The 144,179-nt window shown below is 38.8% G+C and overlaps 1 protein-coding gene and 1 pseudogene across 1 annotated transcript; both read right to left on the reverse strand.

Moving 5' to 3' along the window:
* Positions 1–13,964: 13,964 nt before the first annotated feature.
* Positions 13,965–58,047, reverse strand: LOC138071106 (TBC1 domain family member 8B-like). Its single transcript, XM_068962526.1, has 14 exons — positions 58,014–58,047; positions 54,001–54,119; positions 53,279–53,504; positions 52,347–52,587; positions 48,686–48,893; positions 47,866–48,033; positions 35,450–35,599; positions 34,781–34,931; positions 31,150–31,364; positions 20,751–20,868; positions 19,412–19,697; positions 18,394–18,523; positions 17,754–17,856; positions 13,965–14,029 (listed from the first exon to the last, which is right to left on the reverse strand). Exons 1-14 carry the CDS (start codon positions 58,045–58,047, stop codon positions 13,965–13,967), a joined length of 2,214 nt encoding a protein of 737 aa, XP_068818627.1.
* A 56-nt stretch (positions 58,048–58,103) lies between these two features.
* On the reverse strand, positions 58,104–103,133 carry LOC138071107 (RPA-related protein RADX-like; annotated as a pseudogene).
* Between the last annotated feature and the right edge of the window lie 41,046 nt (positions 103,134–144,179).

Raw genomic sequence — 144,179 nt, forward strand, 5'->3', positions numbered from 1 at the left:
AAAGTCCCATTATATGTCATATAGTATGGGCATGTTTTCTCAATTTATCCTTGGGATAGCTGTGTGACAAAAGTATCCTGAATCCCATTTGATAGACAATAAGGCTTAGGCTCATAGCACCAAGACTATATCACCAGATAAACGGCAGGACTGGAATGAAGTTACACACCTCACCTTAAGCAGGTATACAATCGCACTATACTATACAATTGCACTCATTCACACACTAGCAAGGTAGTGTGCTCAAAATCCTTCACGTTAGGCTTCAGCAATACATGGACAGAAAATGTCCAGATTTACAACCTGGATTTAGTAAAGACAGAGGAACCAGAGATCAAATAGCCAATAGTCACTGGATCATAAAGAAAGCAAGGGAATTGAAAAAAAAAATCTATTTAGGCTTCACTGACTAAGTTAAAGCCTTTGACTGTGAGCATCCCAAGAAACTGCGGAAAATTTTGAAGTGACAGGAATACAGACCAGGATAACTGTCTCCTGAGAAACCTGAATGCATGACAAGAAGCAACAGTTAGAACAGGATATGAACAATGGACTGGTTCAAAATTGGTAAAGTAGTACGTCAAGGCTGTATTTTGTCACCCTGCTTATTTAACTTAAATGCAGAGTACATCATGCAAAATGCCAGGCTGGATGAATCACAAGCTGGAATCAAGATTGCTGGGAGAAATATCAATAACCTCAGATATGCAGATGACGCCACTCTAATGGCAGAAAGCAAAGAGGAACTAAAGAGCCTTTACATGAGGTTGAAAAAGAAGAGTGAAAAAGCTGATTTAAAACTCAACATTCAAAAAAACGAAGATCATGACATTCCATTCCATCACTTCATGGCAAATAGTTGGGGAAAAAATGAAAAAAGTAACAGATTTTATTTTCTTCAGCTCCCAAATCATTGCATATGGTGACTGCAGCCACGAAATTAAAAGATGCTTGCTCCTTGGAAGAAAAGCTATGACAAACCAAGACAGTGCATTAAAAAAGCAGAGACATCATTTTGCTGACAAAGTTCTATATAGTCAAAACGATGATGTTTTCAGTAGTCATGCACAGATGTGGGAGTTGGACCATAAAGAAGGCTGAGTGACAAAAAAATTGATGCTCTTTAACTGTGGTGCTAGAGAAGACTTTTGAGAGTTCCTTGGACAGCAAGGAGATCAAAAAATCCATCCTAAAGGAAATCAACCCTGAATATTCATTGGAAGGACTGATGCTAAAGCTGAGCTCCACAGGACTGTGGCCATTTGATTTTAAGACCTGACTCATTGGAAATAACACTTATGCTGGGAAAGATTGAGGACAAAAGTAGAAGGGCATAGCAGAGACTGAGATGTTTAGATACCATCACTGACTCAATGGACATGAGTATGAATAAACTTAGGGAGATAGTGAGGGACAGAGAAACCTGGCCTGCTGCAGCTCATGGGGTAGCAAAGAGTCAGAAGCCACTTAACAATTGAATGTCAATATAGCTTATAAATGCCACTTTAACAAATCTAGCTTTCTCTTCAGGTCTGACTAGAGATTGATTCCGATCTCAGATTTAGATATGCCAGAAAATGGAAGATACAGAGAAACTGCTCCCAGTAAGTGAAAAATTCTGGAAAACCCTGGCTAAAACCATTAACCCACATCCCTAACTTCCTCCTCACTCTCCTTAACAAGCCCCCTGTTCTGAGTGACAGAACTGCAATCATGTCTCTGACCACGAGGTGGCTCCCATCTCCATTTTTCTTTTACAAAGAAAATGAGCACACTGTGCTAAGCAGAAGATGATCTTGGAATGTTTAATTTACTAAGGGACTAATTATATTTGTAAAGTTTATATATATATATATTAGTAAAGCAGTCCCACCTGCTGTTTTCCCAAAAAAAAACCACATCGAAGTCACTGAGGCATCTCCTTCCTTCGGAAGTGTAGGTTGAAGTGTCCACATTTCAAGGTGGGGTTAACTCCCAGACAGCAGGGTGTTCATCCTCCATCACCACCCACCTCGTAGAGTCTTCCCAGACCTTCTCCCTCGCCCTGTATGTCATACCCTGCCCATGACATTGGACAGAGCCGCCAAAACCCTGCTCTGGGTCTCCTTCTCTCTTGCACCTCCCACCAGTCTTACCAAACCCTTCAACAGCTGGCCACAGCCAACAAGCTATTGCGACCTGGTGTTTTGTCTTCATATGCAGGTGCTGAGTATTTTCTGTTACACTCTTCTCTTACCTCTAACAAGTTTTTAGACAAAATTAGAGTCATCGTGTGCATAGGTATATAGGCTGGCTTTTGAAGAAGTGAAAGGGAAAGTAAAGTCATGAAGTCGTGTCCGACTCTTTGCGACCCTATGGACTGTAGCCTATCAATCTCTTCCGTCCATTTGAAGAAGAGGATGTGATTTTTTAGCTCTTTGAATGAAAGTCTTTACAGAGAAATGTGACTGTGGTGGTAGATGGTGCCACCTTGTGACAGTACACTGAACTGCAGCTTGAACATCCCTGAGCTAGAAGGTGGGAGGGAAGGGCTGTGACCTAAACCCAGAGAACTTTCAGGAAGTCTGTGTGGAAAAGGGACGCAGACTTGATGCAGGGATACAAGAAAGTGCAGCCTCTTTCTATGTTGAGTGGAAAGCTCTATGTGATTTCAACAACAGGACCATTTTTATGTTTTAACAAAAAGTTTTGGTTTTGTTTTTTTTTTTTTTTTTCATTTTTAAAGCTCTCTGGATAAAGAGGTACACCCCTCTATAAGCAAAAATAGGTTCTTGTCGGTTATAAATATAATCCACTCTAGTGATAGAAAGCGAAGAGGAACTAAAGAATCTCTTGATGAGAGTGCAGGAGAAGAGTGAAACAGCTGGCTTAAGACTATTGAAAAAACCAAAACTAAGATCATGGCATCTGGCTCCATTACTGAATGGCAAATAGAAGGGAAAAGGCTGGAAGCAGTGACAGATTTCCTTTTCTTGGGCTCTAAAATCACTGCAGACAGTGACTGCAGCCATGAAATCAGGAGATTTTGCTTTTTGACAGGAAAGCGATGACAAACATAGACAGTGTGTTGAAAAGCAGAGACATTACTCTGCCAACAAAGGTCTGTTAGTCAAGGCTATGGTCTTCCCAGTGGTCACGTATGGTTGAGAGAGCTGGACCGTTAAGAAGGCTGAATGCCAAAGAATTGATGCCTTCGAACTGTGGTGCTGGAGAAGACTCCTGAAAGTCCCTTGAACAGCAAGGAGATCAAACCAGTCAGTCTCAAGGGAAATCAGCCCTGAGTACCCATTGGAAGGGCTGATGCTGAATCTGAAACTGCAATATTTTGGTCATCTGATGAAAACAGCTGACTCATTGGAAAAGCCCCTGATGCTGGGAAAGATTTAGGGCAGAAGGAGAAGGGAGCATAAGAGGATGAAATGGCTGGATGGGATCACCAATGCAATGAACATGAACTTGGGCAAACTCCAGGAGATGGTGAGGGACAGAGAGGCCTGGCATGCTGCAGTCCATGGAGTCACAGAGTTGGACATGACTGGGCAACTGAACAGCAACAGCAATAAATATTGTAACCTGCTTTATCACTTATTGTGAACATATTTCCATGAGAATTAATATCTACAATAATATTTTAGTTTCTTGAAAACTAAATGTCACTTTTTCTTTTATATCGACAAACTGTTGCATGTCATTGTTACTGACCAGGGTTCTCGGCCTTCCCCAATCAATAAAATTAACTAGACACCAGACATGAAATACAGGCATGGCTTTATTGGGGTCCCTACGGCTGCAGGGGGAAGTGAGAACAAACAACAGGTTCCCTTGCTTGCTGCTCCCCACTCCCAGAGGTATGGCCAGCTCAGTCTTTATTTGGGAGGAGGGTAGGGGTGTGTTCAGGGCTCAGGCCAGAGGGGTTGCTTTGATGTTTTGGCCACCCCTTAGATGGTGTTCTGCTTCATGGGTCACAGCCTTGTCGTGGTGAAGGGGCTTTAGTAACTCAATGAAGCTATGAGCCATGCTGTGCAATGACACCCAAGATGGACAGGTCACACTGAAATTATGGCATGCTGTCCACAAGCATGTAGACCCCAAACCAGTTAAACCTCAAGACTGATGATGTTGATGCTTATTTACTTCACCACCAACCCATCAGAAGAGTGTCCAGGAACTGATCACGCCCTCTTTTACTATAAAACTTGTCATGATCTACCCAATCTTGAGGGCATTAGCCCGCTGTGTCCCCCTTTGCCTAGCAGAGGAATAAAGCTCTCCCTTTCTACTTCACCCAAAACTCTGTCTCTGAAATTTGTTTTGGCACCGGTGAACAGAGAAGCTGAGCTTTTTGTATCAGTTATTTGGTTTATTTGGATCTTTGGTCCAGAATTTGTCACAGCTTCGCATGCACCCAATTATTTTTAGTCCTATCCAATTTCTCTGTATTTTCTTGTTCGACCATAACTGTGGTGTCATGTTCACATCTGAGGTTATTGGTATTTCTCCTGGCAAGTTTGATTCCAGCTTGAGATTCATTCAGCCTGGCATTTCGCATGATGTACTTTGCATATAAGTTAAATAAGCAGGGTGACAATATACAGCCTTGATGTACTCCTTTAGAGATTTGGAACTGGTCTGTTGTTCCATGTCCAGTTCTAACTGTTGCTTCTTGACCTGCATACAGATTTCTCAGGAGGCAGGTAAGGTAATCTGGTATTCCCACTTCTTAAAGAATTTTCCACAGTTCATTGTGATCCACATAGTCAAAGGCTTTGGCATGGTCAATAAAGCACAAATAGATGTTTTTCTGGAACTCTCTTGCTTTTGCTATGATGTTGGCAATTTGATCTCTTAATTCCTCTGCCTTTGCTAAATCCAGCTTGAACAGTTGGAAGCTCACAGTTTATGTACTGTTGAAGCCTGGATTGGAGAATGTTGAGCATTACTTTGCTAGCATGTGAGATGAGTGCAATTGTGTGATAGTTTGAACATTCTTTGCCATTGCCTTTCTTTGGGATTGGAATGAAAACTGACATTTTCCAGTCCCGTGGCCACTGCTGAGTTTTGCAAATTTGGTGGCATATTGAGTGCAGCACTTTCACAGCATCATCTTTTAGGATTTGAAATAACTCAGGTGGAATTCCATCACCTCCACTAGCTTTGTTCATACTGATGCTTTCTAAGGCCCACTGGACTTCACATTCCAGGATGTCTGGCTCCAGGTGAGTGGTCACACCATCGTGCCTATCTGGGTCATGAAGATCTTTTTTGTAGACTTCTTCCGTGTATTCTTGCCACCTCTTCTTAATATCTTCTGCTTCTGTTAGGTCCATACTATTTCTGTGCTTTATCGAGCCCATCTTTGCATGAAATGTTCCCTTGGTCTCTCTAATTTTCTTGAAGAGATCTCTAGTCGTTCCCATTCTATTATTTTCCTCTATTTCTTTGCATTGATCACTGAGGAAGGCTTTCTTATATCTACTTGTTATTCTTTGGAACTCTGCATTCAAATGGTTATACCTTTCCTCTTCTTTGCCTTTCACTTCTCTTCTATTTTCAGCTATTTGTAAGGCCTCCTCAGACAACTCTTTTTCCTTTCTTTTCCTTGGCGATGGTCTTGATCACTGCCTCCTGTACAATGTCACAAACCTCCATCCATACTTCTTCAGGCACTCTGTCTATCAGATCTAATCCCTTGAGTCTATTTCTCACTTCCACTGTAAAATCATAGGGATTTGAATTTAGGTCATACCTGAATGGTCTAGAGTTTTCCCCTACTTTCTTCAATTTAAATCTGAATTTGGCAATAAGGAGTTCATGATTTGAGCCTCAGTCAGCTCCTGGTCTTGTTTTTGCTGACTGTATAGAGCTTCTCCATCTTTGGCTGCAAAGAATATAATCAGTCTGATTTCGGTGTTGACCATCTGGTGATGGTCTTGGTGTAGAGTCTTCTCTTGTGTTGTTGGAAGAGGGTGTTTGCTATGCCCAGTGTGTTCTCTTGGCAAAACTCATTAAACCTTTGCCCTGTTTCATTCTGTCCTTCAAAGCCAAACTTGCCTATTACTCCAGGTATCTCTTGACTTCCTACTTTTGCATTCCAGTCCCTTGTGATGAAAAGGACATATTTTGGGGTGTTAGTTCTAGAAGGTCTTGTAGGTCTTCATAGAACCGTTCAACTTCAGCTTCTTTGGCGTTAGTGGTTGGAGCACAGACTTGGATTACTGTGATATTTAATGGGTTGCCTTGGAAATGAACAGAGATCGTTCTCTTGTTTTTAAGACTGCCCCCAAGTACTGCCTTTCAAACTCTTTTGTTGACTATCAGGGCTACTCCTTTTCTTCTAAGGGATTCTTGCCCACAATAGTAGATATAATAGTCATCTGAATTAAATTCACCCTTTCCAGTCCATTTCAATTTACTGATTCCTAAAATGTCGATGTTCACTCTTGTCATCTCCTGTTTGGCCACTTCCAATTTACCTTGATTCATGAACCTAACATTCCGGGTTCCTATGCAATATTGTTCTTTACAGCATCGGACTTTACTTCCATCGCCAGTCACACCCACAACTGGATGTTGCTTTTGCTTTGGCTCTGTCTCTTCATTCTTTCTGGAGTTACTTCTCCCCTGATCTCCAGTAGCACATTGGGCACCTACCAACCTGGAGAGTTCGTCTTTTAGTGTCATACCTTTTTTGCCTTTTCATACTGTTCATGGTGTTTTCAAGGCAAGAACACTGAAGTGATTTGCAATTCCCTTCTCCAGTGGACCACGTTTTGTCAGAACTCTCCACCATGACTCGTCCATCTTGGGTGGCCCTGCACGGCATGGCTCATAATTTCATTGTTATACAAGGCTTTGATCCATGTGATCAGTTTGGTTAGTTTTCTGTGATTGTGGCTTTCATTCTGTCTGTCCTGTTATGGATGAGGATAAGAGGCTTGTGGAAGCTTCCTGATGGGGGGGACTGGCTGTGGGGAGATCTAGGTCTTATTCTGATGGGTGGGCTATGCTCAGAAAATATTAATATTAATAGAAGAATAACATGTACTGTAATCCAGCAAGAATGGCTTTGCAGAAAAACACTGCAATAAATCACGAGGTACCAGGCTTATCATAGGTTCTTGGCTAAGTCATTTACACCATGCTGGCCAATTTTAATTTCATGGCTGAAGTCACCATCTGCAGTGATTTTGGAGCCCAAAAAGATAAAGTCTGACACTGTTTCCACTGTTTCCCCATCTATTTCCCATGAAGTGATGGGACCAGATGCCATGATCACTCTCCTCTTTCACTTTCATCAAAGGCTTTTTAGTTCCTCTTTACTTTCTGCCATAAGGGTGGTGTCATCTGCATATCTGAGGTTATTGGGATTTCTCTTGGCAATCTTAATTCCAGCTTGTGCTTCTTCCAGTCCAGCATTTCTCATGATGTACTCTGCATAGAAGTTAAATAAGCAAGGTGACAATATACAGCCTTGACATACTCCTTTTCCTATTTGAAACCAGTCTGTTGTTCCATGTCCAGTTCTAACTGTTGCTTCCTGACCTGCATACAGATTTCTCAAGAGGCAGGTCAGGTGGTCTGGTATTCCCATCTCTTTCAGAATTTTCCACAGTTTATTGTGATCCACACAGTCAAAGGCTTGGACCTGTCATTTCTACGTACTTTCCAATATGCAGTTTGAATATTATCATAGTCTGTATTGAATAAATTCAGTATACACAAGTACTTACATTACTTTGCACTTGAAGTGCCATTTGTGAATAGTCTTAAGGTGGCTGGAACTGAAAATTTATATACTAGGGAGGACCTCCAACCCAGAAAACCACAGGGACTTGTCTGTTGTGAATGCATACATTTTTCTATCTTATGCATTTTCTACAACATTCTTAGAAGGTAGAATAATAGATCTTCACAATATTTTGGAAAGCAATAGTATACAGAGGTTAGTCAACTTGGGTAGGGGCCATCCTTTTATTAAGAGGGAAGGCAGAGATTGACACCCTATATTTCCAAGTGCAGACTGCATGATGCTCAGGTAGACATCACAGCATATTCAAGTAAGTCTAACTTTCCTGCTGATCTGTGACACTTCTGAAATCTATCTTCACTTCCGATGCCAGACTGAGAATCCTGCCTGCAAGTCAGTGAACATCATTTACTTCAATTTCCTACTCTGCAGACAAAAGGGAATGTGATTAATAAAACAGAGGGATATGTATTATATTAAGGATGAGTAATTGAAGGAACAGACTCCAAATGCATGAAAATCAAATGTGCCTGGATTCATTAATACATATTGACAAATCAGCCTGTAAGAAGATTGTACTAATTGAAATCTCCACCAGCAATATAAGACTTTGTAGGATTTCCCATATGCACACCCACACTGGGAATTCTCAATATAATTGAAATATTACATTTGAAAAGCATGAAGATAGAAATTCTGTTATTATTAGCATATTTAATTGGGCAGTAATGTTAGCTAAAAGAATCCCTAGTGTGCCAAATTTGGAGATGGCAATGGCAACCCACTCCAGTACTCTTGCCTGGAAAATCCCATGGATGGAGGAGCCTGGTAGGCTACAGTCCATGGGGTCACTAAGAGTCGGACACAACTGAACGACTTCACTTTCACTTTTCATTTTCATGCATTGGAGAAGGAAATGGCAACCCACTCCAGTATTCTTGCCTGGAGAATCCCAGGGACGGAGGAGCCTAGTGGGCTGCCATCTATGTGGTCGCACAGAGTCGGACACGACTAAAGTGATTGAGCAGTGTGCCAAATACCTGCTAATCACCATTTTCATTGGTGATTAATGCAAAAGTTTCCAGCGATACATGCACCCTAACAAACAATGAGTGATGGCCACGTCAGGTGGCAGGTTTCCTAGGGCTGATGGCTGTATGTAGCCTCCAGGTTGTGTGTGTGCATGTATGGACTCTGGGGGCTCCCAATGGCAGTGTGTATCCCTGGAAAGATGTTGAGAATATCTCTCTGTGATGTATGTTGAGTTCAGGATTAGAGAGGAGTTGAATCCACTCATTCTTGAGTCTTTCTAAATGTCACACAGCTAGACCATAGCAAGCCTGTTTGCACTCACCTGCTCAGGTCAGGGATGGATCCCTCCAGAACATAAGGTATGGCAATCTGACTAAATCTACTTCTGAGCACTGAAATTAAGGGCTGCCATCTTGCAGCCTCAGTTGCAGAGTCCCGAGGAACTATATCCTCTCAGCCACCCAGCACACAGGTACAGTCATCTGCCTGAGGAGTTCCACACTCATGGATAAAAATCCTTAAATTCTTAGCACATCTTTGACACAGTGGAAGAATCCATCTATTCTTGCATTCATATATTTGACAGGCATTAGGAAGAAACTCTACATCACTCTTTGGGTAAGCCTTAGGCTTCTCCAGAATAGAAACAAAGAAATAAGATGTGGGAAGCCTGGTGTGGTACATTGAGATGTTAATCTAAGAAGAGATGAATCCTTCTCATTAAGATCTCAACCTGCTCAAGTGTCCTATAAACGGTGATTTTTACAACATCATTTACTGCTGTGAGCCTCTGTCCACACCTCTAGTTCCTGACCTTTTTTCATATATATTCTGCACTATGAAGTCAAAGATCTACAGTGAACTCTTGATACTCAATTCACATCCCCTAACCTCCCCTCCAACTCGGTCTTCATCTCTAATCTAATGAGGGAATCCCTCCACTCTTCCACTGAAATTTACCTTGCCAAAATCAACAGCCATCTTTCTGTCACATTATACATCATGAGTTATGAAAGGCTTGTTCAAATGGAAGCAGAGGTTTTCTTACCCAAGATGCAATTAATTTGCTTGTCTACAGACAAGGATTACATTGAAACTGATACTATCAGTTACCTAAAATTTGAAATCGTAAAACTTCTAAAGATCAAGTCAGACAATGGGGAAGTGTGAGCTATAGACAACAGTCTTTCAAATGAAGTTTAAATTGTCCCCAACATATCTCACACTTTTGCATCATTGTAAAGGATTTTACAAATAGGTCTACAGCAGGATAAAACTCTTTTTTAGGGTCACCTCACTAGATTCTGTCTTACCTGTCTTTTTCTCTTTCCCTCATGGTATTTCCAATTATGGAATGAAATCATCTGAAATTACAATGTCTCACATGCTGAGGTGCCATATGGTTCTTCAATTACACTTGTAGTTCTTATTCAAGAGAAATAAATACATGTCAACCTAAAAGCTTGTAGAAAAATCTTCATAAGACCATTTTTCATAATAGCCAAAAAGTGGAAACAAATCAAATGTCTATCAACTGATTGATCCACAAGTAAAATTTGGCATAGCCATACAACAAATTATGATTTAGCCATGAAATCAATGAAACACTGATCCATGGACAGCATATAGGATCCTTGAAGCCCTTATGCAAAGTGGACAAACTCATACATAAAAAGACCAAACAGCATAGGGTTCAAGGTATAGGAAATGGTCAAAATAGGCAATCCATAGAGACAGAAAACAAATCAGTGTTCACCTGCGACAAAGTATGGGTACATGTATTTACTCTTTTCAAGGATTATGGGAATTTGGGGAACTACAGAGAAACCTAAAACTCAGTTATGGTGATGGTTGCATGCATTTACTAAAAATCATCACACAGTACTCTTAAAATGGATGAACTTCATTGCTTGAAATTTTTAGCCAAGGAAAGCTGTTTAAAATATGACATTGTATACTGTACAACATCTTCTTTTGTACCAGAGTAAGATACAAATTTATTAAGATTTTATTAAATTATTAAGATGGTGGAGTAGATGGATGTGTGCTCCTCTTCTCCTGTGAGATCTCCAAAACTACAACTCACTGCTGATCAACCATCAACAGGATAATGTTGGATCCCACCAAAAAAAAAAAAGATACTCCACATGCAAGAGCAAAGGAGAAGCCCCAGAAAAATGGTAGGAGGGCTGAAATCACATTTAATATCAAACCCCATACCCACCAGAGACACTCAGAAGGCTCAAACAAACCTTGTGCACACCAGGCCCCAGAGGCCCCAGAGAGACTGAGCCAGAACTGTATATGAGTGTCTCCTGCAGAGGCATGAGTCAGCTGTGGCCTGCCGCAGGGGCAGGGGCTCTGGGTGCAGCAGACCTGGGTATGACCTAAGCCTTCTTGGAGGAGGTCACCATTAACCCCACCATAGAGCTGCCAGAACTTACACAGGGCTGGGGAAACAGTCTTGGATGGCACAAACAGAACCTTGTGCACACCAGGACCCAGAAGAAAGGAGCAGTGACCCCACAAGAGACTGACCCAGACTCGCCCGTGAGTGTCCAGGAGTCTCCAGTGGAGGTGTGGGTCACGGTTGGCCTGCTGAAGGGTCAGGGGCACTGAGTGCAAAGGTGCATGCATGGGAATTTTAAAAGGATGTCACCATTATATTCATTATTTCCACCATAGTTTTGCCTCAGGTCAAACAGCAGGGAGGGAACACAGCCCCACCCAGCAACAGAAAATTGGATTAAAGATATACTGAGCATGGCCCTGACCATCAGAACAAGACCCAGTTTCCCCCTCAGTCAGTTTCTCCCATCAGGAAGCTTCCATAAGCCTCTTATCCTTCTCCATCAGAAGGCAGACAGAATGAAAACCACAATCACTAAAAACTAACCAAACTGATTACATGGACCATAGCCTTGTCTTACTCAATGAAACTATGAGCCATGCCATGTAGGGCCACCCAGGACAGATGGTCATGGTGGAGAGTTCTGACAAAACGTCATCCACTGGAGAAAGGAACGGCAAACCACTTCAGCATTCTTACCTTGAGAACCCCATGAACAGTATGAAAAGGCAAAAAGATAGGACACTGAAAGATGAACTCCCCAGGTCAGTAGGTGCCCAATATGCTACTGGAGATCAGGGGAGAAATAACTCCAGAAAGAATGAAGAGACAGAGCCAAAGCAAAAACAAAACCCAGTTGTGGATGTGACTGGTGATGGAAGCAAACCCTGATGCTGTAAAGAGCAGTGTTACATAGGAACCTGTAATGTTAGTTCCATGAATCAAGGCAAATTGGGAGTGGTCAAACAGGAGATGGCAAGAGTGAACATCGACATTTTAGGAATCAGTGAAATAAAATGGACTGGAATGGGTGAATTTAACTCAAATGACCATTATATCTACTATTGTGGGCAAGAATCCCTTAGAAGAAAAGGAGTAGCCCTGATAGTCAACAAAAGAGTTTGAAAGGCAGATAATAAATCTCCTGGGCATAATACGAGTGTTTCAATCCAAAAACCCCTTTGATGGCTTTCTAGCCTGCCTACAGGACTCTTACAGCTGCGCATGTGATAGTTTGCAGCCTCCCAACCACGAGAGGCACAGGAAGCTTAAAACATCCTAGGAATGTAGGGGCTTCCGAGGAGTCAAAATCATTAGAATAGGACTGATTAAGGGTTTCATTTGTTGAGCCAATACTTGCTGCCAAATTTTCATATCTTTTATTTGTTGATATAGTTGGTGTGTGTATATATATATATATATATATATATATATATATATATATATATATATAAAAACAAGTAGCAACATAGATCTTTGAGTTAAGTACCTTCTTTGTTATAACCCACTGCACCTTTGTTCTATAGAGATGTAACTTTAGTGCTTTGAGAGTGATGCAGATTAAAGAAAAACACTTCAGGGGAAATGAGATTAACATTCATTAAGGAAGAGAGCCATAAAGTGTTAACAGGCCTCTTGGCCAGAAGATAATGTAAATCACCTGAGACCTTTTGTATACAAAAACATATACAGAAAGGGTCAGGACTGCCTCCCCTGCATGACTGTATCTTCCATTATGTAAAACTTAGGGTATATAAACACCTTTTAAAAATAAAGTTATGGGGTTTTTGCACAAGCTTGGCCTCCCCCATGTCGACTCTCTCTCTCTTTCTCTCTCTCCCTCCCTCTCCTTTTCAGGCTGATCCCTTGGAACACGCAGGCTCTCTGTGTCTACTTATTTGCCCAGGCTTCTAAGACCCACGCGAGAGGGAGCCCAAGGTGGGGCACCCTCCGCTATTCAAGCGGGTGCCTGTGGCCTAACGTAGATGGTGCAAACTCCTTGTCTAGGAGTTTTATTGGTTTTCCACGTAAACCAAGTTATTCAGCATCTTTTCTCCACAAAGCAAACCAAAGCAAAGCACAAAGCAAAGGTGTTAGGAAGTGGTTGAATTTATATTTTACTCAGAAAACAGGACTTGCCCGTACATTATGGCAGGGTTGAGGGAAAGATACAACAGAGGATGAGCTGGTTAGATGGCATCACTGACTCAATGGACATGAGTCTGAGTAAACTCCAGGAGTTGGTGATGGACAGGGAGGCATGGCGTGCTGCAGTTCATGGGGTCGCAAATAGTCGGACGCAACTGAACTGAATTAACTGAAACATAAGCCACAGTATTCTATGTCTTTTTCCATATATTCCTGTCTTACTACATAGGCAATTTGTCAAGTCACCCTGTGGGTTGTCATTAAAGACTTCAAAGGCACTGGGAGATGTACATTCCCTCTCTGTGCCAAAAAAACGTAACCCAAGAATGAATAATCTCAGAAAATATGCAATATCATTCTACTCCAGGAAGAATAAGCACTTATGGTACAATGATTTTGGTATTTAAGACATTTTAAAGCAAGGGTAAAGATAAAGGCTAGAATTAATGAAACAGGAGTAACTAAAAAAAAAAAAGTATACTTCATAAATAAAACACAGAGTTTGTTAAACCAAAAAAGTAAAATAAATATCTGGCAGGTTTGATAAAAGAAAGCATGAATAAATATCATTGAGAAGTAAAAGAATACTATAAATATAGACATATAAATTATTGTGTCTAGCATATAGAAAGTAACATTAATTATCTGTTCAATGAATTCCACAAGCTATAAAACATATCTGAAAGTCTAGATGAAATGGGTAATCTCTATAAAAATATAAATGACTAAAATTAACTCAGGAAGAACAAGTTCTGAATAGACAGAACTGAAAAAGTAATCAAGTGCCCATCAAAGGCAGCAGATCCAGATGGTTTTACAGGTTCATCTCAAACTTTCAGGTACTGGGTAATTTCTATGTGGTTTAAACTATCCCAGCACATAGAAAATATGATTTGTTCAAAACTCCATTCTATGACAAGAGTACAATTCTAATATGAAAAAATAAAGCTAGCACAAACACACTGTAAGTCAATGTCACTTTAACATATGTAAAGAACCTAACTAAACTATTCAGGAAAACTATCAAAGCAGAATATTAAAAGAGTAACACAACACGAACAAATAGGATTCATCTCAAGAATTAAACAGAAGTTCAATCTAGGAATTCTTTAATGTACTTTACTATATTATTAACATAGAAAAATATATAATCTCAAGATATAGAAAAAATATTTGATCAAAGTTAACACTCAATATTGATTTTTTAAAATGTCCCAAATCTCTTAACCTAGAAATTAAATGAAACTACTAAATTTGATTAAAAAGAGTCCTTCAAAAATTAACAGCAAACATCATACTTAATAAAATAGTAGAAGCACTTCTATTAAATTCCAGAATGAGACAAGGAAGCTTGCTTCTACTGTTATTATTTAATACTTCTCTGAAGATTCTACCCACTACAATAATACAAATAAAAATCTAAAAGAGGTATACATATTAGGAAGGGTCAAAACTCTTAAGCCTAGAAAAGATATGCCTGACTATTCAGAAATTCAACTGAAAAAAATCAGAATTAGTGAGAGTCAGTAACACAGTCATTAAAAAAGCAACATGTACCAATCAATAGGTTTTATATATAAGATAATAAATGAATTAGAAAATATAAAGGAAAAAAGATCTCATTCATATTAGTAACAAAACCATAAACTACACAGGAGACAAACCCAACAATATATGTGTAAGATCTATATGATGAAAACAATAAAATTTTATACTAAAGGACATTTAAAAAGACGTAATTCAAATGGATTTTAAAAAGGACTTCCCTGGTGGCTCACTGGTGAAGAATCTGCCTGCCAATGCAGGAGATGCAAGAGACATGAGTTCTATCCCTGGGTCAAGAAGATCCCCTGGAATAGGAAATGGCAACCTACTCCAGTATTCTTGCCTGGAAAATTCCATGGGCAGAGGAGCCTGGGGTCTACAGTCCGTGGGGCCACAAAGAGTCAAGCATGACTGAGTGACTAAGCACACTACCAGATTTCAAAATGGATTAAAAAGCCACAATAATTAGCAGTGTGGTGTTATAGGGAAAAAAAGAAACTCCAGAAATAAATCCATGTATGTATATAAGTATTTAGCATATGAAAAAGGCAGAGTATAGAAAGGATGGACTATTTAATAAATGGTATTCAAAAAATTGATTGTTTCAGCTGGAAAAAATACTATTAGAATCCTGTATCACACTATTAACAAAATATATATTTTAGGTGTGTTAAAGATCTAAATGTTTTAAAAAAAAGCAATACCAGTATTAAAAGCTAGTATGAGAAACTGTGTTTATAAATTATATAATTTTATATGGGGAAGGCCTTCCTAAGTTTGACATGAAACCCACACAATATGTAAGAAGAAAAAGATTTGACTACATAAAATTTTGAAACTTATACACCCTGAAATACATCATAAAAAATTAAAGAAACAAGATTGGGGGAAAATATTAGCCACAAATATAACTGACAAAGAATTAACACCACTAACATTTTTTAGTCAGTAACACTAGTGGGAATGTGGGGAAAAGGGCATTTTTACATACTGTCAGTGGGATTATAATTTGATACAAATCCTTTAGAAGACAACTTAGCAGGACTTGTCAATTTTTAAATGGGCACACCCTTTGACCCAGCTGCCACTTCTAAGAATCCACCTTATAGAAATATATTTACAAATGTGTAAGATTAGAAATACAGTTGACCCTTGAACAACATGGGGGTTAAGGGTGCTGACCTTCCACACAGTCAAAAATCTGCACATAGAGCTTCCCAGGTGGCTCGGTGGTAAGGAATACACCTGCCAATGCGGGAGACACAGGTTTGATCCCTGATCCGGGGAGATCCCACATGTTCAGAACAACTAGGCCCGTGTGTCACAACTACTTAGCCTGTGCTCTAGAGCCCAGTAACTGCAACTTCTTAGCCCATGTGCCACAACTACTAAAACCTGAAAGCCCTAGAGCCCATGCTCCACAAGAGAAGCCACTGCAATGAAAAGCCCACACACCACAACTAGAAAAAGCTCACACATAGCAACAAAGACCTGGCAGAGTTAAGAATGAATAAATTTTAAAAAATCTGCATATAACTTTATAGTTGGCCCTTCATATCCATGATTCCGTATCTGCAGATTCAACCAAGCATGGATCCTGTAGTACTAAAGTACATGTTCATTGAAAAAAATCCATATGTAGGTGAATCTGCACAGTTCAAATCCATGTGATTTAAATAAGGTATTACTTGTAAGAGCAAAAAATAAAATAAAATGAAAGGAGGGTATACATACTACATGCATATCAACAAGGAATAGTTAAGTCAAGTATAGCATATCCATACTGTGGTATACTATTCAGCACATTAAGAAAAGTGAGTTATACAATGATATGCAATGACTGTGATATATTTCTGAGTGAAAAAAGTAAGTTACAGAACATGTAACTAAATGGTATGATCTCATTTAGAAAGCTATATTGTCCCTCTCACCCCTTCCTTACACACATAGACATGCATGTCTATAGATATTTAGAAAAAAGATCTGGAAGGATACATGCCAAATCATTTTAAATGTTGATTACTCCTAGAGTAGGTAAGTTCTACTTTTTTACATTTCTTTACGTTTGAATTATTCATAATGAGTATGTATTCAGAAATGTTAATTTTCCCAGATTTGTATATCTGATGACTTAACCCTTAAGCAAGTAGGTTTACAAAAACAATATATTCTCATGATAAAAGCTCGAACAGTACAGAAGATTCATGTGCATGTGTGCATGTTCAGTTGCTAAGGCATGACTGACTCCCTGCAATCTCATGGACTGTAGCCCACCAGGCTCCTCTCACTCATGTGTGTGAGTATTCAGTTGCTAAGCCATGTCCAACTCTTTGTGACCCCATGGTCTGTAACCCGCCAGACTTCTCTGTCCATGGAATTTTCCAGGCAAGAATACTGGAGTGGGTTGCCATGTCCTACTCCAGAAGAATTCTTTCAACAAAGTAAAACGCTCCCTCTTTCAACCAGCAATCTATTAATCCCACTCACTAGAAGCAATCAATATTAACAGCTTCTAATGTAGTCATCCAAATGTTAAAAAAGAGTACTTAAAACACATTGTTTTATACCTTTTATACTTTATCTTGAGTATCCAAGGATAATAATATATATTAGCAACCTAGACTATTATGTAGGTCAGCTGTTCTTCTTGATAAAGTACATCACAAATATGTTATGCTTAAATGCCAACATCATAGCATTCAATATTAAAGGTCAAATAATACAAAACATGTTGGAGAAACCACTGTGTTTCAACCAGAAGAAAATCACTTATTTCCTCTCAAAAAATTTACAGTAAGCTAAGCTGTGACAAGACTCTAGCTCAAATGTATAGTTATTCTATTTTCTTCACATGAAATGATAATTTTTTAAAAGAAGTTGAGGAAAAAAAAAAAATGTTATTCCAATTGGTTTCCCCCATTTGGTGGATACTTACCACATTCTGCTTTGTCGTTTCCTCTAGGGTCTGTATCACATACAACCTGTTTCGACAGCGCATGCTGTGTATATTTTCATAGCAAATATTACCATATTTCTGTAAGAAATATGATTTCAGTGGATACTCATTCATAATAAATACCCACTTCTCTTACAGTTGAATTTCATCAGATTCAATTCTCAGAGGCTTTGGTTCTATTTCTAGTTATTTTCCCAACTTGTTCAGTGATTATGCAAATTTTCACCTCCCACATTTCAGTTTTTCTATATATTCGCAGGGGAGCATTCCATCTACTATGGGCCTAGACTAAGTACAAGAACATTGGTAAAATTCTTAGGCTCTAAGAAGAGAATATTTTTCACCTTTAAACATAGTGATGAATATTTAAAAGTGGTCATTATTTGTGAAATCATATGAGTAATTTCATTTAATGAAAAGCAAACTGAAGCAGAGGAAGCTACATAACTGAGGAACAGTTCACAGAACTCATTTTTAAAGTAAAGTCAGATTTTAAATTACTACTTTACTTGTATTATTATCTTACTCTCAATATACTACTCTAGAGATATAGCTATAGTATCTATCATTTTAAATATGCTATTTAATTATATTTATGGAATAAGAAAAACTTACCTCATTAGATTCTCTAATCAAATCTGTAATATCCACTCTAATATGACTGCTTTTTTCATCACTTACATTTGAACCCTGCTGCACACTTGAAGGCAGTGGGCTATCCTTATTAGTAACATTGTTGAAGAACCTATCCAAAAGTGACAATAATACAGAATTAGTAGAAGTATGCAGAGAAATGCAGAGAAAATGACAACTAATTTCTCCCTAGTTAGTCAAAGGTTAATTTCAACTGAGAGGACAAGGGACAGTTTGATGAAGAAGTAGAATTTAAAGATGGTTGGGAATTAGGAGGACATGGAGTGAGAGATGGGATGGTGATGAAGACTTTAGAGGTAGACTTACTAGGATGGAATTTAGGGCATGTAGAAGCATGTAAGGAGAAATAATTTAAGAAAGATACATTGAAGCCTTAACATTTAGAGTTCTAAATGCCAGAGTGAGGTGTTTATACTTTATTCTGTACATAAATGGGATCTGATGCATCATTACAACAGTTACCCAAATATTCATATATTCATTCATTTAACATATACATAGTGTATACATACACACACACACATATCCATATATGTGCTTTAATACAAAATAGAATTCACAGAAAAGGCACCAGGAAAATAAAGCTCAGCCTATGCAATTGAAAATACCTAAAAAACCAGAACAATTTCCCCCACTGTATATTTAATATTATCAACCAACTTTCCCCCCTCAAATTACTCTTACAGAGTTTATAGCTCAAACAGGGACTATGAAAGTCTCAGCATATTGAATCAACAATATTAGTGTAAATGTGTATATAACCTAGCAGTTTCCTTCAAACTGATTTTTGTTATATTCTATTTGGAAACAGAGGAGTGGACTTTAGGACTAGCTTTTTCATTCAACTAGCTAGCTTTGTGACTTTGGGCCAATTATTTAATGTTTCTAGGGATCAGTTTCTTCACCTATAAAAGAAGGGCTTGAGCAACATTATCTCTAAGGGGCTCTCCAGATTTATATGTTATGGTTCTCACATTACCTATTTAAAGCTGTCACGGCTTCAGCATCATCTTTACATGCCAGCAGTTTGTCTAAGTTATAGTCAAGTATTGCCAATCCCAGTTGTAAAATAGCCTTTATTCCATCATAGAAGAAACAGTCCACCACATTCACTGCACTTTCAATAGGTAGCACACTAATAAAAAGTGTGAGGAACCATGAGAGAGAAATTGAGGAAAAGAATGTCATATCAGTCATATGTTCAGTCAGCTGGGGAAGGTGATCTCTGATAAGTTCTTCAAAGACTGCCTGATCCACCAAGGCACCTGGAGAACATAAAAAGAAATTTAAAAATGAACACCTTTCAAAAGGACTTGTTTTCAATACCTTCCCACTACTATTAGTAGGCTGATCTATCTCATTTCTCTTCCTTAAATTATGAACTTCTTCAGTGCCTTTTCTATATTTCACACAACTCTTTATCTGATAGCAGTATCATGCATAAAGAAGCACTTGAGAAACTCAATTTATATTCATTTGACAGTTACTTATAGAATCTTTATTATGTCCAGAAACCTGTACTAGGTGCTATAAGATATACCAATTAATTAAAATGTTCTCATCCTCAGAGAGTTTAATCTCTAATAGAACTTAAGATAAATATACAAATAACTATAACACAAGATAATATAATCAGTGACCTAGCCATGATACAGAAGGCTTAGTCAAAGTTGCTCAGTTGTGTTTGACTTTGCGACCCATGGACTATACAGTCCATGGAATTCTCTAGGCCAAAATACTGGAGTGGGTAGCCTTTCCATTCTCCAGGGGATCTTTCCGCCCCAGGAATCGAAACCCAGTCTCCTGAATTGCAGGCGGATTCTTTACAAGTTGAGCCACAAGGGAAGCAAATAGAAGGCTTATGAAGGTACAAAGGAAAGACCACTTACGGTTTTAAAGTAAGGGATGACAGATCTATAAATATTTGATGACTGAAGAAAATATTATATAATTAACTAAGAACTTGATCCTTCTTTCCAAGCTTTCATATATCTATACAATTAATAAAAATCTGGAGATTTTAAGCTGATTAAAATCTCGTTCAAGAAACTTAACAATAGTAAACTTAAAACTTTGATTGTATAAAGAAACAGGCCAGGTACTTTCTTTTTAAAAAGCAATATATTAAGCAATCTTTCCAATCATATGTCAAGTGCAAAAAGCTCTTCTCTTGAGGATGTCAGTGAATGTGGTATTTCAAAAACTTAATTGATCAGTTCTTCCATTTGATAGGTAACTGGATAGACAAGAGGCCTATAAATTCTTTAAAAAAGAAATATATGTTTGTATATGTATACATGTGTGTGTGCTTTTTTTACCAATGATTCGACGATTAAAATAATCAGGTAACATTCGTTCACATACAGCAACCAGAAGCCAAAAAGCCTCTTCCTCTTTTGCATACAGAAGCAACACTGAAGTCAAAATATTCATTGCCTAAAATTCATAGAAAAATAAAACATAAATGTTGCTTGGGTAATAATTACATCTCTTCTTCAAATATAGTAGTTTTCAGCAATAACAACAACTATGAGAGTAATCATAACGGAAACATGAGAACTCTGAGCCAGTCCAAAGCGAAACAAGTTGAAGTCAGTCTATCATTTGATAATCAGTTATTTTACATGGTAAATTCCAGGAAAATGAAACAGTAATATCATGAACATAGAACACAGTTAAGTAAAACCTCTCTAATTTAGACTAATTTCAATGAGTAAGAAGTATAAATTATCACAAGTCTGAAAAACTACATACTTTCTCAGATCATTGCCAAATTCAGACTTAAATTGAAGAAAGTAGGGAAAACCACTAGACCATTCAGGTATGACCTAAATCAAATCCCTTACAGTTATAGTGGAAGTGAGAAATAGATTCAAGGGATTAGATCTGATAGACAGAGTGCCTGAAGAACTATGGATGGAGATTCATGATATTGTTCAGGAGACAGGGATCAAGACCATCCCCAAGAAAAAGAAATACAAAAAAGCAAAATGGTTGCCTGAGGAGGCCTTACAAATAGCTGTGAAAAGAAGAGAAACAAAAAGCAAAGGAGAAAAGGAAAGATATACCCATTTGAATGCAGGGTTCCAAAGAATAGCAAGGAGAGATAAGAAAGCCTTCCTCAGTGACCAATGCAAAGAAATAGAGGAAAACAATAGAATGGGAAAGGCTAGAGATCTCTTCAAGAAAATCAGAGATACCAAGGGAATATTTCATGCAAAGATGGGCACAATAAAGGACAGAAATGGTATGGACCTAACAGAAGCAGAAGATATTAAGAAGAGGTGGCAAGAATACACAGAAGAACTATACAAAAAAGATCTTCATGACCCAGATAATCATGATGGTATGATCACTCACCTAGAATCAGACATCCTGGAATGCGAAGTCAAGTGGGCCTTAGGAAGCATCATTACGAACAAAGCTAATGGAGATGATGGAATTCCAGTTGAGCTATTTCAAATCCTAGAAGATGATGCTGTGAAAGTGCTGCATTCAATATGCCAGCAAATTTGGAAAACTCAGCAGTGGCCACAGGACTGGAAAAGGTCAGTTTTCATTCCAATCCCAAAGAAAGGTAATGCCAAAGAATGCTCAAACTATAGCACAATTGCACTCATCTCACATGCTAGCAAAGTAATGCTCAAAATTCCCCAAGCCAGGCTTCAACAGTATGTGAACCGTGAACTTCCAGATGTTCAAGCTGGATTTAGCAAAAGCAGAAGAACCAGAGATCAAATTGCCACTATCCATTGGATCATAGAAAAAGGAAGGGAATTTCAGAAAAACATCTACTTCTGCTTTATCGACTATGCTAAAGTCTCTGACTATGTGGATTACAACAAACTGTGGAACATTTTTCAAGTAAATTCTTCAAAATTCTTCACCTGACCTGCCTCTTGAGAAATCTGTATGCAGGTCAGGAAGCAACAGTTAGAACTGGACATGGAGCAACAGACTGGTTCCAAACAGGAAAAGGAGTATGTCAAAGCTGTATAATGTCACCCTGCTTATTTAACTTATATGCAGAGTACATCATGAGAAACACTGGGCTGGATGAAGCACAAGCTGGAATCAAGATTGCTGGGAGAAATATCAATAACCTCAGATATGCAGATGATACCACCCTTATGGCAGAAAGTGAAGAACTAAAGAGCCTCTTGATGAAAATGAAAGAGAAAAGTGAAAAAGTTGGCTTAAAACTCAACATTCAAAAAACAAAGATCATGGCATCTGGTCCCATCACTTCATGGCAAATAGATGGGGAAGCAATGGAAACAGTGACAGACTATTTTCTTGGGCTCCAAAATCACTGCAGATGGTGACTGCAGCCATGAAATTAAAGATGCTTACTCCTTGGGAGAAAAGTTATGACCAACCTAGACAGCATATTAAAAAGCAGAGACATTACTTTGCCAACAAAGGTCCATCTAGTCAAGGCTATGGTTTTTCCAGTAGTCATGTATGGATGTGAGAGTTGGACTATAAAGAATGCTGAGGGTTGAAGAATTGATGCTTTTGAACTGTGGTGTAGGATAAGACTCTTGAGTGTCCCTTGGACTGCAAGGAGATCCAACCAGTTCATCCTAAAGGAAATCAGTCCTGAATATTCATTGGAAGGGCTGATGTTGAAGCCGAAACTCCAATACTTTGGCCACCTGATGCGACGAACTGACTCATTTGAAAAGACCCTGATGCTAGGAAATATTGAAGGCAGGAGAAGAAGGGGACAACAGAGGATGAGATGGTTGGATGGCATCACTGACTCAATGGACATGAGTTTGAGTAAACTCCAGGAGTTGGTGATGGACAGGGAGGCCTGGTGTGTTGCAATTCATGGGGCTGCTAAGAGTTGGACATGACTGAGCAACTGAACTGAACTGAACTGAGGACATATTAAGATTGGAAAAACAAACCTCATCTGTATTTTCATCTACCCACAGGGTAACATCCCTTAAATGTCATTCTCTATTGTGTCTAAAACTAAATTTTATTTCTTCTATTAAATAGCATTTTCTATGCTACCTTAATTTGATCATGCTAGAAACCCTTTATCTACCACATCCAATTTGTCTTCACATCCTAGAGTTTCTTCTTATAAGAAGTCTTTTATTTTTATGTATTTATTTTTCTGGCTGCACTGCACAGCATGTGGGATCTTACTTCCCCCATCAGGTATTGAACCTGTGCCCCCTGCAGTGGGACTGCAGAGCCCTAACCACTGGACAACCAGGGAATTCCTAAAATGTCTTTTAGATTTGCTTTAACCTCTCCATTCTCCCTAAATTTCTCCTTCTTCTAATCTATCTTCCATACTAATGTCAGATCATTACTTTTGTATAACATTTGGTCATAGCCCCTTTTATAAAGGTAATATAATGTATAGAATCTGGAAAGAATGGAAAGGTGTGAAGAAAATCAAACCTCTTGCATCTTACCTAGACAGAGATCACCACTGTTAATGAGTTGATGTACTTTTTTTTGTTTTTTTTTTAATTTTCTTTTTCCCCTTCTAAAATTTAGACCAAACTGTATATTAAAGTTTGTTTTTTTTCACTTAACATTATATTATACATTTTCCATGCCATCAAATCATCAAATAACTCTTCTAAAATAGTATTTTAATGACTGTAAATAATCTAGTAAGTGTAATATACTATAAATGATTTAGCTATTCTACTATTATTGGACATCTAGGCTGATTTTAGCATTTCAGTATTATATATAACACTGTTAATGAATATCTCTGTATGTAAATCTTCATCCAAGTGGTTTACTATTTTCTCAGTAAAGATACATAGAAATTAAATTATTTGGTCAATTAATATTTTTAAATGACTTGATATGACTGCCAATTGTATTCCAGAAAGACTGTACCAATTTATATTCCTGACTTATAGTATTTGAATGTTTACTTCCCTGTGCCTTTGCCAATACTAAGAACTGTGACAATTATAATTGTCTTTGCTGATTTGATAGTGAAAATAGTATGTCATGTTTTGAATTTGACTTTCTTTGAGGTAGAGCCTTCTTTTTTAAACTTTATTATCTATATTTTCTTTCTGTGACTAATCTTTTCATGTCCATTGCTCATTTTTATAACTCAATACTTTTCTTATAGATTTGTATATTAAGTATATCAATCTTTGTCAGATCTGGAGTAATATCTGACTTCAAGTTCAGTTTTCACTCCATCACTTTCCTGTTCAAGAAGCCATAATGGGAGCAGCATCAGTGAAAATGGCAGAGTAAGGCCCTCTGAAAAAAGCTTTCCTCAGTAAAAGCAATAAGAACACAAGCAAAAATCATCAAAATCAATTTTCCAGAACTTTGAAAGTTCACCAAAAGCTTACAGCAAGTCAGGAAGCATTAGTTAATAAAATGGCTGAATCTCAGTAAAAACAGTGAACCCTGTGGCATTTTAAATTGTCCAAGTCCCACCCCTCCTGAGCTTCACAGAAGCCTGAAAAACCAACACTCAGGAATCATGGTGAAAAGCAGCACCTAGCAGCCATGGGAGGAAACAGAATGGGGCTGAAGTGCCTCCAACATCATATTCCCAGTGAACTGTCATTATTTGACCTATCTGGTCATTCCCTAGAAAACTGCACTCACAAGGCTGTCTTTATTTGACCCAACACAGAGCTTACCCAAGGCAAACAGCCTTTCCTTTAAACAATCAGGAGCAGTTGTTGAACATGTGGCTTCCTGAGGTAATGGATAACAACTGGGCCAAACAACAGGCTAATAAGGGGTGAAAATGAAAAGCTGCAGAATGAGACATCCATGGGGGGCTTTGGAAAGCTGTAATTTATTCCTGGAATCTAGAAGGCCAAGTGCATGATATGGCTTTTTGCCTGCCCAGAGCTGTAGGCACATTCAGGAAAGAACAGAAAAAGCCCTAAGCTCTTATCTCTGGCTAATCTTGAGGCTCTGCACAAACAGGAAGTGATAGAGAATAGAAAAAAATAGGGAAAACTCAACAAAATCAAAAGCTGGTTCTTTAGAAAGATTTAAAAACCTGAAACACCTTTAGGTAACCTAACCAAAAGGACAAAAAATAGAAAGAGAGAGACTGACTCAAATTAAAATCAAGAAATAGAGAACATTACTACCAATGTTTACAGAAATAAAAAGGATTATTAAGGGAATACAAGGAATAACTCTATGCTAACAAATTAGACAACCTAGATAAAATGGACAATGTCCTAGAAAAACCAAGACCAACTTAAGAAGAAACAGAAAAATCTGACAACACTTATTACAAGTAAAGATATTGAACTAATAATAATTAAAAAAAACTTTCTACAAAAAAAAACCTCTAAGAACAGATAGTTTCATTGGCCAATTCTATCACAATTTAAAGAAGAATTAACACCAAATGGGAGGGCAAGAAACATTACCAAGCTCATTCTTTGACGTGCGTACATGCGTGCTAAGTCACTTCAGTCATGTTTGACTCTTTGCAACCCGATGGACTACAGCCTGTCAGGTTCCTCTGTCCACGGCCATTCTCCAGGCAAGAATATTGGAGTGGGTTGCCAATCTTTTCTCCAGGGGATCTTCCTGACCCTGGGATCAAACCTGCCATCTCTTATGTCCCCTGCATTGGCAGGTTGGTTCTTTACCACTAGCCGCCACCTGGGAAGCACAATTCTTTTGACACCCTGACACACCCTGACATTAAAACCAGACAAAGACATCACAAGAAAATTATTATCAATACATTTTATGAATATAAATGCAAAAATCTCCAACAAAATACTAGAAAATCGAACACAATAGCCTATAAAAAAGGATTACACATAATGACGCAGTAAGATTTATCCTGGCAATACAAGTGTGGTGAAATATGACAACAAAAGTAATACATGATGTAAAAAATTAACAAATGGAAACTTCACTTAAAGAGTTTGGAGACCAGAAGGGGGTGCTCTCATGCCCTGCAACTACAGCAGAGACTAACAGGAATAAGAGTTTTCTTTCCTGGCAAGGCCAATGCAAAGCTATGGACTCTTAGTTTACTATAGCCCTTCCAACTTCCTTTTCTTCTCTATAAAAGTTTTCTCCTCCCCTTGCCATGAGGGGACTTGCCTATGGCTCACCATGGTTGTAGACACCAAACTGCCAATTCTCTGCTCATTCTAAATAAATCCATCTTTGCTGAAGAAATATCTGGTGGTCTATTTGTTTCAGGTCAACAATGATATTACTAAAATAAAGGGGAAAAGTCACATGATTATCTCAACAGACATAGAAAATTACTTAAAATCCACTACCCTTTCATGATAAAGAGACTTAATGAACTAGGAATATAAGGGAACTTCCACAACATGATAAACAGAATCTATAAAACGCCCACATCTAACATCTACTTAATGATGCAAGATTGATTGCTTCCTTTTAAGATAAATAACAAGAAAGGAATATGCATTCTCACCACTTTTCTTCAACATTGTACGTGAAGGTTATAGCCAAGTCAACCAGGCAAAAAAAAGAGGGGAAAAAGACATCCAGGTTGGAATGGAAGAAGTAAAAATATTCACTATTCAGATTCCATGATTTTGTATACAGAAAATCCTAAGTAAGGAATCCACAAAAGAACAACAACAAAAAAAAAAACAACACTCCACTAGAACTAATAAGCTCAGCAAGATTACAGGATACAAAATCAATATATACAAAAATCAACTATATTTCTATATAGTAGCAAATGAGCAATCCAAAAATAAAATCAAGAAAAAAATTCCATTTATTGTAATGTTAAAAAGATAAAAAAGTTAGAAATAAAATTAACAAAGGAAGTAAGAATCTAGAGCTTTCCACATAGGAAACTACAAAACAACCTTGAATAAAATCTAAAAAAGAATTAAATGGGAAAAGAAAAAAATCCTGTGTTCATGGATTAGAAGACCAGGCTTTTTTTTGCTTTCTTCAGAAATTATCAAACAGATACTAAAATTCGTATGGAAATGCAAGAGATCTAAAAAAGCCAAAATAATTTTTGGAAAAATAGTTAAAGGACTCAAATTTCCCAATTTCAAAACTTACTACAAAGCTGCAGTAAAAAAGACAGTGTGATATTGGCATAAGAACAGAAACATAATAGAACAGAATTTTGAGTCAAGAAGTAAGCCCTAACATTTATAGTCAATTGATTTTCAGCAGGGTGTCAAGGCAATTCAGTGAGTAAAAGATTGGTTTTTTTCAACAAATGACACTGGGACAACTGGCTATTCACAAGTAAAAGAATGAAGCTGAACCTTTTTCATACACTACACATGAAAATAACACAAAAGCGTCCAGAAACCGAAATCTAAGCATTAAAACTATAAAACCCTTAGAAGAAAACATAGGAATAAATCTTTTTAACCTTGGCTTAGGCAATGGCTTCTTAGATATGACATCAAAAGCACACACAACAAAAGGAAAACATAAAAATAAATATTAAAACTCTTGTGCTTCAAAGGGTACCATTAAGAAAATGAAAAGACAATTCATGGAATAGAAGAAAAAATTGCAACTACTATATTTGATAACGGATTAGTATCTAAAATATATAAAGAATCATTACAACTCAACAATAACAAACAAAATTTAAGATGATAAAGAAGAGATAAAGCCAGTCAGCCAGCCATAATGAGTCAGTATTGTTCACCTGGGTTTTTGATAACAAGTGATAAAACCTGCTTACCATGTTAAATTCAAACTTTCCCCAAACTTAAAAGATTCACCACGATCTTGCTTCACACAAACTTACTTACTTCTTGAGTCCAACATGAACCTAGTCAGTCTGAACTCCATGGCCGACTTATTTTCACCTGAATGATAGTGCTCATAGTGTTACCTAACTCAGTAACTTTCCTCTGGCCCTCCAAGTTTCTAACTTTGCTTTCATTTTTTAGAAGTAAAAAATTGAGTAATGCCTACTTTGAAGCTGCCTCTAAACTACTGCATACAGATAATATCTCAGGCTTTGTGAGTGTAAGCTCTTTGAGAAAAGAAGCATTATGCTTCTTTTTTACCTTTCAGAGACCCTGCTGCTGCTAAGTCGCTTCAGTCGTGTCCGACTCTGCGACCCCAGAGATAGCAGCCCACCAGGCTCCCCCGACCCTGGGACTCTCCAGGCAAGAATACTGGAGTGGGTTGCCATTTCCTTCTCCAATGAGTGAAAGTGAAGTCGCTCAGTTGTGTCTGACTAGTAGCGACCCCATGGACTGCAGCCTACCAAGCTCCTCAGTCCATGAGATTTTCTAGGCAAGAGTACTGGAGTGGCTTGCCATTGCCTTCCAAAACAGGCTAAATACTTGTCATTTAGATGATCCATTCACTTAAATTACTTTTCAAACTTTCCTCTCTATTGATAAGTTTCAATGGATAGATAGGATTTATATGTAGTCATAATGGTTTGTTGTTGTTGTTGTTTAGTTGATAAGTTGTGTCCAACTCTTTTGGACCCCCATGTTCTATAGCCCACCATGCTCCTGTATCTATGGGATTTCCCAGGCAAAAATACAGGAGTAGAATGCCATTTCCTTTTTCAGGGGGTCCTCCCAATCCAAGGATTGAACTTATGTCTTACACACTGACAGGTGGATTCTTGACCAGTGAGCCACCAGAAACTGTAAAACACTGTAATTAACTCTGTAAAAGGCCTGTAATTTTCAAATATCTGAACATACAAGTATGTACTGATTCAAATTTTCTTTTGGTTTCTTCACAGAACTATCTAGCCTCTTGCTTCAGTCTTTAGTAGCTGCTCTCAAGGCATGTTTCCTTCAGTTCCTTTCCTAGGTTGATGTCCTCTTTCTGAGAATCATCTCTTCCTTTTTTCATCCTCCTCAGCTTATTTTGTGGGCTTCTTCAGGTGGACTCAGTGGTAAAGAATCCACCTGCCAATGCAGGAGACACTGGAGACATGTGTTCAATCTCTGGGTCAGGAAGATCCCCTGGGGCAACTCACTCCAGTATTCTTGCCTGGAGAATTCCATGGACAGAGGAGCCTGCTGGGCCACAATCCATGGGGTTGCAAAGAGTCAGACACAACTGAGTACACATGCAGGCACACAACTTATTTTATAAAATCATACATTCCAGTAGCTTCTTAAGAAGGGACACAGGGAAGAAAAATGTTTTAAATGCTTGCATTTGACATCTAATTGACCGTTTGATTAAATATAGAATACCACGTTAAAGATTTTTTTCCTCAAGATTTAAAGGCATCGTTTCACTGTTTACTACCTTAAGAGTTACTGCTGAGGAGTCTGGTGACATTCTAATTTTGTTTCCTTTCTGGTGATGTATTTCTCCCTTCTCTGGGAAGTTTAAAGATTTTCTCTTCACTTTTGGAATTCTCAAATTTCACAGAGATGTAACTTGGTCCATTTCCATTCATTGTGATGAGTATTGGATGAGCCTTCATTATAAATAAATGTGTGGCTAAGAGTGCTAGCTAGTCACCATAATCCAGTCTCCCTTTCTCCCATAGTATCTGGATGTATGTGCGTGTAATCATGCTGGATTTTTGCAGACTTCTTTATAAATATGTGTTTCCTGAGGCCAAGATCCTCCAATAATATGTGGGTGAAGTGATGTATACAACTTCCAGGCCTGGTCAAAATAATTTCCCATAATTGTTTCTCTATGCTTTCTCCCTTCTTCCTGTGAGTAGTAATGGCAATGAAAGAGCACCGTGGAAGGCATGTTTTGAAGATGACAGAGCCTGCTGTCACCCTATACCTCTGAATAATCACATGGAGTAGAGCTACCTACTGACCTGAAAACTTGCTCTGTTAAAGGAACTGTTTATTCCTTTAAGTAAACTTCTGTGTTTGAGCTATTATCTGTTTGAAATTATTTGTTAGCAGTCAAGCATACCCTTTACTGTCCTCCTAAAGGATTTTTTTCAATGATTCCCCCACTGTCTACAAAGTAAAATCAAACTCCTGACTTATCTCAATCTACCTTATTGATCCCTCCTCCACCGGCCAATTGCCCAGTTACTTCATTTCATTAACTCTACACTTCTACTAAATAGAACATCTGTCTGTTAGTCACCGTCGTGCCCAACTCTTTGTGACCCCATGGACTGCAGCCCACCAGGCTCCTTGGTCCATGGGATTTTCCAGGCAAGGATACTGGAGTGGTTTGCCATTTCTTCCTCCAAAACAGAATATGGTCCTACATATATTCCATATTTACCTCTATCTGCGCCTGGTTATACTGATCCCTTCATCTAGAATGGTCTTTCATTCCTTCTCCATATATCCAAAATTCACGGATTTCAAGACCTACAAATGCCACTTCTTCCATGAAGTCTTTTCTGTTCCTCCATCTTATTCCTTTTATGAATCCTGGTGAGACTTAATATTCTCTAATAAACTGTCTCATTTGTTTTTCATTTGCCAATGAATCTGTTTTAATACCTGCCAGTCCAAATATTTCTAAGGGGAGGATTCTTATCTGATTCAGCTTTATGTAGTCCTGAGTACCCAGCACAGTATCTTTCACAGAGCAGGAATTCAATAAATATTTGTTAAATATAAAAGAAAAATGAATTAATGGAATATCAATTCTAAATATTTCTACTACCATTCTTAGATTAATAATATCCACTATCAATCGCAACCCAACCTCTGTTCTTATTAGTAGAGTTGGATTTGATGTGATTTTATCATTTGGAACATGTAAATAGTTGAGTTCATAATGACAGCATACCTGGCAGTATCCAATTTTGGGATTTCTGAATGCATAAGCAGTAAGTACCCGCCTCAGAGCAGATATACCAGTGTCACTCTGAAAAGCTGGATGCTCAGGCAGGGAGCGACGCAAATCACGTTCAATTTCTTCAGTAGCCAAGTTGTAGGTCCCTAAGGACTGCTCAACCACTTCAGCATAATAGCCAGGATTAGCAGCCATGTCATTAACAGCACCTGTATAGATGATTACATTGACACACAAAAGAAGAGGAATATAAAAAAGCTACTATTTGCATATATACATGAAGAACTGGATTGCTTTTAAATTTAGCTCTATGCTCAAGTGTTATCTGAGTACAAACAAAATGAAAAGCTTCACAGTATACAGCAATGATAGAAGAAAAAGAAATTAAAGGAATTCAGATCAGAAAAGAAGAAGTAAAGCTCTCACTGTTTGCAGATGACATGATACTGTACATAGAAAACCCTAAAGATAGTATCAGAACATTACTAGAGCTAATCGGTGAAATTAGCAATGTTTCAGGATACAGAATCAATACACAGAAATCACTTGCATTTCTATATACTAACAATAAAAAATCAGAAAGAGAGATTAAGGAATCAATCCAATTCACCACTGCAACAAAAACAAAATAGCTAGGAATAAATTTGCCTAACTTATATGCAGGGTACATCATGAGAAATGCTGGACTGGAAGAAATACAAGCTGGAATCAATATTGCCAGGAGAAATATCAATAACCTCAGATATGCAGATGACACCACCCTTATGGCAGAAGGCGAAGAGGAACTAAAAAGCCTCTTGATGAAAGTGAAAGAGGAGAGTGAAAAAGTTGGCTTAAAGTTCAACATTCAGAAAACGAAGATCATGGCATCTGGTCCCATCACTTCATGGGAAATAGATGGGGAAACAGTGGAAACAGTGTCAGACTTTATTTTTTGGGGCTCCAAAATCACGGCAGATGGTGACTGCAGCCATGAAATTAAAAGATGCTTACTCCTTGGAAGAAAAGTTATGATCAACCTAGATAGCATATTCAAAAGCAGAGACATTACTTTGCCAACAAAGGTCCATCTAGTCAAGGCTATGGTTTTTCCAGTGGTCATGTATGGATGTGAGAGTTGGACTGTGAAGAAAGCTGAGCGCCGAAGAATTGATGCTTTTGAACTGTGCTGTTGGAGAACACTCTTGAGAGTCCCTTGGACTGCAAGGAGATCCAACCAGTGCATTCTGAAGGAGATCAGCCCTGGGATTTCTCTGGAAGGAATGATGCTAAAGCTGAAACTCCAGTACTTTGGCCACCTCACTCATGTGAAGAGTTGACTCATTGGAAAAACTCTGATGCTGGGAGGGATTGAGGGCTGGAGGAGAAGGAGATGACAGAGGATGAGATGGCTGGATGGCATCACCAATGAGATGGCTGTGAGTTTGAGTGAACTCTGGGAGCTGGTGACGGACAGGGAGGCCTGGTGTGCTGCAATTCACGGGGTCGCAAAGAGTCGGACAGATATTCCATGTTCCCAGGTAGGAAGAATCAATATTGTGAAAATGACTATACTATCAAATGCAATCTACAGATGCAATGTGATTCCTATCAAATTATCAATGGCATTTTTCACAGAAATAGAACAAAAAATTTCATAATTCATATGGAAACACAATTCATATGGAGACCCCAAATAGCCAAAGCAGTCTTGAGAAAGAAGAATGGAGTTGGAATAATCAACCTTCCTGACTTCAGATTATATTACAAAGCTACAGTCATCAAGACAGTATGGTACTGGCACAAAAACAGAAACACAGACCAATGGAACAAGATAGAAAGCCCAGAAATAAACCCATGCACCTATGGGTACCTTATTTTTGACAAAGGAGGCAAGAATATACAATGGGGCAAAGACAGCCTCTTCAATAAATGGTGCTGGGAAAACTGGACAGCTTCATGTAAAAGAATGAAATTAGAATACCTCTTAACACCATACACAAAGATAAACTCAAAATGGATTCAAGACCTAAATGTAAGATCAGAAACCATAAAACTCTTAGAGGAAAACATAGGCAGAACACTCGATGACATAAATCAAAGCAAGATCCTCTATAACACACCTCCTAGAGTAATGAAAATAAAAACAAAAGTAAACAAATGGGACCTGTTTAAACTTAAAAGCTTTTGCATAGCAAAGGAATCTATAAGCAAGGTGAAAAGACAACTCTCAGAATGGGAGAAAATAATAGCAAATGAAACAACTGATAAAGGATTAATTTCCAAAATATACAAGCAACTCATACAACTCAATGCCAGAAAAACAAACAACACAATAAAAAAGTGAGAAAAAGACCTAAACAGACATTTCTCCGAAGAAGACATACAGATGGCTAATACATGAAAAGATGCTCAACATCGCTCATTATTAGAGAAATGCAAATGAAAACTACAATGAGATATTACCTCACACTGGTCAGAACGGCCATCACCAAAAAGTCTACAAGTAATAAATGCTGGAGAGGGTGTGGAGAAAAAGGGAATGCTCTTGCACTGTTGATGGGAATGTAAATTGATAAAGCCACTATGGAAGATGGTATGGAGATTCCTTTAAAAACTAGGAATAAAACCACCATATGACCCAGCAATCCCACTTCTAGGCCTATACTGTGAGGAAACCAAAATTGAAAGAGACACATGTATCCCATTGTTCACTGCAGCACTATTTACAATAGCTAGAACATGGAAGCAACCTAGATGTCCATCAACAAATGAACGGATAAAGAAGCTGTGGTACATATTCACAATGGAATATTACTCGGCCATTAAAAGGAACACATTTGAGTCAGTTCTAATGAGGTAGATGAACTTAGAACCTATTATACAGAGTGAAGTGAGTCAGAAAGAGAAAGATAAATACCATATTGTAACATATATATATGGAATCTAGAAAAACAGTATTTAAGAATTTATTTACAGGGCAACAATGGAGAAAGAGACATAGAGAATGGTCTAATGGACATAGGGAGAGGGGAGGAGAGGGTGAAATGTATGGAAAGAGTAACATGGAAACTTACATTACCATATATAAAATAGATAGCCAATGGGAATTTGCTGTATGGCACAGGAAACACAAACAGGGGCTCTGTATCAACCTAGGGGAGTGAGATGGGGAGGGAGATGGGAGGGAGTTTCAAAAGGAAGGGGATATATGTATACCTATGGCTGATTCATGTTGAGGTTTGACAGAAAACAGCAAAATTCTGTAAAGCAATTATCCTTCAACAAAAAATAAATTTAAAAAAAAAAGGAAAAGCTTCACACTAAAACCTTTAACATCAGGACATCAATCTTATCCAAAAGAGTAACATTTTCATGAAATGCCATTTCCCCTTAACTTTCCTCTGACACTAGAGGTTCCCATTCCATCCCTTCCAGTTAGCTATATATTGCCTCATAAACTAATCTGCTCAGGCACTGGATGTGTGTATATAAAGGTAAGTACACATAACTATTGTACTCTGTTTGACTAGTCTGAACTCATGATGGGATGACGAGTAAGACTTTGTTCTAGCCACCTTTGTAATTATTTTTATTGGGGCATAGTTAATGTCTGTTAAATGAATAAAGTAAGTAAGTGTAATACCTGAAAAAAGCATCCAGAGCTCTCCTCTTAAGGTCTCTGGAATCCCTCTTACAACCAGATCTCGAGTCTTTTTGGTCCGAAACATGCTAACACCACGTCCACATTCTGAAAATAGAATGTTCCAGGACTGTTCCTTCATCTTTTCTTTCAACTATTAAAAAAAAATCAAAGCAATTAAACATGGTGAGAAATCAACTTAATTTGAAATTAAGTTTCAAATAACTTGACAACTTTCTTCACCAAGAAACAACACCTATGAAAAATAAGAACATAGAAAGTCAAAATCGGTATTCACAGATGGGCTAACCACTGGAATACTGTCATCACAAAAATCTTCTAAACCCATGTGAGCATAACAGCTTTAATTTACTATTTTAGTTCTTAGCTAAACTCACGTTAAAATGGGAAAATCAGGACACTTAGGAGGTAAAACTTTGAACCATCATTCTCACCAATCACTCCAAGTAGGATTGACTGTCAGAAATCAATACAAATATACCCAAGATTCAACTTCCATCTTAATTCTAGATAATAGTCATATTGTGTATCTGCTAGAAAATCTTTTCCAGCCCTAAAAGAAGAATTTTCAGTTGCAATACCTTCTAGTCTAATATTTTTATTTTTAATCAATTGTTTCAATCCATAGATTTAAATATTTTGTTTTCCTACCATTTTGGAATCAAGAGTCTCCAAATTCTGAGGGTGAAATACTGTCATTAAAGCTTCAGTGTTCACAGTTTTGCTGCATTCTCTCTGACATGTCAAAGACTGTACGTCGGTATCATCAGATGGGTCTATAGAATCAGAACTAACAGGAACCTGGAAAAGAAAGAATATAATTGTTCCAAATGTATGCCTAAAAGTTTCTGCAAGAGGAAAAAGTGCTAATGTTCTATCTGTCATTTAAGAACCATGATTTATATACTTAATAAATATTAATGCAATGTCTCAGAAGAACATTGTTTTTCTATCAAAATTAGAGATGTCAACAAACCAATGTCAAGAACATCAAACTTAGGACCTTAGTGAATCAATTCCTCTATATGGGCAATAAAATACTAGCAAAATATTAAAGAGCAAAAACTGTTCAGAACACTGGAAATTAACCAAAGGTACAGAATGAACTGAAAAGTATCAATTAAAAAAAAAATTTTTGAACCTCAGTAAGAACACCAGTCTGTTAAGTTTTAACTGGAGGTTATTCCCATCCTCCCTCCCTTCCAAGTTCAAAGGTATGGTAGTCATGAAAGTCAGCACTATCACAGCCAATGGATCTCTTGGAGGTTCATTAAAAGCCCCATCCCCAGAACACAGTCAATATTTTCACCGAATTAGTAGCTACCCAGAAAACTCCATTCCCAGGGTGTTGTTACCATTGGATTTGACTCAGAGCTCAGTTCAGTACAGTTCAGTTGCTCAGTCATGTCCGACTCTTTGCGACCCCATGAATCGCAGCACGCCAGGCCTCCCTGTCCATCACCAACTCCCAGAGTTCACCCAAACCCACGTCCATCGAGTCGGTGATGCCATCCAGCCATCTCATCCTCTGTTGTCCCCTTCTCCTCCTGCCCCCAATCCCTCCCAGCATCAGAGTCTTTTCCAATGAGTCAACTCTTCGCATGAGGTGGCCAAAGTACTGGAGTTTCAGCTTTAGCATCATTCCTTCCAAAGAACACTCAGGGCTGATCTCCTTTAGAATGGACTGGTTGGATCTCCTTGCAGTCCAAGGGACTCTCAAGAGTCTTCTCCAACACCACAGTTCAAAAGCATCAATTCTTCGGCACTCAGCCTTCTTCACAGTCCAACTCTCACATCCATACATGACCACAGGAAAAACCATAGCCTTGACTAGACGGACCTGTTGGCAAAGTAATGTCTCTGCTTTTCAATATGCTATCTAGGTTGGTCATAACTTTTCTTCCAAGGAGTAAGCGTCTTTTAATTTCATGGCTGCAGTCACCATCTGCAGTGATTTTGGAGCCCCAAAAATAAAGTTTGACACTGTTTCCACTGTTTCCCTGTCTATTTCCCATGAAGTGATGGGACCAGATGCCATGATCTTAGTTTTCTGAATGTTGAGCTTTAGGCCAACTTTTTCACTCTCTTCTTTGACTTTCATCAAGAGGCTTTTTAGTTCCTCTTCGCCTTCTGCCATAAGGGTGGTGTCATCTGCATATCTGAGGTTATTGATATTTCTCCTGGCAATTTTGATTCCAGCTTGTGCTTCTTCCAGCCCAGCGTTTCTCATGATGTACTCTGCATATAAGTTAAATAAGCAGGGTGATAATATATAGCCTTGATGTATTCCTTTTCCTATTTGGAACCAGTCTGTTGTTCCTGACCTGCATATTCAGAGCTCAGCTCTTTGTAAAAAGTACTTTCCTCAGGGCAATCTGCTGATAATGTCACAGCTGCCTAAGGCTATGATATCAATTTGGAGCAAACAAGAGCCTGGCTAAAATGTTAAAGAAAGGCTTTGAAAACCAGATGGCCATAAGGGAACTTTGAAAGATTCCAACATATTATTGGGAATCTGAAAGTATGCATGAGTATACAAGACTGTGAACCTGCCCAGGAACAAGATAGGACAGGAGAAGGCCCCAGTTACTCAACTCAGGCTGATCTTGGAAATAAGAAATGAAAACTAAGGCTGACTATAAACTGCCTAAAGTATGAGGAATACCTTTACACAAAGATCCCCTTGGTAGAAGGTGGAGAACCTAATGGTTCAAGGCATTTAAGGACATCTCTGACCCATCATTGGCTGACCACTCATTTATAATGACTGAGGGGGTGATCTGAAGAAGCCAGGCTTAAAAATACACACAAGGGGCTTCCCTGGTAGCTCAGTGGTAAAGGAGAAACAGAAGACAATGCAGGAGACACGGGTTTGATCCCTGATCCAAGAAGATCCCACATGCTGTGAAGCAACTAAGCCTGTACACCACAACTATTGAACCTGTGCCACAATGAGAAACCCACACACAGAAATTAGAGAGCAGCCCCTGCACGCCACAACTAGAGAAAAGCCCTTGCAGCAACGAAGACCTAGCTCAGCCAAAAAAAATAATTAATAAAATTATTTTTTAAAATACAAACAAGAATTTTTTTTCGAAAAAAGGCAACCAACAAACGTCCCTGAAGGGCCTCACTTCTTAGATTTTTTTTAAACTAAGACTAGAAACCAGCTATTATACATATATTCAAAGAACTAAAGGAAACTGTTTAAAAAACAAATAAAGGACTCAGTTAAAAAGTAGGTAAAAGACCTAAGCAGAGACTTCACCAATATATATATATATATATATATATATATATATATATATATAAAGATGACAATCATATGAAAAGATGCTCAATATCATATACCTTTCAGTTTAGTTCAGTTCAGTTCAGTCACTCAGCCGTGTCCGACTCTTGGCGACCCCATGAATCATAGCATGCCAGGCCTCCTTGTCCATCACCATCTCCCGGAGTTCACTCAAACTCACGTCCATTGAGTCAGTGATGCCATCCAACCATCTCATCCTCTGTTGTCCCCTTTTCCTCCTGCCCCCAATCCCTCCCAGCATCAGAGTCTTTTCCGATGAGTCAGCTCTTTGCATCAGGTGGCCAAATACTGGAGTTTCAGCTTCAGTATCAGTCTTTCCAATGAACATCCAAGACCGATCTCCTTTAGGATGGACTGGTTGGATCTCCTTGCAGTCCAAGGGTCAAGTCAAGAGTGTTCTCCAACAGCCCAGTTCAAAAGCATCAATTCTTCAGCGCTCAGCTTTCTTCACAGTCCAACTCTCACATCCATACATGACCACTGGAAAAACCATAGCCTTGACTAGATGGACCTTTGTTGGCAAAGTAATGTCTCTGCTTTTCAAAATGCTATCTAGGTTGGTCATAACTTTTCTTCCAAGGAGCAAGCGTCTTTTAATATCTTTAGTAAGTAAGTAAAGCCACTCAGTCGTGTCTGACTCTTTGTGACTCCATGACTGCAATCCACCAGGCTCCTCAGTCCATGGGATTCTCCAGGCAAGAATACTGGAGTGGGTTGCCATTTCCTTCTCCAGGGGATCTTCCCGATCCAGGGATCAAACACAGGTCTCCCGCATTGGAGGCAGATGCTTTAACCTCTGAGTTACCAGGGAAGCCCCTTAATATCTTTAGGTAACTGCAAAGTTAGAGTGAGATACCATTTCATACCTATTAAAATGGCTAAAATCCAGGATACTGGTAACACCAAGGGCTACTGAAGATGTAGAACAAGAACTCATTGCTGATTGGGAATACAAAGCAGTACAGTACTTTAAGAGATGGTGTGACAGTTTCTTATAGAGCTAAACATAGGGTTACCTTATGATTCAGCAACTGTGCTCCAAGGGACATATCCAAATAAGCTGAAAACTTACATCCACACAAAAATCTGCACATGAATGTTTATAGCACCTTTATTCATAACTGCCAAAACCTGGAAGCAACTAAGGTATCCTTCAATAGGTGAATGGATAAACACTGCTATTATACATATATTATATATATCCAAATATATCCAAAAATGGAATACTTTTCAGCAATAAAAAGACAGGAACAATCGTCACAATTAAGAGCTTTTTTTTTAAAAGATAAACAAAACTGATAAACCTTTAGCTAGATTTACCAAGAAAAAAAGAGAATTCAAGCAAAATTAGAAATGAAAGAGACTTTGTCTGATGACACAGAAATTAAAACGATCATAAGGACTACTATGACTGATTATATGCCAATAAATGGGATGACATTGAAGAAACACACAAATTCCAAGAGACATACAATCTACCAAGATATAATCATAAAAAATAGGAAATCTGAACTTAACCAATGATATGTAACGAAACGGAATCCAATACAAAATCTCCCAACAATAACAATAAAAATCCCTGGCTTCATGGGTGAAATCTGTCAAATATGTAAAGAAGAATTAATGCTAATCCTCAAACTCTTCCAAAAAATTAAATAGGAGTCAATACTCCCAAACTTCTTTTACAAGGCCAGCAGTCCCCTGAAACCAAAGCCAGATGGGAACACTACGAGAAAAGAAAACTACAGGCCAAAAATTCATGATGAATACAGATGCAAAAATTCTCAACAAAATACTGGCAAACTGAATTCAACAGCACATTAGAAGGATCATGCACCATGATCAACTATGATCTCTGGAAGGCAAGGATGGTTCAAAATATACAAATCAATAAAATGAATTAGAATAAAAGGCAAAAAACATATGATCATTTCAATAGATGCAAAAAAATTATCTGACACATATTCAACATCCTCCCACAATAAAAACTTTCAATAAAGTGTATACAGAGAAACATACCTCAATATAATAAAGGCTATGTGTGACAAACCCAAAGCAAACATCATACTCCATGGTGAAAGGTTAAAAGCTTTCTAAGATTAAGAACAAGAAAAGGGTGCCCACTGTCACTACTACTATTTAACAAAGTACCATACATCCGGGCCAGAGAAACTAAGCAAGAAAAACAAATGAGATATAACTACACACTTGTTAGAATGGCTTTTATCAAAAGACAAGAGTTAAGTCTTGGCAAGAATATGGAAAAAAAGAGAGCACAAGCACAGTTTGTGATGATGCAAATTGGTGCTGCACTATGGAAAACATGTATGAAGGTTCCTCAAAAAAATTAAAACTAGAACTACCACTTGGGGACTTCCCTGATGGTACAGTGGTTAAGAATCTGCCTGTCTCAATATAATATAGGAAGGGGACACGGGTTTGATCCCTGGTCCGAGAAGACTCTGCATGCTGCAGAGCAACTACTGAGCCTGTCCTCTAGAGCCTTTTCTCAGTATATATTCAAAGGAAATGACGTCACTATCTTCAGTTGATAACTGCACCCCTTATGTTCACTGCAGCATTGTTCACAAAAGCTAAGACAAACCTAACTGTTGATAGATTAATCAACAAAGAAAATGTGGTATACAGATAAACAAAAAATTATTATTCAGCCATAAAAAGGAAGTTTTGCAATGTGCAACAATATTGACAGACATTAAGGGCACTACACTAAGTGAAATAAATCGGACAGAGAAAGACAAATACTGTATGATCTCACTTATATGTGGAATCTAAAATAGCCAGCTTTACAGAAGCAGAGTAGAATGGGGGTTTGCAGGGGCTAGGAAAGGGGAAAATGAAGAGATGTTGGTTAATGTGTACATACTTCTAGTTTATATGAGAAATAAACTCTAGGAATCTAATGTACAGCATGATGACTATAGTTATTGATAATGTATATCTGAAAGTTGCTATGAGAGTAGAATTTAAATGTTTTCACTATAACTACAAAATTGTAATTACATGAGTGGGTGGTAAGTGAAAGAACTTTACTGTGGTAATCATTTAATTGACATATAAATTGTATAAGTTTGAGATGTATGATGTGATGATTTGATACACAGATATATTAAGGCCCATTTTAATATATCTGTGTATCGAATCATCACATCATATATCTCTTACACAATTTGTCAATTACCACAATAAATCTGGAGGGGAGCGGGGAAAGAACCTAGCAGTTCCTTACATAAATAGTTGAAGTTTAACAAGTATCTGTTGAATTTTTTTTTAATTTAAAAAACGAGATATCAAACCACAAAAAGATATGGAGGAACCATAAATGCATACTGCCAAGGAGTCACTCTGAAAAGAATACATATGTTGTATAAAATTTTGGAAAAGGCAACCCCTCATTCATAAAACTAGGATCACGGTAGCTGGTCCCATCACTTCATGGCAAATAGATGGGGAAACAATAGAAAGAGTGAAAGACTTTATTTTCTTGGGCCCCAGAATCACAGTGGATGGTGACTGCAGCATGAAATTAAAAGACACTTGCTCTTTGGAAGAAAAGCTATGACAAACCTAGACAGCATATTAAAAAGGAGAGACAATACTTTGCTGACAAAAGTTCATATGGTCAAAGCTATGGTTTTTCCAGTAGTCATGTATGGATGTGAGAGTTGGACCATAAAGAAGGCTGAGCGCCAACGAATGCTTTCAAACTGTGGTGCTGGATAAGACTCGAGAGTCCCTCAGACTGCAAGAGATCAAACCAGTCAATCCTAACAGAAATCAGCCCTGAATATTCATTGGAAGGATTGATGCTGAAGCTGAAGCTCCAATACTTTGGCCACCTGATGCAAAGAGCCAACTCATGAGAAGAGACCCTGATGCTGGGAAAGATTGAAGGCAGGAGGAGAAAGGGCCAACAAATGAGAAGGTTGGATGGCACTCAGTGGACATCCGTTTGAGCAAGCCCCAGGAGATGGTGAAGGACAGGGAAGCCTGGCGTGCTGCAGCCCATGGGGTCCGAGTGTTGGACACGACTAAGCGACTGAACACACAACACAGAAGGGTTGAAAGTTAAAGAGGATTCAGGGAAAGTTTAAAAGGAGTATTGAAAACAACGTCTGAGTATAAGGGTAGGACAGAAGAATCTTAGAAAGGGAAAAAAAAACAATTATTAGTGAGTATATGTCCTGTGTTACAACACTTTCTTTTTTAAAAAAGCTTGTTTTGACAAGTATGGATCTGACTCTACGATCTCATGGACTACAGCTGGCCAGGCTCCTCTGTCCATGGCATTTGCCAAGCAAGAATACTGGAGTGGGTTGCCATCTCCCTCTCTACTTGACAAGTATACTTTACTATTAATGCTAAATTTTGATGTTCTAATTAGAGATTATGTTTTTCCAAAACCAACTCAAAAAGTCGTGGTTGTAGTCTGGATCTCAAAGTAAAGTGCATTCTCTTAATTTAGGACATATGACTGAGACTCCAGCTTATCTATTAGTTGTATATCTAAACTATAGTAAAAGTAGCCAAGAAGGAAAATAAAAATAACCCTTATAAAATGCCAAATATCAACATATAAAACAGACAGCAAGTGTGCTGCTTCTCTCCATCATTACCTTTTAAGTATTCACAAAAGTCACATTAACATACTGCTGCTGCTCAGCTGCTTCAGTTGTGTCCAACTCTTAGTAACCCTGTGGACTATAGCCTGCCAGGCTCCTCTGTCCATGGGATTCTCCAGCCAAGAATACAGGAGTGGGTTGCCATTCCCTTCTCCAGGGGATCTTCCCAACCCAGGGATTGAACCTGCATCTCGTATTTCATATTTACCTTCAAAGATGTTTGTTTAAAAATCAATTTAATATTTGGTTTGAAGAGCATAATAAAAAATTAGGAAGATAAGCTTAAATTTCTTAACTTTTATTTTTGTTCTGGCACTTTGAATGGGAGGATTTTACCCCAAGGCCATAACAATTCTATATATCCATATAGCTATATAGATATGTAGAATATGCTGTATATAAATATACACTCACACTTGTGATGATTATAAATTTGGCACTCTTCAGACATTTAGTGCCTGAGCAAAATCCAATCACATGAAGAAGCAACGTAGGTTGCTGACTTTATAAAGGGTATTCTTAGACTGGTTTGGTTTTTGGTATCTGCTATTGACTTTAGAAATAGCATATGGCTTCTAAAAGTGAAGAAAAGGCAGAGGAAAGATAAATATTTCTGTATGTGTAACTTTAACTTTTCCACAATTAGATTTAAATTAAAATATCTCATTAAACTCAGTATAATAATGACTGGGGGGTCACAGTTGATCTGTAAATTCAAAAACTACAACAAAAATACGAAGAAATACTTCCCTTAGATATCACAAGCTTATCTTAAAATATGCTCCTGTACATTGTTGTTGTTCAGTCACTCCGTCATGTCTGACTCTTAGAAACCCCATGGTCTGCAGCACACCAGGCTTCCCTGTCTTCACTATCTCCCGGAGGTTGCTCAAACTCATGACCATTGAGTTGGTGATGCCATCCAACATCTCGTCCTCTGTTGCCCCCTTCTCCTCCTGCCTTCTATCTTTCCCAGCTTCAGGGTCTTTTCTAATGAGTTGGCTCTTCACACAAGGTGGCCAAAGTATTGGAGCTTCAGCTCAGCATCAGTCCTTCTAATGAATATATTCAGGATTGATTTCTTTAGAATTGACTGGTTTGACTGTACATTGTACATAACTTTAAATTAGTGTTAATTTTATTTTTAATAAAACTTCTGATTTCCTAATGTTGAAATTCCAATCCCAAAGAAGAGTAATGCCAAAGAATGTTTTCAAATTATTACACAACTGCTCTCATTTCACATGACAGCAAGATAATGCTCAAAATCTTTCAAGCTAGGCTTCAACAGTATGTGAACCAAGGACTCCCAGATGTACAAGCTGTATTTAGAAAAGGCAGAGGAACCAGAGATCAAATTGCCAATATCCATTGGATCACAGAAAAAGGAAGGGAATTCCAGAAAAATATCTACTTCTGCTTCATTGACTATGCTAAAGCCTTTGACTTTGTGGATCACAACAAAGTGTGGGAAATTCTTCAAGAGATGGGAATACCAGAACACCTTACCTCTGCTTCCTGAGAAAACTGTATGCAGGTCAAGAAGCAACAGTTAGAACTAGACGTAAAGCAACAGACTGGTTCCAAATTGTGAAAGGAGTACGTCAAGCCTGTATTGTCATCCTGCTTATTTAACTTATATGCAGAGTACATCACACAAAATGCCAGGCTGGATGAATCACAAGCCTGGAATCAAGATTGCCTGCAGAAATATCAACAACCTCTGATATGCAGATAATACTAATAGCAGAAGGCAAAGAGCAACTAAAGAGCCTCTTGCTGAGGGTGAAAGAGGATAGTGCAAAAGCTGGCTTAAAATTCAACGTTCAAAAGCAAGATCATGGCATCCGGTCCTATCACTTCATGGCAAATAAATGGGGAAACAATGAAAACAGTGACAGACTTCATTTTCTTGGGCTCCAAAATCACTGCGGATGGTGACTGCAGCCATGAAATTAAGAAGCTTATTCCTGGAAGAAAAGCTATGACCAACCTAGACAGCATATCAAAAAGCAGAGACAACATTTTCCCAACAAAGGTCCGTATAGTCAAAGCTATGGTTTTCCCAGTAGTAATATACAGATTTGAGAGTTGGACCATAAGGAAGGCTGAGCGTCGAAGAATTGATGCTTTTGAATTGTGGTGCTGGAGAAGGCTCCTGAGACAGCAAGGAGATCAAACCAGTCAATCCTAAAGAAAATCAACCCTGATTATTCATTGAAGGATTGATACTGAAGCTCCAATACTTTGGCCACCTGGTGCGAAGAGCCGACTCATTAGAAAAGACCCTGAAGTTGGGAAAGATTTAAGGGAGGAGAAGCGGATGACAGAGGATGAGATGGTTGGATGGCATTCAATGGACATGAGTTTAAGCAAACCCTGGAAGATAATGAAGGACAGGGAAGCCTAACATGCTGCATTCCATGTGGTCACAAAGAGTCAGACATGACTTAGCAGATGAACAACAAGAAATGTTGAAATAAAGCTACTCCACACAGCTTAAGCATCTCTAATTTACATTATAGCTACAGAAAATATATTACTTTATTCTGACAAGGCAAAGAAAACATCAGTTGTGTGGGTTAGATTATTCTTTTTTAAGAAATTATTTATTTTTGGCTGTGGTGTGTCTTCATTGCTGCATGGACTTTTCTCTAGTTGCAGTGCTTGGGCTTCTCATTACAGTGGTTTCTCCTGTTGCAGAGCATGGGTTCTAGAGCTCCCAGGCTCTAGAGCACAGGCTCAAAAGTCATGGAGCTCAGGCTTAGTTGCTCCACAGCATGTGGGATCTTCCTGGATCAGGGATTGAACCCTTGTCTCCTGCATTGGCAGGCAGATTCTTTACCACTGAGCCACCAGGGAAGCCCTAAAGTATTATTCTTCTCTGCATTATCATGGAGGATAAGGAAGCCATTAGATAGGGTTGGTTATGAAAACTAATGAAACAAGTATATTTATAAACACTTCAATAATCTGTAGATTTTGCCCTTTTAAACATTCCAATGCATAGCTCAATTTCTACCTCTTCTTGACATTCTATAGTTCCTATGATCCACTTACAATGTAGTTGCAAAGCATCAAGTAAAGGATCTTTAGCAGTACTTTCCCTCTTAAGTCACTTTGCTTAAAACTAACCTAAAAGGGCCCATTTTTCTTTCACTTATTATAGTTCTGAAAAATTATCATATCTTGTAATATTTCTTGAGTATACATATTAATAAAAAATAAAAGATTAATGTGTTTTCTAAGCATTTGATTGGAAAATTTCAAAACCTGTGTATGTACCTGGATTTTAACTTAACAAAATGTGGAGAATTTTAATTGACATATTTAAAAATTTAGACAGAACTGATACTTATCCATACTCCCAGTTGTTTCTGGGAGCATTTGTTCTTTGTTTCACAATTTTATATACTCATGGGAAAAATTTCCTAGTCCTTCCTGTATTCATATTTAGATTTGTTGATTTAGACTTCCTTGAAATTTAGAATAAAAAGTCTTGTTGTTTGTGTATAATTTTTTAATATAATTTTTTCTTTTTTAGTATGCTAGGTGTAGCTATAAAATAACTACAATGTCTGTCATTTAGAAATCAAATGGAACCAGCTCCTCTTTAAAAAGCTCTCTTTACTATTTTTAAAAATATAGTATAAAAATAAAGCTAGACATATACAGATTATAGTAAACAAGTTAATATTCCTCCTCATTTTGAAGATAAAAATCTTAAGTGAAAATAGAATGTTATGTCAATTAAAAAAAAACAAATTTCCAAGCAAGCCAGTTTACTAACTGGTATTTTGTACATATCTTTGTTAAAACCTTTAAAAATGGCTAAGAGAAACTAGAAAACCTTAGAACTTTGACATACATCTGAAAAGACGGCAAACTCATTTTGAAACAAAATCCTTTCGACAATTGAGCATATCCAACTATTAAGATGCATCTGAGAATTTTCAAGGGAAAAAAATTCCAGGTATTCGGGTTTAAGAGAAACAGATAAATTGACGAAAAGAAAAAGATAAGCGGAACATTACATCCAACACAGAGACTGAATCTGAAATGGACTTAGGACTGAAAAACAAAAGTGAGATAAGCAAGAATATGTGAGCAAGACTGATCAGTTTACTTATGTCCTCACATCAAACTGTTATATACTGTGGGTATATATATTTGACAAGAATGAAAGATTAGCAAGTTGGAGCACAAAAACTCTTAATGGCCAACATGAAGGTTCTGTGTCTGGAATAGAGATTGTTGTTGTTCTGTCGCTAAGTCATGTCCAACTCTTAAACTGAAATATATAAATATTTTTAAATTATATGCTTTCACTGCACTTTTCTCTTATCAAGTAGAGAGTCAGTCTTGTTAATTCTGCATTCGAATTGACTTAGCATAATATTTTCAGTCTCTGCTCTAGGGGAAGAAATAAAAGCCTCTATAATCCAATCCAAGTAAAATAATATAGCCAGTGAAGCCAATGTTGATTTTTTCTTTAAATTTTTAATAAAAATCAAAGTAGTTGTAATGTAATGTTTTATCAATCTATTAAAATATGAGATTGAAAAAGAAAAATTAATTTGAATTGAAACTACATTCTATAAAAGACAAACATCAAAATCAGGCTTTTAATTATGTTTTGCCAAGAATATTTGCTTTGTCTAATATTTTACAAGTAAATAGATATGTCACTATTTTGCTTTGGCCCAGATTGTATAAATAAGGCTCACCTGCTTGACGTTAAATAAAAAGATTATCAGACCATCTCCCTACAGCAATAAGAGTCCTTTTTTAATGCCCCATTGAATTCTCATAGTTTGAGTTGTTAAAAGCCATGTTATGCAAAAGTACAAGGTATGTATATATGATTAAACAACAAATATAGTCAAGAAAAATAAGATAATTTTTTAAAAGTCTGAATTCCTAAAAAGTGATAACGTCCCTAATTTTCACTTCTGTTTTATGATGTGACTTAGAGAATACAATTTCTTTGGTATTCATCTTATAAAAACTAAACAGAAGAATAATAGGAAAGGTACTGTGAGTTCATTTAAAGAGGGGACCACACAAACATAAATCTTTTTTTCAAAATGATTTGATTGGTGTATAATTACCTCTGTGCTAATATCGTGATATTGAGTTGAAGTTGCCCCACACTTGAGCCTGAGTTTTGCCACCAGTTGCTCAAATTCTTTTACTTCACTGAAGCGAAAAGCTGTTTTTCCTTTGACGCTAATGATGACAGATTTGCTGGAATCATTTGTCTTATCTATAGCTAAGACCTGGGGGATGAAAACATAAGTGAATCACTTTTTTTCTCATTTTTGACAAGGTCAGGCAAAATGGCTTAGCTTATTATTATCTGTTTTTTGTGGCAACAAGTTTTGGTCTGTGGTAGGACTTAGTAAGGAATAGACTGGGTACTAGTAGTATCACTGATACAAGCAATCTCAGCGCAAGTTATTTCACTTCTTTAGGAAAAGGTTAACATGTAACCTTTAAAAATGACAAATGTAAAAATTCAATGCCGCAATACTGATAACTGATTTTTGACTTATAGAAAAGCTATCAATTCTATTCTTTCTGACCATGTATATATATCAAATGTGATAGTGTAAGTTTTGGTATTCATGTCATAAATGTCTGAGTGATTACACTCCATGTTGCATCACCCCAAACCCTTATGTTGTACATAAACTTTTAGTTGTTTTCATTTTCAATAAGAGCTATAAGGTTCTTATCCTAGTACTCGTATCCTTAGGAATGGTACTCTTATCCTGGAGAATATTATGGAACTTAAAAAAGATTATTTAAAAATTACTAAAAAGATGTTGCACATTGTTTTTAATAATTTACAAAATTAAAGGGCATTTTACTCTGTGGATGATAACATTTTTGAACTAAAAACTGATAATACAACTAAACTTACTTTACCTCTCGTAATGGAATGATTACACTACACAGATTGCCATCGTGGCTAGCAAAGCAGATATAGTTTTCCGATATGCACATTTTTCCATGAGTGTTGAAGTGGCTGAATGGTACCCATAAGAAACATTCATGTACTTCTTTCAAAGTCTCTTCTTTGGGCAGCCTAAAAAAAGCATTAAATTGCTCACTGTGGGCTCGGTTTTCCAGACCTCTATAGGAAAGAAAAAAAGAAGGGGCTCAAATGATGCCTTCTAAAGTGTACACATGTCTACACTGATTAAGTGCACTGTAAAACAGAACGATTAAACACTACATGTTATGCTCTTCAACAAATTATGGAATGGAAGAAACACATTGATTCCTAATCAATTTGTTTGTTCTCTTTTCCAGTTTTGTATTATTAGATTCCAATGCACAATGGTTAGAGATGATGTAGGTCTTCAAACCATCTGTTAAAGGGTGATTTGCTAGGAGACTATTCTATTAATATATTCATATGTGAATATGGCTAAAACCAATCTTGGAAGACAATAATTTTTACACTTGGTTATCAGGAAAATCAAGAGAGTTACCCAGTTCAAACAAAATGATGAAAGTTTACGGTATCAAAATTTAGATGGGAAGACTAGAACATAAAAATAACATTAAAATCAAATGAAGCAAAAATCTAAATGAATGTTTAAAAATTCAAAGTAGAGACACAATAAAACAACAGTGCTTGCACAGTTTTGGGCACAGGATGGGTGTCAATAAATACAGATGACTTGTTAACTGACATATAAATATATAAATAAAAAACAATTGCTTAAAATAGCACAATTTTTCTAGAGGCATTAAACACTTGTGCTAAGCAGCAAAGCCATCTGGGGTAGTGAGTAAATTATGCAAGTTCTAATTCTAAGCCAAAAAAGTTAAAACTAAATTTATCCTTCCAGCATATACTGTTTGAGTATGTGGCAGTTCACCATGTCTTTTAAAAATAATTCTGATAAATATGAACAGAGACTCACAATTTTTACCTCACTTAAATTGCAATTTGGTGGGTTTTTCCACTATTATTGAAAAACATAAGATCTTTTTATATGAATGAAAAGATGTCTGTGATATATTATTTTAAGAGGAGAAGTAGACTGTAGCATAATATGTGATGTTTAATCCCATTCATGCTTTTGGCAAATATTTTTTAATTCATGCATTAAAAGGTCTGGAAGGATATACACTGAATTTAGCTACTATAATACATATTTGTAAAAACAGTAAACCAAAGCAATAGATATTCCATTTTTAAAATGTCATTTGGAGACGAAGTCTAAATAATCTATTTTTTTAATGTACTAGGGAAAAGGATTTAGATATATATGATTTTCAATGCATGTGCTTAGTCACTTCAGTCATGTCCGATTCTCTGTCACACGATGGACTACCAGCCCACCATGCTCCTCTGTCCACGGGATTTTCCCAGCAAGAATACTGGAGTGGGTTGCTATTTCCTCCTCCAGGGGATCTTCCAGACCCAGGGATCAAACCCACATGTCTCCTGCATTGAAGGTAGATTCTTTACGCTGAGTTGCTGGGGAAGCCCTAATTTTCAATAGGTTCTTTTAAACATGCACATAGACAAAAATGAATCTACTATACCTCATTTAAATACAGACTTGGTAATGAATAACTTATTTATAAGTGGCCTTTTAGGATATTTTAAGGGAAATAAAATAGCTAAAATGTTTATGCTTAGGGTGGCTAATCAAAACAACCTATATCAACATGCTTCACTATAACATAACATAAATTATATTCTTAATCCTTATGGAGTTCTACTGATAAATCATGCACACTGGGACCTAATTTTGATAGTAAGGTGTAAAACAAATTCACCTTGCCGATCTATTTCCAGAAAAGTAAGAAGGCTCACAAAGGGAACCCTTATGTATATAGATTTTAGGAATGGTTTAAGAATAGGTAAGAGGAACAACTGTACCTAGGTTAGGGCTATGTAACACACAGCATCCAGGTTACTAGTTCTGGTCTATCCACAGGACTGCAGCTTAGCTTTCTCTTATTTACACTTTCCCATACAGTCTATACCCTCATCCTTCTTGCCAGAAGCGGTTCTCACTAGCTATTTCTGGATTCTCTCCCCTTTGGCACACTCATTTCAGTCAACTGTTCTGAGTGTTGAGCAGGATGAAAGGGCTCTGGTCGGTTTCAGCAAACCAAATATAGCGGCAAACAGCTATAAGACAGATACTTCTGATGCAGGCACTAATAATGGTAACTATTTATCTAGTGCTTAATATTTTACAAAGTGCTTTCACAAGTTACACTGCTCATTCCTCACAAGTGCTCTCTGAGGTACAAACAACAGATGAGAAAACTGAGGTCCTGAGAGGTTACAACTTTTCTTCCCAGGGTTGCTCTAATCTTTTTCTAAAGCTCATGTTCCATTGATTCTACTAACTTATCCTTATACTAAAATGTGAAACTCTCAGGGGGAGAGAGTTGGGAGAGGGAAAAATTGGGAGTTTGGGATTAGTAGATGCAAGCTATTACATACAGGATGGATAAACAAGATCATTCTGTATAGCACAGGGAACTATATTCAATATCCTCTGATAAACCATAAAGGAAAAGAATATGAAAAAGAATATATGTATAGCCAACTGAGTCACTTTGCTATATAGCAGAAATTAACACAACATTGTAAATCAACTATATGTCAATAAAATTTTGTAAACAAAGAAAAAATGAACCTACCTATAAAATGTGTTTAAAAATAAACAATACATTTAACAATTTCAGCCTTAAATCTATCTAGGCTACTCCTCAGGCTAACCATGCACACAAAAACTTCTGTTTCTAAAAACACTCCAGAGCAAATCCTACTGAGATCTTAAGAAATAATTTTCAAATCTAACTTCTATTACTTCTTAACATTAAATTTCTCAGAGAGGATACTATTTGTGAAATGCAAATGAATAAACTTTAAAAACTCACACATCAATGATTACTCCAAAGAAAAACTATCACATAACATAGAATAGTTAACTTTTTAAAAATTAATTTATTTAATTGGAGGCTAATTACTTTACAATATTGTGGTGGTTTTTGCCATACATTGACATGACTCAGCCACGGGGGTACGTGCGTCCCTCATCCCAAATCCCCCTCCCACCTCCCACCTCCCTCCACATCCCATCCCTCTGGGTTGTCCCAGTGTACCGGCTCTGAGTGCCCTGTTTCATGCATCAAACTTGGACTGGTCATCTATTTCACATATGGCAATATACATGTTTCAATGCTATTCTCTCAAATCATCCCATCCTCACCTTTTCCCACAAAGTCCAAAAGTCTGTTTATATCTGTGTCTCTTTTTCTGTCTCACGTATATGGTTGTTGTTACCATCTTTCTAAATTCCATATATATGCATTAATATACTGCATTGGTGTTTTTGTTTCTGACTTACTTCACTCTGTATAATAGGTTCCAGTTGCATCCACCTCATTAGAACTGACTCAAATGTGTCCTTTTTAATAGCTGAGTAATATTCCATTGTGTATATGTATCAGAACTTTTTTATCCATTCGTCTTTTAATGTTATTCAATGCCACCGTTCTTTGGTCAAACAATACTTTAAAAAATAAATATTAATTAAGCTTTGAATACCTTTTAGTGATTTGTAGAGGATCATCAAGGACTGGGTCATTATCAAATGTTTCTTTATCAAAAATTCTTTTTATAGCATAGTTTGCCAGTTGTTCCATAAGAAGGTATGTTTGGTTAATATGCAAAAACATCGAAAAGTAGTGATTCTCCCCTTGGGAACACACATGAATACTCTCTGTCAGTATGACATTTGAAGTCTTTTCAAGTTTTGAGACTGCATCCCAGGAGATAATGAGTTTTACTGCAAATTAGAGTTATAAGTAGATATGATTAAGTTTCTCAATGTTGATTAATGTTTATCAATCAGGTCTTTCAAAACAAACAACAGTCACTTAAAAAATGCCATGAACAATTAAAATGCTTTTGAGTTCAAGATTAGTTTAAATTTTGAAGCATAACAATGAACATACAATAACTGATCTTAAGAACAGATATAATTCACCAGGGAAGTCCCTAATTTTAAATAATTTCTAATCTTTTTTCTGATTTGATATTTAAACCTGATATTAAATTTGGTATTTCAATTTATACAATTATATAACTATTGGTGTAAAAGCTATACATGTGCTATGAACAGTACTGCTTGATTCTTCTTTGTAGCTGTAGGACATTAGATACTATGATTACTACACATATGTGTATTGCATGTTTAAAACAATTATTTAAATATAGATTGAAGTCAGATCACCATCATCGTTTAATATTCATTTGCTTCCCACAACAGGCAAGGCATCTATATACAATTCAAATGGTTCTTATGTTAAACAACCAGTCTTAAAAGTATTCTTCCCCAGATGAAGTGAACTTTTAAATGTATAGTTTAATTACCTTTAATATCTATTCTATTACTTTACATGCAACCTAATACCATCACAAAGTTGATAGGTAAGTTTGTAAATTCAAAGTCATAGTAAACAACAGAAACCACTTACTTTCTGATCCTAACAAAAAAGAATAGAAGCTCAGAAAATTGGTGCTAAGATATAGCCAACCTTGACAAGGAACTCGTCCTTTCCAATAACTGCATGAGTAATAGGTAACTAACTTTTCCTGCTCTGGCAAACCAAAACATTTTTCAAATTTCAAAAGGGCTTCTCGAAATTTTTCAGGATCGTCTTCTTTTGCAAAAGAATGTTTTCCCTCTTCAGCAATTAATCCCTAAAGGAGACAAAATAATTTCTGAAAATTAATAATTACCCATCAACACAAATATACCTCACATGTTTAAACAGTTCCTTGAATAAAACTGTGTATACACATATACACATACCTACATCTCTTACGACAGAAGTGAGCAGATCTTTAATTTTGTAATTCAATTTCTTTAAATTTGCAATTTTATAATTTAATCTTTTCCTAATGCCTCAAAAGAACCTACCAAAAATACAGGTGCTAAATATTATTTTGATTGAGTGAAGGGTTCTTTCAAAGAGATTCTGAAATGAAAATATCCCTAACTGCACTCACAAGGGCACCAAAGAATAACCACTATGTTTACAACTCTCTTTAGTTCTGATTCTGATATTTATATGTGTGCTTCTGCCAGTCCTGAAAGGTGCCAATAAAACAATGAGCTTCCATGTAACTTTCATCCTCAAATAAATGGGTCAAAGAGTTTAGTATTCCATCTATAAACTATATCCATGCCACTTACTCTTATCTTTCCTTGTACAAAATTAGTAATATCTTCATTTGAATCGAACACAGATAAGGTCTTCATAATATTTTCTTCTAACCACTCCCAATGTTTGGTTATTTCTTCTCTGTCGGCTCCTGATTAATAGTAAAAGAGAAAGAGAGACTCAAAGAAAACTTTACACACAAAAAAAAACTGCTCTTGATATTTATAAGCTTAGTTTAAAAAGCTATAAAATAATATTTGCTCTTTTAAAAAATGATCATCATAAAGGAACAGGATACAATGCTTATTCTCCATGTCATCCTTAAATGTGAGTATGAACACTAGTTTTCGTTATAAATAGAAAGAATAAAATATTTAATGAAAGTGGAGAAAAGTAAATACAACTCATGAGAAAGGATATAAAATTTTGAAAACAAGGTGCCAGTAACTGGTACCTATAGTAACCAGTTCTTTTAAGAGAATATATCGAGTGAGTGCTCAGTTGCTCAGGCGTATCTGACTCTTTGTGACCCCACGGACTGTAGCCCGCAGGCTCCTCTGTTCATGGGATTTTCCAGGCAAGAATACTGGAGTGGATTGCCATGCCCTCCTCCGGGGGATCTTCCCAACTCAGGGATCGAACCTGCATCTCCTGCAGCTCCTGCACTGCAGGCGGATTCTTAACTGCTGAGCCACCAGGGAAGCCATGATATATAGAGTATGTGTGTATTTGTTAGTCGCTCAGTCGTGTCTGACTCTTTGCGACCCTGTGGACTGTAGCCTGTCAGGCTCCTCTGTCCATGGGAATCTCTAGGCAGGAGTACTGGAGTGGATTGCCATTCCCTTCTACAGGGGATCTTCCCAATCAAGGGATTGAACCTGGGTTCCCCACATGGCAGGCGGATTCTTTACCATCTGTGCCACCAGGGAAGCCCAAATATATAGGGTACTAGAATATAAATATACATAATTTAATCTTTGGTCTTCAAATAATACAGTCTTCTAATAATACTGTATGACTGAAAACAGCATGTATATGACAATCCTATGCACACTGCATAAACATGGATCTCAACTGTGGCAACCCTCAGGAGTATGAAGCTTTCTCTCAGTCAACTCTTTCATTAAAAAGCCTAGTCAACTTACAGAAATTTTATGAAAGAGATTAGAAATCCTATAGCAAGGTTAAATCCTTGTGATCTGCTGAATCAAGGTGAGGTGGTTTACTGAGGGTCAGAGTACTTGCATTGACGGTCAGTATTATGCTTAACTCTGGGTTGCTTTGGTTTGAAGAACATTTTAATATCTATCAATTTTGCCCTATAACCAACATACATTTAAGATCTCCCCAGCACTGCAGATTATACAAATCTCACTCAAAAGAAATATTCTGACTTCTAAGTATGTTTTATGACATATGGAGAGTGATACACTAAAAAATGTATTGATGGCCTTCCCTGATGGTCTAGTGGTTGAGAATTCATCCACCTGCCAATTCAGGGAACATGGGTTCTATCATTGGTCCGGGAAGATACCACATACGGTGGAGCAACTAACCCCATACCTCACAACTACTGAGCACATGCACTGCAACTACTGAGACTGCGCACCTAGAGCCCGTGCTCCACAACAACAGAAGTCACCACAACGAAAAGTCTGCACTGCAATGAAGAGTAGCCCCTGCTCACCGCAACTAGAGAAAGCCCATATGTAGCAACGAAGACCCAGTGGCAGCCAAAAATAAATAATTTTTTTAAAGTACTGACACTTCAAAACTGCCTATTTCCTACAGATCAGTTAGAACTGTATTCATGTTACTCAAGTCATCACACCATGCGTAATAACTTTCTTTAATGAACCACAAATAAAAGCCATGGGGAAATTTTAAGGCCTTTATTGTGGCCCTTTAGGTAAAAAGAAGCTTCACTAATAGGTAAGTACCATATTTCTGTGCATTTCCCAGGTGGCTCAGAGGTAAAGAATCTGCCTGCCAATGCAGGAGATGCAGGTTCAATTCCTAGGTCAGGAAGCGCTCCTGGAGGAGGGAATGGTAACCCACTCCCATATTCTTGCCTGGAGAATCCCATGGACAGAGGAGCCTGGCAGGCCACAGTCCATAGGGTCACAGAGAGTCAGACATGACTGAGCAACTGAACACGCATGCACTATTCCTGCATCAAGTTAATTTGGGAAGTAAGTTGCATGATCATCCTTTTTGTTTAAGAAATGAGGATATAATTTCTACCAACTCAACTTAGAGTTGAGGTTATAGACATCTCATGATATCAGCAAGTATAATATCTTCCATATTTAGTTTAAATGGTATTTAATTTGAAAGAGTCAAGAGAAGACATTCATCAGAAACACTAAAGGAAATTGAGAGGGAGATGCAAAAAACAAGCCACACAGTTTTAAAAATTAATTGTATGCTATATGTTCACACACATGAACTGTCCAGAAGTTCACATGCTTTTGTATTTTTTAAGTGTATCTACTTTAAAAAGAGAGGGGGAGAAGAGAGAAAGAATCAGAAAAAGGCAACCTTTCAACATTAAAAAAAAACCCATAAATCTCAGATTCTAATTTAGACCAACATTGTAATGGCATCATTAAATAAGTAACAACTATCACTGTATTTTTTCTTAAATTTTGAGTTGCTATGTTAAGAATCATCCTAATTCCTTTTCTACCACAATAGATACATGTGGAAGAATCTGAACCCCCTGAAGGACGCATTTGAACATATTCATGGATGAATATATTGCACTACGTGTAAATTATCCCTTCATATTTCAAGGATATGATGCTTTGTTCAGGTTTTCACGCTTATATTTTCTTAGAGATCAGCCTTTAAGTTTTGGGCTTGATTCTCCTCATCTGAATTATTAGAGATGAAACAAAGAACTTCATGGGGGAGGTTCTCATCTTCCTAGCAGTTGGGTTAAGCAGGAAAGGTGAGTTGAAGAAAGGAGTCAGATTAGCAGTAGCACTGATCAAAATTTGCTCAGAATCAGCACTGCCAGAACACATGCTTCAGGTCTCACATATGAATGGATTTTTTAAAAGTCTGTAATCTTTCTTAAATAGATATTTTTCTAGTCTCTCAAAGTAGAGCTGCACATTTACCTCAATTCTAAATCAAAACAACTGGGGAGATTCTATTCCCATATAGGTCATTACAAAGTACTGAGTAGAGTTCCCTGTGCTATACAGTAGGTCCTTATTAGTTATCTATTTTATAGTAGTGTGTATATGTCAATCCCAATCTCCTAATTTATCCTTCACCCTCCCATATACCTCATTTTTTCCTACATCTGTGACTCTATTTGTAAATCAACTATACTCCAATAAAAATTAATTTTTAAAAACTGGGGAGTATAAGTAAATTTAAATAGTCAGTTTCTTAAGATCCTTATTTGCCACAGAGGGCAACATAATCCAGAGGAAAAAAAAAAAAAGAAATAATTAAAACCCACAGATTATGTGCCCAATGGTAACTTCCCCAGTGGTGAAGCTGCTCAGATGCCTGCACCCGCCACTAGCAAGCGGGGGCTGGGCAGGGAGTCAGGGGCTGCATTGCTTAGAGTAAGGATCTGGCCTGAATGCCCCGAGGGCAATCTGAGGGAACTAACGGGCTAGCAAACCAGACTGTGGGATAGCTACCACACAAAAAGCCCTAACCTAAGACACCACCAGGCCCACTCACAGAACAAAGGACTGAACAGAGCTAGCCAGCTACAGACCATCCCCCTCTGGTGACAGACAGCCAGAGTCGGAAGGGGGCAATCGCAGCCCCAGGGAGACATTATCTACCAAACTGCAAGCAGGCTTCTTTACTAAGACTTCTTGGGGTTCTGGACGGTCAACATCTGCCTGAGAAGGTGCGCTGGTTGTACACCCAGAAAACCGAGCGGCAGGGACAGGGGAGGTGATAAGTTGCAGTGACCGCGCTCACCAAACACCTCATCACCTGAGCTGCTCAGACCTGGGAAGGGCACAAAACACAGGCCCAACCAAGTCTGCACCTCTGAGGACTACCTGAGTACCTGAACCTGAGCGGCTTAGACCTGGGAGGCGCATGTTGAACCTGAGCGGCTTAGACCTGGGAGGCGCATGTAGCCCAGGGCTGGCCTTGGTCAGTTCCCGACGGAGCAACCTAGAGCCTGAGCAGTATCAGCAGGGAGGGCATACGTGCCGTGAGCAGAGGCAAACCCAATGTGGCTGAGACACTGCAAGCACACGCCAGTGTTATTTGTTTGCAGCATCCCTCCCTCCCCACAGCGAGACACAAGTGAACCTAAGTGTCCACCACTGCCCCCTTGTGTTAGGGCGGAAATCAGACACTGAAGAGACCAGCAAACAGAAGAAGCTAAAACAGAGGGAACCTCCTTGGAAGTGACAGGTGCAATAGATTAAAACCCTGTAGTTAGTACCAACTACACAGGAAGGGGCCTATAGATCTTAAGAAATATAAGCCAGACCAGGGAACTATCCGAAAATGAACTGACCCCACACTGCTCACAACAACACCAGAGACAGTCCTAGATATATTTTTACTATTTTTACGATCATTCTTTAATTTTTTAGATTTTTTAAGTCCTCTATTACTCCTTTAATTTTTCATTTTTATAACCTACTATTACTTTGCAAAAAAAAGACCCTATTTTTTAAAGAAAACTTCATATATATATATTTGGGGGATAATTTTTGTGACTTTTTTCTTTTCTTTAATATGGTATTTTTGAAAATTCAACCTCTACTCTAGATTTTTAATCTTTGCTTTTTGGTATTGGTTATCAATTTTGTACCTTTAAGAACCCAATCTTCAGTACCCATTTTTCCTTGGGAGCAACATTACTGGCTTGACTGCTCTCTCTCTCCTTGGACTCTCCTTTTCTCCACAAGGTTGCCTCTATCTCCTCCCTCCCCCTTCTCTTCTCTACCCAACTCTGTGAATCTCTTTGTGTGTTCCCGACGGTGGAGAACACGTAGGGAACTGATTACTGGCTGGACCTGTCTCTCTCCTTTTGATTCCCCGCCTTATCTTCTTGGCCACCTCTGTCTCCTTCCTCCCTCTTCTATTCTCTGTATAACTCCATGAACATCTCTGAGCGGTCCAGACTGTGGAGCGCACATAAGGAAGTGATTACTGGCTAGCTTGCTCTCTCCTCTTTTGATTCTACTTCATCTCCTTTGGGTCACCTCTATCTCCCTCCTCCCTCTTCTCTTCTCCATGTAACTCTGTGAACATTTCTGGGTGTTCCTCACTGTGTAGAAACTTTTCATCTTTAACCTAGATGTTTTATCAATGGTGCTTTACATCATGATGAAAGGAGCAATCCAAGAAGATATAACAATCATAACAATTATAAATATATATACACTCAACATAGGAGCACCACAATATGTAAGACAAATGCTAACAAGTATGAAAGGGGAAATTAACAATAACACAATAATAGTGGGAGACTTTAATAACCCACTCACACCTATGGATAGATCAACTAAACAGAAAATTAACAAGGAAGCACAAACTTTAAATGATACAATAGACCAGCTAGACTTAATTGATATCTATAGGACATTTCACCCCAAAACAATGAATTTCACCTTTTTCTCAAGTGCTCACGGAACCTTCTCCAGGATAGACAACGTTCTGGGCCATAAATCTAGCCTTGGTAAATTCAAAAACATTGAAATCACTCCAAGCATCTTTTCTGACCACAATGCAGTAAGATTAGATCTCAATTACAGGAGAAAAACTATTAAAAATTCCAACATATGGAGTTGAACAACACACTGCTGAATAACCAACAAATCACAGATGAAATCAAAAAAGAAATCAAAATATGCATAGAAACGAATGAAAATGAAAACACAACAACCCCAAAACTGTGGGACACTGTAAAAGCAGTTCTAAAGGGAAAGTTCATAGCAATACAGGCATACCTCAAGAAACAAGAAAAAAGTCAAATAAATAACCTAAGTCTACACCTAAAGCAACTAGAAAAGGAAGAAATGGAGAATCCCAGGGTTAGTAGAAGGAAAGAAATCTGAAAAATTAGGGCAGAAATAAATGCAAAAGAAACAAAAGAGACTATAGCAAAAATCAACAAAGCCAAATCTGGTTCTTTGAAAGCATAAATAAAACTGACAAATCATTAGCCAGACTCATCAAGAAACAAAGGGAGAAAAATCAAATCAATAAAATTAGAAATGAAAGTGGAGAGATCACAACAGACAACACAGAAATACAAAGGATCATAAGAGACTACTATCAGCAGTTATATGCCAATAAAATGGACAACGTGGAAAAAATGGACAAATTCTTAGGAAAGTACAACTTTCCAAAACTGAACCAGGAAGAAATAGAAAATCTTAACAGACCCATCACAAGCACGGAAATTGAAACTGTAATCAGAAATCTTCAGCAAACAAAAGCCCAGGTCCAGACGGCTTCACAGATGAATTCTACCAAAAATTTAGAGAAGAGCTAACACCTATCCTACTCAAACTCTTCGAGAAAATTGCAGAGGAAGGGAAACTTCCAAACTCGTTCTATGAGGCCACCATCACCCTAATACCAAAACCTGACAAAGATGCCACAAAAAAGAAAACTACAGGCCAATATCACTGATGAACATAGATGCAAAAATCCTAACAAAATTCTAGCTAACAGAATCCAACAACACATTAAAAAGATCACACACCATGACCAAATGGGCTTTATCCCAGGGATGCAAGGATTCTTCAATATCCACAAATCAATCAATGTAATACATGACATTAACAAATTGAAAACTAAAAGCCATATGATTATCTCAATAGATGCAGAGAAAGCCTTTGACAAAATACAACATCCATTTATGATAAAATCTGTCCAGAAAGCAGGAATAGAAGGAACATATCTCAAAATAATAAAAGCTATATATGACAAACCCACAGCAAACATTATCCTCAATGGTGAAAAATTGAAAGCATTTCCCCTAAAGTCAGGAACAAGACAAGGGTGCCCACTCTCACCACTACTATTCAACATAGTTTTGGACATTTTGGCCACAGCAATCAGAGCAGAAAAAGAAATAAAAGGAATCCAGATTGGAAAAGAAGAAGTAAAACTCACTGTTTGCAGATGACATGATCCTCTACACAGAAAATCCTAAAGACTCCACCAGAAAATTACTAGAGCTAATCAATGAATATACTAAAGTTGAGGGATATAAAATCAACACAAAGAAATCCCTTGCATTCCTATACACTAATAGTGAAAAAACAGAAAGAGAAATTAAGGAAACAATTCCATTCACCATTGCAATGAAAAGAATAAAATACTTAGGAATATATCTACCTAAAGAAACTAAAGACCTATATATAGAAAACTATAAAACACTGGTGAAAGAAATCAAAGAGGACACTAATAGATGGGAAAATATACCATGTTCATGGATTGGAAGAATCAATATAGTGAAAATGAGTATACTACCCAAAACAATCTATAGATTCAATGCAATCCCTATCAAGCTACCAACGGTATGTTTCACAGAGCTAGAACAAATAATTTCACAATTTGTATGGAAATACAAAAAACCTCGAATAGCCAAAGCAATCTTGAGAAAGAAGAATAGAACTGGAGGAATCAACCTGCCTGACTTCAGGCTCTACTACAAAGCCACAGTCATCAAGACAGTATGGTACTGGCACAAAGACAGAAATATAGATCAATGGAACAAAATAGAAAGCCCAGCGATAAATCCACGCACCTATGGACACCTTATCTTTGACAAAGAAGACAAGAATATACAATGGAGAAAAGACAATCTATTTAACAAGTGGTGCTGGGAAAACTTGTCACCCATTTGTAAAAGCAAACTAGAACACTTTCTAACACCACGTACAAAAATAAACTCAAAATGGATTAAAGATCTAAATGTAAGACCAGAAACTATAAAACTCCTAGAGGAGAACATAGGCAAAACACTCTCCGACATAAATCACAGCAGGATCCTCTATGACCCTCCTCCCAGAATATTGGAAATAAAAGCAAAAATAAACAAATGTGACCTAATTAAACTTAAAAGCTTCTGCATAACAAAGGAAACTATAAGCAAGGTGAAAAGACAGCCTTCAGAATGGGAGAAAATAATAGCACATGAAGCAACTGACAAACAACTATTCTCAAAAATATACAAGCAACTCCTGCAGCTCAATTCCAGAAAAATTAAACGACACAGGATGTGGTCCACTGGAGAAGGGAATGGCAAACCGCTTCAGTATTCTTGCCTTGAGAACCTCATGAACAGTATGAAAAGGCAATTTGATAGGATACCAAAAGAGGAACTCCCCAGGTCATTAGGTGCCCAATATGCTACTGGAGATCAGTGGAGAAATAACTCCAGAAAGAATGAAGGGATGGAGCCAAAGCAAAAACAATACCCAGTTGTGGATGTGACTGGTGATAGAAGCAAGATCCGATGCTGTAAAGAGCAATACTGCATAGGAACCTGGAATGTCAGGTCCATGAATCAAGGCAAATTGGAAGTAGTCAAACAAGAGATGGCAAGGGTAAACGTCAACATTCTAGGAATCAGCAAACTAAAATTGACGGGAATGGGTGAATTTAACTCAGATGACCATTATATCTACTACTGTGGGCAGGAATCCCTCAGAAGAAATGGAGTAGCCATCATGGTCAACAAAAGAGTCTGAAATGCAGTACTTGGATGCAATCTCAAAAACGACAGAATGATCTCTGTTCGTCTCCAAGGCAAACCATTCAATATCACAGTTATCCAAGTCAATGCCCAACCAGCAACGCTTAAGAAGTGAAGTTGAACAGTTTTACGAAGACCTACAACACCTTTTAGAACTAAAACCCAAAAAAGATGTCCTTTTCATTACAGGGGACTGGAATGCAAAAGTAGGAAGTCAAGAAACACCTGGAGTAACAGGCAAATTTGGCCTTGGAATGCAGAATGAAGCAAGGCAAAGGCTAATACAGTTTTGCCAAGAAAATGCACTGGTCATAGCAAACACCCTCTTCCAACAACACAAGAGAAGACTCTACACATGGACATCACCAGATGGTCAACACCGAAATCAGACTGATTATATCCTTTGCAGCCAAAGATGGAGAAGCTCTATACAAAGACAAGACCTGGAGCTGACTGTGGCTCAGATCATGAACTCCTTATTACCAAATTCAGACTCAAACTGAAGAAAGCAGGGAAAACCGCTCGACCATTCAGGTATGACCTAAATCAAATCCCTTATGATTATACAGTGGAAGTGAGAAATAGATTTAAGGGCCTAGATCTGATAGATAGAGTGCCTGATGAACTATGGAATGAGGTTCGTGACATTGTACAGGAGACAGGGATCAAGACCATCCCCATGGAAAAGAAATGCAAAAAAAGCAAAATGGCTGTCTGGGGAGGCTTTACAAATAGCTGTGAAAAGAAGAGAGGTGAAAAGCAAAGGAGAAAAGGAAAGATAAAAGCATCTGAATGCAGAGTTCCAAAGAATAGCAAGAAGAGATAAGAAAGCCTTCTTCCGCGATCAATGCAAAGAAATAGAGGAAAACAACAGAATGGGAAAGACTAGAGATCTCTTCAAGAAAATTAGAGATACCAAGGGAACATTTCATGCAAAGATGGGCTCAATAAAGGACAAAAATGGTATGGACCTAACAGATGCAGAAGATATTAAGAAGAGGTGGCAAGAATACACGGAAGAACTGTACAAAAAAGATCTTCACGACCCAGATAATCATGATGATGTGATCACTAATCTAGAGCCAGACATCTTGGAATGTGAAGTCAAGTGGCCCTTAGAAAGCATCACTAAAAACAAAGCTAGTGGAGGTGGTGGATTTCCAGTGGAGCTGAAAGATGATGCTGTGAAAGTGCTACACTCAATATGCTGGCAAATTTGGAAAACTCAGCAGTGGCCACAGAACTGGAAAATGTCAGTTTTCATTCTAATTCCAAAGAAAGGCAATGCCACAGAATGCTCAGACTACCGCACAATTGCACTCATCTCACACGCTAGTAAAGTAATGCTCAAAATTCTCCAAGCCAGGCTTCAGCAATACGTGAACCGTGAACTCCCTGATGGTCAAGCTGGTTTTAGAAAAGGCAGAGGAACCAGAGATCAAATTGCAAACATCCACTGGATCTTGGAAAAAGCAAGAGAGTTCTAGAAAATCATCTATTTCTGCTTTATTGACTATGCCGAAGCCTTTGACTGTGTAGATCACAATAAACTGTGGAAAATTCTGAAAGAGATGGGAATACCAGACTGCCTGACCTGCCTCCTGAGAAATTTGTATGCAGGTCAGGAAGCAACAGTTAGAACTGGACATGGGACAACAGACTGGTTCCAAATAGGAAAAGGAGTGCGTCAAGGCTGTATATTGTCACCCTGCTTATTTAACTTCTATGCAGAGTACATCATGAGAAACGCTGGACTGGAAGAAACACAGGCTGGAATCAAGATTGCCGGGAGAAATATCAATAACCTCAGATATGCAGATGACACCACCCTTATGGCAGAAAGTGAAGAGAAGTTAAAAAGCCTCCTGAAGCCTCCTGATGAAAGTGAAAGAGGAGAGCGAAAAAGTTAGCTTAAAGCTCAACATTCAGAAAACGAAGATCATGGCATCTGGTCCCATCACTTCATGGGAATGGGGAAACAGTGGAAACAGTGTCAGACTTTATTTTTGGGGGGGGCTCCAAAATCACTGCAGATGGTGACTGCAGCCATGAAATTAAAAGACGCTTACTCCTTGGAAGAAAAGTTATGAGCAACCTAGATAGCATATTGAAAAGCAGAGACATTACTTTGCCGACTAACGTCCGTCTAGTCAAGGATATGATTTTTCCTGTGCTCATGTATGGATGCGAGAGTTGGACTGTGAAGAAGGCTGAGCGCCAAAGCATTGATGCTTTTGAACTGTGGTGTTGGAGAAAACTCCTGAGAGTCCCTTGGACTGCAAGGAGATCCCACCAGTCCATTCTGAAGGAGATCAACCCTGAGATTTCTTTGGAAGGAATGATGCTAAAGCTGAAGCTCCAGTACTTTGGCCACCTCATGCAAAGAGTTGACTGATTGGAAAAGACTCTGATGCTGGGAGGGATTGGGGGCAGGAGGAGAAGGGGACCACCGAGGATGAGATGGCTGGATGGCATCACGGACTCGATGGATGTGAGTCTGAGTGAACTCCGGGAGATGGTGATGGTGTGCTGTGATTCATGAGGTCGCAAAGAGTCAGACACAACTGAGCAACTGAATTGAACTGAATCAAAAGATGGGCCAAAGAACTAAACAGACATTTCTCCAAAGAAGATATACAGATGATTAACAAACACATGAAAAGATGCTCAACATCACTCATTATCAGAGAAATGCAAATCAAAACCGCAATGAGGTACCATTTCACGCCAGTCAGAAAGGCTGCTATCCAAAAGTCTACAAGCAATAAATGCCTGGAGAGAGTGTGGAGAAAAGGGAATCCTCTTACACTGTTGGTGGGAATGCAAACTAGTACAGCCACTATGGAGAACAGTGTGGAGATTCCTTAAAAAGCTGGAAATAGAACTGCCTTATGACCCAGCAATCCCACTGCTGGGCATACACACCGAGGAAACCAGAATTGAAAGAGACACATGTACCCCAATGTTCATCGCAGCACTGTTTATAATAGCCAGGACATGGAAACAACCTAGATGTCCATCAGCAGATGAATGGATAAGAAAGCTGTGGTATATATACACAATGGAGTATTACTCAGCCATTAAAAAGAATACATTTGAATCAGTTCTAATGAGGTCGATGAAACTGGAGCCTATTATACAGAGTGAAGTAAGCCAGGAAGAAAAACACCAATACAGTATACTAACACATATATATGGAGTCTAGAAAGATGGTAACAATAACCCTGCATGCGAGACAGCGAAAGAGACACAGATGTATAGAACAGTCTTTTGGACTCTGTGGGAGAGGGAGAGGATGGATGACTTGGGGTAATGGCATGGAAACATATATAATATCATATAAGAAATGAATTGCCAGTCTAGGTTCTATACAGGATCCTTGGGGCTGGTGCACTGGGATGACCCAGAGGGATGGCACGAGGAGGGAGGCGGGAGGTGGGTTCAGGATGGGGAACACGTGTATGCCCATGGTGGATTCATGTTGATGTGTGACAGAACCAATACAATATTGTAAGGTAATTAGCCTCCAATTAAAATAACTAAATTTAAATTTAAAAAAAATATATAATACCAATTGTGGTTACAATCAGAGTGTTGTCAGAGATATACTATGAATTCTCTGGCACCATACCCGTAGTGTTTCAGATGCTGAGGCACTTTCAGTTGCACTGAGATGAGGGACATACTTTATAACAGTAATTATTCCCTGAATTGCAATGCGCTTTTGTTCCCTATACTGCAAGTCTTCAGTCTCCACCTTCACTTCACTTATAGCTGTCAAAAGTGATGCAACTGCAAAAGAGTAATTCCAAGGAAATTGTAAGTTTTAAAGAACTGAAATGAGAAAAATAAGAATTAGATTTGCAATGTAATTTCACAACATGAAAATTATAAACTTGCTAATAACTTAAGTATGTGAGACTTTATATTTGGCATCCCCTTAGGTGATGTTGGTAAAACTGGCAAAATATATTTCAGTTCAATCGTGATACAGTCTTCTAGTCTGGTGTCTTAATCTGAAACAGAAATTTTACATATTGAATGTAATTTATATATCATACTTCAAACTATAAAGTGTTGCTTAGCCATTGCATAGAAGCACAGATGTTAATATTTTCTATATTCTGTATATAGCATATACTACATATTGCTGGCATTATGAAGTATAGAATGATGCCAATATTTAGCTGATGATAGATCAGTATTTCAAAGTTTCTTTTTTTTCCAAACCTGTGCAATTATCCCACAGCTTTTCAAAAAGAATATATGCTAAACTTTTCAACTATCATATTTAAATTCTACTAAAATAAATTAACATTGTCTCTCATCAGTACTTATTCTGAATCTCAGTAATTTTGATATCATTTTTATTTACAAGTGGAGCCTCAACCGTGTTATATCCAATACACAGTCATCCACAAGTTTTGCAATACACATATCCGTAAGTTTTGCAAACCCACAGATACAAAGAGCCAACTGTAATCACTGTATATCCCTTATGTAAGGCATTTGAGCATCTGCAGATTTAGGTATCCATGGGGCTCCTTGAACCAATCCCCTATGGATACCAAGGGATATCTATGTATCATTCCATAAAAGTGGCCTAATACAGTTGTATCTTGATATCAAATTGTCCAATGTATCCTTTCATATGTTTAATTTAAATAATATTATAGGAGTTGGGATCTACCAACTCAGATTTTATCTCAAAGACCTTAAATCAAGATATTATCTCCATTTAGTCAGTCTATATTCCTTTTTTCTTACAGTCTAATAAAATAAAAATATCCACCTTTATGGGACATATGTTTTTATATCTTGATAAAGATCAAATTATTAATAGTGAGTATTGCTACACTTTGGTCTACTCAAATTAAAGAATAAAGATGACTAAATGACAAGGCATATAGCATACATATAGCATGTAATCATAAATGACTAGTAATTTCATCAGTACCTTTAAGAGAACTACTATACTTCGAAAATTTCTCTGGCACTGGAGGATAGGGGTAATATCCACCCATAACAGCATTCTTCACTTCACCAGAATCGTTCTTAACTTTAACCCACTGAATAAAGTTTTTTACCTTGGCATCATCGTTATATGGCTGGCCTTTATGACATTGCATGAAGGGTAAAAATAAGGAGAAAAAAAAATCACTGTAGTAAACCACCTGGACTTTTTTGTGTATAAAAACATTTTAATATAAGATCAATCTTATGTCACCAAGAAAAGAAGTCAACTTATTCACTATGTAGCACATAATTATACTGAATATGCATATAAAATTATCAAAGATGGTAAATAAATCCTAAATCTAGAAGGAAATCAAACATATTACAGTTTCTGTGGACTACACTGTAGCTGTCTGTAGGATATCAAAAAAAGCCAGAAGAAAAAGAAATCTAATAGTCTGGACTTTTCTAACTATCCAACTGGTTAGCATCTTCTTAGGAGACCAATTTTTATCTATTAACCTGAAGGTATGATAGCGCATATGAACTAAATTTTCTGTGAATATAGCTCAGCATTTAAACTCATGCTTTTGAAATGTACTTAAGCGTCATTTACATCTGATATTATTAGTATGTATTAGATCTGATATTACTCATATTTATAAAATGAGGTATAAATAAAGATGTGTATTACATCCTTCCTAGGACTCTTCTTTGACAAATTTCCTAATTACCAAGATGGTAGCATTCTAGTAAGTAAAACATTTCACAGTACTCTCTCACTCATCTGATTTTTTTGCCCACATTATCAGAGAGAATGGGAAAAAAAATAAACTTGTAGATAAGCAGTGAGACTTTGCTTGCTATGTAAGTAAAATGCAAGTCTGAGGACCAAAATTTAACATACATTTTCATTTTAACAGTTTAAAACTACTGTTAGTTGAATCCTTATTGTGATACAGGGCCAAACAGTCTTCAATCTGTGAAGCCATTTATGATTATCTAACTTAACATTAAGCAGGAATTAAAGTTAACTGAAGGACATAAAATTCTTCAGAAAGTCAGAAAATTGTTGCTTGAATTGTAAATCATCTCGAAGCAATAGATTTCATAGGCTGTATATTCTTTATTGGGGCCTCCTGGTGGCTCAGATGGTAAAGAATCTGTCTGCAATGCAGAAGACCCAGGTTCAATCCCTGGGTTAGGAAGATCCCCTGGAGAAGGCAATGGCAACCCACTCCAGTATTCATGCCTGGAGAATCCCATGGACAGAGGAGCCTGGTGGGCTAGTCCATGGGGTTGCAAACAGTCAGATACGACTGAGCAACTACTGTGCACATGCACACACATATTCTTTGTTAAACCAATCTTATAGTGAAGGAGTTCAAAATAAGGCTGTCTTGTGGTTGAATGTTATAATAGAAAATTTAATTTAATGAAGAGAAAATATATTAGATTTCCAATTAAATATATACAAAGAAATTGCTTACCAGTAATAAACATGTGACTCTCATTTGTAGTGGTGAGGTAAAGCAGTTTAGGTACTTGATCATCATTTCTGACAACTTTCAGCTGTGTACACATGAAATATGTCACTGAAGGAAAAGAAAATACTTATGAAATTATTTATGCATTTCAAAGGGAAATACCTAGATCACAATCTCTAACAGAGTTCTTCTCAAGTTTTACTGAACTCAGGAATCACTTGGGATAATTGTTAAAATGTAAATTCAGATTCAGTAGTTTTATTGTGGGGCCTGAAATTCTTTGCTTAGTGAGATCTTAACACTAGTGATACTACTGTTGTTAGCCCTTTGATCACACTTGGAGCAACAAGGATCTAACACTTTTCCTTTAGGAAGTATTAATACAGCAGCTGCACATAACCGAAGGCCCTGCTTGCTGGACAGTTGAAGAGTGAAAGTCTTTTAATTGGCCACACAACTGAGTGTGAACCGTTATTTCCTACAGAGAAAAAAAAAAAACTGAGCTTCTCCATGTTTTCACTGATTAACCCAATCTAACCTGATCCCTGAAATTACTCTCACTCTTTCCATCAGATAGGGCTACACACTATTAATGTGAACTTGTTTATGCAAGTGTTTTAATTGTGTTTATCTCAATTAGACTTTAAATCTCAAAGACAGGGCTTCTATCATGTATTCTTTTCTGTTGGCTTTCCTCACCAACTAGATAGACTAAAAAGAATCCTTGAAAATGAGGTTATCATGTCTTCAGATTTCAACCACTTTCAAAAGCTATCAACTGTTTTGTAACTATCAGGTTATTTAGGAAGAGTTTACTTATGCAAACATATCTTTAAAATTTTAACTTACTATGTGCCAAAACAGTTGTCTTACAAATCAGGAAATGAAGAAATAAATATAAATACTTGCAATTTCCTATCAACAGTAAGCTCTCATTTGAGAGTAAATATTTCCCTGGAGCATGATAATATCTATAAATTTATTTCCTGTATCTCTCATTTACTAGTTTTTTATTTTGGAGCAATGAAAAGAAATAAAATCTGTTCAAATGACTAAGAATAATTCTCTTGATTTATATTGTTTTTCATTTATTTCAAAAACTATACAAAGATGTGAGTATTCATGATTAAAGATGCTGATGTAAGAATACTAAAGAAATCTCTAATTCTAAGTTCATGGTTGCTAAAAATAAGACATTTGAACCTAACACCTTCTAGCTGTTTAAAATCTCTCTTGACCTTTATATCCTCACCCATAAATTTGTAAAAACATCACCTGTTTAAAAGGTAACTGTAAGTACAAAATTAAGTAACATCTATGAGCAACTAATATATAGTAAGCAGTGAAAAAGTTTTCCCCTTAGTTCTTCACTCTCCTTAATGAAAAGTAAAAAAGGTGGCCCTGGGCCAGCGGTGCCCCAGCATGCACACACCATGGGCCTTCCACAGCACCATGTATCGCCAAAGCCTGTGATTCTGAGCACATACACATACAAAGTAAAATAGATGCCCTACTACCAAAGGATTCTGGTACTGTTCCAGAAGATCCTTAGTTATGTTCTTTATAGGCCTCAAGCTTCCTTAATATTCACCATTTATTTCACAGTTTTTTCCTTCACTCTTGGTCAAAAAATGAAAATGAATAGTGATTGTTGTCAACTCTTGTACTAGAGTAAATCCCACTAAGCTCTATATAGACTTTTCTTAAAAGACATATTTCATGTTTCCGTAAGAAATAGAATGTGACTACATGGCAAAATTTCTGTGAAAAATCATTTGCCAAAACATGTGTCAGTTAGCTATTAAAACATCTATAGTGGCTATAAAGAGAGAGGGATCTGGCCATAAAACCCGTCTAAATTGTCATGAGCGATCATCACTATCAACCATCTATGCCCTGAGAGAAGTTATATGAAAGGTCATAGCCCCACTTACCTTGGAAACCCATACCTTGGTTTTGGTCAAAATTCTCTTTCTGCTCTCTCCTCCAATCATAGTTGGGGTAATGTTTAGTTCTATTCATATACATATATTTTAAAAATTTAATCTCACAAGCATAACGTGGATTTTAATGAGGTAATATCTGAATAGTGGGTAATAGCATTTTACAATAGAGAATAAAGGGGTAGCAGAACAGCCCTGTATATGGTCTCTAGGTCTCCTGATGTTCTACCATTTCTATGTTGTTGCTGATCAAAAAAAAATATATGTAGTGAAGACTGGGAATTTCCCCAATTTTGGCAAGCATTTAACAATCCGTATTTCATTCATATACTCATTTGGAAAACAGCTCACCACATCTAAAATAGCTTTATGTGACAAATTCAAACAAGGAAAAATTTCACTGAAGTTGTTATAAGAAAGTATTAAATATATTTTTCCTCATCAAAATAGGTTTGTAGACTAAGTTGTTACATAAAATACATAGTAGGACATACTTAAATGTCTTGAAATAAATAAAAGTAGTGGAAAAAAATACCTATGTATATGAATAAATATAAGGGGAAAAATCAACACCAAAGTAACTAAAATATTGACCAGGTGGTATAACACCATTAACCTAATATTAATTTCATACTCAAATGACATCATACTTATCACTGTCATTATTTAATTACATAGTTTCCCAATCCTCTACCAGTTAATTCTACATTAGTAAAGTCTTCATTGTCTTAAATGGGGTCTATTAATTCAGTTTCCAAATGGATACAAAGGAAATGGTCTATGCTTTAGTTTCACAGAATTTCAACCTTTTATGTCTAAAATGCTAAAAGTGAGAATTAATAAGAGCACCTGTTTTCTGAAAAACTAGTTTCAATCCCAAATTCTGAATAGAAAACCAGAAGACAGTTAATATCTATAATACCACTTATGATATTAATATAGAAAAAATTTTATATGTGCTATCAGACTGCTTGAATTTGCTAGCTCAGTATCATGGCATTCTGTAAGTTAGTATACTCTACTATTTTTTTTTCAGTTAATGCTCCCATTTCCAAATATAAAATGATAATAATATTTGAACTGAGTACTTGGGTAAATACGTTCAAAGATTTCTGGCTGAGATGTTGAAAACAGCTCCGCTATAAATGGTTGTTCTGAAGTCCCGTCAGCAATGTGAATCCAGCGATATGACCAAAAATCTTCATGGCTATCTATATGGATAGAATATTAGAATAAATGAAGACAATGGATTATGCACATATGAACACAGAATTATTCACTGAAATATATTTTATGACTTTCAATATCAGAAGCTTAGCCTTCTTTTTTAACCGCTGGACCCTTCCTACAAAAACCAAAACTCCAATAACATCACAGATACAATTATTTGGCATCTTCTCCAGTTCTCATCTAAAAGAAGAAAAATTATTAAATAGATATTTTATTTTTAAATAGCAAAAGAGCACTCTACAAATATGAATGAAAATGCATATCTATTTAACTGCTACAGCATAATCTGGGGTAGATTTTGAGCAAATTATAATACCTTGTTTCAGTGAGTAACAGTGAAAATTAATATTTGAGATATTTTACAAGAATCTATTTTTACCTCATAACAAAATGGTGATTTAATTTTGGCAATCTCCATTCTGGTTTCATCTTCTTTTCTGGGATGATAATTATATTAGGAAGATCTCGAATATTCAGGCAGATTTCTGAAAAAGAAATATATTACTTTAATATGATATACATATAAAATAATATACACATGTATATATCACACAGCAAAAAACAGATTGAATGCTTTGAGTCCACCACTAAACCTAAGAACTAGATCATTTTCAATAGCTTTCTTCTATCTATTCTGACATTATCACATCCACTCATCTTTGTGTTTTACTATATACTTAAATTTTTAAAAAGGTTTAAAAAAATCACAAGTGTTTTTGCCCAAATAGTACACTATTTGGATTTGTTTTTGAACTTTAAATGAATGGAGTAATACCATAATGTACTATTCTAGGGCTACTTTTTTTCCCCACTTAAAATTATGGTCTTAAAATTCATTCATGCAGCTGCACGTAGCACTTTTTTTCTCATTTCTACTGTGACTAATGTTCCAGGGTGTTGATATACTACAATTCTATTTACTCTTCATCATATTGCTGGACATATGGGTTATTTCCAGCTTTTGTCATAATGAACAGTCACTATGAATTTTTTTTGACATATCTCCTTGTACACACAGGCAAATATTTTCTAAGGTATTATATCCAGAAGAGAAAACCTGGATTATAAAATATGCAAATGTTCCACTCTATAGGATGAAGAATTCGCTCAGTTGTGTCCGACTCTTTGCAACTCCATGGACTGTAGGAGCCTACCATGCTCCTCTGTCCATGGGATTTTCCAGGCAAGAGTACTGGAGTGGGGCGCCAGTGCCTTCTCCAGCCAGAGAGTCACATTAACATGGCTTCCCAGTTCCATCAGACCTGTGACCTTTGTCCAAAAGGTCAGAGTTTTCAAAACACATACATACAAACACACAAACACAGAATATCCTAGGAAGATCAGATTTAACATTTACATCTCAAAGACAGAAATCCAAGTTTCCCCCTAGAAAGCCTTTCTTAAAGTTTTGTCAAGTTTTTTTCTCCTCATTGGATCATAACCATAGGTCTACCAATCACTTAGGATTTTTCCTAGGGGACTTGGAGATGGAACCTTAGAGGAAGCAATTAGTACAAAATATCTGTGTACTCAAAGCAAACAAACCAAACCAAATCACGCCAGCAGGAAGTTACCCCAAAATAGCAAATGGCAAAGAGATGCCCAGAAATTCAAAAAACCAAATGGCAAGAATGCACCAAATGTGACTTCAAGGTCCCACTAAGCCTGTGACATTTGTGCAAAGCAGCGCCTTACAAACTGGGTGCCCTGTCTACAGGGAGAAACCCCTGAACTAGAACTGGATCCGTTCCTCAAATGGAAAATATCAAGAGACCTCGAGGTGCACCTTGGGGGACTTATCAAAATGTGAATGGGTGTCTCAATACACCAGGTACCCTCTTTCTGATCCTCCAATATTTAGTGTTTTCTCAAGAGTTAAAGTTAGGGATGACACAGACAAGAGAAGAGAACTCTCCCCCATTCTCTGCTGCATCCTTGAAGGTCCACAGCAGAGTCTGTGGGTCAGGTATGACTGGGGCTTTGCCCTATGGCAGAGTTTCTGGCTTACCCACCCACCAGCTGGTCAGCACCAGTCCTGGGACACCTCCATACCAAGCAGCTGCTGCTGCTGCTAAGTCGCTTCAGTCGTGTCCGACTCTGTGCAACCCCATAGATGGCAGCCCACCAGGCTCCCCTATCCCTGGGATTCTCCAGGCAAGAACACTGGAGTGGGTTGCCATTTCCTTCTCCAAGCAGCTAGTCCTGCAGTAACCCAGGCCCACCCACCAGCAGGCTGGCACTAGCCATGGACGCACTCGATGATCCCATCCCTTGCCCAGGGACTGGCTCCCACCTTCCAGTGGCCAGCAGCCTCCACACAAGGTAGGGTCTGGCAGCCAACCAGGCCAGGGGCTGCCCTGCCTACCAGCATGTCCACAGCAGTCATTCACAATAGGAGGGCTCACACAACCCACATAGGAGGCACCCCTAAGCATATAGCCCTGGTGATCCATGCTTATATGGTCAATTGGAAAAATAGCCTCTTCAATAAATGACATTGGGAATATTGGATAGCTATATGCAAAAGAATCAAATTGGACTACTTTCTCACACCATATACAAAGATAAAACTCAAAATGGATTAAAGACTTAAATGTAAGACCTGAAACCCTAAAACTTCTGAAAAGAAAACAGGCAGTATGCTCTCTGACACTGATGTTAGCATATATTTTTGGATCTGTCTCCTCAGGCAAGGGAAATAAAAACAAAAGTAAACAAATGTGACCTCGTCAAACTTTTGCAAAGCAAAGTAAATTATCAACAAAATGAAAAGAGAGCCCATTGAAGGGAGAAGGTATTTACAAATGATAATTCAATAAGGGGTTAATATCTAAAATAGACAAAGAATTTATACAAATATTAAAGAAAAAACTAAATTAAAAGCTGGGAAGAGGACCTAAATAGATATTTATTTTTCTTAGACAACACAAAGATGACCAATGGACATGAAAAGATGCACAACATCACTAATCATTAGGAAACTGCAAATCAAAACCATAATGAGATACCACCACACACCTGTTAGAATGGCTATCATCATAAAAGACAGCAAATAACCGATGTTGGCAGGTATGTAAAGGAAAGGGTACCTTTGTGCACTGTTGGGATTGTAAACTGATGCAGCCCCTATAGACAACAATATAGAGGTTCCTCAAAAAGCTAAAAACAGAACTACCATATGACCCAGCAATTTAACTTCTTGCTATTTACCTGAGAAAACAAAGACACTAATTCAAAAAGGTATATGCACATCAGTGTTCACTGAAGTGTCATTTACAATAGTCAAGATATGGAAGCAACCTAAATGTTCATTGACAGACTAGTGGATAAAGATGTGGTGTGTGTCACACACACACACACACACACACACACACACACACAGACACACAGACACACACACAGTGGAATATTACTCAGCCATCAAAAATAATGAAATCTTGCTACTTGAAACATGGATGGATCTAGAGGATATTATGCTATGTGAAATAAGCCAGATAGAGAGATATAAATACCATATGGTCTCGCGTATGTGTGGAATCTTAAAATATATTCAACAAGCGAAATAAAAACAGACTCACAGATACACAGACTAAATCAGCTGTTGCCAGGGGTTGGGGGATGAAATAGATGATGGGAATTAAGAGGTACAAACTTGCAGTTGTATAATAAGTAAGCCAAGGGGATGTAATATACAAAATAAGAAGTTATAATAACTTTATAAAAACATTATAACTTTCTTTGGGGACAGGTAGTCACTAGACTTATGGTGATCATTTTGTAATGTATGCAAATGTCAAGTCACTATGTAGGACACCTGAAACTAACATACTGTACAGCAATACAGCAACTGTGTTGTGCTGTGCCTAGTTGCTCAGCTGTGTCCTACTCTTTGCAACTCCATGGACTGTATCCTGCCAGGCTCCTCTGTCCATGGGATTCTCCAGACAAGAATACTGGAGTGGGTTGCCATGCCTTCCTCTAGGGGATCTTCCCAAACCAGGAATCGAACCAAGGTCTGCTGCATTGCAGGATTCTTTATCATCTGAGCTACTGGGGAAGCCCAAGAATACTGGAGTGGGTAGCCGGGAACTTCCCGACCCAGGAATCAAATGGGGGTCTACTGCACTGCAGGCAGATTCTTTACCAGCTGAGCTCCCCAGGAGGCCAATACATCAACTATACCTCAATAAAAAGCTCTTATGCTTTTAATGGATTTTACCTTCTTACTAGGTGGTGCAGTGGTAAAGAACTGACCTGCCAATGCGGGTTTGATCCCTGGGTTGGGAAGATCCCCTGGAGGAGGGTATGGAAACCCACTCCAGTATTCTTGCCTGGAAAATTCCAAGGACAGAGAAGCCTAGCGGGCTAGAGTCCACGGGGTCGCAAAGAATCAAGACACAGCTGAGCACACAGACACTCACGCATCCGCACATTGGCAAGGGCAGCCTGTACAACATTGAACAGAAATAGTAATAAAAGACCATCAATGGTCCCCATTTTACAAAGGAGTGTTTCAGGACTTCCCCAGTAGTCCAGTCATTAAGACTCTGCCCTTCCACTACAGAGGGCTCAGGTTCAATCCCTGGTTGGGGAACTAAGATCTGGTATGACACAAGGCATGGCCCCCCCCAAAAAATTTTGGAGTGTTTCTAAATTTTCTCCTTAAGAGTTGTGTTTGTTTTCATTTTGTTTTGCAAACATCTTTTATCAGTTGTGAAAAGTTCCTTTTCTTGCTATTTTCTTTTTAAAATTTATGAATGTGTGTAAAATTTTAGCAAATGACATTTATGGCTCTGCTAGGACAACCTTCTTTAATCTATTAATGTAGAAGTGACACTTGTCTGTTTTTGTTAAGTAAAATCAACTTTGCGTTGCTGGAAAACAATACAACTTAGTCACAACGTGTAATCACTTTTTTAAAACATTTAACAATTCAGTCTGCTAACCTTCAATTTTGTATATCTGTATATATGTTCATAGCTAAAGGTAGCCTTTAGTTTTCCACATTCATAAAATTCTTATTTGGTTTTGATTATCAAGGTTATATTGGTAGCAAAGAATAAGTCAGAGAGTATACCTTCTTACTTTATTCTCTGGAAATTTTGGAATGACACATTCCTTCAATGTTTGCTAGAATTTGCCTGTACAATGATACCTGCCTGGTGGGTGGGTGGTGGGTGTGTGTGTGATTATTTTAAACCTCTGATTCACTTTAATAGTTATAGAACTATCTGGATTTCTTATTTCTTTAATGTCAATATTTTTCTAAGGATTTGCTATGTAGCAAACAAAGATTAAACCAGAATGAAGATGACTGCTGTCTCATTTTGCCTATTACCAAACATGTGACTACAAAATTCTCTTTTACCTTTTCATATATGAGTGAAGAAAGTTTATATTACATGGTATTACCTTGTGCTTAGAAAATAGTTTGCATTTTACAAACCACTTTTTATAGCCATAGTTACTCAGTTATACTCAAGGTCCCTCCCAACTCTAAAATGCTAGCATTTCAAATGAATTAAAAACTTCCTTCACCCCAAACCCTAAACACTTAAGGTTATTACCTCAATATGTATTATGTAATACAGTCTGAAAATCTCAAGACTTTAAAAGGTTTATCATTTGTGTATGTGAACTAAACACTATTTTGTATAAGATAGGACAGAACAATAAACAAAAAGGCAATATACAAAAACCATACATTGCCAGCAAATATGTCCTTTTTTTACAACAGAATTTTCATCTTCACAAGCTTCCATTTATTTAGTTTCTTTAAAATTACATTAGTTTCTATAACTTACAACTATGTGTGTAAGCATGAAAAAATAAACCAAGCTAAATTACCCCAATGGTTTGTGTTCCAACATCAACACCTAGAAGGCAGTGATAGTATCACAGATCCTTATTTCTGTACTGACCAAACTGGCCCTCGTTGCATACTCTTTCTCATGTATTCTCTCACAATATTGAAACTACCCTGTTCTTATCCCTAACCCTTACTTACGTTTTCCCCAATTCAACCCATTCTCCTACTCTCCAGACCATTCACTCTTTCCTCAACTACATTTTTGTTCCTTTCCTCTCCCCTTCCATTCATCCTTTTTTCTTACCGTTTACTGTCAGCAGTCTTTCATGTTCATGTAATTTGTTCATCTTACATATCTGTTACCCTGTTAGACTAATTATTTTTTTAAATTGGAGTATAACTGTTGTGTTGGTTTCTGCTGTTCAACAACATGAATCAGCTATAAGTATACATATATCCCCTACTTCCCACTCCTCAGGTCATCACAGAGGACCTAGTTTAGCTTCCTGTACTGTACAGCAGCTTCCCACTAGCTATCTTTTTCACACAGAGTAACGTATATGTTTCAATGCTACTCTCTTAATTCGTCCTACCCTCTCCTTCCCCTGCTGTGTCCACAGGTTCTCTATCTATGTGTTAGATTAATTCTAAGGGTAGAATTCTATATTACTTATCTTTGTGTTCCCTGTGCCTAGCACAGTTTATAGAACTTTTTTTTCCCCTTTAAAAGATGATCAATCACACTGAGATTTTTAAAAATAGATCAATAGTTTTCAACCCTGGCTGGACATTAGAATCCATCTGAGGAGTTTCAGAGATACAACAATGTGTGGTCCCCTCCTAAAAATAAGTATTAATAATTCATGGCCATGGATCTTTAAAGCTCCCCAAATGATGCTAATGTATCAGTAGTATTGAGATCCACTTATACAAGAACACTAGGCAAACTATGGCTTGTAGATGGCTGCCTGTGTTTTGCAAATAAAAGTTTTACTGTAATACAGCTATGCCCATCCATTGACATGTTATCTTTGGTTGCTTTCACTCAATAAAGACAGAGCTGAGTTGTTGTGAAAGAGACTATACTGCTTATACATCCTATAATATTTACTATTAAGCTATTTATAGAAATAGCTCCCTGACCCTTGATGAAGAGGGAAAAAGTCCTGTTACTTATTAAAAAGGTGTGGGATAACAGAGACTGATGCTAACACTGATAAGTAAAATTTTTCTAAAGACTAAAAGGTGCATTTTAAACATGTTCTCATTAAAGCTCCCATTTTAAAAATGATTTCTGTATTTGTAATTATTCACTTAAAAGTATAAATAGCTTTGCCTAGTGGGCTGCCGTCTATGGGGTCGCACAGAGTTGGACACGACTGAAGTGACAGCAGCAGCAGCAGCAGCAGCAGCAGCAGCAGTATATCTTAAAAAGAGAGTTTATATTGTGAAAATCTGGCCCTATAATTCTATGTAGCAGAGGTAGCATAGAGCTCAATTCACTTTCACTGCTATGTTTTAATAACTATTTATCTACTGACTACATGCTGTCTATTGTCCCACTTTCCATATGTTTTTAAGGTTTAGAAGCAGCTATTAGTACAGACTCATTTCTAGATTTGTCCACAGCTACATAGAAACTGTGATTGAAGTTAATTTTCTTTATATCAGAAAATACTGCATTTAGTAAAAAGAACACTAGGTTAGGTTAGGTTAGGTGTCAGGAGAACTAGGTTTCAATTTTCACTATGCCAGTGATCAATTATATGACATCAACAAAGTCACTTACCTTATCTGCTATTGACAAAGGAGGTCTCAATTTTTACTAAAAAGCAATTTTGTCACTTGGAGATGCATGGTTGTGGGAAAGAATTTATAAATTGGCAGAACAATAATACACGTATAGAATTAGCTTCCTCTTGCCAACTTTCACTACGTTTTCTTAATTAAATCTCAACAGCAATCAGTTTATTTTCTCCCATGATAAAGAGTAATGTGATAATGGACTAGTCGTACCAAATTAATTAATATCTTGTTCACCCAGCCAGATTGATGTCTACCATCAATAGCCGGTAGACACTAATACAGAATCATACGAAATTGTCCTAAATATATGTTTCAGTAAACAGTGAACAAAGGCTACATTAGCTGAACATTCTTTATGTAATTAACCCTAATAGGTCAGCTAGGGAGTTCAGAATACACAGAAATACAGGTCCAGTATAAAACTATGACAAACCAAAAACAGTGCTTAAAACTGTTGACTGATGTGTCCTACAATTTTCAAAAATGGAAATTCAAAGAAGTCATATCCACACCTTAAGCAATCACTTAATATATTAATTCTAATGTTCCCCAAATATCAAAGATGATGCCAAGATATCAATACTGTGATTTTAATACTAATTAGGAAGAGTCCTTTCAAGATTACAATAACTGGCAATATTTGAATACTGATCATAAGTTATATAACATTATTATATCAACTTTAAATTTCCTAGTTTTGATAACTATACTGTGACCTGTGACTGTGTAACAGAATGTTCTTGTTCTTAGGAAATAGAGAGTAAAATATCACCAAAGTGTTTAGAGGTAAAGGGATATGTATATATGATGGCTGCCACTTACTCTCAAATGGTTCAGAGGTGAGATCTATCTATCTATCTATCTATCTATCTATCTATCTATAGTGGAGAAATGATAAAGCAAATGTTGCCAACTGCTGAATCTGTGTGAAGGGTATACAGGAGTTCTTTATACTATTCTTTCAACTTCTGTGTAATTTCAAAATCATTTCAAAATAGAATGTTGACAAAAGCCCTTTGAAATGGCACCTTGAAGTAACAAAAACTATATTCAAGTCACTAATTTAATATTTTAATACAAAAATGAAAGAAAAGAAAAATAAGTAAATCCAAAATGGCACTCATTCATTAATCAATAATAAACATCTCAGATGCTTTTCCTTAATAAATGAATAAATACACTTATTAAGTGATTGCTCAAAATTGTTTTATGGATAAAGGAATTTAAAGGTTTGTCAGGTTCTAACAGCTTCAGTAATTTTTAAGTTCTTTTGACTGATATGGTACTTTGCAAATTTATACAAACAAAATACTGATAAAATAACAAATTCACTGAATACTTAACCCATTGTAGAAATTAGTTTGATCTGTGGATCCACAGAAGAGGCTGCATCCTGAATGGATAACTCTTTTTAACAGAATAATTTTGAAGCAGAAGAACTAAACCAACATACAGACTTTTGTACCACTCAGGACACAGGGTATTCCACATAATCACAGACACTGTGCTTGAGCTGCCAGCAACTTCCAAAAAGGTCTAGGAAAAAAAAGGTAAAAGCATATATTTTTACTTAATAAATGCATATTTGTTACTTTAACCTACATGATGTTCAAATTTTATTTTTTAAGAATGAGGAAGCAAAATTATAGGAGAACCACTGAATAATTTATGATGTAATATGAGAGACTCTGTAATGATGAAAAGTTATGAATGAAGAACTTTTAGTAATGTGAGAAAATACTTAAGAAAATGTTAAATGATACAAAATGTTATATATACTATGATTCTCATTTTGTAAGAAAATTTACTATGATATATATGACATGCTGCTGCTAAGTCACTTCAGTCGTGTCCGGCTCTGTGTGACCCCCATAGACAGCAGCCCATCAGGCTTCCACGTCCCTGGGATTCTCCAGGCAAGAACACTGGAGTGGGTTGCCATTCCCTTCTCCACTGCGTGAAAGTGAAAAGTGAAAGTGAAGTCGCTCAGTCGTGTCTGACTCATAGAGACCTCATGGACTGCAGCTCACCAGGCTCCTCTATCCATGGGATTTTCCAGGCAAGAGTACTGGAGTGGGGTGCCATTGCCTTCTCCGATGATATATGACATAGTTATACGTAATATATGATAGGGGACTTCCCTAGTGGCTCAGCAATAAAGAATCCACCCGCCAGTGCAGAAGACACGGGTTTGATCCCTGGGTCGTGAATATCCCCTGGTGAAGGAAATGGCAACACACTCCAGTATTCTTGCCTAGGAAATCCCATGGACAGAGGAGGCTGGCAGGCCATAGTTCATGGGATCACAAAAATTTGGACATGACTTGGTAACTAAACGACAACAAATACATGATAGGAATGCACATATGCATATATGTGGTATATATGACATAGATATGCTATCACAGACATGCATATATGGGAGACACATACCTGTATGTATATATATGATCTATACATACAAAACGGGGGAATAAAACACACTAATATTAACAGTGATTCTCACTGAGTGGTAGGATTTGGGTTGATATCATTTATCAGCTTTATATATCTTTATACACTTTGCAAATTCCCTAGAAGTATGTATCTTTTATTATAAAAGCTTAGCAAAGCACTCAAAATAATTTTTGATAATGTGGAAATACAGTAAAATGTTAAGTTTTTAAAAAATGGGACAGAAATCAGCATTATATGCACAGTCAAGATAACAGAGACGTGTCAGATAGATTTGACAATTAAGGTCTCTATAGTGAGTGACCAGCTGAAGAAAAGAGCCAAATTAATTGTGTTGAGAAGTGAACAGGAGGCAAGGCAGTGAAAACAACTAGTGTAGACTACTTCAAGGAGCTTGCCTGAAGGAGAGAGAGAATACAGGTGTCCTGACGTCAAAGACTGTTTTCCTTTTTTAAAATGGAAAATTATACTATATATGTGGGCTTCCATGGTGGCTCAGGGGTAAAGAATCTGGCTGCAGTGTAGCACATGCCGGCGACACAGGTTTGATCCCTGGGTCAAAAGATCTCATGGAGGAAAGCATGACAACCCATTCCAGTATTCTTACTAGGAAAATTTCATGGACAGAGGACTACAGTCCATGGGATTGCAAAGAGTTGGACACAACTGAAGCAACTGAGCATGCCCACAGAGACTATATATTACTAATATTTATATGCTGGTATAGAAATCTCAGTAAAAAAGGAAAACATTGAAGATCCAGAAAAAGGTGTGAAGGAGACTAGCTGGATCAAGGAAACTAAAGAGCACTAATACAGAAATAATTCCTTTTTGTATAAGAAACTATATAGAAAAATACCCTGAAATATATATTTATGTTCATTATTTACATTACTAAGTTGAACTTTTAACATGTTATTTAAACATAAATTATCCTAATGAAGATATCAGGTCTGCAAGTTATAATTTATGATTGATAAATTAACATATAACATCTTATCACAATTCATACTTGGTATGGCTCAATCATCTTTTTATCGGGTCTTCCATAGTATCGCAGTCTTGATTTATATAAGATTCTCACAAGCAATGGAGGAAAATTCTTTGTATTAGACCACATCATCTCAAGGTGAGAAAGGGAAATTATTTTGGTATCTAGAATACAAAAAAGAAAAAATATGTCATAGTAATTTCAAAATTCTATTTTATTAGTTAAAAATGGTACCCAGATCAGACCCAAATCAACTCCTTCTCACAAGCTAAGCCAGTCTATATACTTCTCACATACAAAACTTAGCAATAAAAAATAACCTTAATAATGGTTAAATGGTATGGTTAGGTTAAATGGTAAGGTTAAATAAATGGTATTTAACCTTAATGGTTAAATACATATATATATGTGTCAGTTCAGTTCAGTTCAGTCGCTCAGTCGTATCCGACTCTTTGCGACCCGATGAATCACAGCACGCCAGGCCTCCCTGTCCATTACCATCTCCCGGAGTTCACTCAAGACTCACGTCCATCAAGTCAGTGATGCCATCCAGCCATCTCATCCTCTGTGTCCCCTTCTCCTCCTGCCCCCAATCCCTCCCAGCATCAGAGTTTTTTCCAATGAGTCAACTCTTCTCATGAGGTGGCCAAAGTACTGGAGTTTCAGCTTTAGCATCAGTCCTTCCAATGAATATTCAGGACTGATTTCCTTTAGGACGGACTGGTTGGATCTCCTTGAAGCCCAAGGGACTCTCAAGAGTCTTCTCCAACACCACAGTTCAAAAGCATCAATTCTTCGGCTCTCAGCCTTCTTCACAGTCCAACTCTCACATCCATACATGACCACAGGAAAAACCATAGCCTTAACTAGACGGACCTTAGTCGGCAAAGTAATGTCTCTGCTTCTGAATATGCTATCTAGGTTGGTCATAACTTTTCTTCCAAGGAGTAAGCGTCTTTTAATTTCATGACTGCAGTCACAATCTGCAGTGATTCTGGAGCCCAAAAAAATAAAGTCTGACACTGTTTCCACTGTTTCCCCATCTATTTCCCATGAAGTGATGGGACCGGATGCCATGATCATTTTCTGAATGTTGAGCTTTAGGCCAACTTTTTCGCTCTCCTCTTTCACTTTCATCAAGAGGCTTTTTAGCTCCTCTTCACTTTCTGCCATCAGGGTGGTGTCATCTGCATATCTGAGGTTATTGCTATTTCTCCTGGCAATCTTGATTCCAGCTTGTGTTTCTTCCAGTCCAGCGTTTCTCATGATGTACTTTGCATATAAGTTAAATAAGCAGGGTGACAATACACACACACACACATACCCATGATTTACTATGTGACTGGAATATAGGTAAATACCTATGTTAACTGACACATTTAGATGGAATTGTCCATCTATAATACTCTCTATTTTGTCAAACTGTGTAATTACTTCCTGGAAGACTTGGATCAAAACTTACCTTCCTTAAGAAAAAACTCAACACCATGGAATATTTTTCCCACTGCTAAGCACTTACACATTTAATTTATAGAATTTTCATGATATATTTCTTTATTGCCCCCACCTTAGTCTCATATGTGTAAGTTCAATTTTCCCCAAACATTCCAGACATGGTCCTGTATCAGGGCCTTTGCACTTGCTGTTCCCTGGGTCTGGAATGTCTTTCTCTTAGATATCTGAGTGACGTTTTCTCCTTCAAGTTTTGCTCAAAGGTCACTTTCTTAGTGATGCTAGCTCTAACCCCCCCCCCATAGAAAACTAATCCCCTTACTTATCTCCGTCCCATTTTATTTTTCTACATACCAACAGCACTTATTACATTTTTATATGCCATATAACTTACTTAGAAATGTTTTAATCTCCAAGCCTGTTGGTAAGGGCCAAAACTGTTTAAAAGCTATTCATCATCTTTAAAAGATTAATTTGTATTTCTAATTTTATTCTTCCTTGGGCTAAGAGGGATTCCATCTGCAATTTTCTCCACATTTTTCTCTCATAGCCTACAGTCCCAGCTTTTAAAACCTGAACTGGTATTTGTTCAAACATTTCATTTATTTCTCTAAGGCATCCTCCACTTCCATTTTTATTTATATAATGTATCACCAACCCAACTTTGGTATTAAAAGTATTCTCATAATTTGTTTTCAGTAAGAGTTTAAATGGTCTTTCATAATTACAACACTACCATTAATACCCACCCCATTTTCAGTATTAGGTATCTTGTATAAATTTCCCTCCAGATTCTCCCAAAACATTACTAGTCCAGGATCACAGAGACTAGTATTTGATATGACACAATTAAGTAATTGCCTTTTTAATATGGTGAAGCAAATTGTACCTCACTTCTGAATTACCTACAGTGTATGTGGAACACTCTTGACCAATGAAGGCACATACACCTCCTTTACAAGTGGAATAACTTCAAAAGCTATACACTTTTATAAAACCAGAGTTGTAAGAGCTACTATTTCTGCTACAGTTGAGTCCAGACAGCCATGATGACATCTGTCTGGAGAACATTTTCCCAGACTGGGCAAAAACAACAACAAAAAAACCTCATTAACTTCATAGAATATACATATCTCTAAAATCTAAAAAGAAATTACAAGTTAAAAAGAAATTACATAGACAATGGGGAATCCATGTAAATTCATAGAAATAAAAAAGTGGATTCTTTATCAAAAGAAAGAATGAAAATAACAGACTACATATTCAATATAAAAATTAATAAACAATGCAATAGTGTTTCTCAAACTTGGTGGTCCCAGGACCCCTTTATAGTCTTAAGAAATTACTGAAGACCTCAATAAGCTTCTGTTTATGTGGGTAATATTTACCAATACTTACCATATTACACAGTAAAACAAAGAAATAAAAATATTTAATTAATTCTTTTAAAACAAAAACAATAAATCTGTTATACATAGTAAAAAGATGTATTTTTGAAAAATGAGTACATTGTTCAAAATCAAAAATGTAGTGGGAAGAGTGGTATTGTTTTACATTTCTGCAGATCTCTTTAGGATCTAGCTTAAAAGAATACAGCTGGATAAATAATATTTTCTTTGGCATTTATTCAGTCTGTTTCAATGTCCTTGACATGCAGCCTCTGGAAAACTCCACTCTATACTTCAGAAGGAGAGTTTAAAAAAAGAAAATAAAGCCTTAATATTATTATTACATTGAGAACCACTTCAAAAGAATAAGTCTAAGGAATATAAAGAAGAATAAAGATAAAAACCGAAAATAGTGAATTAGAAAACAGTATGACTGGTAAGTCCAATTCCCTGGAAAAATTAATAAAAAAGTAAAACCTTAAAAGTGCAATCAGGAAGAAAGCAAACAAAAAGATAACACCCAGAATGTGATCACCTATAAACATAGAGAAAATAATTTTAAAGATTATATGATTATATAGCACTAAACATGAAAACAGCAATGAAATTGATAGTCTTCTAGAAACATATGAATTACCAATATTGTTGCCCTAAGGAACAGAAGAACACTGGAACAGATCAATAACCATGGATGAAAATGAAAAAGTTCCTAATAATGACCTTCCAAACTGGACCAGATTCACACGGTTAACAATTTTCAAAGAATAGCTTTCTCTTCAGTTGTTCTAGAGCACAGTAAGTATAAAAATTGTACCAATTCATTTGATAAATTTAGATAAATCTTAAAAATTATAACAAATAGTAAAAAAGAGAACTAAAAATCCCAAACATTTATAATGGCAAAAATCCTAAATCAAATACTTTAAAATCCAATGTAGCAGTATGCCAAAATGCATCATAATTAACTAGAGTCCTAAGCATCTTGTGCAGAATATTAAAAACTCTAAATAATTCTGGAGATTGACATAAAATGCAAGTTCAAATAATTTTGCTAAAACACTGAAGAGAATAAAAATATATTACTTCTAAATCACTAAGATAAAAATGTTTTCAAATAGTTAAAAAAAATAATTCATGGACAAGATAGAAGATGGTGGAGGAATAGGACGGGGAGACCACTTTCTCCCCCACAAATTCATCAAAGGAACATTTGAACGCTGAGTAAATTCCACAAAACTTCTGAATGCCGGCAGAGGACATCAGGAACCCAGAAAAGCAGCCAATTGTCTTCGAAAGGAGGTAGGAAAAAATATAAAAGACAAAAAGGGAGACAAAAGAGGTAGGGATGGAGCTCTGTCCTGGGAAGGGAGTCTTAAAAGAGAGAAGTTTCCAAACACCAGGAAACACTCTCATTGCTGAGTCTGTGTGAGCCTTGGAACCACAGAGGGCAACATAAACCGGGAGGAAAAATAAATAAATTAAACCCCACAGATTACATGCCCACGGTAACTCCCCCAGCGGAGTAGCAGTGCAGATGCCTGCACCCGCCACTAGCAAGCAGGGGCTGGGCAGCGAGGCGTGGGCTGCATTGCTTAGAGAACGGACCAGGTCTGAATGCCCTGAGGCAATCTGAGGGAACTAACTTGGGCTAGCAAACCAGACTGCGGGATAGCTACCACGGGAAAAGCCCTAACCTAAGACACCGCCAGGCCCGATCACAGAACAAAGGACTGAGCAGAGCTAGGCGGCTGCAGACCATCCCCCTATGGTGACAGGCAGGCGAGGGCAGCCAGAGCTGGAAGGGGGCAATTGCAGCCCCAGAGAGGCATTATCTACCAAACTGCAAGCAGGCTTCGTCACTAAGACTTCTTGGGATACTGGACGGTCAAAATCCGCTTGAGAAGGTGCGCCGGTTGCACACCCAGAAAACCAAGCAACAGGGACAAGGGAGGTGATAAGTCGCAGTGACTGTGCTCGCCAAACATCTGGTCACCTGAGCTGCTCGGACCTGGGAAGGGCACAAAACACAGGCCCAACCAAGTCTGTGTCTCTGAGGACTACCCAGGTGCCTGAACCTGAGCGGCTTAGACCTGGGAAGTGCATACAACGCAGGGCTGGCCTCAGACAGCTCCCGGCAGAGCAACCTAGAGCCTAAGCAGTGTTGACAGGGAGGGCACACAAGCCGTGAGTGGGGGCAGGCCCAGTGTGGCTGGGACACTGTGAACACATACCAGCGTTGTTTGTTTGCAGCATCCCTCCCTCCCCACACTGCCACTTAACAAGTGAGCCTAAAAAAGTGTCCACCACCACCCCCTTGTGTCAGGGCAGAAATCAGACACTGAAGAGGCCAGCAAACAGAAGAAGCTAAAACAGAGGGAACCTCCTTGGAAGTGACAGGTGCAATAGATTAAAACCCTGTAGTTAGTACCGACTGCATAGGAAGGGGCCTACAGATCTTGAGAAATATAAGCCACACCAAGGAACTATCCAAAAATGAACTGATCCCACACTACCCACAACACCACGAGAGAAAGTCCTAGATATACTTTTACTATTTTTATTATCATTCTTTACTTTTTTAAAAATTTTAAGTCCTCTATTACTCTTTTAATTTTACTTTTTATAACCTACTATTACTTTGCAAAAAAAAGAGAGACCCTATTTTTTAAAGCAAAGTTCATATATATATTTTATAATGTTTGTGACTTTTTTTTTCTTTAATATTGTATTTTTTGAAAATCCAACCTCTACTTTAGATTTTTAATCTTTGCTTTTTGGTATTGGTTATCAATTCTGTACCTTTAAGAACCCAATCTTCAGTACCCATTTTTACTTGAGAGCAAGATTACTGGCTTGACTGCTCTCTCCCTCTTTGGACTCTCCTTTTTCTCCACCAGATCGCCTCTATCTCCTCTCTCCCCCTTCTCTTCTATACCCAACTCTGTGAATCTCTCTCTCTCTGTGTTCCCAATGGTGGAGAACACTTAGAGAACCGATTACTGGCTGGATCTGTCTCTCTCCTTTTTGATTCCCCCCTTTATTCTCCTGGTCACCTCTGTCTTGTTCCTCCCTCTTCTCTTCTCTGTATAACTCCGTGAACATCTCTGAGTGGTCCAGACTGTGGAGCGCACATAAGGAAGTGATTACTGGCTAGCTTGCTCTCTCCTCTTTTCATTCCACCTCATCTCATTCGGGTCACCTATAACTCCCTCCTCCCTATTCTCTTCTCCATGTAACTCTGCAAACTTCTCTGGGTGTCCCTCACTGTGGAGAAACTTTTCACTTTAACCTAGATATTTTATCAAAGGTGCTGTACAGATGGAGAAGTCTTGAGGCTACTATTAAAATAAGACTGAAAACCAGAAGCAGGAGGCTTAAGTCCAAATCCTGAGAACACCAGAGAACTCTTGACTCCAGGGAACATTAATCGACAGGAGCTCATCAAACGTCTCCCTACCTACACTGAAACCAAGCATCACCCAAGTGCCAACAAGTTCCAGAGCAAGACATACCACACAAATTCTCCAGCAACACAGGAACACAGCCCTGAGCTTCAATATACTGCTGCTGCTGCTGCTAAGTCACTTCAGTCGTGTCCGACTCTGTGCGACCCCACAGATGGCAGCCCACCAGGCTCCCCCGTTCCTTGGATTCCCCAGGCAAGAAAACTGGAGTGGGTTGCCATTGCCTTCTCCAGAGCTTCAATATACAGGCTGCCCAAACCCATTCACATCTCATAACTCATTACTGGACACTTCATCGCACTCCAGAGAGAAGAAATCCAGCTCCACCCACCAGAACACCAACACATGCTTCCTTAACCAGGAAACATTGACAGGACACCCGTACAACCCCACACACAGCGAGGAAACTCCACAATAAGAAGAACTCCACAAACTGCCACAATACAGAAAGGCCACCCCAAACACAGCCATATAAACAAGATGAAGAGACAGAGGAATACCCAGCAGGTAAAGGAACAGGATAAACACCTACCAAACCAAACAAAAGAGGAAGAGATAGGGAATCTACCTGAGAAAGAATTCCAAATAATGATAGCGAAAATGATCCAAAATCTTGAAACAAAATGGAATCACAGATAAACAGAAGAAATTAAAAAAGTCAGTATATAATGAATAAAGAAACAAATGAGATCAAAAACACTCTGGAGGGAACAAATAGTAGAATAATGGAGGCAGAAGAGACGATTAGTGAAGCAAAAGATAGAATGGTAGAAATAAATGAATCAGAGAGGAAAAAAGAAAAACGAATTAAAAGAAATGAGGACAACCTCAGAGACCTCTGGGACAATGTTAAATGCCCCAACATTCGAATCATAGGAGTCCCAGAAGAAGACAAAAAGAAAGACCATGAAAAAATACTTGAGGAGATAATAGTTGAAAAATTCCCTAAAATGGGGAAGGAAATAATCACCCAAGTCCAAGAAACCCAGAGAGTCCCAAACAGGATAAACCCAAGGTGAAACGCCCCAAGAACATATTAATCAAATTAACAAAGATCAAACACAAAGAACAAATATTAAAAGCAGCAAGGGAAAAACAACAAATAACACACAAGGGGATTCCCATAAGGATAACAGCTGGTCTTTCAATAGAAACTCTTCAGGCCAGGAGGGAATGGCAAGACATACTTAAAGTGATGAAAGACAATAACCTACAGCCCAGATTACTGTACCCAGCAAGGATCTCATTCAAATATGAAGGAGAAATCAACAGCTTTACAGACAAGCAAAAGCTGAGAGAATTCAGCACCAACAAACCAACTCTCCAACAAATGCGAAAGGATCTTCTCTAGACAGGAAACACAAAAAGGGTGTATAAACCCGAACCCAAAACAATAAAGTAAATGGCAGTGGGATCATACTTATCAATCATTACCTTAAATGTAAATGGGTTGAATGCCCCAACCAAAAGACAAAGACTGGCTGAATGGATACAAATACAAGACTCCTATATATGTTGTCTACAAGAGACCCACCTCAAAACAAGGGACACATACAGACTGAAAGTGAAGGGCTGGAAAAAGATGTTCCACGCAAATAGAGACCGAAAGAAGGCAGGAGTAGCAATACTCATATCAGATAAAATACACTTTAAAGCAAAGGCTGTGAAAAGAGACAAAGAAGGACACTACATACTGATCAAAGGATCAATCCTAGAAGAAGATATAACAATTATAAATGTATATGCACCCAACATAGGAGCACTGCAATATGTAAGACAAATGCTAACAAGCATGAAATGGGAAATTAACAATAACACAATAATAGTGGGAGACTTTAATACCCCACTCACACCTATGGATAGATCAACTAAACAGAAAATTAACAGGGAAACACAAACGTTAAGTGATACAATAGACCAGGTAGACCTAATTGATATCTATAAGACATTTCACCCCAAAACAATGAATCTCACCTTTTTCTCAAGTGCACACGGAACCTTCTCCAGGATAGATCACATCTTGGGCCATAAATCTAGCCTTGGTAAATTCAAAAACATTGAAATCATTCCAAGCATCTTTTCTGACCACAATGCAGTAAGATTAGATCTCAATTACAGGAGAAAAACTATTAAAAATTCCAACATATGAAGGCTGAACAACACGCTGCTGAATAACCAACAAATCACAGAAGAAATAAAAAAGAAATCAAAATATGCATAGAAATGAATGAAAATTAAAACCTAACAACCCAAAACTTGTGGGATACTATAAAACCAGTGCTAAGGGGAAAGTTCATAGCAATACAGGCATACCTCAAGAAACAAGAAAAAAGTCAACTAAATAACCAAACTCTACACCTAAAGCAACTAGAAAAGGAAGAAATGAAGAACCCCAGGGTTAGTAGAAGGAAAGAAATCTGAAAAATTAGGGCAGAAATAAATGCAAAAGAAACAAAACAGACCATAGCAAAAATCAACAAAGCCAAAAGCTGGTTATTTGAGAGGATAAATAAAATTGACAAACCATTAGCCAGACTCATCAAGAAACAAAGGGAGAAAAATCAAATCAATAAAATTAGGAATGAAAATGGAGAGATCACAACAGACAACACAGAAATACAAAGGATCATAAGAGACTACTGTCAGCAATTATATGCCAATAAAATGGACAACTTGAAAGAAATGGACAAATTATTAAAAAAATACAACTTTCCAAAACTGAACCAGGAAGAAATAGAAAATCTTAACAGACCCATCACAAGCACAGAAATTGAAACTGCAATCAGAAATCTTCCAGCAAACAAAAGCCCAGGTCCAGACAGCATCACAGATGAATTCTACCAAAAATTTAGAGAAGAGCTAACACCTATCCTACTCAAACTCTTCCAGAAAATTGCAGAGGAAGGGAAACTTCCAAACTCATTCTATGAGGCCACCATCACCCTAATATCAAAACCTGACAAAGATGCCACAGAAAAAGAAAACTACAGGCCAATATCACTGATGAACATAAATGCAAAAATCCTTAACAAAATTCTAGCAAACAGAATCCAACAACACATTAAAAAGATCATATACCATGGCCAAGTGGGCTTTATCCCAGGGATGCAAGGATTCTTCAATATCCACAAATCAATCAATGTAATACACCACATTAACAAATTGAAAAATAAAAGCCATATGATTATCTCAATAGATGCTGAGAAAGCCTTTGACAATATTCAACATCCATTTATGATAAAAAAAAAAAACTCTCCAGAAAGCAGGAATAGAAGGAACATACCTCAACATAATAAAAGCTATATATGACAAACCCATAGCAAACATTATCCTCAATGGTGAAAAATTGAAAGCATTTCCCCTAAAGTCAGGAACAAGACAAGGGTGCCCACTCTCACCACTACTATTCAGCATAGTTTTGGACGTTTTGGCCACAGCAATCAGAGCAGAAAAAGAAATAAAAGGAATCCAGATTGGAAAAGAAGTAATACTCTCACTGTGTGCAGATAACATGATCCTCTACATAGAAAACCCTAAAGACTCCACCAGAAAATTACTAGAGCTAATCAATGAATAGAGTAAAGTTGCAGGATATAAAATCAACACACAGAAATCGCTTGCATTCTTATATGCTAATAATGAAAAAATAGAGAAATTAAGCAAACAATCCCATTCACCATTGCAACAAAAGAATAAAATACTTAAGAATATATCTACCTGAAGAAAATAAAGATGTATATATAGAAAACTATAAAACACTGGTGAAAGAAATCAAAGAGGACACTAATAGATGGAGAAATATACCGTGCTCATGGATCAGAAGAATCAATATAGTGAAAATGAGTATACTACCCAAAACAATCTATAGATTCAATGCAATCCCTATCAAGCTACCAACAGTATTTTTCACAGAGCTAAAACAAATAATTTCACAATTTGTATGGAAATACAAAAAACTTCAAATAGCCAAAGCAATCTTGAGAAAGAAGAATGGAACTGGAGGAATCAACCTGCCTGACTTCAGGCTCTACTACAAAGCCACAGTCATCAAGACAGTATGGTACTGGCACAAAGACAGAAATATAGATCAATGGAACAAAAGGGAAATTCCAGAGAGAAATTCACGCACCTATGGACACTTTATCTTTGACAAAGGAGGTTCAGTTCAGTTCGTTTCAGTCACTCAGTCATGTCCGACTCTTTGCGACCCCATGAATCGCAGAACGCCAGGCCTCCCTGTCCATCACCAACTCCCGGAGTTCATTCAGACTCACGTCCATCGAGTCTGTGATGCCATCCAACCATCTCATCCTCGGTCGTCCCCTCTCTCCTCCTGCCCCCAATCCCTCCAAGCATCAGAGTCTTTTCCAATGAGTCAACTCTTTGCATGAGGTGGCCAAAGTACTGGAATTTCAGCTTTAGCATCATTCCTTCCAAAGAAATCCCAGGGCTGATCTCCTTCAGAATGGACTGGTTGGATCTCCTTGCAGTCCAAGGGACTCTCAAGAGTCTTCTCCAACACCACAGTTCAAAGGCATCAATTCTTCAGCACTCAGCCTTCTTCACAGTCCAACTCTCACATCCATACATGACTACTGGAAAAACCATAGCGTTGACTAGACAGACGTTAGTCGGCAAAGTAATGTCTCTGCTTTTGAATATGCTATCTAGTTTGGTGATAACTTTCCTTCCAAGGAGTAAGCGCCTTTTAATTTCATGGCTGTAGTCACCATCTGCAGTGATTTTGGAGCCCCCCCAAAAATAAAGTCTGACACTGTTTCCACTGTTTCCCCATCTATTTCCCATGAAGTGATTGGACCAGATGCAGAGAAAAGACAATCTCTTCAACAAGTGGTGCTGGGAAAATTGGTCAACCACTTGTAAAAGAATCAAACTAGAACACTTTCTAACACCATACACAAAAATAAACTCAAAATGGATTAAAGATCTAAATGTAAGGCCAGAAACTATGAAACTCCTAGAGGAGAACATAGGCAAAACACTCTCCGACATAAATCACAGCAGGATCCTCTATGACCCATCTCTGAGAATAGTGGAAATAAAAGAAAAAACAAACAAATGGGACCTAATTAAAATTAAAAGCTTCTGCACAACAAAGGAAACTATAAGCAAGGTGAAAAGACAGACTTCTGAATGGGAGAAAATAATAGCAAATGAATCAACTGACAAAAAACTAATCTCAAAAATATATAAGCGACTCCTGCAGTTCAATTCCAGAAAAATAAACAAGTGAATCAAAAAAATGGGCCAAAGAACTAAATAGACATTTCTCCAAAGAAGACATACAGATGGCTAACAAACACATGAAAAGATGCTCAACATCACTCATTATCAGAGAAATGCAAATCAAAACCACAATGAGGTACCATCTCATGCCAGTAAGCATGGCTGCTATCCAAAAGTCTACAAGCAATAAATGCTGGAGAGGGTGTGGAGAAATGGGAATCCTCTTAAACTGCTGGTGGGAATGCAAACTAGTACAGCCACTATGGAGAACAGTGTGGAGATTCCTTAAAAAACTGGAATTAGAACTGCCTTATGACCCAGCAATCCCACTGCTGGGCATACATACCGAGGAAACCAGAATTGAAAGAGACACGTGTACCCCAATGTTCATCGCAGCACTGTGTATAATAGCCAGGACATGGAATCAACCTAGATGTCCATCAGCAGATGAATGGATAAGAAAGCTGTGGTACATATACACAATGGAGTATTACTCAGCCATTAAAAAGAATGCATTTGAATCAGTTCTAATGAGGCAGATGAAACTGGAGCAGTAAGCCAGAAAGAAAAACACCAATACAGTATACTAACGCATATATATGGAATCTAGAAAGATGGTAATGATAACTCTGTATGTGAGACAGCAAAAGAGACACAGATGTATAGAACAGTCTTTTGGAGTCTGTGGGAGAGGGCGAGGGTGGGATGGTTTGGGAGAATGACACTGAAACATGTCTAATATTATATGTGAAACAAATCGCCAGTACAGGTTCAATGCATGATACAGGATGCTTGAGGATGGTGCACTCGGATGACCCAGAGGGATGGTATGGGGAGGGAGGTGGGAGGGGGGTTCAGGATGGGGAACACATGTACACCCATGGTGGATTCATGTTTATGTATGGCAAAACCAATACAGTATTGTAAAGTAATTAGCCTCCAATTAAAATAAATGAATTTATAAAAAAATAATGCACAGCATATAATAAAGTAGGACTGCAAGAATAAGTATAAACATCATTAATTACATAAAATTTAACTTGATTAACTTCATCTCTTGAAAGAAAAAGAATTTGGGTAAAAAAGAAAAAGCTTAGCTATACAGAGAAACCTAAAACAAGTCTGATTTGAGAGAACAGCATTGAAACTTGTATATTATCATATGTGAAATAGATCACCAGTCCACGTTTGATACATGAGGCAGGGTGGTCAGGGCTGGTGCATGGGGATGACCCTGAGAGATGGGATGGGAGGGAGGTGGGAGGCAGGCTCAGGATGGGGAACACACGTACACCAACACCTGATTCATGTGAATGTATGGCAAAAACCATTTTTTTAAAAATGGAAATAAAGTGATGAGCAAAGAAATTTACACTAAGCCAGTGGTTATCAAAGTGTGGCCTTTGCACCAGCAGAATCAATGTGTTACAAATGTAAATTCTAGGGCAGATGTACTGAGAATCATAAACTGGTGGCAGGATCCAGCAATCTGAATTTCTGAGGTCATATGGCTTCCCTCATAGCTCAGTTGGTAAAGAATCTGCCTGCATTGCAGAAGACCCAGGTTCTGCAGCCGGAAGATCTGCTGGAGAAGGGATAGGCTACCCACTCCAGTATTCTTGGGCTTCCCTTGTGGCTCAGCTGGTAAAGAATCCTGTTGTAAAGCAGGAGACCTGGGTTCAATCCCTGGGTTGAGAAGATCCCCTGGAGACAGGAAAAGTTACCCACTCCAGTATTCTGGCCTGAAGATTTCCATGGACTGTGGTCCATAGGGTCGCAGAGTCGGACACAACTGAGCAACTTTCACTTTCACTTTGAGGTGATGTGGCTGCCCACTCAGGTTTAAGAATCATGGCTTTAAATGCTAAAAGACCATGGAAGTGGTAAACAGTACTATTAGACAAAATATAATTTGAGGCAAAAAGGGACTAAGAAATTCTATGTTGTTAAGAGTAAAATTCACCAAGATATACTTGTTATGAAACTTTGCGTATTACAGAAAGATCTAAACCTAAAACTTTTAGAAATATAAGCAGAAATGAACAAAATCACCTTCATAAAGAGAAGTCAATATTCCTCTCAAAGAAATGGGCAAATAAAATAGATTTTAAAATAAGGATATGGAATGTTTTAATGAAAAAAATTTAAAACCTGGTATAACAAGGAACTGCATAGCTAATCAGTAAACTTTTTCTAAACTTTTCAGGGTAAACAGAAACTCAAATTTAAAATCAGAAAATATGAGTAATGAGTAATAATAAAATCTCTATACTTCAAAACCTGGGGTATACAGCAAAAACAGTAACTGTGTGAAATTTCAGAACTGCTAAAGCTTTTGGAAGAAATAAAGAAGGGAATAAATAAACCAAGCATTCAATTCTAGAAGGAAGTACCAAAAATAAAAATAAAAAATGAACAAAGGATGTAAAAATAATTAAAGATGACAGTACAAATAAAGCAGAAACATCTCCCTGATACAGACTTTTAATTAGTAAAGCTAAAAGTCTTATTTTTGAATAACAAGAAAGTAGACAAACCTCTGCCAAGGCTGATCACGAAAAAGGGTGAAGACTTGATCATTAGGAACATATCAGGTGATGTAACTGACAAGATAGAGATAAACCATGTAGATTATGTACAGCTCTGAGATTTAGGTGAAATGAGATTTCCTAGTGAAATGTAAACTCTCAAAAATGCACTCAAAAGAAGCATTACTGGTTTTTCTACTTTCTCACAAATTGGTAAGAAAATCATCTTCCGAACTCCCAATGTTCACCCAAGGTCCCAGGTTCAAATAGTTTTGGGGGTAAATTCCACCAAACCTTCAAAGAACACGTTATTTCTCTAAGCTCAGAAAAACAGGCAAGCTTCCTAACTCATTCTTTAGACTAATATTAATTAATCTGGTATCAAAATTGAACTGAAATAGTACTTTCCTAAAATATAACAAAACTTATGGATCAAATTCACTTGAATATATAGATATAACAATAACAAGCATGACCAAGTAGAAACAGTAGTGGTTCAACATCAGAAAACCTATGAATGTAATCTATTTCATTCATTCCTTTATTCAATGAACACTTCTCAACTGCCTACTATGTGCCACACATTTTCCTGCCTATAAAAAAAATAGACCACAGCAGTGAAAAAAAAAAAAAAAAAAACATGAGTGCTTACCCCCAAGGATCTTATAAATTAGAGGGAGGAGAAAGAAAACAAAATAATTTCTGAGTGTTATCAATTCTGTTACAGTGGTGTAATAACAATAAAGTGTTAGTCCCTTAGTCGTGTCCCGCTCTTTGTGACACCATGGACTGTAGCCCTCCAGGTTCCTCTGTCCACGGGATTCTCCAGGCAACAATATTGGAGTCGGTAACCATTTCCTTCTCCAGAGGATCTTCCCGAACCAGGCGCTGAACCCGGGTCTCTTGCATCTCCCGTGTTGCAGGCGGACTCTTTACTTTCCCTGGTGGCTCAGATGGTAAAAAGTCCACCTGCAATGCACAAGACCCAGGTTCGATCCCTAGGTCAGGAAGATCCCCTGGAGAAGGAAATGACTACCAACCCCAGTATTCTTGCCTGGAGAATCCCATGGACAAGAGACTGGCGGGCTACACCCCATGGGGTTGCAAAGAGTTGGACATAACTGAGCAACTCACACACACTATAACCATAAAAGGGGAGGGAATAGATATTTAAATAACCCTTTTAAAATGTTTTATTTGAGTTGAAACCTGAGGATGGGAAAGAACTTTCCAAAAAGAGGAAAAGGCAGGCACAAAGTCCCTGCAGCAGGATAAAGCTTGGATGTTTAAAGCTTGTGTGTTAGTCGCTCAGTCGTGTCAGACTCTTTGCGACCCCATGGAGTGTAGCCCACCAGGCTCCTCTGTCCATGGTATTCTCCAGGCAAGAATACTGGAGTGGGTTGCCAGTTCCTCCAGGGGATCCTCCTGACCCATGGATTGAACCTGGGTCTCCTGCACTGCAGGCAGACTCTTTAGCGTCTGAACCGAAAAAGGCACGGGAAAAAAAAAAAATTAAAAAGGCGGCTGGTGGGCGGGGTGGAAAAATGGCGGCCGGTATGCTGAAACAACATGGTGCAGAAGAGAAGTAAGGAAGGCTGCAGCTGTGTACAGCAGGGCTCCGCAAACTGTGGTCATCAGGATAAATACAGCCTGCTGCCAGCAGTCCATGGGGTCGCTAAGAGTTGGACACAACTGAGCGACTTCACTTTCACATTTCACTTTCATGCATTGGAGAAGGAAACAGCAACCCACTCCAGTGTTCTTGCCTGGAGAATCCCAAGGACGGGGGAGCCTGGTGGGCTGCCGTCTATGGGGTCGCACAGAGTTAGAAGCGACTGAAGCGACTTAGCAGCAGCAGCAGCCAGGATTTGTTAATAAAATAACCCATACATTTACACATTTTCTGTGCTGCTTTCCATAAACAACGGCAAAGTTCAATAGCTGCAGCAGAAACCATAGGTCTCAAAAAGACAAAAAGATTTACTATGTCTTTAGAGAAAGAGTTTGCATCCGCCATAAGGCCATGTGGATCCTGGTGGGCGGTCTAGATGTTTGTCTAAGTGCAATGGGGAACCCTGGGGAGTGGTTTAGGCAGGAGAGTGGCACAGTCTAACTTCCATTTTACTTTTTGCCCGCACACTCTACTTGCAGGATCTTAGATCCCTGACTAGGGATGGAACCCTGGACCTGGGTGGTGGAAGTGGAGTCCTAACAACTAGACTACTAGGGAATTCTCCTAACTTGCATTTTAAAAAGCTGTCTCTGACGTATTATCGTTTACTTTTGGAATAGGATATTGAACCTGAAGAGGAAGACTTTTGGGGTTCCTGAAATGCTCCGTATCTTGATCTAGGGGGATAGTTACACAGATGTATATATAGCTGTATTTTTAAGATTTTTCTATTTTACTGTGTACACAGTATACCGAATAGAAAAGTTTAAAAAGCACAAAATCACACAACAAATCTAAGAGAAGAGGGACAGAGTGGAAGAAAATAACTTGCAATATACAGCAGGTAAAAACTTACTGCCCTTAGCAAAGAAATTCTATAAATTAATTAGAAAAAAGATATAATTTAAAACAATAGTATAAAATGGGGAAATGGGCACTCTACTAAATATGTTGCTGCTGCTAAGTTGCTTCAGTCGTGCCCGACTCCATGCGACCCCAGAGACGGCAGCCCACCAGGCTCCCCCGTCCCTGGGATTCTCCAGGCAAGAACCCACTTTTTCAGAAACCGCTTTGTCAATACCCATTTTAAAATTCAAATACTCTTTAACCCAGTAATTTCACTGCTAGAAAGCCGTCCATTTAACAGAAATACTTGAACATAGTAAACAAACACAGGCATATCCTAATGAGGTTCAGAACTGGATCCAAAACTGAAAAACTAATAACTGCCTAAAACTATAAATTACCCATTAAAATGGGCATGATTATATAAATTATGGTACACCCCCACTATAGAAAAGTGTATAAAAAGATGTGTGTTAAAGACACTTGAGAGAAGTAGAAATAACAAATCATAAAATGTAATATAATCACTTTTCCCCATTTTGAGTGGAAAGTTGAAGCCATAAGAGGAAGTAAGAAGGGTCTTTTACTCCATCCAAACCTTTTATTATTATTTTATATAAATTTATTTAATTGGAGGCTAATTACTTTACAATATTATTTTGGTTTTGCCATACATCAACATGAATCTGCCACGGGTGTACACGTGTTCCCCATCCTGAACCCCCCTCCCACCTCTCTCCCCGTACCATCCCTCTGGGTCATCCGAGTGCACCATCCTCAAGCATCCTGTATCATGCATCGAACCTGGACTGGCGATTCGTTTCACATACGATATTATACATGTTTCAATGCCATTCTCCCAAATCATCCCCCCCTTGCCGTCTCCCACAGACATTTTATTATTAAAAACTTCAAACATACAACAAACCTGAAAGAACACCAATACTTCTAGGTTTGTCATTACTTTACTGTACCTGGGTCTTACACTTTTAATACAATATACTTTTAAATATAAAGTTTGGATTTTTTAGCACATGGACCTTGCCTTTTGCAATAAAAATATGGTTTAAATAATGAATAGATATTACTTTCATAATCAGAGAAATTAAATAACATTTTACAAATTATTATTCTCAGTTCTTCTAGAGTACCAATTTTTCATTTGTACATTCAATTCTAAAAATAAAAATATTCAACATAGTAATGCACTACTGCTTTATTCCATGCTTGAGATTAAAAAAAAAATAATTTCATTATTTCATCCCTGAAATGAGTATCTTGTTTTTAAAGTTTAAGTTTTTAAAATCATCCTTAGCTACACATTTCTACAGTCATCTTCTTTTTCTTATAACTGGATATTACTTCAATTGCATATTTTCATCTCAATTATCTTTTCAAGTCTGTTGCTGTTACACATCATAGCATTACTACTGCAATGTTTTAAAAAAAAAAAACCTGAAAAGCAGTAAATGCAGAAAATTATCTTTCTTGCTCCAGTACTTTCGCCTTCATTTTTTGCACTTTATTTCTTCCCCTTTCCATATACCTGCTGCTAAGTCGCTTCAGTCGTGTCCGACTCTGTGCGACCCCAGAGATGGCAGCCCACCAGGTCCCCCGGCCCTGGGATTCTCCAGGCAAGAACACTGGAGTGGGTTGCCATTTCCTTCTCCAATGCATGAAAGTGAAAAGTGAAAGGGAAGTCGCTCAGTGGTGTCCGACTCCTAGCGACCCCATGGACTGCAGCCTACCAGGTTCCTCCGTCCATGGGATTTGCCAGGCAAGAGTACTGGAGTGGGTTGCCATTGCCTTCTCTATTCCATATACCTACATACCTATAATTCTGCTCATTTCTATCTCTTATAGATAAAAATGTATTTTAGAGCAGTGGCTGATGACTAAGGAGCCAGCATTATCAGGTTAACTTCCTTCTTATGAAACTGAACTTAGATTAGTTTTGTTCGTGGTAAGTAATAAACACAAAAATGAGAATTTCAAGCTTTTCCACAAAAATCACACATTCCAAAAACAGTATTTACGTAAATGCTACAGTTAATGGTATAAAAATGGCATTTCATTAAATGTAAACTAAGGAATAAATCACGGAACATCCTTTTTTGAATCAAAGTTTAAAAAGGCAAACCTCAAATTTTTACAACTTTTATGCCAAATTCAAATCTTTCCAACAACACAGAAAGTACTACTTCCACGGCTGGAATGGGAATAGAACTAAAATGAATTTCACTCCGTCAAACGTATAACAAACACATGAGGAACACTGATTGCAACGAGACTACGTTCGTCAGGTTAAATTTAAACCACATGCAAGATACTTGCCGAAATGGTCCCTTTCTACAATCAACCCAAGACACAAGCTGTGCAAATTTCATTAAGCGACCGACTGTCTCTCCGTCATCCTGCGAAGCTTGTCTCTTACCACTCCCAGCTTATAATTAACAAGACCCAAACACCTTCGTTTCCGTTTCCATTAATGTGAATTACTAAAAACTATTTTTTAACCCCTCCGGCGTTCCCTCCAATTACTTACTGTTAAAATTGTGCTCCTCTGGTTGCTCATTGTTTAGCCAGATATCTCCATACGGATCTTCGTTATTCCACAAGGGCAGGTAATGACTTTTTCCACCTCTTAAAGGTCTCTCGGGGACCTCTCGGTGCGCACTATTTCTGAAGGGAGTTTGTAGAGAAACAGACTCCAGCAACTCCCCACAGAGAACGTTATTTATGCACAAGATTCCGGGCCTATTCTTTTCTCTTTGTAAATGCACGAGACTCTGGAAATTCTCACTTCTATGCCAACTTTGAGAATATTTTTATATACGAGAGAATTCAGGCTGGGGTCCAGGTAGCACCTCTCCTGGTACACCCCGTCCGAGATTGTCACATCAAAGCAGTAAAGCGGAGGTTTAGATGCCACGTCGCGTGGCTCATCCTCTAACAGGTGTCTCTGGAGGCCAAAACTGCGACAGGAACCACCTGCGATGGGGTGACCCACTGGCGAGGTGAGTCTATTACTTGCTCAAGAACCTTTTGGATCCAGGACTGGCGCCCTAAGGCACCGACCCTTCGGACCACACCTCCCGGGACCGCAGTCCCATTTCTCTCCGGGTACGGCATATCGACCCCAGCCTGGGATGGGTCTGAGGCTGACCCTTCTCACCAGACATTGCTGGGTAACTGCGTACCCTCTTCGCTTTAAAAAGTCAGCTTGCTGGGTCCTAAGCTAAAAGAATAAGAAACCGCGCGCGCGAGCCTTAAGGGTTACTCGGCCCCAGGGGGCTGGTAAGGCTCCGCCCCGTCGCGAAGCTACAAAGACTTTACGCGTGTGTGCTACGGCTCTCTGGCCCTGCCCCTCGCCAAGCGGGCTTCTGTATCCCAGGAACTATTATCAGGCAGTAACACACGTGGTTGCGCGGCGGGTTCTCTTACTTAGAGCCGGCTGGAATGCCCGGATTGGAGAAGCGGGAAAAGCTCTGGTCCCCACGGTTTCCAAAACAAAGTAACCAGAGGGAGGGGAGGAGCCCTCGTGACTCTTCTAGTAGGGAGGGTGCCCAGAGGCTATGGTGAAGAGAACCTGGGCTGGAAGCCGGAAGCAAGTAGTCAAAGCTCAGAGTTTGGGGGGGTGGGGAGGGGCAGGGCCTTTGGCAGAATCTTTATCATCTGAGCCACCAGGGAAGTCCCCTTGGGCCAGAGACAGAAAGTAAATGGGGGCTTCCCAGGTGGCGCTAGTGGTAAAGAACCTGCCTGCCAATGCAGGAGACATAAGAGACGCGGGTTCGACCCCTGGCTCGGGAAGATCCCCTGGAGGAGGGCATGGTAACTCACTCCAGTATTCTTGCCTGCTGCTGCTGCTAAGTCGCTTCAGTTGTGTCCGACTGTGTGTGACCCCAGAGATGGCAGTCCACCAGGCTCCCTTGTCCCTGGGATTCTCCAGGCAAGAACACTGGAGTGGGTTGCCATTTCCTCCTCCAATGCATGAAAGTGAAAAGTGAATGTGAAGTTGCTCAGTCGTGTCCGACTCCTAGCGACCCCGTGGACTGCAGCCCACTAAGCTCCTCCATCCATGGGATTTTCCAGGCAAGAGTACTGGAATGGGGTGCCATCGCCTTCTCTGATTCTTGCCTGTAGGGTCACAAAGAGTCGGACAGGACTGAAGCGACTTAGCACGCACGTACACAGGCGACCCATGTTATCGCGTTCACGTATATTGTGTGCATGTGTGTTAAGTCACTTTAGTCGTGTCCTACTCTTTGCTAGCCTGTGGGCTGTAGCTCGCCAGACTCCTCTGTCCATGGGCTTCTCAGGCAAGAATACGGGAGTGGGTTGCCATACCCTCCTCCAGGGGATCTTCCCAACCCAGGGATCAAACCCGCATTGGCAGGTCAGTTCTTTACCACTGGACCACCTAGTAAGAAGGTAAAATCCATTAAAAGCATAAGAGCTTTTTATTGAGGTATAGTTGATGTATTGGCCTCCTGGGGAGCTCAGCTGGTAAAGAATCTGCCTGCAATGCAGTAGACCCCCATTTGAGTCCTGGGTCGGGAAGTTCCCCCAGAGAAGGGATAGGCTACCCACTCCAGTATTCTTGGGCTTCCCTTGTGGCTCAGCTGGTAAAGGATCCTGTTGTAAAGCAGGAGACCTGGGTTCAATCCCTGGGTTGAGAAGATCCCCTGGAGACGGGAAAAGTTACCCACTCCAGTATTCTGGCCTGAAGATTTCCATGGACTGTGGTCCATAGGGTTGCAGAGTCGGACACGACTGAGCAACTTTCACTTTCACTTTGAGGTGATGTGGATGCCCACTCAGGTTTGAGAATCATGGCTTTAAATGCTAAAAGACCATGGAAGTGGTAAACAGTACTATTAGACAAAATAGTACTATTAGACAAAATAGCTTGGATAAAATTCTTATCACTAATCTGTGCTGGTGCTGTTGTAACATCTGGTAACACATGGTTAAGGTCATGCTATTCCTTTTCTAACTAGACACAGTTTTCTGGAGGACCCAGTTTCTTTGCTGGTACCCCTCTCAGTTCAGTCACTCAGTCATGTCTGACTCTTTGTGACCCCATGGACACCAGGCTTCCCTGTCATCCCCAAATCCAGGAGTTTGCTCAAACTCATGTCCAGAGAGTCGGTGATGCCATCCAGCCATCTCATCCTCTGTCATCCCCTTCTCCTCCTGCCTTCAATCTTTCCCAGCATCAGGGTCTTTTCTAATGAGTCAGTTCTTTGCATTGAGTGGTACCCTAGGCTGTTGAAATTATTTCATGTACCCTTATCCTTTTGCAAAGTCGCCTATATTCTGGAGAATTATGAGAAATTGTTAACTCATCTTTTCTTTTTGGTTGGGGATCTTTCACTTTCATCCCTACCACATCTCAGAAGACAAGCATCACCAAAATATACATACACACACACACACACACACACACACACACACACACACATATTCTCTATCTATAGTTTGCATAGAATGATGCTAAAGCTGAAACTCCAGTACTTTGGCCACCTCATGCAAAGAGTTGACTCATTGGAAAAGACTCTGATGCCGGGAGGGATTGGGGGCAGGAGGAAAAGGGGACAAGAGAAGATGAGATGGCTGCATGGTATCACTGACTCGATGGACGTGGGTTTGAGTGAACTCTGGGAGTTGGTGATGGACAGGGAGGCCTGGCATGCTGCGATTCATGGGGTCGCAAAGAGTTGGACACGACTGAGCAACTGAACTGAACTGAACTGATAGTTTGCATCCAATTTAACTAACTAGAAATTGAAGTGTGTTAGTCGCTCAGTCGTGTCTGACTTGTGTCCGCCTCTTTGTGATCCCCTGGACTGTAGTCTGCCAGGCTCCTCTGTCCATAGAATTCTCCAGGCAAGAATATTGGAGTGGGTTGCCATTCCCTTCTCCAGGGGATCTTACTGACCCAGGGATGGAACCTGCGTCTCCTGAATTGCAGGCAGATTCTTTACCATCTGAGCCAAAGCTAGCTTTTAATTTGACTAACACAAATTTAAATTCTCATTCTCCTACTTACTATTTGTTTTATCTTGGCCAAGTTACCTAAACTCTCCTGATTCCTCTTTTTAAAAATGGAATGCAGGGAATTCCCTGGCAGTCCAGTGGTTAAGACTCCAGGACTTCCACTGCAGAGGGCACAGATTCAATCTCTGCTTGGGGAACTAAAGATCCCACATACTGCATGGCATGACCAAAAAAAGAAGAAAAATAAATAATCAGGACTTCTCTGGTGGCTCAGTGGTAAGGAATCTGCCTGCCAATGCAGGAGACACAGGTTCAATCCTTGATCCAGGAAGATCCCACATGCTGTGGAGCAACTAAGCCCATGTGCCATAACTACTGAGTCCATGCTTTAGAACCCATGCTCCATGACAAGAGAAGCCACTACAATGAGAAGCCTGTGCACTGCAACTAGAGAGTATTCCTCGCTCACCACCCTCATGCACCAATGAATGCACAGCACAGCCAAAAATAAATAAATGAATAGAGAAATATTATAAAAAGAAACAACAGGGAGGGAAGAGGGAGGGGGGTTCAGGATGGGGAACACGTGTATACCTGTGGTGGATTCATGTTGATGTATGGCAAAACCAATACAATATTGTAAAGTAGTTAACCTCCAATTAAAATAAATAAATTTATATTAAAAAAAAGAAACAACAAAAAAAGAAATAAATAATGATAGGAAAAGTATCCTAACTCCTTTAGTAGTCAAGAAGATGCCCATTAAAATTACTTATAAAATTGCCTCCCACCCAGTTTTGAAGCATCATAATTTGTTATTCATTGGCTGTCATTTTGTCTCACCTCCAAGTTGTTGGAAATTAGTTAGGCCAGAGGAACAGGAGGAAGATGATCATATTATTAATAACTGAACTGCAGGGAAAGTGCGAGTCTCAAGGATACTGAGCTTCACTGGAATATCGCCAGACTGCTCGTGTATCTTTTATGCATTTTCTCCTCCCATCCTATAAGACTAATCAAAGCTCTCAACAACATGACAAGGCTAGAAGATATCTCTTCTCTTTTCTGTACTACAGAGAATTGTATTTATGTTAATGAAGAAGAAATATTCATGATATGTTGAGCTAAATACATACACACACACACTGAATATGAGAAAAATGTGGAATAATACGTAGAAGGTTATCTGGAGTTTGCAGGTGAAGAAGGAAAAGGGGTGAAATTATATATATTTTTATAAGGTCAACATATTATTTAATTCCATTGTTTTCAGTAAACACATGCTAATTTTATAATTCTGGAAGAACATTTGATCACAGCTTGAAGAAATATACAAATTTGAAAACTTTTAATATGGATATATAGTTGAAAAACTATTTTTATTATCATTTATTATTAATATAAGCTTAAAACTTATAATTAACTTATCATCTTAAAGTAAAAATATATTTTTATTTTTTGGCTGTGCTGGGTCTTCATTGCTGTGCTTGGGCTTTCTCTAGTTGTGGCAAGCAGGGCCTACTGTCAGCTGTGGTGCACGGACTCCTCATTGTGGTGGCTTCTCTTGTTGCAGAGCATGGGCTCCAGGGTGCGCGGGCTTCAGTAGCTGTGGTGCTTGGGCTCAGCAGTTGTGGCTTGTATGCTCTAGAGTGCAGGCTCAGTAGTTGTGGTGCATGGGGTTAATTGCTCCAAGGCATGTGGAATTTTCCTGGATCAGAGATCAAACCAGTGTGCCCTGCATTGCAAGGTGAATTGCTAACCACTGGATCACCAGGGAAGCCTCAGAAAAATTAATATATTGCATAAACCTGAATATTCAGTGACATGAATATAAAACATATGTTTAATTTAGAGTGATTTCACAGAAAAATTTCTATTTGTAGTATACACTTCTTCCACCAAAAGGGCCAAACATTATTCCAATAATATGAGTTATGAAGTTTTATTTATTATTGCATATGCTAAGTCGCTTTTAAATATTCATCTTCAGGTATAGTGTTTTATTGAGCTCTGTATTGTTAAACATACTTTATTATTTTGAAAACCACAGTCAACATTTTGTGATTAAACTTTGTGATTAAAACTTTGTGATTAAAAGGACTGGTTCTAATTTAAAAGAAATCCTAATTGCTGACAGATAATGGTTGGATAAAATTACTTAGGAGGTGTGGTAATATAGCATTTGCAGAAGCCAGATAAAAGAATAATACAAACAGCTCTTTTGAGAGGCTCTTTAGGGTTATTTGCTTGCTTTTGCTATGTATTTCCTTTTCAAATTTCTATTTTAGCTTGTAATTTTGGAATAGCTTCTGATTATAGTAAATGACCACCGGTCTACAAAATTTATGATGTTTCAGCAAAATGAAATAGCCTCTATCACATTAATTTTCTTCTTGTCAATACATTCCAATCATCATAGTCTTTAGTCTGTTGCAGAGGTTGCAACGGTGTCAATAATTTCCCAGTCTGTCAGAAACTGGTAAATGACAGAGAACTGTCATAGTCTGTATGTTACAAGTGGTACTGCCATGGTGTCAGTGGGATTATCTGCTGCAGATGTTAATGGTCATAATCACAGCTAAGTGGATCACCATGTCATTGTGCACCCTGCAGCATATAGAACAATTGATTCAATGCTTCCTGTGTGCCAGGAACTGTGCCAAGCATTGTATAAACATAGTATCATTTAAGATAAAGTTATCCAGTTAGATGTGCTTAGTTGCTCAGTCGTGTCTGACTCTTTGCGACTCCATGGACTGCAGCCCTCCAGGTTCCTCTGTACATGGGGATTCTCCAGGCAAGAATACTGGAATGGGTTGCCATGCCCTTCTCCAGGGGATCTACCCAACCCAGGGATTGAACCCAGGTCTTCCACACTGCAGGCAGATTCTTTACTGACTGAGCCACCAGGCAAGCCCATCCAGTTAGATAGGTATTATTATCTACACGAAGACTCAGAGTTTAAGCCATTTGTCAGGTGGCAAATAGCGAAGCTAGGGCTTGACTTTAAGGTTTGTGACTCCAGATGTGCTCTTTACCTATAAGCTATACTGCTTCTGGTAGTATCTGAGGTATACATTACGAAAACTCAAAAATATTTGGTTCTCTTCTATTTTATGCATGTTGCGTGTGTGTGTTAGTCACTTAGTCATGTCTGACTCTTTGTGACCCCATAGCCCACCAGGCTCCTCTGTCCAAGGAATTGCAAGGATATATTTCCTAGTGTTCTTGTAATTGGTAAGGGCCACCTAGTGAGTTCTGGCCAAGGGGCTGTGAACAGAAGTGATATCTTTTGTTTCCAGGTAAAAACACTTAATTGGTAATATGCAACTCTCTTACCACCTTTCTTTTGTGTTCAGATGCTATAGCTTCTCAAATTCAAAGAAACCTGATAACTCTGGAAAGTTACCTGAATCCATAGTGTAATTTGTGTGAGTTAAAAGCATACTTTTGTTCTGTTAAGCAACTGAGATGATAGGACTATTTGTTAACATATGTTTGTATGTGTGTGCGTGCTCAGTTGCTAAGTCCTGTCCAACTCTGCAAAACCCATGGACTGTAGCTGGCCAGACTCCTCTGTCCATGGGACTTTCCAGGCAACAATACTGGAGTGCATTGCCATTTCTTTCTCCAGGGAATCTTCCCAACCCAGGGATCAAAATTCTGCTTGGCAGGTGGATTCTTTACCACTGAGTCACCTGGGAAGCCCTAGCTTACTATAACCTGATTACTTCAGAAAACTAGTACTGGAAGCAGAGTACTGCCACAACAAAACTCTGAAATATGACATTGGCTAACTGGTTTTGTGGTAGGATATTTCAATGGCAAAAATGTGGTGAAATTGTAACTTGCAGTAGACTAAGCATATATAATTAAGGAATTTGTAACTCCAATAGATTGGAAAGCAATGCTAGTGGGGAAATATGGGGAAGAATTTAGAAAATAAGATGTTACTACTGTTTGTCATAGTGATGGCAGTGTTCATCAATAGCTGCTGTCTTTGATTGGTGTGATGGTTAATTTAATGTGTCAACTTGTTTGGGGTAAGAAATGCCCAGATAGCTGATAAAACTTTATTTCTGAGTGTGTCTGTGAGGGAGTCTCCAGAACAGATTAGCATTTGAATCAGGAGACTGAGTGAAGAAAACTACCATCACCAATGTGGGTAGGCATCTATCAATTTGTTGAAGGCTTGGATAGCACAGGCAGATAGAGAAAGGGCAGTTCACTCTCTCTGCTTTGACAAAGCACTCATTTTTTTTCCCCTGCCATTGGATATCAGCACTCCTGGTTCTTAAGTTTTGGGATTCATACTGGGAATTACACCATCAGCCCCTCAATTCTTAGTCCTTCAGACTGAGTTACATCACTGGCTTTCCTGGTCCTCCAGCTTGCAGATAGCAGATGGAGGGACTTCATGGCTTCCATAATAGCATAAGACTACAATAAATTTCTCTCTGTGTGTGTGTTTCTCTCTCTCTCTGTCACCATCTCTCTATCTCTCTGTCTCTCTCTCCTTCTCTATCTATAATATATACATATAATATATATATATATATATATATATATCTTATTGGTTCTGTTTCTCTGAAGAGCTTGAGTAATTCATTTGACAAGAATAGCTCAAGAAAGAATTAGCTGGTTTGCAAGCAGAAATAAAGGGGAATATTGGGAGGCTGGGGTTGACATATACACAATACTGTATATATATATAATAGATTAATAAGGACCTACTGTATAGCACTGGGAGTGAAGTGAAAGTCACTCAGTTGTGTCCAACTCTTTGCGACCCCATGGACTATACAGTCCATGGAATTCTCCAGGCCAGAATACTGGAATGGGTAGCCTATCCCTTCTCCAGTGGATCTTCCCACTGGAGAACCAGGGTCTCCTGCATTACAGATGGATTCTTTACCAACTGAGCTATCTGGGAAGCACAAGGAGCTATACTCAATACTCTGTAATGATTTTGACTCACTTTGCTATACACCTGAAACTAACACAATGTTGAAAATCAACTATAAAATGTGAAAGTGTTAACCATTCTTCATGGGCTGTAGCCCTTTCAGGCTTCTCTGTCCATGGGATTCTCCAGGCAAGAATACTGGAGTGGGTTGCCATACTATACACCAATAAAAATATTTTTAAAGAAATAAACAGGAATAGTTTATGGTTGGAAAATCCAGCTGGATTTCAACCTCAAACTGTAAAAAAAATAAAATTGAGAGATCTTTGGAAGGACAAATACCCATTGAAATGTTTCAAATTATTAAAATATATCATGAGGAAATCAGACTAATTTAGTATTAAATAAAATACTCAGGTCAAAGATTACCTTAATGTGGTTTTTCCACAGAAGACTGACAACCTCAAGTTAATCCACATTAAAGAAATGGGGAGCTATGGAACCAAGAAAGAAAAAATGAAAACAATCTATAGCAAATCTGAAAACTACATCTGCATAAGAAGTGCAGGTGTGGTTATTGGCACATGTTGCTGACTGAAGCCAAGTCTGTTTTTGAAACAATGGAACTGTTAAACAAACCATAAGCCTGTAAAAAAGACTTATACCACTCCTTGGACCACCAGGATGAAAATAATTCTAAGTCATCAGGGTCAATTTAGGCCATAAGACTTAAAAACAACTCTTAGGCCACAAAAATTATATGGACAAGAAGCAGGCATACCCCTCAAGGCATACCTCAAGGCATACCCCTCATAGTCCATAATGCTTAGTTCAGATATAATATCTGTACAAACATGTGTAGAGATTCAATTAATTTTATGACACTAGCATAGCCTTAACACAAATCTTGTGAAGATAATTCAAAATAATAAGCTAACTGTATTTATGGGTAAAAATACATACATTTCTAATAAATAATAGTAAATATTGTGGATTGATTAGCTCAACCTCCATTCTATCTTCCTAATTGCAGTTAGAGTTCTGATGGTAAATTCAGTTCTGCCAATTAGATTGACTTGTTAGATATGTATAATGTGTGTGTGAGATGGAATACATGTTGCTGTTGCTGCTGGCAATGTCATGGATATGAGACTGGTGACTCCATTTAGCAAAGACACCTTTGAGTCCAGGTGTGGCAGACATATCTGATGCCTAACATTGAATAACCTGATTTCTGACTTGTCCTGTCCATGTCAGCCAGCCTCCATCCTTGGCCACTTCAGTGTTTGCACAATGGGCCTACAAGTGGAATAGCCATGATGGTAAGGATGGATGCTATACATCAGCTCAAAAACATGCAGTACCTACGAAAACAAGCTACATTTTGGTGGCAAGTTGATTATTTCAGACCTTTCTGCCATGGAGGATAGTGTGAATTGCTCTTAACAAAATTGACACCTTATCCAGATATGAGTTTAGCTTGCTTTCTCTGCTGGCATCATAATGTGACATTTACAAAATGCCTGATTCAAGGGATCCATTTTATGGTGAAGAAGGTGTGGCAATGGCCACAAGACCACAAGGACCCACTGGTCCTCTAATATACCATAAACCTCAAGATTAACTGGTCCAATAAACTGATTGAAAGGCTGGTTAAAGGCACAGCTAAGGCACCAGACAGAGGAAAACACCTTGCAATGCTGGGATATTGTCTTTCACAATGAATAATATCTACTTAGATATCAACAAATGATATGTAGCATTGTATTTCTAATATCTAGAATACATGTCCGAGAACCAACTCAGTGACTCACTTACAGAATTTGTATTTCTCATTTCTACATACACAAATCTGCTTCTCACAGGGAATGCTTCCACCAGGAAACACATTAAGGGTTCTACCTAACCTGAAACTACAACTACCAGTGGTAACTTTAGGCTTCTCATTTTGATAGAGGAGAAAGCAAAGAAAGCAGTTACTCTACTAGTGGGCATAACTCTCCCTGATTATCATGAGAAGTTAGAGCTTCTGCTTTATAATGGAGGCAGGATAGAATATATTTGTCACTCAGATGACCCACTGGGATCTCTTTTAGTTATTCCATGTCTGATGATAGCAGTGAATGCAACAATTATAGTAAAAGTGACTCGTAATGGCAGGGCAACAAAGGGCTCAAACTCCTCAAAGATAGCATGTTGGGTTGTCCCAAAAAAGACTTAAACCAGCTGCAATGTTGGTCAAGAGCAAGAGTAATAAAGAATGAATGACAGAAGAGAATATGTTGATCAATTGGTCTTCAATCAAGATTAATCAAAGCAGGGGGGCTTCAACTTGTTAATTAACTCTCCTGAATTACTTAATTTTACAGACTATGGCCTGCATCTCCTTAAAAAATTTGATATCAGAGTATACTTAACATAGGGTAATAGTGTATCTGATTAATACAAAGGGTGAACTGAGGCAGATACACATATGTTGTGCAAAGGGTAAAATGTTGTACATTTGAGTCCTCCCTTTTAAAGAATATGTATTGTATGAAGATTCTTCAAAAAACTAGGAATAAGCTACCATATGACCCAGAAATCCCACTACTGGACATATACCCTGAGAAAACCACAATTCAAAAAGATACCAGTACCTCAGTGTTCATTGCAGCATTATTTACAATAGCCAGGACATAGAAGCAACCTAGATGTCTATCAACAGATGAAGATGAAGAGATAAAGAAGTTAAGGTACATATATACAATGGAATATTACTCAGCCATAAAAAGAATAAATGTGCTAAACTGAGGTGGATGAACCTAGAGCTTGTTATACTTACTTTCTAAAGTAAGTCAGAAAAACAAATATTGTATATTAATGTATATATTTGGAATCTAGAAAGATGGTGCTGATGAACCTATTTGCAGGGCAGGAATAGAGAAGCAGATGTAGAGAATGGACTTGTGGACACAGCAGGGGAAGGAAAGGGTAAGACAAACTGAGAAAGCAGCATTGACATATATACACTATAGATAGCTAGGGGGAAGCTGCTATATAATACAGGGAGCCCAGCCTGGTGCCCAGTGCCCTATGATGACCTAGAGGGATAGGATGAGGAAGTGGGGATGGAACGGAGGCTCAAGAGGAAGGGGGTATATGTATGTATATATTATATATATATGTGTGTGTGTGTGTGTGTGTGTGTATATATATATACATACATATACTTATGGCTGATTCATGTTGTTGTATTACAGAAACCGAAACAGCAATGTAAACCTCCAATTTAGAAAAATTGTTTATTTATTTATTTGGCTGTACCAAGTCTTGGTTGCAGCCCACATGTTCGTTAGTTGTGGCGTGTGAGATCTAGGTCCCTGACCAGGGACTGAAACCAGGGCCCTGCATTGGTAGCATGGAGTCTTAGCCACTGGACCACCAGGGAAATCCCTCTTCCTTAATTCTTTAAAATTTGATTTCACTCTACATAGCAAAATTTTACTTACTCCTTTTCTCCATTGGACTATTCATGGCACCATTAAAATGATTTCATTGTCTATTGATCAATGTTTTAGTCACTTATAAGTACTCCTTAGAAGTTTCTTGTTTTGAAGGTTACTCTAGGTGGGGCTCATAGACTTAGCTGCAACTGAGGTTTAACATGAATTTTTTTAGGTATCAACATTTGCTTTTTAAAAATAGTTAAACCATTCCAATCCATGATCATGCAACTAGTTTACTTTTCAGAAAACCCTATAAGGCATCCATGCCAAGATAAATATATCACTAGACAGATAAGTAACAATATAGAGATAGGCAGTTGGTTTTAAAATTTACTTCTGGGCACTATAAGTAATGACTTGTAGTAAGAGTTAACTGTTGCTTTTTGGAATATTCACTGTTTAATTTGAGATTCAAACTTACCTGTTCATTTTGTCCCATCATTTCTTTAACCAAAGCCATGCATTTTTAAAAGTATGTACAACAGACCCATTATATACTTTGTGCCTGCTGCTGCCAATACTCCTTAGTAATCTCCTTTTAGTGGTAAATCTAGTAAGTTGTCATTATGTAAAGAATTCATGTGACACTTACCTGAATGTTGCCTAACGTTATGAGTATTTGTCTTCTCTCTTAAATTCATATGGTGAAGCCCTAACTCTCAGTGTGATGGTACTTGAAGATGGGACCTTTGGGAAATAGCTACAGTCAGATGAGCTCAGGAGGACAGTTCCCTAGTTTGATAGGATTAGTGTTCTTATAAGAAAACTGTATCACTGGAGAAGGAAATGGCAACCCACTCCAGTACTCTTGCCTGGAGAATCCCATGGACAGAAGAGCCTCGCAGGCCATGGTCCATGGGGTCGCAGAGAATTGGACATGACTGAAGTGACTGAGCAAGAAAACAGACCAGCGAACTTGTTCTCTTCCTCCTTCACTGTGCATGCACAGTGAAGAAGTCATGTGAGCACACAGTGAGGTAGCAGCTAAGAGCAGAGGCCTCAGAATGAAGCACATTTGCTGATAATATTGGCATTCTTGATATTCTGTTTGGAAATCAATCAACTACAAACACACAGGATTTTTTCTGTTGGGAAAACCTCACTGGAAGAACCCCCCACCTGGCCTGCAAGCACTCCCAATGTCCCGAGTGCCTAGTCGTCATCTATCTCAGTCTGAAACCAGCTGCTTGTCCATATTCTCAAGGGTAAAAGCAAAAGTAAGTCCTGGTAGACAGGGAGTATGCTCAGAAGATGGACTATGGCAAGGGAAAAAAAACACACACACACACACACACACACACACACACACAAATGTGAACTCTAGCACCACTTATGAGAAAGCAAAAAAGAGGCTATCAGGGACTTCCCTGGTGGTCCAGTGGTTAAGATGCACTTACAATGCAGGGGATACAGGTTCAAACCCTGGTCAGGGAACTAAGATCCCACATGCCATGCAGACAAAACAAAAAACAAAACAGGCTATCAGCAGCCAGCCTGGTTTGTTGTAAGATGGAATGAAGACATACAAGGTTAAAAATTATGCCACAAGAGAGAACAAAAAGCATGGGGAGGAGGCATATCCATATAAGGATTAAGAAAGCTTCAGAGTTTTAGCAGGATTGATGAAGATTTTTTTCCCTTAAAGACAGTTATTAAAGATTAGAATAGGTGACTCCTATTTCAAATTCAAAACACAGCAATAGAAAACTCCGAAGAACATGACAAATCAAGGAAACATGACATCATCAAAAGATCATAATAATCTTCCAGTAACCAGGCCCAAAGACGTGGGGATTGTGATTTACCTGATAAAAATTCAAAATAGTTATCTTGAGGAAATGAAATGAGGTACAAAAAGCACTTAGAGATGATGCAATGAAATCAGGAAAATAATACATGAACAAAATGAAATTTAACAAAGAAAAAGAAACACAAAAAAGAACCAAGCAGAAATATTGGAGCTGAAGAATTCACTGAATGAAACAAAAAATGCAATAGAGGACATCAGTACAATAGACCAAACAAAAGATAGAATCGGTAACAGGAACTTCAAAATAACTTAGTCAGAGGAGAACAAAGAAAAAAGAATGAAAGAGTGAAGAAAGCCTATGCAATCTAAGGAGCACTGCAAAATTGAATTTCCAGAAGGAGAAGAAAAGGAGAAGGGGAAGAAAGTTTATTTAAAGAAATAATAGCTCAGAACATCCCAAACCTGGGGCAAAACTTGGATGTCCAAGTTCATGAAGCTAATAGATCACCCCATTATCTCAGTCAAAAATGACCTTCTCTAAGAAACATAAAACTGTCAAAAGTTAGTGACAAACAGAAAATTCTAAAAACAGGAAGTAAAAAAGATTGTAACCTACACAGGCATATCCACTAAAGAATCACTATAGTTCTTAAAAGAAACTGTACAGGCCAATAGAGAGTGGAATTATATCTTCAAACTGTTGAAAGGAATAAAATGCCATTCAAGACTACTCTATCTGTCAATGTTGTCCTTCAGGAATAAAAGAGAAATGAAGACTTTCCCAGACAAAGCTGAGGGAGTTCATCACCATGAGGCCTGCCTTCAAGTTGAAATGAAAAAACACTAATGGTTAGCATGAAAACATGTGAAAATATACAACAGAGTGGTAAAGTTAATATACAGTTAAATTTTGAAAATTCTAATTCAATGATATGATGATGTATTAACCACTTAACTATAGTATAAAATTTAAAGAAAAATAATATAAGGTGTAATTATAGTGACTCTAATTTGTTAATGAATGCACCATATAAAAAGAGATAAATTGTGACATCAAAAACATAAACGGGGAGAGCTTTTGTGTGTGATCAAAGTGAGTAACTATCAGCTTAAAGTAGACTGTTAAAATATAACAGGTTTTTGGATTCCTTGGTGACTCAGTGGTAAGGACTCAGCCTGCCAATGCAAGAGACATGGATTCCAGATCCCAGAAGATCCCACATGCCATGAAGCAACTATGTCCATGTACCACAGCTACTGAGCCTGTGCTCTAGAGGCTGGGGACCTCAACTATTGAGCCCTCATGCCACAACTACTGGAGCTTGCACACCTAGAGCTTGAACTTCACAACAAGAGAAGACACCACAATGAGAAGCCCACATGCTGCATCTAGAAAGTAGCCTCTACTCTCCGAAACTAGAAAAAAGCCTGTGCAACAACACAGCACAGCCAAAAGTAAATAAATACATTTGTAAGAAAAATAGAAGAAGTTTAGGCCTTAAAAACCACAAAGCAAAAACCCATCATTGCTTCAGAAAAGATAAAGAGAAGTGAATCAGAAAAATAAACTACCATGAAAAGCACCAACTCACAAAAGTAGACAGAAAGTGGGGGGGGGGAAGGAATGATGGAAACACAATACAGCCAGAAAACAATAACGTGGCATTAATAAGTCCTTACATATCAATAATTACTTTAAACATAAATAGATTGAATTCTTCAGTCATAAGGTATAGAGTGGCAGGATGGATTAAAAAACAAGACCCAACTATATACTGCCTACAAAAGACTCACTTCAGCTCTATGGACAATCTTAGACTAAAAGAAAAGGGATAGCAAATGATATTCCATGCAAGTGGAAACCAAAAGGAAGCGTGGGAAGCTATAAGACACCAAACTAAATAGACTTTATACCAAAAATGATTAACAGAAGACAAATAAGTTCATTATGTAATGACTAAGAGGTTGACTCATCAAGAAGATTTAACAAATGTAAATATGCATGCACCCAACATCAGAATCCCTAAATATATTAAGAATATATGAAGAGATATTAGGGAGAAATAGACAACAACACAATAATACTAGAGGGTGTCAGTAACTTGCTTTCAACAATGCACAGATCATTAAGACAGAAATTAAACAAGGAAACATTAGACTTGAACCATACTTTAGATCAAGTGCACTAAACAGGTATATAAAGAACATTCTATTCAACAGCAGCAGAATACACATTCTTCTCAAGTGCGTATGGAACATTCTCCATAACCATATAAAGTGCTCCATTCTCTACTCTTATTCAACATATTACTAGTACTGGAAGTTCTAGCTAGAGCAATCAGGCAAGATGAGAAAATAAGAGGCATCCAAATAGGAAAGAAAGAAGTAAAATTGTGAATATTTGTAGATGATATGATCTTACATAGAGAAAATCCTACAGACTTCACCAAAAAAAAATGTTGGAGTAATCAACAAATGCAATAAAGCTTCAGGATATAACATCAACATATAGAAGTCAGTTGCATTTTTATACAATAACAGCAAAATATCTGAAAAGAACATAAAGAAAACAATTCCATTTACAATAGCATAAAAGCAACAAAATACTTAAGTATAAATTTAACCAAGAGAGTGAAAGATCAGTACACTGAAAATCATAGAACTCTGATGAAAGAAATTGAAGGAAAGACAAATAAATTAGAAGATATCCTGTGATCATGGATTAGAAGAACTGATATGGTCAAAATGTCCATACTACCCAAACCTGTCAAAATTCTAATGTTGTTTTCCATAGACATAGCAAAAAAAAAATCTTAAAATTGTATAGAATCACAAAAGATCCTAAATAACCAAAGAAATCCTGAGAAAGAAAAATATAGCCAGAGGCATCCCACTTCTTGGTTTCAAACTATTCTACACAGCTATAGTAATCAAAATAGTATGATTCTGGCATAAAAATATATACATGGATCCATGGAATAGAATAGAGAGCCCAGAAATAAATCCCACGTGTATGGTCAATTAATATTTGACAAGGGAACCAAGAATACTCAATAAGGAAAGGATAGTCTCTTCAATAAATGGTCCTGGGAAAATTGGATAACCACAAGTAGAAAAATGAAACTGGATCCCTATTTTGCCTACTTACAAAATTAACCTGAAATAGGTTAAAGGCTTAAACACAAGACCTGAAACCATAAAACTCCTAGAAGGAACTTAGGGGAAAATGTCCTTGACGTTGTCTTGGCAATGATTTTTTTTCAGACATGACATTAAAGCACAAGCAACAAAGCCAAAAATCAACATGTGAAACTACATCAAACTAAAAAGCTTCTGCAAGAGAAAGAGAAAATCAGCAAAATGCAAAGGCAACCTATGGAGTGGGAGAATGTATCTGCAAAAAATATACTGGATAAGGTGTTAATACCTAAAATATATAAAAAAACTCCTACAACTCAATAACAACAACAACGAAAACAAATGTCCAGTCCCTTACCTCATGTGACTGTGGGTATTAAATGCCTTTAAATGTTTTTGACCAACTGTCCCAGCCTTAAGAGAGTTCTAAGTGGGGAGCAAAACAAAGGCAAGTCTGCGAGCTGACATCTCAGAAAACTGTCAGAAAGGTCAAATGCACAACTATTATTCTGTGAGAAAAAGGTCCATATTTCCCCTCTGTACCAACAACTTGTGCCAGGAACTCAGTCTGTCATTCCCATATCTACCATGGAATGTGGTGGAATGTGGGTGACACAACAACATTCATTTCCTGAAATTTGAAACCTCTTTCCATACTAAGCAGTCTTCTGTTTGTTGTAAGTTATTTTTTTTTCAGAATCCAGAGTTCAAAACTGGAAACAGTGACAGATTTTATTTTCTTGGGCTCCAACATCCCTGCAGACGGTGACTGCAGCCATGAAATCAAAAGAATTTGCTTCTTGGAAGAAAAGCTATGACAAATCTGTGTGTTTGTATTAGTTGCTCAGTTGTGTCTGACACTTTGTGACCCCGTGGACTGTAGCCCGCCAGGCTCCTCTGTCCATGGAATTCTCCAGATAAGAATACTGGAGTTGGTTGCTATTCCCTTCTCCAGGGGATCTTCCTGAGGCAGGGACTGAACCTGGATCTCCTGCACTGAAGGCAGATTCTTTGCCATTTGAGCCACAAGGGAAGCCCTATGACAAACCTAGACAGCGTATTAAAAGCAGAAACATCACTTTCCTGACAAAGTCCCAAATAGTCAAAGCTATGGTTTTTCCAGTAATCATGTATGGATGTGAGAGTTGTACAATAAAGAAGGCTGAACATCAAAGAGTTGGTGCTTTTGAATTATGGTTCTGGAGAAGACTCTTGAGAGTCCTTTGGACAGTAAGGAGATCAAACCAGTCAATCCTAAAGGAAATCAACCTTGAATATTCATTGGAAGGATTGATGCTGAAGCTGAAGCTCCAATACTTTGGCCACCTGATGCGAAGAGCCAACTCACTGAAAAGACCCCGACACTGGGAAAGATTGAGGGCAGGATAAGGGGGCAACAAACGATGAAATAGTTGGGTGGCATCACCAACTCAATGGACACGAGTTTGAGCAAACTCTGGGAGATAGTGAAGGACGGGGAAGCCCGGTGTGCTGCAGTTCATGGGGTTGTTGAGTCAGACATGACTTAGTGACTGGACAACAATGAGAGTTCAAAAAATTTGACTCTGACAGTTCTGGCATCTTAATAATTGCTTCTGTGCAGGAACAGATTCTTGGGACTCCCTATTTGCCATTTGACATCATTTTTTCTTTAACTATTTTTAAGGAAAAAATTATTAGGTCCAGGAATCAAAGAAAACTTGGTATAATTACAAGTGCATGCAGAGTTTGATGGTTAGAAATTAAATATATTGAGGTCCAGCTTAAGGTTCTCATATTCCATCTATAGGCACAATCATAGTAGTAATATCCCCAGGATAAATCTCCAATGTGCTTGAGTTAAATGAACCAGATAGATCATACTTTTAACACTGGTCATAGTGGTGTTAAAAAGCATCCTAAGAAATAACCTGAGTTCTATCCATATTTATTCTAGCCTCCATTGTGTGGCAGGAATTCATGACACTATAATTTACTCTACTCAAAGCTCTCTCTTTTGCCTCTTCACCTGTGAGAAGCCCACAGTGACCAAGTGGCAGTATCGCCTTTCAATTAGATGGAATCCTGTGTCTTTGAGGAGTCATTTCTGCTGTTTGCAATAAAATCTCTCAGCCAGAGGGTCCTAGAGTTGCAAGGATACTAGCAACTCTACTTTCTACTTTCTGGAAATTTTGCTCATTCTTCACTCCCTAAGCTGCACAAATACAACCGGAGAATAATTTGTACTCTGGCTTTTACACTTAACACCCGTGTAGCATTTTGCAGATCATTTATCCTCTCTCTAAGACTCTATTTTCTCAGGTATGAAATGGGTAAATCAATGCCTGCCTTAATCTATTATCCCAAAGGGGCATCTAGCCCAGTACCTCATGCGAAGAGTTGACCCATTGGAAAAGACTCTGATGCTGGGAGGGATTGGGGGCAGGAGGAAAAGGGGACGACAGAGGATGAGATGGCTGGATGGCATCACTGACTCGATGGACATGAGTCTGAGTGAACTCCAGGAGTTGGTGATGGACAGAGAGGCCTGGCATGCTGCGATTCATGGGGTCGCAAAGAGTCGGACATGACTGAGCGATTGAACTGGACTGAACTGAAACTATTATCCCAAAGGGGCATCTAGCCCAGTACCTATTACCAGGGTTTAGTTTATAAGTAGTTTACTTAATTTCCCTTCCAGAAGTCCCTAATATAAAGTTATCCCTGTGATTCTCATCCAAGAGTTCCTGTTAGTAAAAATGCCCATATGGGAAGTCTTGGCAATTCAGGCATCTGAGAGGAGAAAGAGATATGAAAAATCTTGTCTGGTAAGAAATATTAGGAAGGTCCAAAACAGAGTATCATGTGGCAGGGTCATTTTTCAGGTAGACATAATTTAGCAGCTGGACATCTTGAAGGAGATGCTTTGCAAAGAAATAGGAAGGTACCAATGTATCTTCCTGATATCAATCCTATGCCTTTTCATCTATACTATCTTCTTACTAGATATTTACTAGAGTTGATTGCTGGGAGCCACCACGGGAGATCCCACCCATGACAAAAGTCATGTGGAAGAGAACTGTTAAGCAAGGCTTCAGGACTCAACAGGCTCCCTAGGCTTTCTCGAACATCTACCCCAAAACCAGAATCTGTCTGTTTTACTATTTCATAACTTTCACCAACTCCTCTGACATTAACAGGGGGCTATTCCTGACCACCTTTCTCTGGAGAAAATCAACTTAGGGCTATAGCTAATAAGTCTCCTGGACATGAGAGGAATATTTCAGATCAAACCCCCTCTGTTAGCATTCTAGCTTGCTTGGCAGATATACCAGACTCTTGCAGCTACACATATGATTATTTACAGCCTCCCAACTGTGAGAGGCACAGAAAGCCTAAAACATAGAGCCTTTCAAAGAGTTAAAACTTATTAGAGTAGTGCTAATGTAGGATTTCATTATTGGGCCAAAGCTTGTTGCTAAGTTCCCGTATCTCTTATCCACTGTGCACCTGGGAGTGCATTAGTTAACATAGTTGGAAAGTAAGAAAAACAAGTGTAGCCTTGAAATTAACCACATCAGACTTTTGAGCTAATTGGTTCTTTCTTGTAACTCACTGCACCTTCGTGAGAATGTAACTCTGTTTAATACTTTTTGAGGCTGACATAGATTAGATATATAAGAAAAAACATTTCAAGGGAAAATAAGTTTTCTGGTTGAGAAGCCTTTATCAAAAGAGGGTCATAAAATGTTCACAGGCCTCCAAGGCCAGAAGATAAAGTATACAATATTGTTTATGGGAAAGGTTTGCAGAAAAATCCTGGTTTTGATAAAGACAAAACAGATATAATGTTTGGGCTGACTCTGTATGACTCTGCATCTTTCATTTCCCTCTATGTACAAGTAAAAGTATAAAAGACCCTTTTAAAAATAAAAACAATGGGCCTCACTTGAAGAAGCTTGGTCACCCCGTGTTTTTCTTTTTTCTCTTTTTTCTCTCTTACTTTCTTTTTCAGGCTGATCTCTTGGAGCATAGAGGTTCCCTGTGTTCACTTATCTGCCCGGGTTTCTAAGACCTAAACAGGAAGACGCTCTGCATCTTCACTCCCTCGGGAGACCGGGAAGGCACCTGTGGCCTCCGTGAACAGGGCAAACTTGTCTCGAAGTTTTATTGGCTTTCTATGTAAACCAAGGAATATCAGCCTCTTTCTCTCCTCTACTTTCTTATCTACAATATTCTTTCCTTATCTCTCTCTAAATCATCCGCTGATGCTGTTTTTCCTTCAGGTTCCCCTGGATCCTGCGGGGGCTGGACCCTGGCAGTTGATAGCATGTGGGGAGCAAAACAGAGACCTAGAAAATGACAATGGTATATAAGAAGCAAAGTAGAATTCTCAGTAAGTCTGCACCTAGCAGTGACACTCATGATGAAAGGTCATCAAACTTCTAAGCTAGGGTTTTTTAGGGTCTTATGACCAGGAAGGGAATGGATCCCAAGTCTGTACAGGTCCAGTGCCTCTGACTCCAAAGCACAAAACAGGGGTTCCTGCGGGGGTGGGGGGGATGGGTGGAGATGTGCCTTTCTCATATGTCAACAGACTCTGAAGGTACTACCAGCTAGCAAATCTCAGCTGAATCAGATGGAGCAGAAAACAAGCTGTACCAAGTTTTGTATACCAGGAGTGGACATGAACCTGCCATGGCATCATAGACCTGAGCTTTCCACTGCCTTGCTGTAAGACACATGCACCCATGACCACTCCGTATGTGAGGTGTGCCCTGTCCTTTTCAGTTTGGACACTGAGTGTCAGATAGTTAGAAAGACCCATCAGATTCACTACTGATATTTAGCATACTGCTTTGAAACCCCCAGGCTTCCCTGGTGGCTCAGACGGTAAACTGTCTGCCTATAATGCAGGAGACCCAGGTTCGATCCCTGGGTAAGAAAGATCCCCTGGAGAAGGAAATGGCAACCCATTCCAGTATTCTTGTCTGGAAAATTCCATGGACGGTGGAGCCTGGTAGGCTATAGTCCCTGGGATTGCAAAGAGCTGGACACGACCAAGTGATTTCACTCTGAAACCCCAGTGCTAGATGTGGTCATTTCCACTAACTCTATTTGCTTGAGAAGAAACAATGTCATGGTGCAATCACCCTCTATCTAGTCACTGCCTTGTCAAAATCCCCCAATGGCTTTCTAATGCCCTGTAGGTAGAGTGTGCACTATTTAACCTGACTTCCAAATCCCACTATAGACCGTGGCTTAGGCTTATCTCAAACTAGCTCCCTTCCCCCCATTCTTAACATGCACACATCTTTAATGTAGTCCTGAAGCAGTGAGTGTCTGAAATGAGATGATTCACATCATACCCTGCACATAGTAAATACTCTGGAGTTGCTGCTGCTACTGCACTCACTGACTGACCAGGGTTCTTGGCCTTCCCCAATCAACAGAAGTTGACTAAATGCCAGACAAGTACTTCAAACAAGGCTTTATTGGGAAGTTTCCCTTGTTCGCTATCTCTTGGGGTGGGGGTTGGGCAAACTTGTTCCTTATATGGGATGAGGGTAGAGGTGTGTCCAGGGGTCAGGCTGGAGGGGTGACGTAGGTGGTGTTATATGCAGCAGGCATGCACAGTACCCTGCTTTTGCTCCCAACACCCTGTTTTTGCTCCAGGCTCCTGAAAAGTAGAAGTTGGGCTGTTTTGGTCTCTTCGTATCTTTTGCGTTAACACAGGGAGTTGGAAAATATCTCAGATATTACTTTTATTATCCTTCTCTTAGAAAACTGGTATCATTAGATAGATACCTGGTGGAAATGAGAATGGAATTCAGAGTGAGTGACTTCTGACATTCCCTTCAGGCCCAGCATATGTTATGGACATCTTGCAAATGTATGCTGAACTGGGACTCGAATGCAGATGTATGTCTGATAGGAAAGCCAAATGTTTCAAGCTCTCTATCTAAAGCGATTTCCTTAAATTTTTATATAGAAATATTTTTCCTCTGATGCATGTACCCTGGTAAGTTTCTAGTGTTTTCTCTAATGTTTATTCATTAATTTATTGGATTGAAGGGTTCAGGTGTCTGAGGTGGAGATTAAAATTTTGCCTCTGAGGATGAATTTGCAGTATCTAGTTGGTGTAGAAAACTGCTGTCAACCATAAAGACTTGAGGTACTTTTGGTCTCTATGACAACTGGACTATACCATCTCACCCTGGGAGGGGAAACATTTAACTTGGATGTTTACAGGCAGGAGGTGTGTGATACTTGCATCAAAATAATTTGGTTGTCTGCCATCACTGTGAGCATGTGTCTATGTGAGGGTATTGGAGAGGAGTTGAATATATGATTGCAAATGTAAGGTCTGATCAAAGACGTTGTCAGAGCCACTGGCAGCCTCTGCTGAGAGGCTGAGTCACCAGTTAATCATCCCCTCCCTTGTTTCTGTGTCCTCAGATGACACGCCATAGTGTGAGGGCTCTGTGATCTTGGATTCTGTAGAGCCAAAATTTGTAAACCTTTTTGATTATGCACCCCTCTCCAATAAATATTTTTGCAGTATTGTGGAAAAGAGCCTGATGCTGGGAAATATTGGGGGCGGGAGGAGAAGGGGATGACAGAGGATGAGATGGTTGGATGGCATCCCTGACTCAACGGAGATGGGTTTGGGTGAACTCCGGGAGTTGGTGATGGACAGGGAGGCCTGGCCTGCTGTGGTTCATGGGGTCACAAAGAGTCGGACATGACTGAGCGACTGAACTGAACTGAACTGAAAAGATGTGTAATATGTCTACATATACTGAGGAAATTTGGGGAAGGTAAATTATAAATGTACAAGTTTTGAAGCAAATGAATTGTGAGATACAATGAATATAATGGAAATATTAATACATTTTTTCCTGGTCTCCAATGGATCATTTACATACATCCTAGGTATCTGAACACCACTTAGGAAATTACTATGCCAAAGGAAAGCTTATAAGTTATTGCCGTGCAGTGCTAAATTGCTTCAGTTGTGTCTGACTCTGTGACTCTACGGACTATAGCCCACCAGGCTCCTCTGTCCATGGGATTCTCCAGGCAAAAATACTGGAGTGGGCTGCTGTGCCCTCCTCCAGGGATCTTCCAGACCCAGGGATCAAACCCACGTCTACTGAGGCTCCCGCATTATAGGTAGAATCTTTACTGCTGAGCCACCAGGGAAGCCCCTTAACTTATTACATCACTAGTCAAACCCTATAAATGGCTCCCCATTGCTACATGCATAAGGGACAAACTCCTTAATAAAACTCCTGGTCTCTGGTTGAATTCTGATTGCGATTTTTTTGATGCAGCAACTTTTTTCCACATTCATTAATTATGTTTCAAAAGAAAGGCAGATTAGTTGAAGTACTTGTTTCCTTTGAATGAAATATGCTTTAGTAAGTAGTTGGAATAAAGTATATTTAAATCTCTTAGCTTCACATTTCTGACTCTGCTCTGTGACACTGAGGCATGTCACTGCTAACCCTGTTTCTGATTTTCTACCTTGTTCACTGTCAGCCTATGCTCATGGTAGAGGGAGCCACATGATGACTTGTCAGATCTGGAGGAAGGGAAGCAAGTAAGCCACACTTCTGTTCCTGAAATGAACTCTACTTGATCATAGCATATTATTCTTGTTATATATTGTAGGCTTATTCTACTGATGTATGTTTTTTAAAAAAACTTTTTATTTCATATTGGAGTATGTGTGTGTGCGTGCTTAGTTGTGTCTGACTCTTTGCAATCCCATGGACTGTAACCCTCCAGGCTCCTCTGTCCATGGAATTCTCCAGGCAAGAATACTGGAGTGGGGTAGCCATTCTTTTCCCCAGGGGATCTTCCTGACCCAGGGATTGAACCCTGGTCTTCTGCATTGCAGGCAGATTCTTTACTACTGAACCACCTGGGAAGCCTCATGTTGGCATATAGCCGATTCACAATATTGTGATAGTTTCAGGTAGACAGCAAAAGGACTTAGCAATACATATACATATATCCATTTTCCTCCATAAAATATGTTTAAATTAATGAGTCATATCAGACTTCAATTTTCATTTCATGTCATGACTTTTGTTATCTGATTTCACGGTAATGCTGGCCTCATTTAATGAGTTGAGAATTGGGAAATCCCTGGCAGCCCAGTGGTTAGGACTCAGCGATGTCACTGCTGAGGGCCCTGGTTCAATCTTTGGTTGGGAATCTAAGATTCCATAAGCTGTGCAGAGTGGGGAAAAAATTGAGGATTGTTCCCACCTCTTCTTTTTCCTCAGGAATAGTTTATGTAGAAAAACTGTTAATTTCCTTCAGTTTCTACATATGATGGAGAAACAGGGACCTATTAGTGTCCTGTTACCTGCTATAAAAAATTTACCATAATTTTAGTGGTTAAAACAACACACATTTATTACCTAACAGTTCTGGAGGTCAGAATTCTGAAATGGGTTTGTCTGGGATGAAACCAAGTTATCAGTTGTGGCCATGCTCCTCCAATGTATCAGTGGTGGCCATGCTCTAGAAAGAATCTGTTTCCTTGTCTTTTCCAGTTCCTAGAGTTGCATATTTTACCTTCCTTTTCTTATGGCCTCTTTTTCCATCTTTAAAGCCATCCAGAAAGTATCTTCAAACCTCTATTTCCATTGTCACATCACCTTGTCTCTTATAAGGATGCTTCCTTACAAAGACACTGGGCCAACTCAGGTATTGCAGGATATCTGCAATATCCTGAAAAATCTCCCCACTCAAGATCCTTAACTTAATTACATCTTTGAAGTCCTTTTTGCAGTACAAGGTAATATATTCACAGATTATGGGGTTTAGGATGTAGAAGTCTTTGGGTGTCTATAATTCAACCTATCACAAGTCCCTATGAAACAACCAAAATATCAGAAAAAAATATGAAATAATGGTTTTCAGCACACTGAACAAAAAGCAACAAAATAAGAGACTGGAAACAAACCAAAGGTAGCATCATACTCACTAGTGAAAGACTAAAATCTTTCCTCTCAAAAATCGAAAGCAGATGAGGATCCTTGCTCTTTCCACTTCTATTTCATACTGTGCTGGGGATTTTAGGTCAATTAGCCAAGAAAAAGAAATAAAACTACTTCTACTTGCAGAAGACAAGGTCTTACATGTATATGATTGAGTGTGTGTGCATATGCATACATGCTAAGTTACCTGATTTCTGACAAGTGTGACACTTAAGTACAGTGAGGGAGCAGTGGTCTTTTATTTTTGTCAGTTGGATATCCACTTCAAAAAATTAACTTTTTTTCAAACTATGAATGAAAGTCAGCTGGATATGTTTGCATATATAAATGTGAAAGGTAAAAAATAATTTAAAGAAGACATAGGGAATATCTTCATGATTTTGGAGTAGGCAACATTTTCTGTAACAGGTCACAGCAGAAATAAAATGCTAGCAATAAAGAAAAAAGACTGTATAAAACTTAACATTTGTTCAGCAAAAAGCATCATTAAGAAAGAGAAAAGCAACGGACCAAAAAAAAAAAAAAAGACCACTGTTTCCTCACTATACTTAAGTGTCACATTTTTCAGAAATCAGGTAACTTAACATGTATGTATATGCACATAAACACATTTAATCATATATATAAATATAAGACCATGTTTTCTGCAAAGTGAAATAGTTTTATTTCTTCCTTTTCAATATGCACAACTTTTATTTCTTTTTCTTGGCTACTTGACCTAAAACCCCCAGCACATTATTAAATAGAAGAATGGGACTGTTTATTAGTGTTACATGTGTCCAGCAAAGGAATTATATCCAGAATACATTAAAAATTCCTAAAAATTGATAAACATAGGCAAACAATCCATTAGAAAAAATGGGAAAAGACAAACAGGTACTTCAGAAAAAATGGCTAATACAAAAGACTAATAAACAAATGAAAAGGATTTCAGCCTCATTATTCATGAAGATCAGGGAAATGAATATTAAAGCATACTGTGATGCTTTTACTTTCACACTTGAATAGGTAAAATGAAAAATGAGAGAAATATCATGGTTTTGTGAGGATGTGGAGAAGTGATGCAAATGAAAGTTGATACAACCACATTGGAAATTTATTTGGCAACATCAATATATGTGAATTTCTACATAACCTATGATGCAACAGTTTTACTCTTATTTATCCAACAGAATTATATGCATATATGCACCAAAACACACATATGAGTGTTCACATCAACACTATTCACAGTAGGCAATAAATTTTAACCCTCCAAATGCATATGAAAAATAGAATTTCTAGATAAATTGTGGTATATTCACATCAGAGAATAACATGGAGCAATGAAAATGAACAAGCTACAACTACTCACACACAAAAAATTAGATGATGCTTACTTACAAAAGCAGCAGAGATCAGTCACAAAAGACTGTATAGTAAAACCCCTTTTAAAGCTCAAAACTAGGGAAAACTAATCCATGAAGAGAGAATTCAGATTAGTGTTTGCTCTTGGAAGGCTTAGTAACTTGAAGCAGACATGAGAGGGGACTCTAGGATGTGGCAATGCTCTGTTTCTTTTTCTGAGTGCTGCTATACCGATGTGGTCACATTGTGAAAAACCATTGAGCTGCATATGCACTTGTGGTTTGTTCACTGTTTTTCTGTAGGTTGTACTTCAATAAAAATTACTACAAATATGACTTCCCTGCTGGTTCAGTGTTTAAGAATCCACTTTGCAATGCAGAAGACACTGGTTGTGGACTGGGAAGATCCCTGGTTTGGAAAGATCCCACACGTCTTGAAGCAACCAAGCCCATGTGCCACAACTACTGACGTTGTGCTCTGGAGCTGGAGAACTGCAACTACTGAGCCCGAGCACCCAAAAGTCTGTGTTCTGCAACAAGAGAAGCCACCACAAGGAGAAGCTCATGCACCACAACTGCAGAGTAGTCCCCTCTCGCTGCAACTAGAAAAAGCCTACTTGCAGCAATGATGACCCAGCACAGTCTAAATAAATATATAATTTAAAAAGTCACCAAAAATAGAAATGAGAAGAAAAAAACACAGACTGGGGTCAGCCTATTATGAACCCTAAATCCTTGTCAAATCTAAAAGGCTTCTGTGGCCAGGCTTAAAGAGATCCTTGTCTGGCTGCAGCAGGGCAGGCTGTGCTAAAAACCAGGATCAGCAGCTACCAGTAAGAGAAGTAGAGCTGTCAAATGGCATGGGGTGCATAACTTGAACAGATCTTTTATGTCCAAATCAGGGCCTTCATGAAAAATAGTAAGACCTTAAGACCTTCGATAGGGAGATTTGCATGCAAGTGTGGGAAATAAAACCCACTGACCCAAACCCAAGGAATGGACTTAGAGACATGAAGTGCAATGGGAAGCGAGGCCTTACTAACAGTCTTGCAAGATTGGGTGTCTGATGGGCAGGCACATCCAGAGTCATTACAAGGAGCAATTTATCTTCTTGGCACACAAGTCCTTCCCCCAGTTCATCATTTGCTGAGTACTACAGGTTAACAAAAGCAGAGACATTACTTTCCCAACAAAGGTCCGTCTAGTCAAGGCTATGGTTTTTCCAGTGGTCATGTATGGATGTAAGAGTTGGACTGTGAAGAAAGCTGAGCACTGAAGAATTGATGCTTTTGAACTGTGGTGTTGGAGAAGACTCTTGACAGTCCCTTGGACTGCAAGGAGATCCAATCAGTCCATTCTAAAGGAGATCAGTCCTGGGTGTTCATTGGAAGGACTGATGCTAAAGTTGAAACTCCAATACTTTGGCCACCTCATGTGAAGAGTTGACTCATTGGAAAAGACTCTGATGCTGGGAGGGATTGGGGGCAGAAGGAGAAGGGGACGACAGAGGATGAGATGGCTGGATGGCATCACCAACTCGATGCACATCAGTTTGAGTGAACTCCGGGAGTTGGTGATGGACAGGGAGGCCTGGCGTGCTGCAGTTCATGGGGTCACAAAGAGTCGGACATGACTGAGCGAACTGAACGGGTTAACAATCTTCCCGTAGTCAACTACGATGTTAACAGTCTTTACCCTAGATTTATTACCTATCCTGCACACTTATTCTCATTCTTATTTTTTGACTCACCAATAGAATGAACCCCTGTGAAAATCCTAGGCATTTTACTCTCCCTTTGTTTGCACAGACTTTTCCACACTAGTATCCCTTACTATTACATCAGCAGGCTGTCACTCAAAGTTTAGTAGTCCTTGAAAATGGATACTTTAAGTTTTATTTCTTACAGCAAGAACCTGAGAAACTTAAACTACCAGATTTCCTTATCATTCTAGAAACAGTCCTCCCATACCCATCCCTCTGACTTAACTAGAGCAGAGCAGCCTCCTCATGTTTGGAGGCCCTGCAGATGTATTACCAACACAAGATAGTTGCCAAACTACACATAGAACTTCCACACTTTCATTGGCTCCAAGCCCATTAAGCAAGGCTGGTTCTCATGACAGGCAGAGCAGGGAGGTGAAGGTCCTGCTCTAGGAGGAGAGTTTACAATCAAAGGAAGTAGAAAACTGCCTGGTGGCTGAGACGGTAAAGCGTCTGTCTACAATGCAGGAGACCCAGGTTCGATCCCTGGGTTGGGAAGGTCCCCTAGAGAAGGAAATGGCGGTCCACTCCAGGACTATTGCCTGGAAAATCCCATGGACAGAGGAGCCTGGTAGGCTACAGTCCATGGGGTCGCAAAGAGTCGGACACGACTGAGCAACTTCACTTCAGGCTCAGATACACTGGCACAAATCAAGGATATATTTGGGAGTGGATCTTGAGGCTTTGAATTGAAACTAAGGAGAATAAAGGAGCATTACTGACATGACCTCATAGTATGACTGGCTATACAACTACTCACTCTCTGGAGAATAGTGACTGGCCAGTTAATTACTTGCTATAGAAAGTCACTTGGCCCTTGGCCCTAGTTTCGCAGTTGTTGTGCAAACCAGTGTTTCTAGCCACCATGTGCTCCCAGAGTGTCACACTGTGGATCATGGGGGCAGGGAAATTGATGCTACCAGGCTGATACTACTGCTGATTGTTGTGATTAACAAACTTGTTTGCTCTGATTCGTTTCTCCAGGGGATCTTCCTGACCCAGGAGTTGAACCCAGGTCTCCTGCATTTCAGGCAGGTTCTTTAATGTCTAAGTCACCAGGGAAGCCCAGTTCAGTTGCTCAGTTGTGTCTGACTCTTTGTGATCTCATGGACTGCAGCACGCCAGGCCTCCCTGTCCTTCACCAATTCCCAGAACTTGCTCAAACTCATGTCCATCAAGTCAGTGATGCCATCCAACCATCTCATCCTCTGTTGTCCCCTTCTCCTGCTGCATTCAATCTTTCCCAGCATCAGGGTCTTTTCCAATGAGTCAGTTATTTGCATCAAGTGGCCAAAATATTGGAGCTTCAACTTCAGCATCAGTCCTTCCAATGAATATTCAGGACTGATTTCCTTTAGGATTGAGTAGTTTGATCTCCTTGCAGTCCAAAGGACTCTCAAGAGTCTTCTTCAACACCATGGTTCCAAAGTTTCAATTCTTTGGTGCTCAGCTTTCTTTATAGTCAAACTCTCACATCATACATGACTACTAGAAAAACCATAGCTTTGACTAGATGGATCTTTGTTGGCAAAGTAATGTCTCTGCTTTTTAATATAGTGTGTAGGTGTCAAAGGTTTTCTTCCAAGGAGCAAGTGTCTTTTAATTTCATGGCTGCAGTCACCATCTGCAGTGATTTTGGAGCCTAGAAAAATAAAGTCAGCCACTGTTTTCACTGTTTCCCCATCTATTTGCCATGAAGTGATGGGACCGGATGCCATGATCTTAGTTTTCTGAATATTGAGTTTTAAGCCAACTTTTTCACTCTACTCTTTCACTTTCATCAGGAGGCTCTTTAGTTCTTCTTCACTTTCTGCCATAAGGGTGGTGTTATCTGCATATCTGAGGTTACTGATATTTCTCCTGGCAATCTTGATTCCAGCCTGTGCTTCTTCCAGCCCAGTGTTTCTCATGATGTACTCTGCATATAGGTTAAATAAGCAGGGTGAGAATATACAGCCTTGACATACTCCTTTTCCTATTTGGAACCAGTTGCAAATATCTTCTAGAATGGCAAGCCTCTGGTGGGGAATGTAGGGGATGTGTTAATTTCTTCCTTCTTGCCATCTACAGGTGGACAGGGTTCTGAACAAAGACACTTTGGTTTAACAGTTTGGTGGTGCAGGACTCTCTAAAGGCAGGCCATTATGCATGATTATAATAACAAAGGCAATGAAAAGCAAGTCAAAGAAAACAGTTCCAACCTGGAGTCAGAATTGGCTTTTCACTGCAGCACAACGGCTACCTATACTTACAACATGATGCCATACAGAGTAGTAAGGTGCCCATCTGTAAGATGCAGCTATGAGGCAAATGAGGGAAATCTGAGAACACATCTGCTAAAAGGCGGGAGTGTTAGAGATTCAGTTGGTGCATCTAGGGCCAGAGTGAAAACTGTTGCTGCTAACATGCATGAACGCCAAGGGGTGGGTCATTCATCCTGATAATATATAGAGACCAGCCACTCAAGTCAAATTCTAGGGATCCATGTGGGTTGACCAATCTCCAAAATAGTAAAGTTAGAGTCATTCACCCTATGGCTTGCTATTACCTAAAAAGAAGAGTGACCCCATGAACTGTAGCCCACCAGACTCCTCTATCCATGGAATTTTTTAGACAAGTATACTGGAGTGGGTTACCATTTCCTACTCCAGGGGATCTTCCTGACCCAGGGACAAAACCTGTATCTCTTGTGTCTTCTGCATTGGCAAGTGGATTCTTTACCACTGAGCCACTAAGGAAGCCCAAAATGAAAACCAGCAGAATTTTGATCTCAAAAGGAGAGGAGTGAGTAGTCCTGAATTAGAGATCTTAGTTCTCTGCCCAGGGATTGAACCTAGGTAGCCTGAATGAGAAGGCAGTGGCACCCCACTTCAGTACTCTTGCCTGGAAAATCCCATGGACAGAGGAGCCTGGTAGGCTGCAGTCCATGGGGTTGCTAAGAGTCGGACATGACTGAGCGACTTGCCTTTCACTTTTCACTTTCATGCATTGGAGAAGGAAATGGCAACTCACTCCAGTGTTCTTGCCTGGAGAATCCCAGGGATGGGGAAGCCTGGTGGGCTGCCGTCTATGGGATCGCACAGAGTTGGACACGACTGAAGTGACTTAGCAGCAGCAGCAGCAACTTTTGCCACTAGCTTTGTCTTTGGAGTGTCTGGGTGAGAACAAAGCTTGAATTCTACTCCACTTAACAAACACCAGGTGTCCAGCCCAGAGGCATACTATCTCCTACCTCAAATTGACTGTTTGGGTATTATAGAGACAATATGTCTCACCTAGATAGTTTTTGTGCCCTATGTATACATTGAACAGAAAAGCTAGCAAATTTAACGGAATCCAGGAGTAGCAGATAGAAACCTTACATTTGATGCCTGTAAAATCCCAAGGGTCCACTAGAATTATAGGTGTCTGCTGCTGATGAGTAGGTTGATTAGAGCTTCTAGCAAGGGAGACTACCTCCACCTGGAAGTGCCTCTTGGAGTCCTGAACTTGATACCTCTCTGACAGGGCCATCCACTGCACCCTATTTGAGCAACAGCTATTCATCTGCTACTGGGCATTTGTGGAGAATGAAAGCCTTAGTTAGGACTACCAGGTAACAGCACATCTAGATATCTCTATCTTGAATTTTGTTCCACAGAGATCCTAACAAGGTTGAGAAAGTACAACAGTCTTATTAAATGAAAATGTATTTGAGAGGCAAGTCTGGTCCTATAGCTATGACTTGTTAATATGGAAAGGTTGGGGCTACTTCTTTAAGGGCCATTTCACCTATGTTTATTCAATCACAAGGTAAGTCTTTAGCTACTTGGTGACCACACTTCTAAGAAACCCCCAAGGATGTTTGGCCTTGGCTTACTGGCATCTTGGCCAAAATAAAAGGTAATAGTGACTATGGGCATCAGCAGTCATTCAGCCTCAATGCCAGTCATAAAGAACTCACTGAAGGGAGCAACAGTTAGTATCATGGGCTAAATTAAAAGCTGGCATCCTTGCCCTAGACAATGCTCCTGAAGAGCAGGCATGCTGTATTTTCACTGGCCCTTGGGCTTTGTCTATCTGAATTCATGGGGGGTGACTTATTATCAGATTGGGCAAGTGGCCCTGCCACCAGAATTGAATGAGCTCAAAAGGCCTCCATCAGGTTACCTACCAGCAAGCGATTTGACTGAGTTCTGCCCACTGCTGGCAGAGACTACTTCCATTCTCTGCTGCCATCTGGTGGCTACTTCTAGCGTCTAATAGCGTCATCTTTTAGGATTTGAAATAGCTCAGCTGGAATGCCATCACCTCCACTAGCTTTGTTCATAGTGATGCTTCCTAAGGCCCACTCGACTTTGCACTCCAGGATGTCTGGCTCCAGGTGAATGATCACACTATTGTGATTATCTGGGTTGTGAAAATCTTTTTTGTACAGTTCTTCTGTATATTCTTGCCACCTCTTCTTGATATCTTCTGCTTTTATTAGGTTCATAATATTTCTGTCCTTTATTGTGCCCATCTTTGCATGAAATATTCCCTTGGTATCTCTAATTTTCTTGAAGAGATCTCTAGCCTTTCCCATTCTGTTGTTTTCCTTTATTTCTTTGCATTGATCACTGAGGAAGGCTTTCTTATCTCTCCTTGCTATTCTTTGGAACTCTGCATTCAAATGGGTATATTTTTCCTTTCCTCCTTTGTCTTTCCTGTCTCTTCTTTTCACAGCTATTTGTAAGGTCTCTTCAGACAACCATTCTGCTTTTATTTTTCTTGGGCATGGTCTTGATCCCTGTCTTCTGTACAATGTCATGAACCTCCGTCCATAGTTCTTCAGGCACTCTGTCTATCAGATCTAATCCCTTGAATCTATTTCTCACTTCCACTGTATAATCATAAGGGAGTTGATTTAGGTCACACCTGAATGGTCCAGTGGTTTTCCCTACTTTCTTGAATTTAAGCCTGAATTTGGCAATAAGGAGTGCTGGGGTCCAGCCCCCATGGATCCAGAGTAATTCGAAGCAGGGATGGAGTCGGCGTCTAGAGGAAAATTGTTTAATTAAAGATATGGAGAGAGATTAGAAAAGAATAGTATAGTAGGAAAATGAGTGGAGAAAAGAGGCTGAAGAACTTGGTTTACATGGAGAACCAATAAAACCCTGAGACAAGGGGTTTGCACCACCTACGTAGGCCACAGGCGTCTTTCCGGTCTCCCGAAGGAGTGGAGACACAAAGTGCCCCCCGCGTTCAGATCTTAGAAGCCCAGGCAAAATTTGTAGGCTGGGCAAGCCTCCGCGCTCCAGATGGGAATTCAGCCAGAAAAGAAGAGAACGAGAAAAGACCACACAGGGGAAACCAGTCTTTCCAGGAACTGGTCCGTTTCTTTATTTTCCAGGTCCGCTTTTATACTTTTTGTTATACATAGAGATAAATGGAAGATACAAAGTCACGCGGGGTCAGCAGTCCTGACCCTTATTGAAACCACGCTCTCTTTCTGCATTCCTTCCGATATACAAAGTTCTCAGGTGATTTACATCATCTTCTGGCCAAGAGGCCTGCTAACATTTTATGACCCTTTCTGATGATGATTAGTAAACTAAAAAACTTATTTTCTCCAAAGGTGATTTTTCTTAAGTCAGGCACCACCCTCCGAAGGCACCAGATAAAGTTGCATTCCTACAGGGCAGAGATGCAGTGGGCTATAATCAAAGAATTGAGCCTAAGGTTTAATGTGATTAATATCAAGGTTAATACTTATTTCTCCTATATACTAGTTATATCAATTAGCGTGTATGAGGGGCAAGGGATATGGAAGCTTAGCAGCAAATATTGGCTCAACAATGAAACCCTCCACTGGTATAATTTTTAACTAACTTGCTAATACTATACTAATAATTTTCTAACTTCTCAAAAGAATCTGTTTTTAGAAAGTTTATAGCATCTTGTGCCTCTCACGGTTGGGAGGCTGTGAACAATCACATGTGGCCGGACAAACCTGTCAGGCAGGCTAGAGAGCCATCGGAGGAGCTTGTGGACTGAAACACTCTTGTCACACCCAGGAGATTTATTAACTGGAGTCCTAAGTTAACTCCTTTTCAGAGAGAGGTGGTGGGGGATAGCCCCCCGTAATGTCAGAAGTGTAGGTGAAAGCATAATGCAGTAAGGTAGGCAGACTCTGGTTTTGGGGGTAGATGCTCGAGAATGTCCAGGGGGACCCCTGAGGCTTGATCCCGCCTTTGCGTAATGTCAGGCCTCCCTCCTCATGACCTTTGCCACGGGCGGATTCCTCACGCTGGCTCCTGGCAAAGGAGTTCATGATCTGAGCCTCTGAGCCACAGTCAGGTCCTGGTCTTGTTTGTGCTGACTGTATAGAGCTTCTCCAACTTCGGCTGTAAAGAATATAATCAACTTGATTTTGGTGTTGACCATCTGGTGATGTCCACGTGTAGAATCTTCTCTTGTGTTGTTGGAAGAGGGTGTTTGCTATGACCAGTGCGTTCTCTTGCCAAAACTCTATTAGCCTTTGCCTTGCTTCATTCTGTACTCCAAGGCCAAATTTGCCTGTTACTCCAGGTATTTCTTGACTTCCTACTTCTGCATTCCAGTCCTCTATAATGAAAAGGATATCTTTTTTGGGTGTTAGTTCTAGAAGGTCTTGTAGGTCTTCATAGAACAGTTCAACTTCAGCTTCTTCAGCATTACTGGTTGGGGCATAGACTTGGATTACTGTGATATTGAATGGTTTGCTTGGAAACGAACAGAGATCATTCTGTCTTTTTTGAGATTGCATCCAAGTACTGCATTTTGGACTCTTGTTGACCATGATGGCTACTCCATTTCTTCTAAGGGGTTCCTGCCTGCAGTAGTAGATATAATGGTCATCTGAGTTAAATTCACCCATTCCAGTCAATTTTAGTTTGCTGATTCTTAAAATGTCTATGTTCACTCTTGCCATCTCCTGTTTGACCACTTCCAGTTTGCCTTGATTCATGGACCTGACATTCCAGGTTCCTATGCAATATTGCTCTGTACAGCATCAGACTTTACTTCTATCACCAGTCACATCCACAGCTGGGTGTTGTTTTTGCTTTGGCTCCGTCTCTTCGTTCTTTCAGGGGTTATTTCTCCACTGATATCCAGTAACATATTGGGCACCTACCGACCTGGAGAAGTCATCTTTCAGTGTCCTATCTTTTTGCCTTTTCATCTTGTTCATAGGGTTCTCAAGGCAAAAATACTGAAGTGATTCACCATTCCCTTCTCCAGTGGACCACGTTTTGTCAAAGCTAGTGGAGGTGATGGAATTCCAGTTGAGTTGTTTCAAATCCTAAAAGATGATGCTGTGAAAGTGCTGCACTCAACATGTCAGCAAATTTGGAAAACTCAGCAGTGGCCAAAGGACTGGAAAATGTCTGTTTTCATTCCAATCCCAAAGAAAGGCAATGCCAAAGAATGCTCAAACTACTGCACAATTGCACTCATTTCACACTCTAGTAAAGTGATGCTTAAAATTCTCCAAACCAAGCTTCAACAGTACATGAATTGTGAACTTCCAGACGTTCAAGTTGGCTTTAGAAAAGGCAGAGGAACTAGAGATCAAATTGCAAACATCCACTGGATCATGGAAAAAGCAAGAGAGTTCCAGAAAATCATCTACTTCTGCTTTATTGACTATGCTGAAGGCTTTGACTGTGTGGATCACAACAAACTGCGAAAAATTCTGAAAGAGATGGGAATACCAGGCCACCTGACCTGCCTTTTGAGAAACCTCTCTGCGGGTCAGGGAGCAACAGTTAGAACTGGACATGGAACAACAGACTGGTCCTAAATCAGGAAAGTTGTGTGTCAAGGCTGTATATTGTTACCCTGCTTTTTTAACTTATATGCAGAGTACATCATGAGAAACACTGGGCTAGATGAAGCACAAGCTGGAATCAAGATTGCTGGGAGAAATATCAATAACCTCAGATATGCAGATGACACCACCCTTATGGCAGAAAGTGAAGAAGAACGAAAGAGACTCGTGATGAAAGTGAAAGAGGAGAGTGAAAAAGTTGGCTTAAAACTCAATATTCAGAAAACTAAGATCATGGCATCTGGTCCCATCACTTCATGGCAAATAGATGGGGAAACAGGGAAAACAGTGGCTGACTTTATTTTTCTAGGCTCCAAAATCACTGCAGATGGTGACTGCAGCCATGAAATTAAAAGATGCTTGGTCCTTGGAAGGAAAGTTATGACCAACCTAGACAGTATATTAAAAAGCAGAGACATTACTTTGCCAACAAAGGTCCATCTAGTCAAAGCTATGGTTTTTCCAGTAGTCATGTATGGATGTGAGAGCTGGACTATAAAGAAAGCTGAGCACAGAAGAATGGATGCATTTGAACTGTGGGGTTGGAGAAGACTCTTGAGAGTCCCTTAGACTGCAAGGAGATCTAACCAGTCCATTGTAAAGGAAATCAGTCCTAAATATTTATTGGAAGTAATTATTCTGAATCTTAAACTCTAATCCTTTGGCCACCTGATGCGAAGAACTGACTCATTTGAAAAGACCCTGATGCTGGGAAAGATTGAAGGCGGGAGAAGAAGGGGCCAACAGAGAATGAGATGGTTGGATGGTATCACCGACTCAATGGACATGAGTTTGAATAAATTCCAGGAGTTGGTTATGGACAGGGAGGCCTGGCATGCTGCAGTCCATGGGGCCGCAAAGAGTCAGACATGACTGAGAAACTGAAGTGAACTGACCTGAACTAGCATCTAATAGCCATTGAAACCTGTTCTGTCTATGAAATTGTTACTCTTCTATAAGTAGCAGATTCTGGCAAGCCCCTAGTAACACTTGAATCTAAGTTCTGCCGGTTTTTGGCCACTTTCAATGTAAGCCATTCATGGTGAAGGAGTCTCAACAATGCACTGATGGGCATGACAATTACTGGGTATTCTATGCTCATTTTCAGGCTCTAGCTACTGGCATCATCAAGGAGTGGATTATCAGAGTTTTCACTATAAAACATTGCTGGATTGGCTACATTCCTAGAATATTGCCAGACTAGCCATTACAATCAGACTTTATGGTCACTATACAAGGCTGTTCCCAGCAAGGGGATATTTCCTTTCTTTTATTTTGGGAGGCGGGGCAGGGTGGGTACCTCTTGTCCGGCAGAATCTTAGTTCCCTGACCAGGGACCGAACCCAGGCCCAAGAGTGAAAGAGCCAAGTCCTAAGCACTGAACCACCAGGGAATTCTCTGGGAACATTCCCTTTCTAAAGGGAATGGTTTCTTGGGAAATGTTAGGACACGGATGTCAGTTCACTTTATCAGTGATTCCACATTGACAATCCCCAATCATTCCTCTTTTTTTCCCTTTCACTGGCCTTAGTCATACAACAAGGTGAAAGTGACTCCAGCTTATTGCTTTTTACTATCTCCTGACTTCAGTCATTGGACATTGTAGGTCACAGATCACGAGGATAATGATCCATTGGTAGAATTCGTGAAATCTAGATTATACTTGTGTTGGCCTATTCAGACTGCAGTAGGTGATATCATGGACCATTGAAAGTTCTACCATTGTGTCACAGCCCATGGACCTCCTGGAACATCCAGATATATCTGAGTGCAAGTAGTCAATGGGAAAGGTACTGACTACTGAATTAAATAGGCAGATGATGTGGCCATGGAAGGAAAGCAAGAATCTTGGTATCTGGGGTGGAACTCCTTGTACCCTGACAGGTGCAGGGGTGGGGATGAGCTTTATGACCTTTGAATCCAGCACCGTATCTTGGTAAATATCCCCATGGTCCGCTTGAGTCAAGCGGCAGCAGCAGCTGAATGAATTATATGAGGCTTGTCATTCCATCCACATATGCTGTGCTCACGCTCAGTAGCTCAGTCATGTCTAACTCTTTGAGACCCCATGGATTGTAGCCCTCCAGGCCCCTCTGTCCATGGTTCATAGGCAAAAATACTGCAGTGGGTTATCATTTCCTATTCCAGGGGATCTTCCCCACCGAGGGATCGAACCTGCGTCTCTTGCATCTTCTGTATTGGCAGGCAGATTTTTTACCATTGTGCCACCTGGGAAGCCCATATGGGGACAGAAAATCTTCCATGGCCAGGGCTAACAAATTTGAACCCCCTCATAGAAACATGGTAGCCAGGGTAACCTGTTTCAGTATTACTGATACAAATCCACATGGTTCTCCTGTAGGCATGTATGGACATTGAAGGTGCATTTATTCAGCAACAGTGCCCATGTGGCTTTTCCAAATCAGTATAAAAATGATCCAAATTGAGTTTAAGAAGCCCCTTTCGTTTATATGCTTGTCTACGTTGCAGACTGGGCCACAGAACATTTTTCCATTAGGAATAGGGGTAATGTTCTAATTCGTGTACTGCCCCCGGTAGTTATTGGAAGTGATACTACCCCTTGGACCACTCATTGGGACACCAGGCAAAGAGGGCTGTTCTACCTGGGGATATGTTGACTCCTGGTTCCATACCCCTGGCATCAGTGTCCATGCCCTAGAGACAATAGCCAGAAACTTTAACTTTAGCTATCATAGCCAATGAGATGGCACAAGCTCTGGAAGATAAGAAAATCTCTCTAAACTTCCTTGTAATAGTATAATGGATGACTGACTGGCCTTAGGTATATTTGGGCTTAAGAAAGAGTATATCCGATCAACATCTTCTTTGTGTTCGACTCAATCCCGTAAGGTGGAGAAACTCAGTTATTCATTTTGGGTACAACACTCTCACAGTTCGGGCACATTCCTCCAAGATCTGGATATATGCAGTGAATCAAAAACTAACATTTGATGCTATGTTCCCAAATCCAGTGTATATGAATCTGGGAACCAAGGAGTGAAAATCAGATTGACTCATGTAAAAATGAGTCTGATTCCATCTTATGGTGTTTGCTGAGGACTTTTAGGGACTCAGCCTTCCCTCTTTCCCTCCAACCCACAACTGGGCAAGCTAGCAAGAAATCTCAAGTAGTCTCTTTTTGGAAGCCAGCAGGAGGTTTAAACCATGGAGGTCCTACCTCTGCATCAGAACTCTCTGGCCCCACCACCTAACCAAAACAAAAAGCTGAAGTCAGTGTCCATTCCCAATCTTTCAAGCTATTTTCAGAGCAGTTTGAGAAGGCTTCCCTTCTCTTCCATGAAAGCCTTATTATGTAAGGAATAAACCTTGTCATACCTTCTTAGTATGTGTATGTTTGGTGTCAACAGTCTTCATGTCTACAACAAATTTTAGTTGGGAGAATGGGATCCATCCTTTCTTACTAGAGACTAGGTATCTTACATATTGGATTCAACTGAACTTGAAAAGTGAAAGTGAAAGTTGCTCAGTACTGTCTGACTCTTTGTGACCCCATGGACTATACAGCCAATGGAATTCTCCAGGCCAGAATACTGAAGTGGGTAGCCTTTCCCTTCTTCAGGGGATCTTCCCAACCCAGGGATCGTTCCCAGGTCTCCCACCTTGCAGGCAGATGGATTCTACTGAACTTGAAGCTAAAGCTACTATCTGGTCACTTCAGTCTCCTCATGGCAGTGGATCAGCACACAAAGAAAGGAGTTTTATATATTGGGGGGTGGGGGGCAAGTTGATCCTCATTACCATGCAGAGATATGAGTGGGTGGTACATAATGAGGATAGGGAAGAGTATGTCTGAACTGAGAGGATTCATCAGGATTTCTTTTGGTGCTTTTTGCCCAGTAACAATGGTAAATGGAATCAGTATAAAAGAGCTAGTGATTTCTTCATAATTTTAAGATTCATTTATTCTTGAAATCTTAGCTTAACGAGGCTGAATGCAACAAAAAACCTGGGACTGTTGACTCAGAAATCATTCTAAGAAGTCTGCCTTTTAATGTCTATTATGCTTAGCTTAGTCCTTTAATAGAATTACTCCCTTTCTTATCCATTCTTTGAAGGTTTTGAAATGAATATGTTACTGAAACAAACTTGGGTCTATTCACCCAATGTGCAGCAAAACTAATCTACTGACAGCCAGTTGTGGTGAAGGAAAGTATAGCATTTTCTGCAAGGTGTCAAGCAAGGAGTAAAGCAGCTCATGTTCAAAAGACCCAGACTCCTGAGTGGTTTTCAGGGAAGGGTTGTAAAGATAAGGTAAGGGAGGCGGTAGTTGCTTACATGATCAACATGTGGATATCCTTCTGATTGACTGGTGGTGAGGTGACAGGGTGGTATTTTGGGAGTTAACATCATCAACCTTTTGATTTTACCCTGTCTGGAATCTACTTGCTCATGGTCAGCATACAGTTAAATTATTCCACCTAGTGGAGGTTTTAGTATTTGCAAAGCAATTCAAGGATATAGCTCAGATTATTACCTATAGCCCTGGAGGAGGAAATAAGGGTCCATGACTCTGATTTATAGCTGAACTATTATTATTTTTTCTTGCATGACTGTTTTCCTTTGTTTCTGCATTTTCTCACTTCTCTGATTAAATTTGCTCTTTGAAACTCAGGGACGGCCTAGGAGGCTTTTCTACAAAGGAGAGGTTGGGGGAGGGTGAGGGTTGGGGAGTGGGTGGGTGGGGGGAAGGGAGAGGGTGGGTGTAGGAGGAGGGTGAAGGGATGAGAGGGGGAGGTGGGAGGGGAAATGGAGGGGAGGAGGAAGCGAGGGGGCAGGGGGAGTGGAAAGGGGGAGGAAGGTGGACAGGGGAGGGGGGGTAGGAATAGGGAGAGGGAGGTGGGTTGGAGGGTGTCTGTAATCGTGGGATCCTGTTCTTTTCAAATATAGCAGAGTTCATTAAGTACTTTCTAGCTCTGTCCCTATTGTCCTGAGCCATCTCCAGGTAGAAATCAGGGAACATTTCAGCCTG

Source organism: Capricornis sumatraensis, chromosome X (assembly GCF_032405125.1).
Source record: "Capricornis sumatraensis isolate serow.1 chromosome X, serow.2, whole genome shotgun sequence".
Classification (NCBI taxonomy): domain Eukaryota; kingdom Metazoa; phylum Chordata; class Mammalia; order Artiodactyla; family Bovidae; genus Capricornis; species Capricornis sumatraensis.

Coding starts and splice junctions, on each gene's coding strand:
- LOC138071106 (XM_068962526.1), bottom strand. CDS start 58,047: ATGCGCCTCCCAGGTCTAAGCCGCTCAGGTTCAG. Junction 48,894..52,346: donor CCTCTACAAATCACTAAAAG/GTATTCAAAGCT, acceptor TCTTTCCTATAG/AGGTCTGGAAAACCGAGCCC. Junction 20,869..31,149: donor CCAAAATTGGATACTGCCAG/GTATGCTGTCAT, acceptor TATGAATTTTAG/GCAATGAATATTTTGACTTC.